This window comes from Triturus cristatus, chromosome 4_1 (assembly GCF_964204655.1).
Source record: "Triturus cristatus chromosome 4_1, aTriCri1.1, whole genome shotgun sequence".
NCBI classification, from domain to species: Eukaryota; Metazoa; Chordata; class Amphibia; order Caudata; family Salamandridae; genus Triturus; species Triturus cristatus.
This window is the reverse complement of record NC_140585.1, coordinates 636962896-637107074: the sequence shown is the minus strand read 5'-3', so window position 1 is coordinate 637107074 and position 144179 is coordinate 636962896. Positions and strand designations below refer to the sequence as shown.

The window sequence follows — 144179 nt, the reverse complement described above, 5'->3', positions numbered from 1 at the left end:
ACATGTGTGAAACCTATGGTTTTTTAAGTGAATTTGCAAGGTTTTTTAAATGCTAACTCCTAACTATAACGTGTGTGAAACCTATGGTTTTTTAAGTGAAAAAAAAAACATATATATATATATATATATATATATATATATATTCACTGAAAAAACCATAGGTTTCAGGGGTGTTATAGTTAGCTGGACTTTTCACTTGTACAAAACCATTGAAATTCCCCCTTATAGTTAGTTCAGCTAACTATAACTCGCGCGCCCGCAATGCACTGCTGATGACGTCACATGTTACATCACTCATGACATGGTCAGTGACATCACTCATGACATCACTGATGGCATCTCAAATGACATCACTGATGACATCACTGATGACATCATACAGTGAATGTCTGTTTTTCTGAAAATTAAATATGTTTTATATATGTATATCTCAAGGTCGATGGAAGAATAAATGGGTATGTAAATGTCTAAATGGAGGATTTGTTTTTGAAAAATTGATTGTGTAACTGACTGATTAAGTGTATCATAGTGAATACATGGCTTAGTGAGTAATGTTTAAATATGTAAATATCTGTATCAGTCTCTCACTTTGTGTATAAGTGGCTGCATGGGTTGGTGAGTAGCTACATGGGTGTCTATATAGGTTATTAGTTGTTTTTTTGAGTATCAGTCTGAGTGTCTGCATGGTTCGGTGGGGGGGTATTACGTAGTGCATAGGTGCATGAATGAGTGACTCACTGTTTGTATGTGTTGAAGACAGCATGTGTGCAGGACTGTATGGGTGGATGAGTGTGTGTATGGGTGTGTTAGTGAGTGAATGACTGTCTCAATTGTGTCTTTATGAGTAACTACATATGTTTTAAACTAGTATATGTGACTATTGGTGTATATAAGTGAGTATATGTGAGAGTGAGAGATTGAAAGAGTTCCTGTATGAATAAGTATGTGTTTCTATAAGTGATTGTTTAAAAGACTAAGTATGTGTAAGTTTCCGTAGAAGTAAGTGTGGTGGTGTGTGTATAACTGTATATGCAAGTAAATGTATGTTTGATTCTTTATGAGTATGAGTGACTATATGTGTGAGTAACTCTATGGATGATTGGCATTGTGTAACAGGATGGATAGGTGTATGAGTACATATGATGAGTGAGTACATGTATGAGTGACTGTATAGGACTGTTGGTGAATGAGTGGATGTGTATGTGGATCTTAGAATTACTGAAGAGGTTGTTGTAACTGGTATTGGTATGTCCATTGTTTTGAAAATTTCAGTCTCTATTTTGAATGTGTGTATCAAAGGTTATATTAGGGTGAGAGGAGGTCTGCCACTCTATCACAAGGATGATGTCATCAGTGATGTCATCAGTGATGTCATTTGAGATGTCATCAGTGATGTCATGAGTGATGTCACTGACCATGTCATGAGTGATGTAATATGTGACGTCATCAGCAGTGCATTGCGGGCGCGCGAGTTATAGTTAGCTGAACTAACTATAACGGGGGAATTTCAATGGTTTTGTACAAGTGAAAAGTTCAGCTAACTATAACACCCCTGAAACCTATGGTTTTTTCAGTGAATTTCTGAGGTTTTTTAAATGCTAATTCCTAACTATAACGTGCATGAAACCTATGGTTTTTTCTGTGAATTTCAAAGGTTTTTTAAATGCTAATTTCTAACTATGCCTACAGAGATAGGACATGTGAAGAAAGAAGATAAAATGCACAGAAAGAAAAAAAAGAAGTGCAGAAAGAAGCAAGAGAACTCCTCAAAGACGAAGAAAAGTGCAGGAAGAAGGATAACGTGCAGAAAGAACAAAAAGAAGAGCAGAAAGAATCCTTGTTGCAAAATCATCCTGTACCCTCAACTTTTTCAGACGGATACTGGTGGTAACTGAGTCTGACTAACCAGTCCTAGAGCCAGTGCTATGTTAAAAGACAATTAGAATACAGTGAAAACACCTACATACACTAGGGAACATTATGCGTTGGGGTCCCCCTGTGATTAGCATGACCTCCTCTGTAAGCCCCTAGTATATAATAGGGCAGGGGGATTAAAACTACCTCTTAAAACAGGCCACAGGGCGTTTTTGCACACGTTAACTCAGGCCCCGTCCCCTCCCTTCACCACTGTGTAAACACGCCCTGTGTCCGTTTTTAGTTGGGAGATTAAGTTCATTTGAATCCTGAGGGTCCCTAGGGTCCAACTAGCCCACTAGGTACCTCCAGTAAGTGCCACAGAGCTGCGTTGCAGAGAGGTGTAAAAAGTGGCACAGCCTGGACCACCTCTCTGCAATGCAGCTCAGTGGCGCTTACTGGAAGCACTTGGTGGGCTAGTTAGCGCCCAGGGGCCCTCAGTATTGAAGGGAAATTATATTCCAAATTTAAAACGTGCCATAGTGCGTGTTTGCACACGTCACCTCAGGCCCCGTCCCCTCCCTTCACCACTGTGTAAACGCGCCATGTGGCTGTTCTAAGTTGAGAGATTAAGTCCCCTTGAATCCTAAGGGTCCCTAGGGTCAAACTAGACCACTAGGTACCTCCAGTAAGCGCCACAAAGCTGCGTTGCAGAGAGGTGTAAAAAGGGGCTTGGCCTCAGAACACCTGTCTGCAGCGCAGCTCCCTGGCGCATACTGGAGATGCCTGTTGGGCTAATTGGCCCTCAGGGACCCTCAGTATTGAAGAGGAATTAATTCCCCAACTTACAACTCGCCAGGGGGCGCGTTTGCAGAGTGCTGCAAGGAGGGGGCGTGGCCTCCGGCACGATGCCAGTCTTTTATTTATTTTAATTTTTTAAGAAGGGGGGCTGTGTGGTTCCTCTTCTTATTCTAATTTATTGGCCCTGATGACCCCATCCCCCAGGGCCTGTCTCCTAATTATATTTTTTTGACCCCAATCCCCAGGGCCGGCCACTGTTTTTTATTATTTTTAAAAAATATATATTTATAGACACACCTAGGACATGCTGGACAAACCGTACGTACCTATCACCATGACGATTTGAGTGATATTCATTAAAAGGTGACTATGCATACAATGAATCCACGTGGAATGTATTTACACCACTAGTGAAGCTCTGACATGTCTGATGCCCTACCGTGCCTAATCCCGGTAGACACCCTTGTTGTTTATTTATACAAACATGGGTAGCTATTGACGGGCACATTTAATACACATGCACACCAAGCCATTCAAAGGGGATTCGACAAAAATTCGACCAAAACTATGTAAGAAACCCCCCTCACGGTTAATAAAACACACATCCACTGCCGGATGTGTAATAATTTTTATTTTACTCTCTGGAAAGGGGACGAACATCACTTGAGAGTCACAGCGCGCTCCTGGCAGAGCCCAATGCTGTGTTACACCCACCATTGCCTGCCGAGTGCCACACACCTCTGTGTTGTATTCCACCAGCTAGTGCATATGCTATGAGACTCTTCGCACGGGTTATATTGCCCCATCTAACATGCCTTCCTCGATGCCTATGTTATAACGCACAGTGCTATACCATACATATTACAATCTGGGATCCATATCTTTGTCACAGTGCATATGCAACGTTACACTCCCCAGCACATATTTTATATTACAACTTTAGAGACTAGTTAGGTTACACAACACTGCCCTGTGCATATTACACTCCAAGGCGCACATCGCATAGCACGCGCTAGTGCCTGTGCTATCTTGCGCTCTCCAATGAATCTGTCATTGCGCACAATGTATTGTATATTATATTTCACGCCCGGTTCATCTTATATCACACTTTTTGGTGCATAGTTTATACCATACACTATATCTAGTTTTCATTTTCAATCGTGCTCTCAGGACTATGTTCTATATAACACTGTGTTCACCTACCCTTTTCACGGGCATTACATTTTGCGATAGGGGGTGGAGGGTCAGGGGGTGTTTCTGTCAAGTGAGCCCGAGTCACAGTCACAAACGTCCTCTTCTTCCTGAATAAAAGTGAGATTATGCTGCATACTTGTTCATATTTTAAGTAGTTCGCACAGACACGTTTTAAAAACAATAAAGTTCCTAATATCCACCTTCTCTGAACAGTTAGCTTGCTGCCCCATCCCCCTCCTCCCTATCCTCTGTTGTGTGAATCCATGGACTAGCCTCCTCCCTCCTGCCATGCATGGTCTGATGTTGTGCCACTGCCCTCAATTTAGTATGATGTACCAGTCCCCTCCTCCTGCCCTCCATTGCCCAATTCTATGCCCCATCATTGACCTCCTGCTTAAACTCTGTGCTTAGCTTGCTGCCTCTATTCTCCTTCCCCCTGCCCTCCGATGTCTTTGTGCATGCCCCTGCTCCATCCTTTTTGCCCACTATGTTCCATGGACCTGCCACTCCTATCTACTCTGAGTGTTCTGTTGAGCTGCCACTCCCCTCCCACCTGCCTAGCATTGTCAGATGACTGTAACCTGTCCCTGCCACCTCCACCCTGCCTGTCCACATGCCATGCCCCTATCCTCTTCCTCCTGTCCTACATGGTCCATTGTACTGCCACACCCTTCTGCCCTCCCTGGTCTGTTGTGCTGCAACTGCTCCTCCTACCTGCCCCGTGCGGTCTGTTGTGAGGCCCCTTCCCCTGAACTTTCTTGTCTGTACACAGGTCCTGACCCTCCCTTCTATCCTCCATCGTCCTTTGTGCATTCCCCTGCACCCTCCTTCTTGCCCATCATAGCCATTGTGCTGCCACTAACCCTCCCACTTGCCATGCATGGTCTTCTGTGCTGCCATGGCCCCTCCCAACTTCCCTGTGTGGTCAGTTAGCTGCCCCTGACCCCCTCCCACCTTCCCTCCATGGTCTGTGTGTATGCCATCACAGTCTCACTGTTGCTCTTCATGGTGTGTCTTGCTTCTAGTGCCCATCCTGCCTGACCTCCATGGCTATCTTGCTGCTCCTGCCCTGCCCACTTACCCCCAGCCCTCTGTTTACATGTGCAGACCCCTACTCCCTCCCTCCTGGCTTGTCTGTTCCATTGTAATGCCCCTGATCCGTCCCTCCTGCCCTTTATGGTCTGTTATGCTGCAGCTTTCTCTCCTGTCTGTCCATTATGGTCAGCTAGCTACCATTGCCTCTTGCCCCTCTGTTCTCTGTTGTCCATGTGCATGGTCCTGTCCCCTCCCTCTTGCTTTCTATGGATTGTTGTGCTGCACTCCCGTCCCGCATGCCCTGTGTGGTGTATTGTGCTGCTGCAAACCCTGATGCCTGCCCTGCAGGGTCAGTTTTGTGCACCTCTCCATGTCCCTCCTGTCCTCTGTTATCCAAGTCCATGTCCCTACCCCATTTCCTTCCATGATCCAATGTACCATACTTGCGAACATTTTGAACTTGGTAAAAGGGAGATTTTGAAAAAAAACTGGGGTATTGATTTTCCCCTTTGAGTTACATTGAAAACGAGGAGATTGTAGACAGGAGACAGATCAAATAAAGCCCATTTGAGCTTAAAAACATTGGACGTTTCCTGGCTGAATCGGGTTTGTTGGCATGTATGGTTGTACTACCATTTCCTCTTCCTTCTGCCCACAATGGTCTATTACATTGCCACAGCCTCTCTTGCAAGTCCTGTATTGTTGGTTTGTTGCCCCTGCCCCCCTTTCCACTGCCCTCCATAGTCTGTTGTGCTGCCACAGCCCTTCCTGCCTGCTCAGTGAGGTTAAATTGTTGCCTTTGCACCCTCCTACCTGCCTTCAATTTTCAGAGTCCGTGCCCCTGGCCTCTGCCTCTCAACAGTATCTTAATGAACAACTAGATTGCTAACATTCTATATTTATTACAAAAGTGTGGAACGCCTGACGTCATCTTGATGTAATCAAAACTGTAATACCTAGAGCATTTCCTTTAGAAATTACATATATGAGAGGGTCTTATTGGCATCAAAATTATGGTTAGTGCTCTAAAAGACTAAAATAAGGACATATTTTCTGAGTTTTCAAATAGCGACAAAGCACTTTTAAATTATTTGTTATCTTTATGTTTTTTTATCCAGTTGACCACTTGATTAAATGTTGCCCTTAGGGGAGAGGATGTGGTGTTACTTTCAGAACTGCAGACTTTGCAACTGGGGAACCAGGTTGGAGTTTCTGCTTCAGCTCGACATTCTGTGATTCTGGTCAAATCACTTAGTCTCCCCATGTCTACAACCAAAATGAATTTGTTCTTGTGTGATGGAACCAATGCTCATGTAAAGCACTCCAATACCTGACAAGTCTGCACTATATAACACTGCAAAAACACAAAATAATAAGTGTTTTGCACACTTCTGTCATTGGGCTATATTTGGGCTACATCTGGGTGATTTTGGGCTACATTTGGGCTCTTTTGTCTCCGGTGGCCATCTTGGGAGATTTATTTGTTATGAAGTTTCCTAATTTCCTCATGTACTGCAGTCTCCTCAGTAGGAAATGCTTTCAGATTTTTACTTTGATTCCATCCTGAAGGTATTCAGATATGTCACACATTTGCCATAAATTCTGAAAGTTAGCATTCTAGTTGCTCATTAGATCAATGTAGTAAAACTACTGTTCACCATGGAAGTCTGCTCCTGGTATTAAAAGTGCATGTTTCAGTCTGCATGTCAGAATTTTTTAATGAAATAGAAGAGGATTTGAGAAGTCACTCAAAATGTGCCCTCATTTTCTTTCTTCAGCATTAATCATAATTTCTATGGCAAAATGAACCCCCTCATTGTGTTCCTTTTTAAATTAAATGTTTTAAGTGTTACCAGTTTATTCCAATCAAGATGGCTTCAGGTGTGCCATATTTTTGTCATAATGAAGACAGTAAGCGCTCTAGTTGTTTTTAAGAACACTCTGGGACATTCTGTCATTGGGCTATACTTGGGCTACATCTGGGTGATATTTGGGCTACATTTGGGCTCTTTTGTCTCTGGTGGCCATCTTGGGAGACTTATTTGTTATGAAGTTTCCTAATTTCCTCATTTACTGCAGTCTCCTCAGTAGGAAATACTTTCAGTTTTTTACTTTGATTCCATCAAGAAGGCATTCAGATGTGTCACACATTTGCCATAAATTCAGAATGTTAGCACTCTTTTTGCTCATTATATCACTGTAGTAAAGCTACTGCTCACCAGGGAAAACTGCTGGTGGTATTGAAAGTGCATGTTTCAGTCTGCATGTCAGAATTTTTTAATGAAATAAAAGAGGAATTCAGAAGTCAAAATGTGCCCTTGTTTTTCTTTCTGCAGCACTAATCATACTTGTTATGGAAAAATGAACCTCCTCATTTTGTTCCTTTTTAAATTAAATGTTTTAAGAGTTACCACTTTAATCCAAGCAAGATGGCTTCAGGTGTGCCATACGTTTGTCATAAGTAGGACTGTTAGCGCTCTAGTTATTCTTTGGAACACTCTGGGAAGCTGCATTAGAACACAAAGGAATCAACTGACAGTCTCTGCCCTTGTTGGATGTACATGTTTACTGAGAATGTCAGACTTCATTCTCACATGACTGAGAAAGATAATGTGAATTTACAGAAAATAAGCTCTCAGTTTAGCTTATAGATCACCTTCCAAACCTCTGTGGGAAAAGCATGAGAAAATATTTTACCCTCAATCATGATATCCCAGCAGAAGGCTTTTTCACATGGTGAAATCACCTTAGAACATACCACAATTCCTAAAATGAGTATGGTACCATCAACAAATGATTTATAATGTAACTAAAGTCTTAAAACCTTCTATTAACTGCAATGCTTTTTAATGAGGTGCTATCATGTATATTGGTCCCAAGATGGCTGCCAACACTTCTTGGATGAAGTGCTGACAGCCAATCAGATCTCAGGATGAGATGTGTGGTTAGGCTCCGCCCACATATATATATGATTTTACTTTTGATTTTCTCAGGAACTACCAAACAGATTGACACCAGACCTGCAAAAGGCACTTCCCTGAGCTGAGGACTACCTCTCTGCCAAATTTTAAGTAATTCTGTTCAGCCGTTCGGGCTGTACCTTGGACTAAAGGTCCCTATGGAAAATTGCCTGGGGAAAACGCGTTTTGGGACCCCCCTTTTTCTCAGCCCCTGCTTGATGAATCCCCCCGAGACTTTCAGGGTAGTAGCGGAGCGGAGCGCCCCACCTATTTTGAAAATTTCGCGAGGATTCGTCAACCGGCGCTAAAGTTATTCCAAATAGAATGTTGCAGATTTCCTATGGAAACACGGTCCTAACTATAACTATCTAATATATATATATATATATATATATATATAGATATATATATATATATGTTCCATCTGTTTGTACTTGATAATAATACACTCTCAGGCTCCAGAGACAATAATAGCATGGAAATAAACGTCCTAATTATTATTGTCTCTGGAGCCTGAGAGTGTATTATTATCAAGTACAGACAGATGGAAAATTACAGGACCGGGTGCTCTTCCGGTGTATACACCACCCTCCACGGGTCTGTGGTCTCGTAAGGAGCGATCTTGGCTGCATATATATATATATATATATATATATATATATATATATATATATATATCAAAAACGCAGGGTTGCCCAAAGAGGATGTCACACACCTCAGGATTCCGCACAAAACATCGCAGGCGGCTTCATAGGAGAGAATGCAACACGCGATTCAAGGCCATACGCGTTTCGGGCTTCCTCGAGCCCTTGATCACTGGCAGGTAATGAGGCAAGAAGCGGTACTTGAAGAACATTGCTTTATTGAGTATAGAGTCCCGCCCCAGTGGGCGTTACCTGGGGCATCATGGTCCTGGTAGTCCGTTATACTGTCCCCAAAAGACTCGATGGTTCTCTTAACCAAGTGGCAAACTCGCTTTTGTCTCTGTAAAGCTCATCAAAGTGAAGGGCATGCCAACACCCCTCTCATGTTACCAAATCTTTCCTGCGACGAAGGCACCTTTGGTCTACACGAGCGTTTCAATCAAAAGCGCCCAGGAACGCATGAACAGCGTCGGGACATCCTCGCGGCCGGACGAGCCGCTTTAACATCAAAAACGCAGGGTTGCCCAAAGAGGATGTCACACACCTCAGGATTCCGCACAAAACATCGCAGGCGGCTTCATAGGAGAGAATGCAACACGCGATTCAAGGCCATACGCGTTTCGGGCTTCCTCGAGCCCTTGATCACTGGCAGGTAATGAGGCAAGAAGCGGTACTTTAAGAACATTGCTTTATTGAGTATAGAGTCCCGCCCCAGTGGGCGTTACCTGGGGCATCATGGTCCTGGTAGTCCGTTATACTGTCCCCAAAAGACTCGATGGTTCTCTTAACCAAGTGGCAAACTCGCTTTTGTCTCTGTAAAGCTCATCAAAGTGAAGGGCATGCCAACACCCCTCTCATGTTACCAAATCTTTCCTGTGACGAAGGCACCTTTGGTCCACACGAGCGTTTCAATCAAAAGCGCCCAGGAACGCATGAACAGCGTCGGGACATCCTCGCGGCCGGACGAGCCGCTTTGATTGAAACGCTCGTGTGGACCAAAGGTGCCTTCGTCGCAGGAAAGATTTGGTAACATGAGAGGGGTGTTGGCATGCCCTTCACTTTGATGAGCTTTACAGAGACAAAAGCGAGTTTGCCACTTGGTTAAGAGAACCATCGAGTCTTTTGGGAACAGTATAACGGACTACCAGGACCATGATGCCCCAGGTAACGCCCACTGGGGCGGGACTCTATACTCTATAAAGCAATGTTCTTCAAGTACCGCTTCTTGCCTCATTACCTGCCAGTGATCAAGGGCTCGAGGAAGCCCGAAACGCGTATGGCCTTGAATCGCGTGTTGCATTCTCTCCTATGAAGCCGCCTGCGATGTTTTGTGCGGAATCCTGAGGTGTGTGACATCCTCTTTGGGCAACCCTGCGTTTTTGATGTTAAAGCGGCTCGTCCGGCCGCGAGGATGTCCCGACACTGTTCATGCGTTCCTGGGCGCTTTTGATTGAAATGCTCGTGTGGACCAAAGGTGCCTTCGTCGCAGGAAAGATTTGGTAACATGAGAGGGGTGTTGGCATGCCCTTCACTTTGATGAGCTTTACAGAGACAAAAGCGAGTTTGCCACTTGGTTAAGAGAACCATCGAGTCTTTTGGGGACAGTATAACGGACTACCAGGACCATGATGCCCCAGGTAACGCCCACTGGGGCGGGACTCTATACTCTATAAAGCAATGTTCTTCAAGTACCGCTTCTTGCCTCATTACCTGCCAGTGATCAAGGGCTCGAGGAAGCCCGAAACGCGTATGGCCTTGAATCGCGTGTTGCATTCTCTCCTATGAAGCCGCCTGCGATGTTTTGTGCGGAATCCTGAGGTGTGTGACATCCTCTTTGGGCAACCCTGCGTTTTTGATGTTAAAGCAGCTCGTCCGGCCGCGAGGATGTCCCGACGCTGTTCATGCGTTCCTGGGCGCTTTTGATTGAAACGCTCGTGTGGGCCAAAGGTGCCTTCGTCGCAGGAAAGATTTGGTAACATGAGAGGGGTGTTGGCATGCCCTTCACTTTGATGAGCTTTACAGAGACAAAAGCGAGTTTGCCACTTGGTTAAGAGAACCATCGAGTCTTTTGGGGACAGTATAACGGACTACCAGGACCATGATGCCCCAGGTAATGCCCACTGGGGCGGGACTCTATACTCTATAAAGCAATGTTCTTCAAGTACCGCTTCTTGCCTCATTACCTGCCAGTGATCAAGGGCTCGAGGAAGCCCGAAACGCGTATGGCCTTGAATCGCGTGTTGCATTCTCTCCTATGAAGCCGCCTGCGATGTTTTGTGCGGAATCCTGAGGTGTGTGACATCCTCTTTGGGCAACCCTGCGTTTTTGATGTTAAAGCGGCTCGTCCGGCCGCGAGGATGTCCCGACGCTGTTCATGCATTCCTGGGCGCTTTTGATTGAAACGCTCGTGTGGACCAAAGGTGCCTTCGTCGCAGGAAAGATTTGGTAACATGAGAGGGGTGTTGGCATGCCCTTCACTTTGATGAGCTTTACAGAGACAAAAGCGAGTTTGCCACTTGGTTAAGAGAACCATCGAGTCTTTTGGGGACAGTATAACGGACTACCAGGACCATGATGCCCCAGGTAACGCCCACTGGGGCGGGACTCTATACTCTATAAAGCAATGTTCTTCAAGTACCGCTTCTTGCCTCATTACCTGCCAGTGATCAAGGGCTCGAGGAAGCCCGAAACACGTATGGCCTTGAATCGCGTGTTGCATTCTCTCCTATGAAGCCGCCTGCGATGTTTTGTGCGGAATCCTGAGGTGTGTGACATCCTCTTTGGGCAACCCTGCGTTTTTGATAGATATATATATATATATATATATATATATATATATATATATATATATATTCACTGAAAAAGCCATAGGTTTCAGGGGTGTTATAGTTAGCTGGACTTTTCACTTGTACAAAACCATTGAAATTCCCCCGTTATAGTTAGTTCAGCTAACTATAACTCGCGCGCCCGCAATGCACTGCTGATGACGTCACATATTACATCACTCATGACATGGTCAGCGACATCACTCATGACATCACTGATGACATCTCAAATGACATCACTGATGTCATCACTGATGACATCATCCAGTGAATGTGTGTTATTCTGAAAATTAAATATGTTTTATATATGTATATCTCAAGGTCGATGGAAGAATAAATGGGTATATAAGTGTCTAAATGGATGATTTGTTTTTGAAAAATTGATTGTGTAACTGACTGATTAAGTGTATCATAGTGAATACATGGCTTAGTGAGTAATGTTTAAATATGTAAATATCTGTATCAGTCTCTCACTTTGTGTATAAGTGGCTGCATGGGTTGGTGAGTAGCTACATGGGTGTCTATATAGGTTATTAGTTGGTTTTTTGCGTATCAGTCTGAGTGTCTGCATGGTTCGGTGGGGGTATTATGTAGTGCATAGGTGCATGAATGAGTGACTCACTGTTTGTATGTGTTGAACACAGTATGTGTGCAGGACTGTATGGGTGGATGAGTGTGTGTATGGGTGTGTTAGTGAGTGAATGACTGTCTCAATAGTGTCTTTATAAGTAACTACATATGTTTTAAACTAGTATATGTGACTATTGGTGTATATATGTGAGTATATGTGAGAGTGAGAGATTGAAAGAGTTCCTGTATGAATAAGTATGTGTTTCTATAAGTGATTGTTTAAAAGACTAAGTATGTGTAAGTTTCCGTAGAAGTAAGTGTGGTGGTGTGTGTATAACTGTATATGCAAGTAAATGTATGTTTGATTCTTTATTAGCATGAGTGACTATGTGTGTGAGTTACTCTATGGATGAGTGGCATTGTGTAACAGGATGTATAGGTGTACGAGTACATATGATGAGTGAGTACATGTATGAGTGACTGTATTGGACTGTTGGTGAATGAGTGGATGTGTATGTGGATCTTAGAATTATTGAAGAGGTTATTGTAACTGGTATTGGTATGTCCATTGTTTTGAAAATTTTAGTCTCTATTTTTGAATGTGTGTATCAAAGGTTATATTAGGGTGAGAGGAGGTCTGCCACTCTATCACAAGGATGATGTCATCAGTGATGTCATCAGTGATGTCATTTGAGATGTCATCAGTGATGTCATGAGTGATGTCGCTGACCATGTCATGAGTGATGTAATATGTGACGTCATCAGCAGTGCATTGCGGGCGCGCGAGTTATAGTTAGCTGAACTAACTATAACGGGGGAATTTCAATGGTTTTGTACAAGTGAAAAGTCCAGCTAACTATAACACCCCTGAAACCTATGGCTTTTTCAGTGAATTTCTGAGGTTTTTTAAATGCTAATTCCTAACTATATCGTGCCTGAAACCTATGGTTTTTTCTGTTAATTTCAAAGGTTTTTTAAATGCTAATTTCTAACTATGCCTACAGAGATAGGACATGTGAAGAAAGAAGAAAAAATGCACAGAAAGAAACAAAAGAAGTGCAGAAAGAAGCAACAGAAGTCCTCAAATACGAAGATAAGTGCAGGAAGAAGGATAACGTGCAGAAAGAACAAAAAGAAGAGCAGAAAGAAGCCTTGTTGCAAAATCATCCTGTACCCTCAACTTTTTCAGACGGATACTGGTGGTAACTGAGTCTGACTAACCAGTCCTAGAGCCAGTGCTATGTTAAAAGACACTTAGAATACAGTGAAAACACCTACATACACTAGGGAATATTATGCGTTGGGGTCCCCCTCTGATTAGCCTTACCTCCTCTATAAGCCCCTAGTATATATTAGGGCATGGGGATTAAAACTACCTCTTAAAACAGGCCACAGGGCGTTTTTGCACACGTTAACTCAGGCCCCGTCCCCTCCTTTCACCATTGTGTAAACACGCCCTGTGTCCGTTTTTAGTTGGGAGATTAAGTTCATTTGAGTCCTGAGGGTCCCTAGGGTCCAACTAGCCCACTAGGTACCTCCAGTAAGTGCCACAGAGCTGCGTTGCAGAGAGGTGTAAAAAGTGGCACGGCCTGGACCACCTCTCTGCAATGCAGCTCAGTGGCGCTTACTGGAAGCACTTGGTGGGCTAGTTAGCCCCCAAGGGCCCTCAGTATTGAAGGGAAATTATATCCCCAATTTAAAACGTGCTATGGTGCGTGTTTGCACACGTCACCTCAGGCCCCGTCCCCTCCCTTCACCACTGTGTAAACGCGCCCTGTGGCTGTTCTAAGTTGAGAGATTAAGTCCCCTTGAATCCTAAGGGTCCCTAGGGTCACACTAGACCACTAGGTACCTCCAGTAAGCGCCACAGAGCTGCGTTGCAGAGAGGTGTAAAAAGGGGCTTGGCCTCAGAACACCTGTCTGCAGCGCAGCTCCCTGGCGCATACTGGAGATGCCTGTTGGGGGCGCGTTTGCAGAGTGCTGCATGGAGGGGGCATGGCCTCCGGCACGATGCCAGTCTTTTATTTATTTAATTTTTTTAAGAAGGGGGGCTGTGTGGTTCCCCTTCTTATTCTAATTTATTGGCCCTGATGACCCCATCCCCCAGGGCCTGTCTCCTAATTATATTTTTTTGACCCCAATCCCCAGGGCCGGCCACTGTTTTTTATTATTTTTAAAAAATATATATTTATAGACACACCTAGGACATGCTGGACAAACCGTACGTACCTATCACCATGACGATTTGCGTGATATTCATTAAAAGGCGACTATGCATGCAATTAATCCACGTGGAATGTATTTACACCACTAGTGAAGCTCTGACATGTCTGATGCTCTACCGTGCCTAATCCCGGTAGACACCCTTGTCGTTTATTTATACAAACATGGGTAGCTATTGACGGGCACATTTAATACACATGCACACCAAGCCATTCAAAGGGGATTCGACAAAAATTCGACCAAAACTATGCAAGAAACCCCCCTCACAGTTAATAAAACACACATCCACTGCCGGATGTGTAATACTTTTTATTTTACTGTCTGGAAAGGGGACGAACATCACTTGCGAGTCACAGCGCGCTCCTGACAGAGCCCAATGCTGTGTTACACCCACCATTGCCTGCCGAGTGCCACACACCTCTGCATTGTATTCCACTAGCTAGTGCATATGCTATGACACTCTCTAGCCCATGTGCACTGTAACACCACCCCGTGAAAATGTCATGCCACACTTGTCTTCGCACGGGTTATATTGCCCCATCTAACGTGCCTTCCTCGATGCCTATGTTATAACGCACAGTGCTATGCCATACATATTACAATTTGGGATCCATATCTTTGTCACAGTGCATATGCAACGTTACACTCCCCAGCACATATTTTATATTACAACTTCAGAGACTAGTTAGGTTACACAACACTGCCCTGTGCATATTACACTCTAAGGCGCATATCGCATAGCACGCGCTAGTGCCTGTGCTATCTCGCGCTCTCCAATGAATCTGTCATTGCGCACAATGTATTGCATATTATATTTCACGCCTGGTTCATCTTATATCACACTTTTTGGTGCATAGTTTATACCATACACTATATCTAGTTTTCATTTTCAATCGTGCTCTCAGGACTATGTTCTATATAACACTGTGTTCACCTACCCTTTTCACGGGCATTACATTTTGCGATAGGGGGTGGAGGGTCAGGGGGTGTTTTTGCCAAGTGAGCCCGGAGTCACAGTCACTAACGTCTTCTTCTTCCTGAATAAAAGTGAGATTATGCTGCATACTTGTTCATATTTTAAGTAGTTTGCACAGACAAAATGTTTTAAAAACAATAAAGTTTCTAATACCCGCCTTCTCTGAACAGTTAGCTTGCTGCCCCATCCCCCTCCTCCCTATCCTCTGTTGTGTGAATCCATGGACTAGCCTCCTCCCTCCTGCCGTGCATGGTCTGATGTGCTGCCACTGCCCTCAATTTAGTATGATGTACCAGTCCACTCCTCCTGCCCTCCATTGCCCAATTCTATGCCCCATCATTGACCTCCTGCTTAAACTCTGTGCTTAGCTTGCTGCTCCTATTCTCCTTCCCCCTGCCCTCCGATGTCTTTGTGCATGCCCCTGCTCCATCCTTTTTGCCCACCATGTCCCATGGACCTGCCACTCCTATCTACTCTGAGTGTTCTGTTGAGCTGCCACTCCCCTCCCACCTGCCTAGCATTGTCAGATGACTGTAACCTGTCCCTGCCACCTCCACCCTGCCTGTCCACATGCCATGCCTCTATCCTCTTCCTCCTGTCCTACATGGTCCATTGTACTGCCACACCCTTCTGCCCTCCCTGGTCTGTTGTGCTGCAACTGCTCCTCCTGCCTGCCCCGTGTGGTCTGTTGTGAGGCCCCTTCCCCTGAACTTTCTTGTCTGTGCACATGTCCTGACCCTCCCTTCTATCCTCCATCGTCCTTTGTGCATGCCCCTGCACCCTCCTTCTTGCCCATCATAGCCATTGTGCTGCCACTAACCCTCCCACTTGCCATGCATGGTCTTCTGTGCTGCCATGGCCCCTCCCACCTTCCCTGTGTGGTCAGTTAGCTGCCCCTGACCCTCTCCCACCTTCCCTCCATGGTCTGTGTGTATGCCATCACAGTCTCACTGTTGCTCTTCATGTTGTGTCTTGCTTCTAGTGCCCATCCTGCCTGACCTCCATGGCCATCTTGCTGCTCCTGCCCTGCCCCCTTGCCCCCAGCCCTCTGTTTACATGTGCAGACCCCTGCTCCCTCCCTCCTGGCTTGTCTGTTCCATTGTAATGCCCCTGATCCGTCCCTCCTGCCCTTTATGGTCTGTTATGCTGCAGCCTTCTCTCCTGTCTGTCCATTATGGTCAGCTAGCTACCATTGCCTCTTGCCCCTCTGTTCTCTGTTGTCCATGTGCATGGTCCTGTCCCCTCCCTCTTGCTTTCTATGGATTGTTGTGCTGCACTCCCGTCCTGCATGCCCTGTGTGGTGTATTGTGCTGCTGCAAACCCTGATGCCTGCCCTGCAGGGTCAGTTTGGTGCACCTCTCCATGTCTCTCCTGTCCTCTGTTATCCAAGTCCATGTCCCTATCCCATTTCCTTCCATGATCCAATGTACCATACTTGCGAACATTTTGAACTTGGTAAGAGGGAGATTTTGAAAAAAAACTGGGGTATTGATTTTCCCCTTTGAGTTACATTGAAAAAGAGGATATTGTAGACAGGAGACAGATCAAATAAAGCCCATTTGAGCTTAAAAACATTGGACGTTTCCTGGCTGAATCGGGTCTGTTGGCATGTATGGTTGTACTACCATTGCCTCTTCCTTCTGCCCACAATGGTCTATTACATTGCCACAGCCTTGAAGGAGGGTAGATTTTGTATCACAGGGGGCCCCTGGCCCGTTCTGTCCACACCTGAAGTATGAGACCCTTGTCCTTGCCCTGCCAGCCGCATTTGTAGGCCGTATTAAATTGACCAGCGGGTCCTGTGTTGCTATATAATTATCCTGAGACATCCTTACCACTCAGCCAGCATAAAACCCCTGTGTAGGCCCTTCTGTTCAATATGTAGGCCTCTTTGTTAAATTGACCATAGCTCTGCAATTTTAGTGTATAGCAGTCTGAAGGCAGGTCTGCGAGGCCTTCTGCTCCAAACTAGTAGCCCCCACCCTACCCGAGTGCTCCGTGCTCGGTATCAAAGTTCAACATCCCCCTGAAGCTGTCGACATACAGTAGGCTGCATCCTGGACTGGTACTTGCTTCCTGGGCAGGTTTCCCGCTTTTAAGGAAGTGGCAACCGCAGAGCGTCAAGTTAGGAGAACTGAGGAGATTTTATACATGAATATATTGAATTCCTGTACAATACCCATTATTTTCTGCTTGCTCTATGGAACTTACGATAAGCGATTGGCCTGAGAGACGGACCTTTTCACCCAGTCCATTGTCAGCATTAAGTGGGTAAATGACGAAATGTCTGGTAAAATCTGCAGACGAAGCTTTTGGGTAGCATACGTAGGTAGATGTAGCGTGCAAAGGAGCCCACAAAATGATATAAAAAGGGAGCACCCACAGATATCGACGGACAACCTCGCCGTCTGTATGTAGGTTAACAGGCTGTGCAGGTTTTCCCCAAGAACTGGGAGCTCTTGTCTTCCTTTGCTTAAAATGTCTTGCTCTGCTTTGCTTGAAGTATCTTATTCTATTTTACCTATATGAAATGTCATGTTATGTTTAACCATTGTTCTCTTTACTTTTGCATTTAAAAGATGTTGTATTGTAATTGCAGGAATGCTTGCTCTAAGAGTAAATGTGAGTGTCCCTAGGTAACATTTTCCTTGGTGAAACTTGTTTCTCATGATGCATTTATAGATGTGTTTTCTCTCTCTCTCTGTCAGTCCATTAATTGAGATACAGAGAATATCATGACAGCTGTATGATTATCTGGATTCTGTATTTTGTACTTTATGTCTCTATTCTGCGGTTTCTTTGAAGTTGCATCTTCTCATTAAACTGCCATTGTATTCTGCCTCCAATTCCATGTCTCATATGTCTGTTTTCTTCATTTTTGGAGCAAGCGTTCCTAGGCACGCCGGCTCAAATTAAGGTGCCCCTTTTGTCCCTGACTCACTCTCCTGCTCAGTTCTGTGGTGGCTCCCGGGGCTCTGGGGACCGCCCCTAGCTTCCTTGACCCGTAATAGATCTTCCCTCCAACAGCCTCTCTTGCAAGCCCTGTATTGTTGGTTTGTTGCCCCTGCCCCCCTTTCCACTGCCCTCCATAGTCTGTTGTGCTTCCACGGCCCTTCCTGCCTGCTCAGTGTGGTTAAATTGTTGCCTTTGCACCCTCCTACCTGCCTTCAATTTTCAGAGTCCGTGCCCCTGGCCTCTGCCTCTCAACAGTATCCTAATGAACAACTAGATTGCTAACATTCTATATTTATTACAAAAGTGTGGAACGCCTGACATCATCTTGATGTAATCAAAACTGTAATACCTAGAGCATTCCTTTAGAAATTACATATATGAGAGGGTCTTATTGGCATCAAAATTATGGTTAGTGCTCTAAAAGACTAAAATAAGGACATATTTTCTGAGTTTTCAAATAGCGACAAAGCACTTTTAAATTATTTGTTATCTTTATGTTTTTTTATCTAGTTGACAACTTGATTAAATGTTGCACTTAGGGGAGAGGATGTGGTGTTACTTCCAGAACTGCAGACTTTGCAACTGGGGAACCAGGTTGAAGTTTCTGCTTCAGTTCGACATTCTGTGATTCTGGTCAAATCACTTAGTCTCCCCATGTCTACAACCAAAATGAATTTGTTCTTGTGTGATGTAACCAATGCTCATGTAAAGCACTCCAATACCTGACAAGTCTGCACTATATAACACTGCAAAAACACAAAATAATAAGTGTTTTGCACACTTCTGTCATTGGGCTATATTTGGGCTATATCTGGGTGATTTTGGGCTACATTTGGGCTCTTTTGTCTCCGGTGGCCATCTTGGGAGATTTATTTGTTATGAAGTTTCCTAATTTCCTCATGTACTGCAGTCTCCTCAGTCGGAAATGCTTTCAGTTTTTTACTTTGATTCCATCATGAAGGTATTCAGATATGTCACACATTTGCCATGAATTCTGAATGTTAGCACTCTAGTTGCTCATTAGATCACTGTAGTAAAACTACTGTTCACCATGGAAGTCTGCTCCTGGTATTAAAAGTGCATGTTTCAGTCTGCATGTCAGAATTTTTTAATGAAATAGAAGAGGATTTGAGAAGTCACTCAAAATGTGCCCTCATTTTCTTTCTTCAGCATTAATCATAATTTCTATGGCAAAATGAACCCCCTCATTGTGTTCCTTTTTAAATTAAATGTTTTAAGTGTTACCAGTTTATTCCAATCAAGATGGCTTCAGGTGTGCCATACTTTTGTCATAATGAAGACAGTAAGTGCTCTAGTTGTTTTTAAGAACATTCTTGGACATTCTGTCATTGGGCTATACTTGGGCTACATCTGGGTGATATTTGGGCTACATTTGGGCTCTTTTGTCTCTGGTGGCCATCTTGGGAGACTTATTTGTTATGAAGTTTCCTAATTTCCTCATTTACTGCAGTCTCCTCAGTAGGAAATACTTTCAGTTTTTTACTTTGATTCCATCAAGAAGGCATTCAAATGTGTCACACATTTGCCATAAAATCAGAATGTTAGCACTCTTTTTGCTCATTAGATCACTGTAGTAAAGCTACTGCTCACCAGGGAAAACTGCTGCTGGTATTGAAAGTGCATGTTTCAGTCTGCATGCCAGGATTTGAGAAGTCACTCAAAATGTGCCCTAATTTTTCTTTCTGCAGCACTAATCATACTTTTTATGGAAAAATGAACCCCCTCATTTTGTTCCTTTTTAAATTAAATGTTTTAAGAGTTACCACTTTAATCCAAGCAAGATGGCTTCAGGTGTGCCATACATTTATCATAAGTAGGACGGTTAGCGCTCTAGTAGTTCTTTGGAACACTCTGGAAAGCTGCAGTAGAACACAAAGGAATCAACTGACAGTCTCTGCCCTTGTTGGATGTACATGTTTTACTGAGAATGTCAGACTTCATTCTCACATGACTGAGAAAGATAATGTGAATTTACAGAAATTAAGCTCTCAGTTTAGCTTATAGATCACCTTCCAAACCTCTGTGGTAAAAGCATGAGAAAATATTTTTCTCTCAATCATGATATCCCAGCAGAAGGCTTTTTCACATGGTGAAATCACCTTAGAACATACCACAATTCCTAAAATGAGTATGGTACCATCAACAAATGATTTATAATGTAACTAAAGTCTTAAAATCTTCTATTAACTGCAATGCTTTTTAATGAGGTGCTATCATGTATATTGGTCCCAAGATGGCTGCCAACACTTCTTGGATGAAGTGCTGACAGCCAATCAGATCTCAGGATGAGATGTGTGGTTAGGCTCCGCCCACATATATATATTGATTTAAATGCTATTTTCTCAGGAACTACTGGACAGATTTACACCAGACCTACAAAAGGCACTTCCTTGACCTGAGGACTACCTCTCTGCCAAATTTCAAGTAACTCTGTTCAGCCGTTCGGGCTGTAGCTGTGTCTAAAGGTCCTATGGAAAAATGCATGGGAAAAACGCGTTTTGGGACCCCCCTTTTTTCTCAGCCCCCGCTTGACGAATCCCCCCGAGACTTTCAGGGTAGGAGCGGAGCGTAGCGCCCCACCTATTTTGAAAATTTCGCGAGGATTCATCGACCGGCGCCAAAGTTATTCCAAATAGAATGTTGCGGATTTCCTATGGAAACAGGGTCCTAACTATAACTATCTACTGGCGACCGCCAGTAGATAATATATATATATATATATATATATATATATATATATTATAAAAGCCATCAAAACAATTAATGCTTTATAGGCATGCTCTAAAAACAGTACCATCCTTATAATTGCACTGCCCTCTTTGAGCCTGAGACAGTATTGTACGGTCTCTACAGTTGTTTTTATTTTAGCCTTATTAAACAAGGGGTGTAAATATGTCCTCCGTATGTACACCAGCTTCAGGCAGACACATATTAAATGTTCAAGAGTCTCTTTACTAATTCCACAAAGCCGACATGTAAATCTTTAAGTGCCTGGTTCCAAGTCCCTTCAAACTCCCCAATTGGTATGTAAAATTGCCTGAACCTTAAGTATTTCCATTTTATGTAACTGGATAGATTCCATCCCAAGTATTCTTGACCCTGTAGAGAATATGTATCAATTACTAGGTCCATATGTTTATATTTCTGGGCCTGCAGAAGTTTCAAGTTCTACTGTTTTATATTTAGCGTATTACGTATTCGATTTTTCCGCACATCTCTAGCCCTTCGCCCCAACTCCTGTATATCAGGGAGGTCATAAGATCCCATTTCACTCATTACATTATGCAGTTGAAAATCTCTGACTTTTTTCGCTCCGGAGTTCTTCAAATATTAGATGTTTCAATGTGCACGTATCAGCCTTGGCTCAATCAATAATGTATTTCACACAACTTCTCTTATGCAACAGTTTCAGAGATTGTAGACCGAATTCCAATCCTATGGTCCAATGTGGAGTTGCCTGTCTTAAATTAAGTATGGTGCGTTCCCATTTCATAAAACATTTCTCAAGTTCAAGAATGACTTTCTTATTCATTACTGGAGATACATATAATAAGTAGGGAATCATTTTCATTTGTAATGCTTTAAGAGATGGATTAATAGCATTTCCCCCAAACATTTTCATGAATCTCGAGAGTGATTAAGTTATAGCAGTTGATTTTGCATTTTTACTAACTTTATGGCTTGACCATGATATCTTGTTGTCAAAAATTACTCCGAGATAGTTGTATTGTTTCACTACCTCAATTAAATTTTCTCCTAATATCGTACTCCAAAAGGTTATATTTAACTTTATCAAGTCTATAGGGATACCATTTTGTCCTGCTGCCTTGGATGAGCGTACGCTCGTTATTAGTTCAACTATTTCTTCTTCTGTTATATCTGCAAATGTTCCATCAGCTTTTGATAATATATAATTACAGATTACAGTTGATTTATATAGAACCTTGATGTGATTTTCCCACTTGTCGCTCGGGATACATAATTTGTCATGCTTTTTATATGAATTTGTGCCGTGTCCCACCAGGGACAAGTATGCTCCTTCATTCCTAGTTGATATAGCATGATATAATTTTGCATAGGCACTATTCAAACTATCCCGCATTATCTGTAAGTTTCTATTCTTGAATTCTTTCTTTATGCCTTGTATTCTCAAGTTACACTCATTAGATATCGAGAGTTTTAAAATGTTTCATCTTCTTGAGGGAAACTCTCTTAGATTCAATTAATTCTGCAGTCTTCGATGCGATAATGTATGGTTGTAACTCCTGTATGCTTGCCACAAGACTGGATAATATATGTTTTAGTATCGATTGCCAAGCATCCAACCAACCATCATCAGATTTTAATAGTACAATTTCTTTTTCGGTACTAGATGTCATGATTTCTTTAATATTGGATGCTTTCTCTTTTAACATGTTGTTCCAAACAAGTCTTTTCCTGTTCATGGCGATCAATCTACCACTATTGGCCATGGCATAGGTTTCCCAATACTCATGCTTAATATCGATGAACAGCCTTTGAGGATCATGATCACTCTCAAGTCTTGGTATAATAGCATCCTTTTTACACAGATGAAAATAAGTGTAATGCACAAATGTAAAACATATGATGGAAGACCCTGTCGGCCCACGAAAGGTTAAAGAGGCTGGTTGATCATCTACTAGTCTTCCATTAAGAATTCTATATCCTAAATCAGTTAATAAATCATATGTGCACTTAATTGAGCTGCTAATCTTGTTAGGCTTATTCAGTAAAGGAAGTATAACTTGCGGGATATTATAACCCATTTCTGGTTCATCACTACTTAAAGGTTTTATCTCCCGTTATTATAACCAACATTTGTTTATTTGTGGTTGTTATTTGCTCCAATTCATCTAATATTCTGGCACATGCATCAAGCAAAAATCCAGGCGGTAAAATACCGAATCGGTAAAATCACCCGTTAGCGAGTGTCAAAAACCGAATCCCAATGCATCAACCCAAATCGTAAGAAAATAAAGAATCGCTAAAAAAATACCGGAAAAATAACTAATCGCAAATAATAAATCCGCAAAAATACCAAATCGCAAATTACCGAAGTCGCAATCACCGAAATCACAAATTGCTCCCGGCAAGTGTCAATGGCTAATAACGAATCGCTACACAATGCAACAAAACTCGCAAATACTGAAAATCCCAAAATTCGCTATTTAGCATGAGCAGATTAAGGGGAATCAGAACCTGGAGGTAAAGTAACAAAAAAAAGAAAAACATTTTTTATTTTTTATTTCCACATGTGCAACAGATCGTACCAATCAGCAAACCCTTAAATGTGGCCCAGGAGACCCTGTTGGCTAGCACAAAATGGCAGCCCTCTACGTGCTTGCAAGGAGGATGCGAATCAATGCAGCAGGACAGCGCAGGAGAAGGGTACAGGAGAGAGTATTCCGAGTGCGCATCACCTTGCTGGGACAGAATGAGGACAAGGTGTATGACAAGTATCGACTGAATCGTGCCATGATCATGCGCCTCATTGCAGACCTCGAACCACTCCTGCAGCACCAGACACATCGGACCAATGCAATCCCTGCACACGTCCAGGTCCTATGCAGCCTGCACCTACTGGCCTCAGGAAGTTTTCAGGGGGTAATCGCCATAGCCGGAGGCGTATCGCAAAGCGCACTCTCACGCTTCTTCCAGAAATTCATAGATGCCATGCTGACAATGATACACACCCACATCAGCTTCCCCACAACCCCACAGCAGTTGGACCGCAACAAACAGGCATTCTACCAGGTGGCCCATTTCCCCCATGTCATTGGATGCATCGACTGTACGCATATCCCCATCTGTCCACCCTCTGCCAATGAGTACATATTCCGGAACCGCAAGTCCTACCACTCTATCAACGTGCAGGTTGTGTGCGATGCCAAGCACATCATCACGGACCTAGTGGCACAATTTCCGGGGAGCACACACGACTCCTACATATTCCGACACAGTGGCATCCACAGGCATCTACTCAACTGAGAATTTGGAGAGGGACTCCTGCTTGGTACGTACACATACCTCTTCCACACATGAGCACCACACATGTATGAACATCACCGATGCTAAGTCTTTGCTTCTATCTTGTAGGTGACAGTGCATACGCCCTGCGGGAATATATACTCACCCCCTACCTCAATCCAGCAACACCACAGGAGCAACGATACAACGCGGCCCACATAAGCACAAGGAATGTCATCAAGAGGACCTTTGGGATTCTGAAGAGTCGCTTTAGAATCCTACATAAAACTGGCGGTGCCTTGCTATACAAACCTGATACCTGCTGCCGGATTGTAGCTGTATGTGCTATGCTGCACAACATTGCGACCAGAAGGGGGATACCCATAGAGGTGGACAGGAATTACGACTACCGGGATGACCAACCACCCGCCCAACACCGACAGGCACACGTCCCTAACACAGCAGAGGGCCACAGGAGGCAGACATACATCATGCAACATCATTTCTGAACCAGGTAAGAATGAAAGATGACAAATTATTGGTGGTGCTACTGTTTAATGCACAGGAGCACTGAGGCATGTGCGACCAAACAAGCAATAAAATAATATATCCCCAAATAAACTGTTACAACAAAAGGCCGTTTTTGTCACGGCTGTGCAGCGTCAAATAGGGGAGGACCATGGTTGCCCCACCACGGTCAAGTATGACTGTCAGTTAGTCTAGTGGCGCTTGCCACGAACGCCAAGCCTCCTCTCTGGTGTCTCCTCCACCTCACCACGGCCTGTCCCTGTGGAGCAACGGGAACTGCGCCGCCTGGTGCTGGCCTCTGCTACCGAAACACTGCTCACACTTGAGGCAGCCTCACTGCCGTCCTCCCCTCCCAATGCGCTAGCACTGAATGTGTCGCTCTGCAGGTGTTCTACTGCAGCGGTGACCTGTCCTAGAGCCCTGGCTACATCCCCGCAAAAGTGTCCAAGGTCCACCTGTAGTGACACCGAGCGGCGTGCCAACACTGCGGTGCTCTTGCTCATCCTGGTGATGGCCTTTGTAGAGGCTGCGGACCTGACCAAGTTCTGCCGGTGCCTCCTCCTCTTGCTCTCATGGCCTTCCCTCATGGCACGGGTGAGCTCATGTATGTCCTCCCTCAGGTACCCATTGCCCTCTGCCACCAGAGAGGTCATGTCCCTCACTGCCGCTGTCATGGCACGCATATCTTTGGCAAGGCGCGCTATGTTTGAGCTGATTGTAGCCATGTGTCTCCCCTGCAGAGGCTGGACACGCAGCATCCTTTCCTCAATGCCACTATTTGGGGAGATTGCAACGTCGCCTGAGGATTGTGAACTGCGCAGAGACCTGCGGCGCTGTCGGGGTCTGACACATGCTGGTGGTGCAGCAGGCGGTGGGATGCTTCGCAGACTTTGGCCCGATGGTGTAGCAGGTGTTTGGCATGTTTCCATCACCTGCATGGGTGGAACTTGTGACCTGCGCCTCCGCTCTTTAGTTGCAGTTGTTGCGGCAGCAGGTTTTGCTGGTGCTGGTGGTGGTGGTGGTGGTTGTGGTGGTGGTGGTGGTGTGGTTGCTGGTGGAGGTGGTGAATGCGTATCTTGCGCGGTATCCACATCCGAATCGGCTGGTGTCTCCGAAATGATCAGCCGCCCGCTGTCGTCGGAATCCCCAGGAGATGCATCTGTGTGTGAAACAGTGCATGGTTAGTGGGATAGTTACACCTACGTAGTATTGTTAACATACATGTCCCTCTGTGATCCACTAAATAAACAGTCTATATCCAGCTTCTACTGATGTGGTGATTTTTAAATCTATTTTTTCCTGTGCATGCACACCGGGCTGACTTGACTACAACTCCCATGATGCACTAGTGTTATGAGTAAAGTTGTGTGGGGCAAAGCTGCATGCACACTCTGATCGTGCTGGGGGCTTGGGAATGGATTAACGCAATGCTGGGTATGGGCACAGGCATGCATCTTACCTTGGGCACTCGTGGCTGCGCCGGAGGTATCCATCTGGGTCACTCCCACGACGGCCTCAGGGTCGATGGTCCCTTCCACCAGCTCCTCCAGGGCGGTGTTAGCTTGCACTGTGGAAGGTCCGCCTCCCGTTCTGGATGCCTCCCGGAGCCTCTCCGCAATCCTCTCCTTCGCACGCTTCCTCAGGTCGTACCACCGCTTTTTAAGATCGTCAATGCTGCGGGGCATCACTCCAACTGCATTTACCCTTTCTCGGATGCGCAGCCATATGCGCCGCTTCTCAGACTCTGGCACCTTTAGGGACAGCTTCCCAAACAGCCGATCGTGCTTGCTGCTCACCCCCTCGATCAGGTGCTCCAGCTCCCGGTCGGAAAACTTGCGTTTCCTCTTGTGTGCAGCTTCTGCGCTGGATGGTGCATCTTTCTCCATCCTGGTGAGGGGAGGGTCGGGTCACAGTCCTGTCAGTGGTCAATCTGTGGGATCAGGCTTGCTCCTGTTGCTCCTGCTGTGTGCTCCTCTGGCGTGTGAATGAGGGTGGGGCAGCTGTACTTCCTGGTGGTGATGTCATCAGAACGTTCCCGAGCGACCCTTTTTATTTAGAAATCGCTATTACCGATTTCGGTATTTGCGAAATCGCTATTACCGATTTCGCTAATACCGATTTCCGTAATTGCTAATTGGTTTTTTCACTACTCGCAAATGTGTATTCGGTAAATAATAGCGATTTGTAACGAATCGGTATTTTTCAGCGAATCTGTTGATGCATTCTGAAAAGCGATTCCTTAATAATGATTCCTTAATTATCGCTAATAAGGAATCGCTTTTCTGAATGTTGATGCCTGTGCACCATAGTCTGTTACGTGCACTTATTATAAATGGCAATATATATATTGATGTTGTTTTTATTTTTTTGCTTGTCACGCATTCTTTAGTACTTATTAATGTTGCCAATCCTCCACTTGGTCTTCGGAAGGCATTCATTTTGGTTTAATTTCATGTGTTGTATAGTTGTGGAAGTTTCCTGTAAACATATTACACACTGATCTTGAAGAAAGCTCATCAATTTTTCCCCGGCCTTTTTTAGTTGTCACTCAAAGCCGGCTATATTCCATGATAAAATAGAGAACTCACTATGGTGGGCTTTCCTTACATCAATTTTATTAGGAATACTTCTTTGGCACATATAGGTCCCGCATCACTCCAAACTGGCTGACTAATTCTCCTTGCAGTAATTTGAACATTTTCAAATCTAATGTTTTCTTCAGCACCTCTATACAATGATCTGGTACGTAATGGCAATTTTTCAAATTCTGCTCATCTGTTGGCGGTTCTCAGAATATGTAGGTATTTACATTTCTCCGGCTGTCTAATTGTAATTCCCTACTCAGTTAAAAATTCTTTTATATCCAAACTCTTTAAGGCCACATTCTGGGATACCCATGTTGTCCTGGTAATTTTGTAGACAGAGTTTACTTTATTATCTGTGATAAAATGATTGGCTACAAGCGATTTTGAATTACGATCCTTCAGACTTTCAAAGCAATTTAATAACTTTAGTATATTTTGCCGATTTAGTATGTCGTGGACACCTTCAGATTTATAAACGGGTATAAAGTCAATTATGCAATTTTCTTCAGTAAGTGAGCCTTCTTTATACAATAATTTGTTCCCTTGAATTAACTTTACGTTATTTGCTCTTTGGGTTTCCACCCTATTTGTCCGTTGAATACCTAGAGAACCATCATTTTGTCCACTTTCCGATTCCGAACAACTTTTCACTTTCTCAATTTTCCCTGTATTCATTATACTTGCTGGACGTCTTAAATCCCTGTCATCTAACTTTTCTATTATCCCTAATATGCCAACCATAATTTGTTTCGATAGATTTTCGTTGTTGCTTAGGCAAGGTGTATTTCTATCATCATTTTGAATATTTGTGTTGATCATAGATGTACTAGTGTTTTGAATTCCATGCTGTACTACTTTGCTATACCTTGGGTGTGGTACAGTTTTTGCAAGGCAAGTATTTGTTGCTGCCTTGATTTGAGATGAGCTAACTGATGTCCATATGGCCATGCTTGCCATTCTTGGTACCAATTTCTGCTCTGAAGTTTTGCTTTCGAATACTGTCGCTTTATCTTGATTTACTAAAAAACATGATTCTTCATGGCTTGGCCTACTTATGTCAGACATATGAGCCTCATCAATATTAGTATTGATATATTCTTTTGCCTTTTTTGTTGACATGTTAAATATTGGGAAGCTCTCACTTTCCTTTGGCACTAGAGCGTTGGGCATAGTTTGTTTGATGTTTAACACAAATGGGCCGCTCCCAGACAGGGGACCGATGTGCTATAGTGTGAGTGCGGGCATCTTACTAAAAGTGAAAGACTGGTCTCACCCACCACCTGGTGTCATGCTTCATCATTGACCATTTCTCGCCCTCTAAAAACTTGGTTTGATAGAGGGCGGGCATACACCTGACGACAGGGATACACTTCTAAGCGAAGTGGGGGCCCTAAAACAGGGAAAGTGAGATTAAAAGGCCATTATAGATGTCAAATCACTTTCAATTTAACTGGCATCTATACGGTAATTAAAAAAAGTGATCGGTGTACTGGGGATTCTATTGTCCCCCCACCATGGTGAATGTGGTCGACATGTTTCTGCCAATTGGCCCAGAAGGGTCCATGGCATTCATCAGGACCTAAAAGGAAAAAATGGCGGGCTACACTCTTACCAGACTTTGGTGAGAGAGTTCCACTGCAAGGGGTGACCTGTGTCACGTTCCCCTGTAATGCAGCTTGTATGGTTCAAGCCCAGATTGGGGTGCTGAATTACACCATAGGAGGGTGAGGGAGGAAGACAGCTGTAGGCAAACGTGCGTCAACCGACTGGCGAGGAGGCGATGAGCACACATCTAGGTGCAGACGCGGAAGTCGCACATTGACGCACATTTGACTCCAGAAGTCTTCCTCTCTCACCCTCCTATGGGGTAATTCAGCAACCCTATCAGGTCTTGAACCGTCTCTCGGGTCTAAATTGTCCATATTCTCTTTTCTCTCAAAGCATTCCTTAATTAACGGTTGTTTCAAGGCTGGCAAACCCATTAAATCATATGATGGTTTCCTTGATGTATCTTTCAAGCAAGTCTTTGGTGGAGTATCACGAGCAAAACTCCTTTCCACACCTCTCTTTTTTGCTCTGAAACCACAGTGTCTACCTGTAGTTGGACTTGTAGAGGCCTCCTTGGGGTGCCTCGGTTTTCTTTGAGTTCTGCTGCCTGTACTTTGCTTCTTTTAAACCGAGGTTTTTGCGAATCTAGTTTTCATCTTCAGTTCGTCTCTTGTGTTTTTTTGTTGTTGTTTGTTTTTGGATATACACTACAGGCTAAGCTAAGCCTGCCACCTCTGCTGAATCTCCTGCCGCCGCCTCAGCTCCTCTGACTCCGGGCAGTACAAACAGATAAACAACACAACCAAAAAATATTAAATGTATGCTACCAAGCTAGAAAAGCCCTGGTTCCTTTTAGAGTTGTTAGAGCTTCACTCCACAAAATGATTACTCGAGCTTGGTGCTCAAAGCCCAGTCCACAGCAGGGAAAGAGAAAAGGGATGATCTTGATGCGGCAATGCAGTGGTAATGCAACTCCTGACCGCTAGCCCATAGTGCACACTCCTCTGCACAATTCCTCTGTCACATCCCTACCGGTCTGAAAGCGGAGTCGACACTGGCTGCAATGACGCAAACTGTCCGGTCAGCACTAAAGCAGCACGCCAACCTGCCCTGACAATACTCAAAGGCAATACTTCTCAGCCGCAACACCAGTCGACCACACATATGCACGCCGGCCTTGAAGCCTAGGAGCCTTGAATATCTGCGGCCCCACTTCGCCTCGCCTCTGGCTTGACTGGCTTGACTGGACCAGACCGCCTCTGCCTCTGCCACTACCACTGCCGCTGCGTCATTGAGCCAGTCTCCGTCTCTGGCTCAACCGGACCTCGAGTTTATTGTCGGGGTTGTTTTCCCGTATGCTTCCTGTTTTGAATAGGGTCAAGATCTGGGCAGTTTGCGGGCAGTTGCGACGCGCAGCTCTGCTCCATCTACTGCTGCTCGCCTCACCACGTCCACTCCAGGAATGGAGCGAGCAAAGCACTGTTCAGAGTTTTTTAGGCCTTGTCTAGGCCTTGAGACCAGCTGTTGCACACTGAGCATGGCATCCAGCAACATACTGCCTGATTTCATGAAGATCACACAGTCTTCATCTGAAGGCTTGCCACCGCTGGTAAACTTGCAGCTTGGACAGCTGAAAGTTCCTCTAATGTAGGAGCCCTTCCTCTTCCTTTTTTATCCCTGAGGCAGTGAACCGGAAGCAAGTCAGATGATCTTTGGAGAACAGCTCCAGACCGTAGGTGCAAGGAGTTATTTGGGTTGCTTTGCTCAGCAGGTCAGGTAGAGTTGCTAGTCCTTTCACTAGTTGTTCTACTAGGTTCAGTAATGCTGATTGGGCACCTCACTAGGGACGACCCTGACAGAGTTTCCATCAAAGATCAACTCCTTTTTGCACCACTTTCTCACCTTACTATAAACCTTCCCAGAGGCCTCCATTCAAAATACAGAAGTAACACTCACCTCTTATTACTTCCGAGTCCCCTCACACACTCAGTGCTATGGAGATGAGGACCCCCCTCCTTTTCCTGATCTGGTAAATACGTTCTCCCTTTTTGGATCTTCATGTGAAATCGAAGCAGTTCCTGTAGTCACCAGTGGTGTGACCATCTGTTCCAGTTCCCTCACAAATTACTTGTACCAGCTGAGTGGTTAATGTTTGTACTACAGCTGTCTTCCAGGCTTTAGAAGTTGCTGTTTTGTTATCAACACTTCAAGCCTTATTGACATGTCAAGTGCAGTAACTGGCATAAAGTCAACCAGCAGAACTGATTTAATTTAATTAATTTTAAAAAAAACACAGTGTATCTATTTTGACTACGGATATTATAAATCTAGTTTCACTTTTGAATTATATTTTTGATAAGTATTGGAAATTAACTTTCTCCAATGCCGAACTATAAATAGACTTGTATTCATAATTAGAACATCTAAAAGGGAAAATAAAACTTTAAGCACACAATGAAAAACAGCTGTTGGTACCTTTTAACTGTGGGGATATACATTTCTGAAATATTTACTATATTTTAATGTTTATATAATACGTTCCGAACCTAGTGAGCCTCCATAGCACAATTAAGAGTGACTTAACTACTGTATACAAATTTAGCTCTCAAATGTATTACTTCCAGGGTTTTCGAACTGCATTTAATTAGGACACAAATAACCCCTACACCACCACTGCATTTGCTGAGTAGACTTACCTCGGCCATTGTGGAAAGTTAAATAGGCCAGTTGGGTACAGTCAGTATCACATTATCTTTTTGGAGGATAATAGTGCATACTTTTACACTGAAGAGCAGGGTTCCTCACACACAGAGTCCGAAAGGCAGCAAAACAAAACAGAAAAAATTGGGGTGACCGTTTCAAAAAGATGTCATTTTGAGGAATATGAAAACACATTTTTGTATTCTTCGCTTTCATTCTTTAAACGGTTATAAATATATTTTCACTGGAATGAATCTCCTGCTTGCACTCCACTTGCAGCCAACAAGTACGTATGAGAGTAGTAGAATTGTTTTTTCTAATATGTTATGCAGCATGGGACTTAGTTTGCGAAATTGGGCTTCTCCTTGAAAACCAGGGGGCAGATTTACAAGTCCCTTGCGCCTGTTTTACACCGCCGTTGCGTCACTTTTGTTACGCAGCGGCGGCGCAAAACCAGCACCATGCTGCGGGGTATTTACAACGTGACGCATCTGGGAGATGCGTCACGTTGTAAAGCCCTGCGCCAGAAGCAGGCGTTCTGGCGCAGGGGGGGCGTTCCGGCACAGGGTCGCCTTCTAAAAGTGGCTGAGTGAAATCTACACGATTTCACTCAGTCACTTTTAAGGCCATGCTTCGTCAAAACGCTGCGCCTGCTTGAAGCAGGCGTAAGGATTGACGCAGCATGTTAGGGATAGGGCATCCCCGAGCCTTGCTGGAGCTGTGTCGTATTATAAATGCGGCGCATCAGTGGTGGCGCACGGGTGGGCAGATGCGTCGCAACTCTTCTGGCGCATCTCTGCTGATTAGCAGAGATGTGCCAGCAGTCATAAATCTGCCCCCAGGTCTTTTGCAGTGTTTTCTACACCAAGATGTCAATTTCCACCCCATCTTCACAAATTAAATCAGGGTTCGATGAAAAAGACTTCTCAGCAAGAGTAAGCAATGTGTCCATCAATCAATCCCTTTTCTCTAAGTCACTGTTTAAGCAAGATATTTATTCCCCTATCAGTTCCCTTGTCCAAACTTACTTTCAGAAGGATGCGCAGAGAAAATTGTTAGCACAACGCAGCTCATGTGACAGCAAGACCTTTCTGCTCCTTACTAGTAGTGTGATTCCAAAGTTGACGATTAATAGCAAAATGGTATTATATTGTATTGTATTGCAACATTTATATATAGTGCTTACTATTTCTATGTGGGAGAATGAAGCTCCTACCTACACGTGTAACAGGCTATGCCATGTAGTGTGTGTGGTTGGAAGGGTGTTGTCTTTGTTTTGTGATTCTATGTGGGATCATACTTTGCAAATCTGGCCCTAACTTCCCAGTACAGGCGTGCGCTTATATAACTTTCTTCTACAACAGCATATTACTCTCAGCTGGTGCACAGAACTTTCCTAAACTATGAAATTATTAGGTACATTTTGCATTGAATACATTTAAATAATGAATACTAGAATAAGTGCTCATAAAGATAAAAGGTTTGCTTCTAGTTTGATTTGCAATCTCACCTACAACTAACTGCTTCCCAGTTTTCCATTGCTTTAAACAATTACATTCACAAATACTGGTCAGTGGAGGCTGGTGCACACACAAAACATAGAGGTGGGTTCTCAACCCAAATTGTATGGAATGGTATGTCTGAAGAACATACTACCAACACGATTTTTAATTTTACGTTGTTCAGTAACACGTTCGGTAATACCAGGGCCCTCATTTTGATGTCGGTCGACCAGCACTCGGAGGCTTTCCGACCGACATCTTTGGTTTCACTTTCGACCGGCGTGTTACAATGACGGTAGTTGGAAGTGAATCCGGCCGGTTATTCCAGCTGGCTTCCAACGGGCTCGGGATAACGATGTTGGTTGCGCACTGGCTTTTTCATGTTGGGCTTTCTGGCATGAAAAGCCAATCGGAAAGCAACTTTGCGGCCCCTAGCTGGGTCTCCATACCTCTGCGGCCTCTGGTTGGTGGCCTCCTCTTCATCCCTGCACCTCACAGTGCCTGCCACAGGGTGCAGTGATTAACAGAAACTCCCATTTCTCCATGGGAGCTTGTGCTGCGGCCGGTTTCCAACCACAGAACAAGATCCCATACAGCAATGGGATTGTGTGGTCGCAACATAATTGCGGTGTCGGGATCGCCGACCACAGGTTGGATGGTTCCGAGACCGCAGCGATATCGGTCGGAGGCAATTCCAACCAACATGGTAATGATGCCCTAAATGCTTTTCTGCATACATTTTCCCACTCCTCAAAACAGGTTGTAAATGTCTGGAAAGAGGTCCGGAATCGGGAACTCACATGATACAAAGGGCTTGGCAATTCTTGGACCCATATGTTATTTTTTATTCCACTGCCAGAAACTAATGATTGCTTGCAACTGGGGTTGGGATATTGGGCGGAATCTGTAACCTTGGACCCAGTATCTCCCCTCCAATCACCAGTCATCTTCGAATGAGGGTGCCTATGATGTAGTGAATTTCACTTCTACTCATTTTACACTTTTTCATGGAAAAAATAATCATTTAATGTAGTGTGATTCCAAACCTTTTAGTTGCCCATGTTCTACATTCCTTTTGTCTGTAAAAGATCAAATGCAAAAACTCATTGTGAGAGAAGAAGACTTGCTGAACCACTACAAATAGATGGCTTTTTAAGTTTACAGTTCTTGGCTACAAAATGGCTTATGGTAAGATTTAAGAATAAAAACATTGGGTGCCATGTGAAATAGTTCAATTTAACATGTGATGCCTGGCACTTGTATGCTTATCTTGCTCCTACATTAGCAATACACTTTGTTTCTTTTTAGGTTGAGCCTATAGCGGCAGCGCGCATGCGCTGCTCGCTTTGTGAGGCATACAGTATTCAGTATGGTGTGGAAGCTCCGTGAAAGCTCCGCCCACTCTTTGCCGATCTTTTTCATTGGCTTAGTTCCTAAATGCTGCCTTCCGATTGGTTTTAGGCTTGTTAGTCCCGCCTTATGACGGACATGTCGTCATTTGTATTTTTCTGTGCCTACTGGCCCCTTTACTTCGAGTGTTGCACAGTATGTTTTATTTATATTGTGAGCACTATTTTTTCCCGTGCCTCCCACCTCCTGCAGTCCGTGCCTCCTCAGCTGCCCCACTCCCATTGTTCATGCCTTCTCGTCCCCCTGTCCCCCACCCGCCCGCACTCCCGTTTGCAATGCAATAGGCCTCGCGTAAATGGGACTCCTATTGCATTGCAAATGCTTGTTTTTATTTGCATGGTACGTAGGGGGACAAAACACTAGGGTACTAAAGACAGTCTCTTCCTCCTCGTCCTTTATAACTGCTGACGCCATCACAGCTCATAAAATGGCTGAGGCATCCTTAGCACAGGGCTATGCTGCCAGCAGGTAGTGGGCTGGCAGCGTCTTGTGATCGTTTCTTGGGGTGAGGAAAGTCATTTTGGACATAGCACGGTGTAGTAATCAGCCTGGGAGCCGGGGGTCACTGAAAGTAGTTTATTAGGCAAATCTACACAGCGGAGGCAACTGACGAGACAGGAAACATCCACCCTCATAAAACGTCTCCGCACTATTCAAAAACATAGAATCTTCTGACCCCATCACCCAGCAACACCATGAACATTCTCCATCAAACCTTGCCACGCAGGCTAACATTCTGAACACATCTGCGAGACATAACATATCCCCCTTTCTCATTTTTTTTTTAAAAAAACGAGCACAAACAAAATGTAAAAAATAATAACCTAAAACAAAAATAAATGAAGTTAAACATAAACACTGTAACAGAAATTCAGTCACAAAAACGTTTGGGAATTCTGCTCATCCTACTACTCCTTCTCACAGGAGAACGAACATCACCAGTTCTACAACCAATAAAATCAGCATTCACAGTTTTGGAAGAGAAAGGCTTTGAGCTACCACCCTTCCCTGTGTCACCAGTTTCCCTAACTTTAACAATCTTACCTACATTCCACCAACTTCTCCCTTCAACCTTAACCGCATTCCTACCTATTTGTGTGACACGGATAGGTAATCCAAACTTACTCTCCCCTTTTTTGACATGTATGGAAGATTTGATCCCAACGAGATCCCCCACATGCACTTCAACCAACTTAGTGGAAATTTTTTCATCATACCACTGCTTTTGTCTAACTTGAGCACTTTGAACATTTCTCTTCACTATTTCCATAAGACTATTCATGTCATGTAACGACTTGAACCATTTGTTCATCCACCCTGGTCTAAAGCAAGTATTGGCCTTACGTCCCCTTAATAGCTCAAAAGGAGAAATCTTAATAGTGGAGTGGGGAGTCGTTCTATAAAACCAAAGGATACTATCGATGGAACCTTGTATATTAACCTTCGAACCTTTTGCCCACCTAACACAGTCTCCCACCACCCTGTTCATACGCTCCACTTGACCATTAGACTGTGGGTGATACAGTGAACTTCATGCATGCTTGACATTGCAAGAACTCAGAAATGACTCGAATTCGACACTGACAAATTGGGTACCGTTATCTGTGATCAATGTCTCAGGAAACCCCTCTCGAATAAACACCTCTCTTAAAAACGTTATCACCGTAGAAGAAGAGATGTCCCTAACAACTCTCACCTCAGGCCATTTTGAAACGTAATCAATTAACACCAAAATAAAACGACCTCCATTCTGCAAACCTTCTATAGGACCCATGATATCTAAACCCAGCTTACTCCAAGGAGCTGACGGGCAGTCAACTGGCAACAGTGGTGGAGTCTTTGCCTTCAAGCCTTTATCTGCGTTTCTACATATGGAGCACACATCAACTATCTCCGTGACATCAGTATCCATAAATGGCCACCAGAAACCATCACAAACCCTTCGTTTAGTAAGAGTTGAACCCAGATGACCCTCATGAGCTCTGAGAATAATATTTTTCCTCACACCAAGAGGAGGAATAAGCCTTTCTCCACGAACCAACACTCCCACTTCAATGGAAATTTCTGACTGTACTTTCCAGTAAGGTTGTAGATAATGCGGCAAGGTACTCTCTCTTGGCCAACCATTCATCACATATTGACTCACTTGTTGGAGAACCTCATCTTGAGCAATGGCTTCCAACCAACTTCCCTCATCCCCAACACTAGACTGAGAAATATCAACTGCAGCAATGAAACAATCATCCGAATCATCATCACCATCATTGTCATCTGAACAGAAATCTGCTCTCGTATTCTTTCCACCAGAAACATGGACCACATCAAACTGATATTGCATAAGTCTCGAAACCATCCTTACAATCCTTGGTGAACAACATTTGCTAGTCCCTGCACTAAGAATGTTGACCAATGGTTTATGATCAGTCCTCAAAATGAAACGTCTGCCCCAGACATACGAACAAAACTTATTAACCGCCCAAAGGCAAGACAACAATTCCTTTTCGATCACCGAGTACTGTATTTCTGCATCCCTTAGAATTCTGGATGCAAACGCAATGGTATTTTCACCTCCTCGGGCATCCTGCGTAACCACACACCCCAAACCCACCCGACTTGCATCCACCGTGATGCAAGTGGAAAGGGTAGGATCATACGGTTTAAGCGCTTCACTGTTCTTGAGTAGAACCTTCACAGTTCCCAAAGCTGCGTCACACTGACCCGACCAATTGAACGAAACACCCTTTCTCAACAAATAACTGATTGGTCTAACTACAGAGGCATAATTGGGAATGAATTTAGAATAATATTCCAGCAAACCTAACAGTGATATAATCCCTGTTTTGTCCACCGGAATAGGAGCATTGACAATGGCATCTAACAGACCCTGTCTAGGTCGAATCCCTTCGCCCGAAATGTGGTGTCCTAAGTACTCGACTTCATCACATAGGAATTTACATTTTTCAGGTTTCACAACAACACCATAATCTCTGAACGTCTCAAAAACCCTTCTTAGCAAAATATTATGTGAACTAATGTCTCTGGAATGAACGAGGACATCATCTTGGAATACAAGTACACCTTTGATCTCACCCAACATACTCTGCATCACACGTTGGAATACTGACACCGCCGAGGCCAAACCAAACGGCATACGTTTATAACGGAAAGTGCCCAGAGGTGAGATAAACAACGTAAAGTGGCGAGACTCCTCTTCCAATTCAATCTGGTGATACGCACTCGCCAAATCTACCTTTGAAAAATACCTCGAACCCCTGACACATGCAAATAGATCATCAATTTTTGGCAGAGGATGCGAGTCCACCCAGATTTCCCTATTGAGTGGCCTGAGGTCCACACAGACACGCAACTTACCACATCTCTTGCGTGCTACGACCAGAGGAGAAAGCCACAAGAAAGACTCTGTTGCCTCAATAATTCCCTCTCGGCACAGGCGCTTTATTTCCACTTCAAGGTCTTCCCTAACACTGAAAGGGACACCCCTTAATTTGTGTTTCACCGGTAACGAACCTTCTTTCACAATGATCCGGTGTTTGAACCCTCGAATAGTTCCTAATTCCCTTGAAAAAACCGTGGGAAAAAGTTGCTCCCATTTAACACTACTATCAAAGGCAGCATCTGAAACAGTTAAGACTTGCACCCGGCAACCCGGTTTGAGGATCATCCCAAATAAGCCCTGGTGATACCATCCTAAGATATTCAACCCTTTAACAGCCACATATACTTTCCCTCTGATCACCCTTCCATTGAATTCGAGATCATCCTCAAAATATCCCAACAGTTCTATCTTACGACCCTCGTAAGATACTGGTGAGCGATCGGGAGGTAACAAACTCCTACTTCACCAAGTTTCCTCAAACAGTTCCTTGGTTAACATTGTTATTCTAGCACCAGAATCTACAAGTAAATTTAATACTGTGTCCCCCACCAAAATCTCAACAATGGGATCTACGCAGTCCATTTCATCAGAAATCTGTAAAACATGATCTGGATTATCTAGAACAGCAGCAACTATTTCGGAATCTGACTCACAGTCTGACTCTTGCACACACGCAACAGACCTTTTTTGCTCATTAAATTTTTTTTTAAAACAAACTTTTGCAAAATGTCCTGTTTTATTGCAATAACTACACACAACATTTGTTCCTGGACATCTAGCTCCCTTCTGATGTTGTTTGTTGCCACATCTGTTACACATGTGTTTGGGGTCTTGTGAGAGAAAAACATTATTCTTTGAGATGATTTTCTTAGTCTCACTATCTCTGACTTCAGGTTAAGATTCATTGCGCTTAAGTCTTGAGCTGGACGAAACGGAATTCACCGAGTCTGGAAGTTTATCTTCCAATTCTTTTAAAGATATCTGAGACGTTTTGATGCTTTTGGCGATTTTTATGGTTTCATCCAAATCTGGATTTGAGAGGGAAAGAAGTTTTTGACGTGTCTGCTTGTCACTGCAATGACAGACAAATTGATCCCTGATCAGTTGCTCTAAAAATGTCTCAAACTGACATTCCGAAGCGAGCTTTCTTAATGCAGAAATATAAGTGTCAACATCTTCTCCGTCTTTCTGTTGCCTCTTGAAAAACTTATGCCGAAGGACCATTAAACTAGGTTGCTTGTGAAACCTTGTTCTAAGTTTAGTCACAGCATCTTGAAACAAATCAATATCTTCCCCCGGAACATGAGTGATTTCAGGAAGATGTTTGAAAATAGATCTCCCTTCAAAACCAAGAGAATGAAGAAGTAAAAACCTTTTACGTTCATCACTGAATCTAGATGCTCCAATGGCACCTAAATAGGTTTGGAAGGCATCAAACCATAGTTCCCACCTGACTGGTGGATCACCAGCAGATTCCAAAAAGGCAGGAGGTGGACTGACGGATTGCATATTGATAACAACACACAAGGAGAAAAAAAAATATAGTATACACACGAATGTGACACAACCCTTTGAATATCTTTCAACACAAAAAGAAAAAAATTATCAAAATATGTAGGAAATATGGCAAATCTGATCAAAAAATAAAAAATCAATAAAATAAAAATGTAAATTTAATTGTCGAAATTTGCACCAAGACTTAGTTTGTGTGCAGATCACAGGAAGAATCTGCTTCAACAAAACAATTGGCAAAAAGAACACGTCTGTGTGCAGATCACAGGAAGAATCTGCCAACTTTGAGCAAAAGCGAAGAATGTGAGCGAGTCACAGAAACAACAAACAGAGGATAACGTGTGTGTGGATCACAGAAACGAATGTAGCGTGTGTGTGGATCACAGAAGCAAGCCACTGATGCGAAGGCTTGAAAGCTCTGTGTTGCTTGGCAACATGCAATGCAGAGGGAGACAAATGGAATGTAGCGTGTGTGTGAATCAAAGAAGCAATTCACTTGTGCGATGACTTGAAAGCTCTGTGTTGCTTGGCAACATGAAATGCAGAGGGAGACAAATGGAGATGAACGTCACCGTAGAGTGGATGAAAAATACGTTGCTGGTTCACGCATGCGCAGTGGAAAGAGGACCCACCACTCACTTCGCACATGCGCGCCAGACGTGAAAACAACGATTATGCCCCAAAAACGCATGGAAAAGATATCAGACTCCGAGGTGGCACACAGCGGCAGACGACAGCAGCAGGGACCGGTGTGAGACGAAGCTATGCGAAGCGGGGTAAGTTTAAATCCAACATCCAAACGGTTGGCGTTCAGCTTGTAAATTTGTAGACACCCTTACCTTAAAGCTGTTTTCTACGTAAGGGTGTACCTTTGGAGTAAAGTCTTGATAAACTGAAGCTCACAGTCACCACCTCTGTTCAATCTGAACGATCCTGGCTTGACGAGGTATCTTGCGTGGAGTTCGTGAAGCAGCCGTGTAGACAGTAGATCGTCGCCAATCAAATTGTAGTAATCAGCCTGGGAGCCGGGGGTCACTGAAAGTAGTTTATTAGGCAAATCTACACAGCGGAGGCAACAGACGAGACAGGAAACATCCACCCTCATAAAACGTCTCCGCACTGTTCAAAAACATAGAATCTTCTGACCCCATCACCCAGCAACACCATGAACATTCTCCATCAAACCTTGCCACGCAGGCTAACATTCTGAACACATCTGCGAGACATAACACACGGCTATACACAGCGTAGAAGAATGCTCACAGCCACTCGTTGTTGATATGAAGGCAGCCCAATAGGCCCAAAATAGAATAGATTTCCTGACATCCCAAAGGGACTCCTGCTAACCGGTTGCAGTAAGGCTTTCTGGTCACAATGCAGATCCGTACCTTGACATGAGTTCGCTGAGGATACGCTGGCATGTGCTGCGTCCACCTGCTCTTTTATGCAGACCCTGTTGGTCTCATGATTACAGAGCTATGCCCGTGCAGGGCCTGTGTTGGTGTTATTATCTCTAGGGGATGAATGTAAGTAATCCGGCATTTGTACAATATTGTAAAGTATGGGCCATCAATCCGGTAAAGTGTTTTTTTAAGACAGCATCGGAGCACAGCTGGCAGTAGCGCACAGTAACTCTGCAGCGGGCACTGAGAATGAGGGGGGACGTGGGGCAGAGCTGTGTTGCTAAGGAGTAAGCAGTGCATGCGAGAGATGTAATGTAAGGACCCCCTCACGCTTCTAAGCCTTTGGTTTGCTGCAGATTGTTGGAAAGAGACAGCGGTGCACGTGGAACCCTTGAGTGCACAGACATGAAAGAAGGGTGAAAGGACTGATGTATGCAATCACCTTGGGAATGCAGGATTTGTCTCACCGGCAGGAATGTGATGAGCGGGAGGATCCTGCTCTGTGCAAATGATGTGACATAGCGATGACTTGACAGTCCTATTTCTTCCATTTTTGAACATGATTGATTTGCAGATGGATTTCAGTCCTCGTTTCTGTTCTATTCAGAAGAACACTTTCTCACCCTATTTACAAATGCGGCCTTGATTTCTCATTTTTAGAGGCGCAGTTAATCTAAAGTGCCTTAGGTTTTGGCTTCGCAAATTTACATATTTTATTGCAGCACAGGATATTAATCAGTCGCTTATTATCATTTTTTCTACAAACCCATTATTGATGCACTGTAAGTCTGCATACTTTAAGGATTGGAGATGGGCAGGCTCAAAGTATGCAGCTAATATTTAATAATGATTTGCTTCCAAAGCAATTGTAAAATTGAATTTAAAGGCGGGTGGTGCTTTCAGAAACAAATTATTTCCTCGATCGGCAAACATTTTTCCAGTTTATTACCCATCTTCGATCTGGAACATGAGTCACATACTCTTAACACTGGTTAGTTATATTTGTCACACAGGTTCCTGCAGTAGATTAAGGTTCAGTTTTCTAAATCCACTGATACCGTTAGCATTTGGCCAATGAACGCAGCCACCTAAAGTCAAGTTATGCGCTGCCATTGAAACATATTTAGATGTTATTGCAGAATAAGCATGTTTCACGTTTCTTCCTGATTATTAGGAGGTGTGCTTTCTAGATGTTCCTAAAGTCTATTTCTGCAGGACCTAATGACATAAATTCTGTTTTATTTCTCTTCCCATCATACATCGTTGTCCTGTTAACGAATCCCCCCTTTTTTGCCTCTGAGTAGGAGTAATACGGTTGGTTCGCCATAGAGCTCCGTTGCTACCGTGATTGTTCAACACAAAGGGACAGGCATGTCAGTCTTTTCTAAAATATGAAAACTATTGTTGGAAAATAAAGAGAAATGGTTTTCTTCTCCCCTAAATGTTTTCCTCTTTACTATGAGTATGAAACCCTATTTTACTCCCTCCTTATGTATAATAACTCTCCCAATCGACAAGGGTTCGACTTTCACGTCCTCTACACGTGTGCCTTTTTGCCAGTGCTTGTTGTGTGATTACTGCTGTCAAACGTTGAGTTGTCATTTCCATTTGCCGGGCAAAGAACATCTTATGCATCATGAGGAGGGACTCTCACCTGTGCCCCCCTTAGAGATGAATTCTTCTTTGCTCTCATGCTTGCTGTACTCCACCTCATGCTGTCCCCGTCTGCTGTGCCATCCTCCACTGCTTTCTAGCCAAGTGGCTGCTCTATAAATACCCATACATATGCCACATATTCACCATGTCAAATGAAAAGCGTATGTGAAGCAGTCAACATGGAGTTCTTCACGGATCCTGACACCCCTGTCATTAGGTCGAGCCTATAGCGGCAGCGTACATGCGCTGCTCACTCTGCGGTATGCTCCGCCCACTCTCCACCCATGTTTTTAATTGGCTCGTGTCATTGTCTTTCATAAATGCTGCCTTCTGAATGATAATGAGGCTTGTTAGTCCCTCCTTATTATTGCCATATCGTCATTTGTACCCTCCCACAGCTACTGGCGCCTTTAGTGTTACACTGTACTGTATGTGTTATTTAGACTGTGAGCACTACCTTGTCTGTGCCTTCTCACACCCTTCTCCCCACTCCCCCAGCCCGCACTCCTGTAGTCCATGCTCCACCCCTCCCGTTGTCCGTGATTCAATGCAGTAGGTCTTGCGTAAATGCTAGTCCTATTGCATTGCAAATGCTTGTTTAGGGGTGGTTGGCATGGAAAGGGCACATTTAAACTTGAAAAGTGTAGAACAGGGTTCAAGTCGTTAGCTATAAATGTAATGCAACATGTTTTGCTGCTGTTATAATATGCAGCTACTTTCCAAACATTAATGTGTAAACAAATTCCTGATTTAATCCCACACCTCCCAACCCTTTAAAAAACAATCAGGATTTTGATATTGGATATCTCATGTATCTGCAACTTTATTGCACCTCACATTAACAAAGCTTAGTGAGAGACGTGGAAGTGCAAATTCTTGTTTACTGCCTACCCATTGTATTAAAATGTACATTAATAATTATTTTGTGCTACATAGCTAAACACTTATAAGGTCCCAAAGGCGAGACCTATTGGCTATGCCAATGCTTGTTTCCTTACTCTACAAAGATTTGCCATGTATAGATGATGCAGAAAACAAGAAAAAACTATCTTCATCATTTCAACAAACTGTGAAATATCACAGACTAATTTTAAACACCAGCGGTAAACTGGTGCTTTGTGTAATGTGTAAGTACTTACTACTTGGTTCTATCATCTACTGTTTTAGTTTTGTGCGTCGATAAACACAAAACGACATTTGTGTTTGGGTGCCCACATTTTATTGAATTATCTTCAGCTGATAACAAGTTTGAGACAATTAAACAAACAACTTAAATTGGGCTCTGAGAACACTACAAGAACTGTGGTACACAAATTAATAAAATATTCAGTCATTGTAAATACTGTGGGTTTGTCTTATATCTTTCGGTATTAGTAATATGTAGAAAATATTGTGGATTTCGATTGTAAAGAGGCATACATTGTGGTTGAAACGTTAACATGACAAAATAGAGAAAACATTGTTTGTTCGATAACTTTGCAGTAGTTTTGAGAAAAATGTGTTCTTGTTTTTTTGTATTTATTGAAACTGATAGTTCAAGCATATACAAAAGAATTACAAATGTCTCTAAAAGATATGAGGCCGAAACTGATATGTTATGTTTTATTTATTACACACCCGTTAAGCTTGGCATGCATCTTATTAAAGAGATATCCAAATAAATGAGCTAGAGAGAAATAAGTATTTCAGATTAGAAAAACCAACATATAAGCTTTCATTGTAACAATGAGAAGAAACTTTACGAACAAACTGAAAAGCTGCATCACGTGTAGATTACTAAGGCGTCTTGTTAGAGTTGCTCTTTAAAGGACTGAATTAATCACTTTTTGTAGGAAATTCAGTGATTCAGTCACATTTATCACTTGCAAACGTTTGGCAATACCTAATATTATACCACGCAAGTGTGTGAATACTTTACAATATATAATTTGATTTGCTAGATATACAATTTACATCCACAACTCAGTCGCTGATTCTTTAAAAATGTATACAGAACGTTGTACACAAAATATTGTAAGGTCACCATATTCATGCTAAATAACATGTATAAACGTTTTAGTTTGTTAAATTGATGGTATCCGTTTTCATAGGGAATGTTAACTTTAAGATGTTATCCCTGGGCAAACTTAAGTTGCTCAAGGTCACTGGTTATCTGGAGGGAGCCATCATTCCAGTTCTAAATCAGAAGCTTGGCGGAGGCAACTGTACATTTCCTGAGGCAACTCAGCACGAGTGATGTTGTTTCCGTCTAGACGCAGATGTTTAATCCTCGAGTAATCTAGCGGTCCAATAACTTTGCAAAAACTGGACACCGTGAACTCTGCAAAAGAAAAGATTGAAGGAAAGCAAAATTTGTAAACCAGAACTTTTAAATAGCACTTTAGTATGGGACTATGATTTGCAGTCCAAACTGACTACAGAACTAGTTGCAGATCAAAATTGTATACAATTAAACACACACACACATACACACACATAAATGCTCAAACACTATTGCTCATGAAACAGACAAACTGAAAATATACCAGAACATAATGCCATGCAAAATATATGCTTAAATTCAGTCAAACAAGAACATGGCTTATTGGATATTTAGTGATACGTGCCCAGTGGAATAGTAACTCTATCAGTTAAAAAATGTAAAGACATTGTTATACAACAATCACCATTTAAAAAATGTGACTGGACTTGTTTTGAATTATTTGTAAGCCAGTGCAATAGGTATAAAAATATCAAAATGCCAACACCTTGATCATCAGTAACCTTACATAATTTGTCAGGTAAACTTTTCACAAGTAGTTGCACACACAGTCCATCATTTTGAGTGCCCAAATTGCGACTCCGAGTTTTGCAATAATTGACCTTCATCGCCAAGAATTTTTACCAAAAATTATTTATTGATGATCGATAAGTTAAAATCATTACATCTCACCACAAATAACAATTGTAAAACATAGTTAAAACAGTGTTTAAAGAACAAGGTATCAAGTTTGTAGTCCCCTTTTGGAGCTCCAAATTCCACATTCTCAATAATCTGAAATGGCACACATGGTTTCGCCTCTCACAAAACATTAGTTATGGAGGCAAGAGGACCACACACTACTCTAAAGTGCTTAGTTCTAAAACGTGCTTCCTGGTACATCATTCCACCGGGAGCGAAATAGGCTCTGCAGCCTCTCCCAACTTTTACTCCACAGGCAGACGATCCCCATCGTGGCCAGTCCGCATCCTGGAAATGTTCCTTATTCGATTCAATTTGACCCACACTGGTCCAAAATGCTCCATGCCAGTAAAGTGTGGCCCAAAATGTCATAGAGCGCCATGTGTAAAAGGCCACTAATGTAAAAACCGTCATAGACATTTTAGATTATCGGTTGTTGCTTTCATAAATTTTAAATAGCACCCAGATAGCTGACAAGATTCTCCTTTTAAGCAGGTTAGGACAGCTGCCCAACATATCCTCACATTTAGAGTTTGAAATAATGGCCGAAGAGAGAGGTGCCTCAGGTGTTTAGCGCCTCACAGATTCTGATCACATGTTCTATTCATAAAGTTTTCTAAAGCATGTAGCTACCCAGTATTAAAGACTCTTCTGCTTGGCTGCACGATCTGCGTCATGCATCACCTTCACCTTCCTTGTGACAATACCAATAACTCCTTAGGGAGATTAGGCCAAAGAGCATTCTTATGAGTGTATACTTTGCATGGTTTGGGAGAGGCAGATTCAGATATTCAGGTAGGGTGCCTCAAGTGGAAAGGTTCACGGCCCAATAGCCATAGAATTTAGCTCTAAATTCCCTAAGGTCCTGGTCCCATGAAAATATCTTTGCTGACTTCATTAATAGTTTTGCTGTCGTTTTCTGCGGTAAGGTGTTCTTTATCAGATCTTCCCCACTCAGGGCCTTGATCGATGCTACCAGGAGTTAGCCCTGTGCAGAGCTGGGCTCCTGAAAATTCTCTCCGTGAAGTTGTTTCACAAAGCCAATTGAGGCCATTTTCAATTTTTGACAGTATGAAACTAATTTGGCCTGCAATACCAGATCTTGCTTTGGTAATTTAAATTCCAATCTTATTTGCGGTTGACTAGTGCAGTCTGGGAGTGCAAATAGACCGCAATAGCAGATACATTTCTGTTTATATAGCCACTCACATAGTTGATTATTAAAGACCAGTGCACCATATGTTATTGTGTGCATCAACTTAGTTGACACCACCGTAAGTAGTACATTTGTGTTTTGGTACACAAAGCTTCTCTTCAGTTGAGCCATCCTGCATGTGTAGATTTTCCCTGATGTTGTCCAGTTAGCTACTAATTTAACTTTCACCCATGTATTACTATCTGGTGATTCTATGGCCTTCAGGAGGTGCAGTGGCATCTCCCACTTTCTTAGCTTTATCCATAACTGGCCTCTTGGAATGTCATCAAAGGCATTTATGAACTCAATGAACAGTGAATTAAGCGGTTGGTTCTTGGAGAGCATTGCTTCTTCAATTAGGCAGGTTAAGGTCAGGAGATTGACCTCAATGTTACTAGGTCTTTGAAAACCAGCCTGGAACCATGGGATCAGTTTATCTGTTTTGCCCAGATTTTCTGCTCTTCATACAGTAACCTGGCATTGCACTTTTCTTCCACATTCAATAACAATATCATTCTATAGTTGGAGGGTGATGCTCTGCTTCCCCATTTATATTTAGGTACCAAAATTGATCCTCTCCAGCTATCGGGTACTGTAGAATAACACTCTTAGAAGATGGGGGTTAGAATGGACATCCAAAGACTCAGAATTGATTTTATGAGGGCCACCGGGCGGCTATTTGGGCATGGTGCCCCAGCTGCTCCCATTTTTTTTCAGTCTTTTCATACCTTTCTTATATGGCAGCTAAAGGTTGTTACTAAAGGGTGTCTGTGCTATGCTTACTTCCCTCACCCCCATTGGGCCATCCATCATATCAGGTATATCTGAGATTTGTGTCCCTGTCTGGTGCCCCGTTGATCTCGGTCAATTAGCTATCATGTTCTTAGGTCTGTTCATCATGCTTGTTATGCCTGCCATTTGAACAAGCTGTTGCGCTGTATAGTGGTCTCGTGGTCAGACCATTGTTTCATGGAGATTTAAAAGACCTTTGGGATTTCAGGCTTGAGTGAGCTTGTTAACTAGCCACCAGAATTTCCTTGAATCCTTTGTCTTGGGTGCAGTGTGAAGTTTTGCCCACGTCAGTTTCTCAGCACAGGGTTTTATACCTAGCTTTTTATAAATAGCTTCTTTCTTAAACTTTTTGCTTTAAGGCTCTCAGAGTGCTCCCGCCTACTTTGTTCTATCTCTGATCTTCTTCTGGGGCATTCTGCTAGTTTGTCTTGGAGTGATGCAATCAGTGTGGCCCCGCCTGTTATTACCTAATTTTCCTTCATTTTTTCAATATCCCTTTCTTTTGGATCTAAGCTTTGTTTTATTTTGTTTATTTGGGACTGCTCCATCTTCCAATATATTCTTTTTAACAGGCAGAGTCTTCTTGATGGCCAATCATCTTTGCTGCCTGATACCTTTCCAAAGGCATGGTGATCTTACATAGAATTGCTGCATGGTCACTTGAAGTTTCAGAATTATCTGAAAAACATCTATGTTGTGGAAATGTTCTGTTGCAGACCATAGATAGTCCAGGGTTGTTAATCTAAAAGGGGAGGTGTGAGTATACTCCCCCGGACTATCCGGTATTACTCCATCGTTGATACATCCCATCCCTGAAGCCTCTAGGACATTAGCGAGACATACACTAAATGTTTCCTGCAACTGGTACTGGGCAGTCTCTTGCGGGATGCTCCAGCATTCATCCTCTCTCTCTTTTCATTCCTCCAGATTGTTTTTCTTTTAGTAGATTTGAATTGAAATCGCCTTCAATCATCAAGTGTGCTTTGGAATATTCTGACCTAAGATTTTCTAGGCAATCTAGCAATGTGCTTGCTAACTCACTTTTCAGTGTGATTTTCAGGTGTAGCTAGATATTTCCGCTGATCAAGGTATGATTCGCAATGTTGTTTTGTCTTTTGAGTGGCTTTTTACAATGATAGCATCCCCTTTTCCTGCCAAAATTATGGATGTCTTTACTGCCAGGTCACTTTTTATTTGAATTGAAACCCCCCACTTGGGCGCCCACCACTTTGGGATGGGAGTACATGTGCTGCAAAGTTTGCATAATTCAGGAAAAGCTCTGGCTCCCTGTTTCCTGCAGGAAAAACATATAATTCTCGGTTAAATCCCCACACTCTCTTTATCCTCATGTTCTGAGGGGCCCCCCACATTCCAGAAATAGATTTCTATCTCCCAGAGATTAAACCTCACTTTATTTATCTTGCATTGATTAGGGGCATTGATTTAAGAATCCCCGCCAACCATTCCCAGTTTGTGGGGTGTGGAGGGGTCTCCTCCACCTAGTTAACATTGGGTCTCAATCATATATGTACTTCCCCCTTTTCTAGAGTGACACTGCTTCTAGCCATGATAGATTTGGCCTCCTTGTGGTCTCATTTGCCGTGTTTTGATGATGAATTTTTGTTGTGGTATCGTCATTTGCCCAGATAGCATTCCTCAGGACTGTTATGTTGTTGAAGCGTCAGGCATCATCCCTAATCGGCTGCCTTATGTTGGGGCTAGGCAGATTCAATATCAAGGTATATCTACTAGGCTGGGTGTAGGATAGGCTTATTCCCCATCTAGAATGTTGTTTTTTGTGGTTTATGAAACATATAGAAAACCTCTCCCCTTTAAAGCAAATCTCAATTTGTTTGTTAATTTCTCTGTGACCCGGGCACTTGAAAGCCATTTACTCATTGTACTTTGATCACAGATTTTCCAGGACCGGCAGTTTAGAGGCTAGTCTTAAGATGTTATGTCTGTTCACAATGTCCTATTGCCCTTGTAGGATTTATTCTAGGTATTATGTTATACTTTTTAGGGACCCTCTATTGTCGCCACATTGTTGAGCCCCAGTGAGTCTTTTTTGTAATCATCTGATTGCGATTAGTTTTTAATTAAGGGTGCTGCACCTGTGTCCCTACCTATCTCAAATATTGAGCTTTTAGTTTTCATTTTCCCCTTTTTGGACTTTGGGGTCATTTATTGTGATAAGACATTGTTGATTATATCGTTCCCATAGTCCATGGTAGATTACAATTTTTATTGGTGACATTCTTGGGTAAGGCAATGACACTGGTTGTTTTAATGTCCTTTCCTTGGTGTATGTCTCTGTTAGAAATGGGGTCTCTAGCTGGCAGGTTGTTACCCTGTCCAAGTAGGGACCCTTCTCCACAGTCAGGATAAGGGGGATACACTTTTAAAATAACCCCTGCTCACCCCCTTGTAGTTTGGCATGAACAGACAGGCTTATATCAGAGTTAGGGTGTAAGGCATTTGCACATAACATACAGTAATACAGTGACAACACTACAAAAGGACACCACACCAGTTTTAGAAAAATATCCAATATGTTATCTGTGTAAACAAGACCATAAACAATAAAAATACAGTATAAAAATATGCACTTTGCAAGAATAACCTTTAAAATCCAGGTACTTGAAGTTGGTAGCTCTGTCTGGTGCTACAGTGGTGCTGAAAACAACCAAATACAACAGTTTTGATTGACCACATCAGTGCAGACAGGCGTCAGTGTCAGAAGACTTGTAGACAGTACCTTTTGTTCCGGCTAACCACAGCAGTGTGGGCCAGTGGTGGCGGTCATCGAGACTGCGGTGTGAAGCAGAGCAGTGCGGCGTGCGGTGCCCTCAGATCGCGGTGCAGGCATCGGCTCGGTGGCAGTCATCCAGCGGTGTTGGTGAGACCAGGGATGCGGTGCGAAGTGGGGCGGTGCTCGTCATGGTGCTGATGGTCCCAGTGCAAGTAGTGGTGGCTGTCAAAGATTGGCAGTTGAGGGGCTGGCATCGGTGAGCCGCGGCTGCGGTGTGGGATAGGGCGTTGCTTCGTGTAACATATGAGCAGTGCCCCCAGACGACGGCAGCGATGTCAGCTTGCAACGGCGGCGGTGGTGAGACTAGGGCGGCGGAGGGAAGCGAGGCAGTGCAGAGTGTGGTGCCCACAGGTCACGGTGCAAGCAGTGGCTCGGTAGTGGCTGTGGTCGTCATCGTCAGTAAGACAAGGGTTGCGGTGCGAAGTGCGGTGATGCCCTCTGCGGTGCCTTCGGGTCACGGAACCGCCTCGGTCTTGATGATGGCATTATGTTCCGGTTTCCCTCTGTGGCAACTGAGACATCCAGTCCCAGAGGCAGTACCCAGAGGAAGGTGAAGTCTTTGCTGTTCGTGAGACTTCTCGAACAGGGGACAAGCTCTACCTCAAGCCCTTGGAGTAACTCAAACAAGGAAGTTGCAGAAAGTTCAGTCCAATCCTTTCTCTGCCCAAGGCTGAAGCAGCCACTGCAGGCCAACACAGCAAAGCACACAGCAAACACATAATATAAAAATCATCTTTATTAAAAGACGTGTTTTTAAATCCTGAGTTGAAGCATACTAAACTCTATTTCTCTATCTTGTCCCAATGGAAAGTTAGGCTTGTAAGATGTTACAAGGCAACTTCCATGTTAGCCTATGGGATAGATAGCCTTGCAATAGTGAAATTAGCAGTATTTCACTATCAGGACATGTATCACACACACCAGGAACATACACCCCACTCTGCCAGGGGGGTTCCTTGCAGGCCCGGACTGGCTAACGGGCGTTTTGGTGTGCTGCCAAGCTGGGGGCTGATTTCGTTGACGGAGACCTGCGTGTGCTTAAAACCATTCATTTTGCTTTGTTTATTCAGGAGAACACGCAGGTCCCTATCAATGAAATCAGCCCCCACCACAGTGAAATCAGCCCCCAGCTCGGCAGCACACTAAAATGCCCGGTAGCCAGTCTGGTCCTGGTTCCTTGGGCCTACCTGAGGGGTGCCTTACATGTGTGAAAAGGGTAAGTATGGGCCTGGCAACTGGGGGCACTTGCCAGGTCGACATGGCAGTAAAAACTGCACGCAGACACTGCAGTGGCAGGTCTGAAAAGTTGCTTGTGTGGGTGGCCCAAATCACTGCTGGAGGCCCACTAGCAGCATTTGATGTACTGGCCCTGGGGGCACACAGTGCACTGTACTAGGGACTTATTAGTAAATCAAATAACATGGAAACACCAATCCATAAACACAATTTACATGGAGAGCATATGCATTCAGCACTGACTAGAAGCAGTAAAGTGCCCAGAATCCTAAAACCAACAAAAACAGGGTCAAAAACAGGAGGCCAAAAAGCAAAATGTCTAGAGGTGAACCCGCTGAAAAAGCCAAGTCTAACAGTCTCCATTTGAGGAGGTGACTTGTGTAAGTTGTTAGAGTTGGAACCATGGGCTCACCCATCCACTGTTGCTATCAGCTGTTGGCCGGTGGAAACTCCCCTAGTATCGTTCTTTTGCTCTACCACCTGCGGCCTTATACTTAGTGGACCAGGGTCTACTGTGTCAACTTTCAATTTGACTTCCATTTGGCTTTTTGTGAGTCCTTTGGAAAAGATTCCATTGTATCAAGTTCCATTTCAACTTTCGTTTGGTATTTTTGTGGGACCAGTGATTCGCAAACCTTTTCATTGCCAGAGATGTTTTTTGTGAAAATGTAAAAATGTTTGTGTTCCTGTTTAATCCTGTTTAATTTAATCCAAGGCATTTTGTTGCTCTTATTTAGCTTTGTTATGAACTTTTTCTTTCTTTCTAGAAAGCGTACGCCATTCATTATCAAAGTTCCCATTCTCCTTTAATTGAGGCAGACATACTGCCTGGCCAGCAGCTTCCTCTTTTACTCATTGGTTAACGTGTGGGGCTTCAGCTAGTCCAAAATTGCAAGTGGGGATTTATTAGGTGGACAATCTTTTGTGGTTGTTTCCCCCTGCATGCCCAATGCTGCTTGTGGTTTTGAGCTTTCCACCGGCTCCACAAACTCACTTGTCTGAGCTTCTGCTGGATTCTAATTTCCTTCCCCGTTCCATGTTGAGTTTATTGGGACTCCTACCTTCATGTCCTGTATAAGCAATGATATGACCTCCAGCAAGGTGGGAATGGAATCACACTGGCGCAAAGTCTTGCACCCAATTTATTAATTTAGGTGCTCCAATTTGTCATCATTTGCCATAGTGAAAGTAGCTAATGTTTGCAGCACGTTGATTTGAGTGCCAAATTTGTGAGGGTGGAGTTTACAGATCTTAGTGATAGCTGTTAGTGTTTTTATTAACTCCTCTTCAGGCTTGATTAAAGTCAATTTCATCTGCTTGGTTTTCTGTGAGGCCTCGTGAAATCCTGGAAGTCTGGAGCTCCAGAGCTTTCAGCAGGATGAACCTGAAATCCAGGACAGGTCGTAGTTGAATGTCGCCAGCTTGACTCTCGACGTCGAGTCAGTCATCTTTTGGACCTTTTTATTCAAAAAGTTCCTAACCTCACCAAACATCTGGATCTTCTTCCAGAAGGTCTCCTTGAGGGTTCAAAGTGTCCACAACACCGATCCATGGGTCTAGAATTTCTGAGATGGTCCTTGGGATGTTGGTACTATAATTTCCCCAGTGCACCTTTCCAAATTCTTAAAAGTCTACTGGTCTCACTCCAGGATGGGGACTTCTTGGAGGAGATGGGCAGGTGGGCGCAGTTAACCTGTAGTTTGCAGGAAGCCCACTCCTTAATCCTTCTTGAAGCAAGACACAGTCCTTAGGGCTGCAGTCTCAGAATGTGCAGTCCTTCAGAGTGCAGACCTTTGAGGTGCAGATCAGGCAGCAGAGCTAAGTTGCCATGCAGCTCTTCCCTATTTATGCACTATTCCTGTGTGACAAGCAGGGGGCACCCCTGACCAATGGGATGCAGAGTGCCACCCAGGTGGATGACCACTTCCTCCAAAGTGTGGCATATTCTTGCCCCAAAAGCACCATTCTTCCAAAATTCAAAATAGTGAAATTCTCTCCTTTAACGGTTAGATCAGGCTAAGACAACCCACTGGTGTGGCTAGGATTCCCTAACACTACCCTTCCAGCCCTCTCATTAATTTAATTACAGAGGCTCCTGTGTGGCTGGGGTGAATGAAGGAAGTGGGAGTGAGCCTGTGCTGTCCTGTCATTGTCTGTTTAAAGACCAGTTTGGCAACCCATCCTCTCATTCTGCCTTCTGCTTCTGTTGTTGCAGTTCTCCATCCACAGGAAATCCTTTGTCTCTCTAGCAGACCACTTCACACCTCATGAAGACAGCTTGGTTCCACCTGGCAGAGGTTAGTCATTCAGAGAAGGAAATCTGGAAGGCTAGATTTTAGCTTCCAGAAAACAAAGTTTAATAACTTATTTTCTGTGGTAGTTATTAGAAATATAACAGTGGCAAGCTGTTGTATTTATCATAACTCTCATCTTAAGTCCTTGAGTGATATTTCTAGCTCGCTCCTGGCAATATGTACACTTAAATAAAATATTCCATTGTTAGCCTATGGCGCCTATTATCTCCAATGGAGAAAAAACTAATTGACAGTTTTTCACTCATGGGGCATATAAAACATGTTTTATAATGTCCCTGTTTATAGTTACATGGCACCCTATCCCTGGGGCACCTAGGGGAGACCTTAAGGGTGACTTCTATGTACAAACAAGGTAGATTACTACTTTGGAAGTACTTTTAATTCTAAAGTAGAATTTGCATATAATTTAATGTTAAAAGCAGTCTGCAAGGCTGGGTTGGATCTAAAATGACAGCAGGCAACACGGTAGTGAGAAATATTCACTCGGATGGACAACAAAGCTTTTAATTTTATTTTTAAAAAGGGTGGGTGGGAGGAACTCGCTCCACGGAATTCTGCGGAGTTACATAAAAACACCACGAAATTCCACGGAGTTCCATGAGCAGGTAGAAATTCGGCACGTCACGCTGATTTTTAGTGTCTGGAGCTTCTTCTGTGCTGTAAAATCAGCACAAACAGCACCGCATGGCATGACAGAGGGCATCTCTTCTTTCTGCCACTGAATTAAATTTTCTACTCAAGGGGCAGTTTTCCCAGCGTGAATGGTCGTGAGCGCCCGTGTTGAGAAATCTTGCCATTCTAGTGTCGGAAAATTATGCTAGGAAATGCAAATTCTCACTTGGGCTCACCAATTTAGCGTTGGAGAGTTGCATGCAAGAAGACACTCCGCCATGCGGCTGTTGGTGGAGTTATGACAGAACTACGTGTTCCAACCAAGCGAACTCCACTGGCGGAGCAGAATTTTTCGTCCACCCCTAGTTTAAAGTATTAACCTTGGATGAGTCTATTAAGATACATTTGTTTTTAATCTTAGACTGTAACCAATCGCTGCTAGTTTAAGATATATGTTTTACAAACTCTTTGTTTGAAATGTCTGTATCAATATTAAGTTACTAAATAAAATATTTATTTTGTGGAATCATATTAAATGAGCCATTAAAGAGTGAAGGATGCATCACAATAAAGTAATTCCTTTATTTTTTGTCCCTTTTATCACCAACTTGCTTCTAATTTTGTCCCTTACATTTGCACTTTTTCAATTAGATTTCTCTTTGCATTTTCTTCTGGATTTCCTCTTTGGCCTTTTCTCTTCCTGATGTCTGCATTAGCTTAGTGAATAGCTTATCTACTTATGCATCACTCTGCAGCTTCTATAAGATTGCCAAGGATATTTTTGAGACACATTTTTGTCTCCTACACAAGGCCCCGTTAAAGGAGACACTTCACCTTTCACATATATATGTAAATACAGGTGACACAGTTGTTATTAGGAGCAGTGTCCTTTCCTCAGGCAATCAAGAAAGAATATTTACAGACCTTCACAGTGCTCAGTGCTTGACAGTTATTTATCATGCATCATAGTTCAGGCCAAGAGTATGATTGTTCTGTATTGTAAAGCTGACAAGTGCTGGGTTGTGGTAAATGTGTTAGAAATAGAGGTGACATCTACATACCCCCCGTAGAGTATCAGGTTTATGTCTATTCTACACAGTATCACTGAATGTATGAGTGCAATGATACTAATGAAGATTTAATTCTCTCCCATCAGAGGGGATGTATCGTTTCAGACATATCAGAACATTGACAGATATTCTTCTGATGCACCCATGGACAGATGTTTATGATAGTGCGAGAAAAAGCTTTTATTTTGTCAATTTTATTTGAACAATATTGTCTCTGCCATTATCAGGACCAAATAGTTATATGTTTTGATAAGACTTACTCTGACAAATTATCTATTCCACACAGAATTAAGTTTCCTCATGAAAACCATAGAATGCAACAAAGCAGCTGATCAGCTACAGAAATACAATGTTTCTTCTTGCAAGTAAGGAAGACACATTTGGATTTATGAACCCCAATAATACTTTTAAAATACTCCCCCAACAAAAAAGCAAAAGAGACCATCGCACAGAATACTTTTAAATCCTGAAATTATAATATTTACCGGTAAACAAATTCATATTAGGTGTCCACACAGGCAAAAGAAATAGCTTTCAAACCTGGGTTTGGCCTACAAGGCCCATAAGTGTTTGGAGGCCTTCTTTTAACTGGTGGGTGCCTGTTGTCCTCCTGAGCTTTTAACACAAGGTGCTTTCCTTAGTTCCATTTATATTACGGGAAATATGTTTTCTTGTAATACATCATGAAATGGGAGCTAAATATTTTACCAGTGAACAATTCACAGCACATAAATTCCCTTAAGGCATAACATTTGCAAATCTAAAAGCCTATAGGCCCGATGTACAAAGCTTTTTTTCATTGGCAAACAGCCCGATTCACAGAATCGAGTTGTTTGGGAATGTAAAAAGGTAGACCCAATTAGCGATTTGGTAACCTGTTACTGAATTGCAAATTGGGTTTGCGATTTGGTATTAGGAAGGGGGGTGATGAGGGCATCCCTTCCTAATACCAAATTGCAGTAGTATGTGTAAATGTTTTGCCACCGAAATTAGGTCGCAAAACATTTGCATTTTACCTCCTACTTCAAGTGAAAGGAAACAAATGCACAAATGGAACCCCTTCCCATTTGTGAATATTTGTAAAAGAACATTTTAGGAGCAGGCAGTGGTCCACACATCATTGCTTACTTTTTTAAATGAATCCCATTTTCCTTTAAGGAAAACAAGCTGCATTTCAAATAAATTGCTCTATTGAAAACCAATCACAGACATGGTGGTCTGCTTACCCCAGCAGACCACCATCCCTGTGATTTTTGTGATTCCCAATGGGTCGCAAACCTAGACCTACCTAAGTAATATTCATGAGGTAGGTTTATTTGCGACCCACTGGGAATCGTAAAATGTGTTAAACATACATTTGTACAGTGCTCTTTGCGATTACCAAAAAGTGAATTGCAGAAATTTGCTATTTGGTAATCGTAAACGCTTACCTTTGTACATATGGCTCAATATTTGTAATTTATTTTGTGAGCTTTAAAAATGTGCTGAATAGAATTCTTAAAGCTCGACCAAATGTCTCTAAAATTATATGTTATTTGAACAATCAGCTAGGCTGGTAATGTGGTGAATGCCTTATTTGGCAACAATCATACATGTATATATTTATTTGCATATTACAATCCGCACACTCACACTAACTAAAGGGGGTCAGAAGCAAAAACTCTTTTAGTGGGATTGAAATGTTAATGTTGGATTTAAAGCCTTGTAACAGTAGTAGCTATTTCTTCTAAAAACATCAATCACTTGTCAATTGCTCCTTCATAATTCTCCTTTGTATGCCTGTAGAACACAATGGGGCATCATGTGAGAATGCAGCAGGTTTAATTTCTGCATACATAATTATTAGCGAACCGTTTACTCTGCTCAGAGCAATAGTTAATGGGAGCGAATAAATCCCTAGAACCCAATTGGACCATAATTCCGGGTGAACATGGTTATTCCAGATTCCGGGTACAAAAATAAAAATGCATGGCCTAGGGGTAAAATTACTGTTTGAATGAATGATTCAGTACATTATAATTTTGGAACGCCTACACTCTGCAAGTTGTATTCAGGCCATAGTACCAAGTCTTAGAGTGACTTACAGGTGCATATTGGTGTTCAGTTAGATTAGGGCAAAGTAAATACCATTGCTGTACTTCCTATTGTAAAATCAGTTCAAAAATATTTTCATACAAAACATTAAAATTCTTGAAGCTAGTATATTCCACCTCCAGCATCATGATTGAGGGACAGCAATATAATAATATCACTTTATAACTGGACAGCATCACATGATCCTTAATGTTTTGAAGAAAGGTCATCATAATTAAGCAAAATGTAAGCAGGAGTATAATAACCTTCTAGTTTTTCTTACCACCATTAAACACTAAACAACATTTCTATATCCACAGAGCACTTACTCTGAATTTTGTTGACCTGTAGGTAAAGGTTTTCTAGGCCTTCGTTGACAGCAGGGATGCTGCTCAGCTCATTGAAAGACAAATCCAGCTCCAGGAGTGTAGAGATGTTGAAAGCATTGCCAGGCACACCCGAATCAGTTAGCTTGTTGTGAGACAGACGTAGGTATTGTAGAGCTTTAAAGGCTTGGAAGTATTCATCAGGAATATTGGAGATCTTGTTGTTGTCAAAATAGAGCATGTTTATTGAAGGCGGAAGTCCTCTTGGCAACTTTTTAAGTTCATTGAAGCTCAAGTCAAGGTACAATAGGGAGTTTAGACCTTTAAATGCACCAGAAATCGAATCCTCCTTTAGTGAATTATAATGCAAATGGAGAACAGTCAAGTTCTCCAGGCCTTCCAAGATGTTAGGTGTTATTTTGCTAATTTTGTTATGGGTTAACTGCAGGTCATCCATGGTTTTGGGGAGTGGCCCAATAGGCTCGGTTAGATTGTTGTAGTTTATGTGCAATTTTTCTAGATGCTTCAGCTTCGAGAAAGCACCTTTCTTGATTTTACTATTCGACAAGTTATTGTAGTCCAAGATCAGCCACTTCAAGTCAGTTACATTATCAAATGCATTATCTTCTATTCCCTCAATCATGTTGTGCCTGAGGTAGAGGTATTTTATTCCAGCGGGAATACTTGGAATACTCTTTAGCTTGAGATCGTCACAATACATGGCAGAGGGATAGTTTGCTGGGCAATTGCACTCAGGTGCACAGACGGCAGAAGAATATCCTCCAAAAAATAAACTTGAGTAGGAGTAGTCTCCTTCTGCTGGATGGTATCCATGGTATCCTCCAGCATCGTAGTCATAATAATGACATAGGACAACACCAATCAACAAGAAAAAGAAAGGAAGGCAACTCCTGTGCATTGTTACAGCCAGTGATGACCCTGAAAAAAACATACAAATTAATGAAAGTTGAAAGCATTTACAAATCAGGTTATTTAAAATATTGCACTGCCATTGGTAGAAAAGACATATGTTCATAAACAATACAAGATATTTACATAAATGACAATAACGTATTATTTGAGGATCTGTACCATGGAGTCGTATTAACAAGCTTTTTGTCTCCAAACACCAATAAAACAATCTCTTAACAAGTTTCCAGAAAACCTTGTATACAATTTGAATGTAGCTAATTATGAACAATTTCCTTCTGACCTTCCACCATGCACTTAGTGGTGTGGCATAGTGTGATTGTTATTCATAGTGCCAATGGATGGTACTTTGGATGTTATTAGTGGGTGTTAAAACCATCTGGCAATCCTGTTCTCTTATATGATTGATATTCATTATGGATGAGCCACAGGTGTTCTGCTGTGAAATCTGTGAGTTTCAGGTTCCTAAATGTGCATTTTGTGGGTTATTCTAATGGGTGGTGTCCCAAAAGGAAATGTGGTTCTTGCAACGCCTCTCCATGCCTATGTTGTGTTGCATTGGTAATGTGGCTGTATTGTGTGTAACCATCATTGACCAGTGTGTATGGTAGGGTGCTCTGAGTAGATGCGCTTTTTATAGCATATTTGTTCTAATCTTTGTAGACTTTTTTGTTTCTTACAACTATGAGGTCGCTTTCATTATACTGTGATTTGGCTGTTGGTTAGATAGTTGCCAATGACATATAATACGGTCAGTGGGAAGAAAGGAAGAGGGAGTATGGTGTGTTCAAGCATGCATGTGTATTTGTAGAGATCATATCAAAAGACCAGAAGTGAGACATCAAAAGTGGGGGTGTATTCACAGGTTGTGGTGCAGTGGTTGTAAGTGAATGAAGATATTGGAATAAAGGGTCAGGTCGATGCGGGACTCTAATGGTAAACGGGATAGGTAGATAGAGAGTGGGAAGGTGGCTTCTAGGTCACACTTAAAAAATGGAGGTAGCATGGGTGGTTAACGGAGTCTAGCAGCAATTGCACCTGGCTGGGAGTGGGGCTATAGAGGGATCATGGCAATTGTGACATGCACAGAATGGGACTACAGAGTGGAGGACAAACTTGAAAATGCAGGAGATTAGTACTTTGAAAGGAAGTTTGGCTCAGACAGGTGTGGGTAGTGTGAAGAAAAAGACATGGGGGAAATGCTGTAAGGGCTTACCATGCTAGAGAGAGTTAAGGAATGGGATGTGAAAGAAGGAAACAGGAGGTGGGAATATTTCATTATAGTTGGCTGGTATAAAGTATCTGTATGTTCTGGTTTGATGAAGTTTCATTTGCACTGGGATTGTCGTAAGTGTAATGTAAGAGATGAGCAGAGGTCGTTTCATGACATGGAGCCTGATTACAATGACGGTGAGACCGCCACCGATAGCCTGTCGGTAGTGGAATCGCCGCCATTGTGAGAATGTTTTCCACCCGCCACCTTAGGATGACGGGCAGAGGGGTGGCATCGGAGAAACTGGCCGCCATGGATCCAACGAGCTCAAGGATCCTGTCAGACTATCGGAGGGCACTCCGATCCCTACAATAGTGGCGGCGCCTGCCAGCCACTGCCGTAGGAATTATCATGTCCCTCCCCGCCAGCCGTGTAATGTCGGGTTACCCGCCATGAGTAAGTTGACGGAAAGTGACACTGGGGGCCCGTAGCAGGCCCTCCTTTCCCTCTAGCCCTCAGTGTTGGGTTTTTGGGGGGCACCTATAGTGCCCCTTTACATATCCCTGCACCATGTGTCAGGCACTGTATGGTGCCTACCACATAGTGCAGGCACATGCACAATGTGCGTTTTTTGGCCTGCGGCATGTGCCGCAGCCAGCAGCACATGCCGCAATACAAAAATACACTTTTGACCGCCTTGAAGGTGGTCACATTGTAATTCGGGGTGCAGGACCGCCAACAGCTTGTCGGGCGGTCCCATCCCTGATTCGATGGCGGTCAGACGTAAGTCTGACCGCTATCGGAATCAGCCCCAATGTTTTAGGAAGACAGAAAAGATAAAATGTGGTGTTATCAGAAAAAACGGCTGTTAGTTTCAGAACAGATGGAGTTGGATATCTATAGCAGAGATATGGTGACGGGGAGGTGTGAGTGGTTGGTTCTTGGAGAGCATATGCATGGGAGTTTGTGCAATAGGGAAGGCATAGTATCAAAGTGGGATGGGGATTTATGGCCTGGTATTGGTCTGGACTAGGTTATGTCAGGGGAAGAGTATGCAGAGTGAGTATGTTTGATGTAGACAGGGGAGAGGGGTAGATGGTGACTGCAGTAGTTGGCTTTAGAATGGGTGCAAGGTAAAAAATGAAGAGAAATTAAAAGTCACACAAAAAAGGAAGTGGGTTGGGGAAGAGAGGTTAGTGTTTGTGAACACAGCCATAAGAATAGGAAAGGAAGGTATAGTGCAAAATGGTTGATTCTATGTTTTTGGAGGAAGACAGATGATGGTTTGTTGTGGGAAGTGGGGTTAAGTGTGGTACCAGGGAAAGGGGCTGTAAGGATGCAGCATTAATATAAGACATTGAAGGAGCCATAGTGAGACAAAGCAGAAGATTATCTATTTTTAAAGTGGTGTTTTGTAAAGGGTACCACAGGGAAGAAATGTGAGAAGATGTACTGAGGAGAAAGGTAGTGGTGGACTGGTAGACTGTCACTAGTAGGGCATGTTTGCTGTGAGAGTGGTGGTGCTGTAAAGATACTGAAATCTATAGATACAGGTTTGTGCTCAGCTGGAGATGGGTTATTTGGAGAAGGTATGTGTGATACAGGATAGAGACAGAACACAGACCCACCAGAGAAGGAAACGGCAGTAGTAATAACAGGAAGGAAGGTGAGGATGAGGATGAAGCTGGAGGATTGAGGACAAGATGGGGTAGCTGGTGGTGTATTGGAAACTGAATATCAGAGATGTAGTGGAGTGGTAGAGGTGTGAAAAAAAAGTGGAGGGCTCCATTTTGTCAGAATTGTGAAGCTTGAAGAGAGTGAAGGGTGATGTTAGTAGTGCCTCTGGTGGCGGGCCGGATTAATTTAAGGAAGTTGGGAGCATGAGAGATTTTTTGCCTTGTTAATGGCAGAAATTTGGTGTTATGAATATAAAGAGGTAGTAATGGTGGGATGATACAGGTGAACTGATGAGATAGTATTTGAATAGTATAGAGGCATGATGGTATTAAAGTCCTTGCTCTAAACAAAGGGTAGGTGATGTGTAAATATCTATTATTCAGAGAGGAAACAATACAAAATATAAAATGCCATATTTATTGCATCTTATTGTTCGGATTTTTATTTTGCAATGTTTACTACTCCTGGCCACCTTACAGAACTTCACTTAGGGTGGGGGACAAAGGTAAAAGCATAACTGTTGAGATAAACTTTATTGAGACTGTATCATTTCCAGGATTCTTTATAGTCAATTTAGCCTGTTTATTGGTAAAATTACACTAGAAGGTAGAAAATCTTTGATAGTGTAAAAAGCATAGACGCTTCTCTGGTACTCACTGGAATCAAGAAGCACCATTCTCCCAGAAGAGATTTGAGAGGATTAATAGGTGCTCTATTTAGAAAGAAAAATCATTATTCTTTTTTCGTGCTTGTTGGACTTGGCCCTTTTTGCAGCGTCATCCCTGAACTTTTTGCCTTCCTCCTAGCCTTTTTTCTGACATGGTGTTTTAGGACTCTGGGCACTTTTGCACTGCTGTCCAGAGTAAAGTGTGTGTGCTCTCTGTGGTAAACATGGTAAGATTGGTCTACACCTGTTTGGCATATTTAATTTACCTGTCAGTCCCCAGCAATGTGGTATCTCATATACCCGGGGCCACTAAATTAAATGCTACTGGTGGGCTTGCAGCGCTAATTGCACCACCCACCAAAGTAGCCTTTCAAACCTGTCTCAGGCCTCTGCATTGCAGGGCCTGTGCGCACATTGTTACTGCTGCTGTGACTTGACACCTAAAGTGAGTGCCACATCTGTGATCCCCCCCTTTTACTGCATGTCCGTCTCCCGTAAGATAGGCCCTAGCTAGCCCTATGAGCAGGGTGCATTGTAGGTAAAAAGCAGGACATGTACCTTAAGTGTGTGACATGTCCTGGTAGTGACAAAGAGTCATTTTGGTTTCTCACTGCTGTGAGGCTGCCCTCCCATAGGAATGCATTAGAGATTCCCTGATAAGTGTTTTAGTGGTAATTCCTGATATGAGCGGAGCAGCGTGGTCAAGTTTGGTATGTTTGGAATAGTAATAAAAAATGCTCCGCAATGGTGTGTGCAGATTTATTATCACTATTTTAGAAATTCCACTTTCAGAAGTTGGCATTTCTTGGTGCTATGTGTCTGCCTGCCTGATGTGTATTGCATGTCTGACTCTGGAGTGACAGGGGCTGGTGAGGTGTGTGTGGCTCCAGGAAGGGCAGGGTAAGTCAGCGCTAGGCTGAATAGGAGATCTACATTTGGAGTAGTGGGAGAAGTAGTCCCCTGACTGAATAGGTCTGTGCCTGCCTAGGTGAATGCTGGCTCCGCCCCCCTGTAGAGTGTCTGATGACCGAGCCCCCACCTGACAAGGTGGAAGAGAATTCCGGTAAACAAAGTGCTCCACTACCCACCAGAACCAGTTGGAACTGGTTCCCCCAACCCTGTGCCAGGGCAGAACAAAGAAAAAATGTGTATATATACTGGGGCTGTGACCGCATGAAAAGGGCTTACTGGTACCTGTTCTTGGGCGAAGGACTGCTGGGCGACAAGAGGAACTGCCATAGGACCAGCTGCTGCTTCCTGGGGGTCCCTACATGCTGGGCTGCCTGTGTCCAGCTCTGCCCCCGCTGAACTGTGGACTAAAGTGTACTGAAGAATACTATCTCTCTCTCCCCGGACAGGGAGAGTGATGGCATCCTGCAGCGCTGGGCTGCGAAGGATTTGGGAGGGAATCACGTCGTAGGGATTCCTCCGCGCTGATGGAGAGGAGCGAGAGCCCACCCCGTATGAGAGTGACAGCGTAGTACAGCGGTAGCCTACCCAGTAGTTTTTATACCAACTTAGCGGGAGCCCACCCCACATTGATGCCTTTCTAGCAGGATCCTACCCCACATTGTGGTATCTCCCAGAGAAGCGGGCTGCCACCGAGGCAAGCAGCGACCTGAAAGCCAGGCCCCTGCTGCCTGGCTCTTGGCGAGGCAAACAGAAGGAGGCGGCCGAGGCCGCCAATTGCAGCGCGGCCGGAGGAGAAGCCCCGCGTGTCTCCGAAGAGTCAGGAGCCTGGCAGGCTCCATTTCCGCCTCAAGAGAGAGAGGCTGGACCCGAGAGGCCCCAGGAGAGGGGCCAGGTCGAGGCACATTGTCGGTGCCTGTTCTGCCTCCCGCGAGACCGCCAAGGAGTCCCTCAGTGCCCCCGGTGAGTGGGGGCTGAGCAAGAAGCTGTGTTGGTGCTCATTAGGCACCAGGTGTGCCGGTCTGTGAAAAGAGCGTAGCTGAGCCGCCAGAGTGCGGGCAGCCAATCCCGGAGTGGGACCTAAGAGGCACAGTTGGTGGCAGTGCTCATTTGGCCTTGCTACAGCTGCACCGCCCTGACTACGTGCAACTGCAATGAAGGGGCATTGTTCAAGGAGTCCCCGAGTTGGGCTCCAGAGGCCCGGTAGTGCCAGTGCCTGTTGCTGCTTCACAGTTGACCGCGAGAGCGCGGGCAGCTGCAACGTGGGACGAATTGTTTTTAGAGTCCCAGTGGGGTCTCAGGAGGCACGTCAGTGCCAAGATGATTCCTCAGCTGCACCGCGAGCGTGCCGGCAGCTGCAACGGTGGATATTTCCTCAGGCTTCAGGATGAGAAGGGGGTGAGTTGCACCCCACGCCCCCAGCGCATTGCGCACAGTGTTTACACTGCATTGGCAGCCAGAGGGCCAGTGAAAGGCCCTACAATAGAGCTCCGACATTTGGGACAAAGGCCATTTGAGCCCCAGTGGAAGGCCAGTTGGTCAGGGGTCAGTATTGGCAGGGTGCAATGCTCTAATGTGATGCCTACAGAGGTGGCATAATGTGTTTATGTTTATGAGGTTTGTGCATACTGTGTTTTATGCCTAATGTGATGCAGACATAATGCATTTATGTTGCTGGTGTTGATGCTAAGTACAGTATTGTACCAGTAATTTCTTGTTGTGTTTATTTTTACTACCTGCGCTTTGTGATGGTTCTGACAGTGGTCCGATTGGCACTGTCATGTATATACTTCCCTGTGAATATTGCCTAGTGCCAGTTGGCACAGTGTATATGTGTGGTTATGATCTAATATGTTTTGGATAATACAAAGCTATTTTTTATATACCCTTGTGTGGAGTTTCTTTTGTGGTGTGCCTAGTGTGTTGCTGCTGTGTGTGTGTTGCACAAACGCTTTACACATTGCCTCTGGGATAAGCCTGACTGCTCGTGCCAAGCTACCAAGGGGGTGCGCAGGGGTTATCTTCCGCGTGTAACTCCCTTGCCCTGACTAGAGTGGTGGTTTCTGCCTGGCTTAGGCCCTTGCCCTAGCCAACCAGAAATCCCATTTCTAACAATGCTTTTGGTATTATAAATAATGAATTGAGATTAGGTCTCAGCGGAGCACCCAAGAGGTGTCTTAATCATATTTTTAACTACAGACATAGAGTAAGAAAGTAACGTAACACGTTGAAAAGAAGTTAGCTTTTACATATACACAGCAGATCATCATTTTTACATTTACTGATTGAGGTGGTTTATCTTTGCCAAATACCACAAAGAGGAAAGCAGATGCCGAGGGTTTTCTTAACCTTCATTGAGGCTCTTCATTTAGGATATAAATATGATCTAATAATAATAACAGGAGACTTATATGCTAATGTACGCTGCAATATCAAAGTCTAAAAGACATCCAGGGAGTAAATATGGGACTGCAATGTTTAAGGATCTTAGAAAATGTGGACACAACATAATTAGATGCCACTACCCTCATTAATTTACCATGAGAAGCCTTGTGCACATATCAGTAATACAGCAGTTGGTCTATTTTGGACTACACAGTGGCTACAGTTGCTGCAGTTTTTTAAATCAACTTTGCAAATGCAATTTTTAAACCTTTGCCATCTTTGAAAACTGGCTAAGTAATAAAAATGAGGTCCGAAATAGGGCTGTGGGAAAGATGTGTAATCTGTTTTACACAATTATGCAAAATCCTACAAAAAATCCATAAAATTATGCAAAATGCTAAATCTCCACGTAGAGCTAAGTTTTAGCTCAAAATGCATCCTCACATCCAATTTAGATGCAAGGATACATTTTTGCGCTAAATAAATGAGTGCATCAAGCCTCTTGAGTTGTGGTCATTTGCGTTGTTTCTGTGCCCCTGCGTTAACATTTTACCATGAATGCTGTGGAATTATACCACATGGTGTAATGGTGTAATTTTGGTAATTCCACACAACAAGCATAATGACAAATTCCCACAAATATGCAAGAGTATGCTGGAATTACAGATGTTGCACCCAGGCATACTCAAAACAGGCCTTCTCACTGCAAAGCAAAATACCCAGGCTCTCGCATCCACCGATTACATCCTACTCGATGACCTTAACTATCACCTAGACAACCCCAGTGACCAGAACACCGCATCCCTTCTGGACAACCTTGCCAACATCAGACTCAAGCAGCCAGCCACCACACTGACCCACACAGCGGGACACATGCTTGACCCCATTGTCTCTGCCAGCGGAAACATCACCTACAACCACAACACTGAACTCCTCTGGACCGACCACCACTGCGTGCACTTCAACACACCCACCATACACCACCGACCTCAAGGCCCCCCCAGCCCACCGTCATAGCTGGAACAAGGCCACTGAAGAACATCTCACTGCCTTTCTCAGCACTACCACACCGCCTACATCAGCAGACACTAACACCTCAGCACGCAACCTCCACCGATGGATCTCCAACAGATCCGACACTCTGACACCTCTCAAGTAGGCACCTGGCAAACAACACTCCAAGAAAGCCAGCTGGTTCACTCCCACCCTCCAAGAGTCCAGACGCACCTATAGATGACTCGAGAATGGGTGAAGGAACAACAGAACCCTGGAAACCCAAACAACCTTCAAAACCATCATCACTGCACACCAACTCCTCATCAAAATTACAAAGAAAACAGCCCACCAAGACAAAATCAATGCCAACCCACACAACAGCAGAGAAGTTTTCACCATTGTCAATGAGTTTTCCAACCCCAACAACGAGACCACTGACGTCCCTCACTCTCAATACCTCTCAACAAACTTGGCATTTTCTTCCACTACAAGATCAAGTGGATCTATGACAGTTTCTTCACCCAAGACCCTCCCATGACACCCGACACCACTGCATCCAACCACACCACACCCCAACATATCGTGCTCAACTGGACTCCGCTCACCACAGACCATGAAGAGCATCCACTTTGGAGCCCCTTCAGGCCCTTGACTGTATTATCTTCCATGGAGCAGCCAACTCCGTAGCCCGAGCTTCCCCGCACCATCAACTGCTCCATCAAGACTGCCACCTTGCCCGATGACTGGAAACATGCAGGGATAAACCTCCTGCTAAAGAAGACATCTGAAGACTGGACAGGCCTCAAGAGCGTCATCCCCATCCCACTGCTCTCCTTCCCAGCCAAGGTCATTGAGAAGGCCATCAACATGCAACTCTCCGAGTTCATTGAAGTGAACCTTGTGCTGGACATCTCCCAATCCGACTTCCGAAGAAACCACAGCACCAAGACCGTACTCCTCGCCTCTACCAACGACATCCAATCCCTCCTCAACTGGGGTGAAACTGCAGCCCTCTTCCTGCTGGACCTTTTTGATGCCTTCAATACTGTCTCCCACCGCACCCTAATCACAAGACTCCATGATGCCAGCGTCCGTGACAAGGCCCTGGACTGGATCCACTCCTTTCTCACCAGCCGAACAAGGACAAGGACTACCTCCATTCCTCTCAGAATATACAGAGATCAGCTGTGGAGTGGCCCAGGGATCCTCCCTGAACCCCACCCTTTTCAACATCTCATGGCCCCCCTCGCTACCATCATCAGGATCCACGGACTCAACATCGTCTCCTATGCCGACGACACCAGCTGATCCTCTCCCTAACCAATGAACCCTCAGCCGCCAGAATCAACTTCCACAGAAGGAGGAAGTCTGTTGCCACCTGGATGAAAGATAGTTGCTTTAAACTCAACACTGACAAGACCAAAGTACTCATCTTGGGACCCATCCCCTCAGTTTGGGATGACTCCTGGTGGCCTGCCTTATTGGGAATCCCCCTCTGATCAGCAACGGTAAAGTGCCCAGAATCCTATAGCCAGCGTATACAGGTAAAAACATATGATGAAAAATGCAAAATGTTTGGGAATAAACCTGTTAAAACGGCCTGTTCCTTGCTCACAATGAACCAGCAGATCAATGTCATATCCTCATCATGCTTCCACATGCTGCGCCTGCTTTGAAAGACATTCAGATGGATCCCCACAGAATCCAGAAAGACGGTCACCCATGCACTCATCACCAGCAGCCTCGACTACAGCAATGCACTCCACACCGGCGTTACCAAGTAACTCCTCAGGAAACTACAGAACATTCAAAATGCCTATGACAGACTGCTCCTCAACATCCCCTGCTGCAGCCACATCACCGAGCACCTTCTAGAACTACACTGGCTCCCAGTCACCAAAAGAATCACCTTCAAGCTCCTTCAAGCTCCTCACACATGCCTACAAATCCCTCCATGACACAGGAATAGCATGTCTGACCCACCACCTCTCATTCCACATACCCGCCAGACACCTTCACTCCGCCCAACTGGTTCTGGACTACGTCCCATGGATCCACAAGAACATAGCTGGAGGAAGATCCTTTGCCTACCTTGCCACCAAGACTTGGAACACAATGCCTCCCCACCTCAGGCAATCCCAGTTGCCAACCCAATTCAGGAAGGGCTCTTCGACTGAACCCATGTGCCCAGACGGATCAACAACCCCCTCCCCTTTCAGCACCTTGAGACCCTCACAGATGAGTAGCGGAACTATATAAACGTCTGATTGATTCATAGATTGATTGCAGAACAACCACTTGTTGTGATTTCAATCGTGCCATGTATGTCTCATTTCTTCACTTCCAGAAGTCTCATGATGTATTTCTGGCAGTGAGGAAAGTCTAATTTGCTGTGCTGTGTTCATTTTGTTTCCTCACTGACATTCGGGCATCCTTGAGTGACCCCGAAAAATAAGATTTCTTGCAGACTGGTGCCACATTCATGTTGGTTGCAGGGTGAGATGGAAAAAACTGCTTTAGGTATGAGCAGAATTAGGAAATACTTCATTAGATGCAAAGCCCCCCGAATTCACACAACTTTGTAGATACAGTGTTTCACTTCAAACATTCATTAACATTTGTTGATTCAGTCCACTTTACTAAATGTGCATATTTTGATAGGTAACCACATTAAATGAGTGATCATCTCACTAAGATAGTCAGCTTAATGTATTATGTTGTTTTAATAGTTATCCAAGTTTGTAGAATAGTCATCTCACCAATTTCTTAAGCTTTATGCTTCCTATATTTATATTTGAATGAAGAGGATGGGCATCTTCATACCAGTTAATCACAGAATTAACCAGACCAGAGATTTTAAGATAGCAAGCCTGTATCTCCACTATTTAATGTTTGATAATTTAGCAGCAGTAGATAATGCTGAAATTCTCATCTGTGGGTGTCTAATTGAAGATATTTTTGAATTCCTTGGCAGAGACATACTAAGACTATGCCGATTGTGTCAGGGATGGTAGCTAAAAGAAACCAACAATAGTTCTACTATTGTAACAATCCAACAGTTGTGTAAAACTAACCCCTTTCATGACAATCTAACCAATCTCACTTTCCGTATTCATAGGTGATTCATCTCATATTTGATCAACAAAGAGTAATGCAACTACACAGCAAAGTTTCCCTTACATTTGAGAACATGGATTAAATAGAGTTTACAAATTTCAATCAGCAAAACCTCAATAGGCAAATTATTTTACAAATACTTATCTTTACACACATGACATGAACCACTTTGCACCTATGCACATTGGTGGAGAATAACATAAAGCACTTTGTCTCTTCGTGGCAGGCTGACATGGTCTACTGCATGAAATTCCTATTTCTTTTCTAGATAAAAATGTATACTAAGTTAAGGTTGAGCATTTTTTTATTTACTACTTTCCCCTGAAATATTTGTTATAGTAGACATAAAGGGCCTGTGGAAGAAATCAACGTGATTGGGTTTGTGAAAGAGACTTTCATGATTCCTGAAAGACAGATGGTGAGATACAGAGATTGGTGGGTAGCATGCTGTCTGTCAGGGAAAAGCATGAAATTACCTTCCACTGCCATGGCGAACAACTGGTCGCCATGTTGAGCGATTGCCTATGGCATGGAAGATATCTCTATGCCATGAGTTAGTCTGCTCACACAAATGCATTGAATGTTTGCTGAGTAGTCACCATGTTTTATGCACCTGTTCAGACAACCTTTTGAGGTTAGAAAACCAAATTCCTAAAGGTGGGAGTATAACTCTATAAAACAAATCATTAATGACCTCACAAAGGGCCAGATGTAGGTAATTTCAATTTAGCGAGTCCTTAATAGCGATTTATACCGAATCGCTATTAAGGACTCGCTAAATGGAATGTAGGTAGGAATCGCTAAAATATTAGCGATTCCTTAACATTCCTTAATAACAAATCGATAATTGAGATTCGTTATTAAGGAATACCTACCCATTCATTCCTATGGGCTAGGAGGCCCATAGGAATGAATGGGAAGATATTCACTATTAGCGATTCAGTATTACCGAATCGCTAATAGCGGGAGCTATTTCAAGGGTGCCAGCGTGTCCAAAGGACACCCTGTTGCACCCCTGAAATGTGCATGTGTGCACATGTGGCGCACATACATGCCCTAAGGGCATGGATGTGTGCCGCATGGCACATTAAAAAAACAAAAAAGTGCTTTTGCAAAGGAAATCGCTACTTACCACCAACTTGAAGTTGGTGGTAATTAGCGATTACTTAAGGCTGAAGTGCAGTATTTTTAGTGCTATGTACGTTGCATTTAAGGAGTCGGTATTTCCCGATTCCTTAAATGCAAGAGCAAAATAAGGAATCGCTATTTTGCGATTCCTTATTTTGCAAGTAGGTTTCAACTCACCTACATTGCACTCAGCCAAATACCGGTCGGTAACGCTTACCGCTCGGTATTTGGCCATCTACATCTGGCCCAAAATGTTTTCTCCCTGGGTGTTGGAGTCATTTTTTCTTATTTCTCTTTGGGACTGCCAGGCTTTGAATGGTGGTTCAAAAGGGAAAAAAGGTACATTGGACTGCCCATTTTAAACATAAACCAAGATTATTGGGCTGCTGGTGTAAAGTTTCTGTCAGCAGAGCCAAGGGGGACACCACTGGCGGAAGCATTACAGTGATCCAGAACGTCAGTTTTGCAGATGGCATACTCCACAACAGTGTGGCAGAGAACTCTGGGGCACATGCATCAAAGGTTTTTGCGATCGCAAACGGTGCGAATCGCAAAAATCGGCTGCTTGCGATCGCAAATTAGCCTTTGGAGATGCATGAAAGTGTTTCCTATGCGCAATTTAAGAATTCGCAATTATTTGTGAAATCCTAATTTGCGATTGCATTTAAGGAATCACAATTTGCGATTCCTTAAATGGAATGCTAGAATCACTTTCAAATAGCGATTTCGCTATTTGAGACCGCAAATTACAGACAAATCAAACTTGTCTGTAATTTGCAAAAACTTCGAAAAATGCACTCAAATGCATTTTTTTAAGTTTTAGGTTACACACACATATGCCCTTGGGGCATGTGTGTGTGCAACATGGGTGCACATCACAATTTCAGGGGTGCAACAGGGTGTCATTTTGACACCCTTGCACCCTTGAAATTGCATGAGCAATTTGCGAGTTCCTACTGGTACTCGCAAATTGCGCATGCAATCTCCCATTCATTCCTATGGGCCTGTAGGATGGCATTCCTTAATTGTGAGGCTTTTGCTATTCCTTAATTGGGATTCCTTAATAATCGCAATTAAGGAATCGCAAAAGCCTTACTTGATGCATGTGCCAGTCTGTCTGCAAAATTGTAAATTGGACCCAGAGTTTCTTTCCAACCAACACCAAACTAAGGAAAACAGCACGTGCTCTTAAACAGTGAACATGCAAGAATATGTTGAAGAAACAATACTCGTTTCTTGAATTGCGATGCTGACAGCTCAGCTTATCACACATTAATTCTACTTTTGGCATTAGAGTCCATATCTCCTAGATGTAATGTCATATTTAAATTTGCTTACCAGCATACTTAAACCAAATATAAGAGTGTTATAACTATGCAAGCAACAACTGGTGATCATTCAATGATATGTAGATGATGTTAACGTGTTTTTTAAATCATTTTCCATACTGGCTGAGGAGAAACAGTTACACTGTGTTCATGTAGACAGATGTTTATGATAAATAATCTACTAGGAATTAAACTGCTCCTGCGGAAGTAAGTCAAACAATTCTGGCCAACCAAATTGTTTGTTTTGCTAGCAATGAAACGGTTGGGAGCGTCCTCTGAAAGAAAACAACACTCAGAGCACAAGACTTGACTGCTGTGTCTCTACATAAATTGTATACAAATATGAGGATTCATATCAGGACGGGAAGCAAAAACTTCTCATCTCAACAAATATTAGCCAGAATATTTTAAAACACAGATGTTTCCTAAGAAAGTTCCTTTGGGGCATTTGCTTCTCTGACCTGTTACATACACTAAGAAAACCATACAACTTCCAATTAACCTTGACATCATAGACATTCTACCAACTGGCTTACCATGTTTACTGGATTTGCTTCAGCAACTGGCAAAACTCCCCCTGAATAAACCTAGGGTTATCATCTTTGGAAGATGGATGACACACTCATTAGGAGTTTGAGACTTATGGTTATAGAACAAGCACAACGTTAGTTGAACTCAAAAATGGTTGTCCTATCTGAAAAAAAGCGATTTGTTTTCATTACTATAACAGTTGACAACATTTAATACCTGTGTCTGTACATGAATACACCAACTGTACGTCAAATTATTCATTTATGATATCCATCAATAAGATATATTGATTAGGTGAGAGCCTAACCACACAAAACATTATACGCAATTGTATCCATATTTATTCCAGGGTAAAGAAATTCTATACCCCCAATAAAATTTGAATGGAGATTGCCTTACCCACAGTGTTCTTTTTAAATCTTCAAGCAACAGATACACATGATTCAGCTAAATATATGCACTGGAACATTGTTTGCATAGTGCAATTGTGAAGAAAGTTGGAATATTAGCAAGTAAATTGTGGTACTCATCCAGATACAGGAGAATTTAAGAAATATAAATTGGTGGCTAGATCTTGGAGTCATATCTAATTCTTCAACTACAGAGATATTTATCTGCCAAATTAAAAGTAAAAATATCAGTTGTGATTTACTGAGAGTAACTGTGTTTTTTATCTGATGAATGTGTAGGGGTTTGAATTGCCTCAAAACCATCAAATTCATGTTGTCATTTTTGCTACTCACATTTATTGACTGTTCGTTCAAGAAAAGACCAAGCTGTTAAAACACTTCTTTTCAAGTTGGGTATTAGAGCAGTAGCTACCCCTTTGCTCTTTTCTTGAAGAGGTCATCGTCCTTAGGACCCTACTTGAGTTTCAAATGTGTTGTTCTTGTCCAGAAAGCCAGTATTTTAATTGAATGGCTACAGTTTTATCTGAAGTAATCAGCACTTCTCCTCGCATGAATTATACATTGAGGGCCCAGAGATCAAGTCAGCTTTTATCCCACTAAAGAAGCATGATACTAAATAAAGACCCAGAGAGCACTTAGTTATTGAAACTACGAGCCTTTTTTACAAGTAATTAACGCAGCGCGGTGCCACAAACCATTTGGCTGTGCCATGCTGTGTTAATTCCGAAGCAAAGGGATGTGTGGTATCTACAAAGATATGATGGATCCCTTTGATCTCCCCTGCACTGACACACAATTAGCTGTCATGCGCCGAGACAGGCACTATGGTGCAAGCGGGCCTGTGTCACTGGGATGATTGTTTTTGTGCAGGAAGATGTCCCTTCCTGCACAAAAACAATCACAAAAGGTGATTTCCTCTTCCTATGTATGCTGCAGAATGCAGCACGCATAGAAAAAAGAAAAAAAACAAGGAGAAATTAAAAGAAAACATTTCTCCTCATTGCGCCTCCCTACGCCTGGGGAGATGTAGCATTCTGACGCATTTCCAGGTTTACGATTTCTTGTAAATATGGAATGACTGCAGAAGCCATGGGTGTTACGTGGGAACACCAACAGTAACACCCATGGTATGGCCCTTTCACGCGACGTGTTGTGTGTAAAGGGGCTATATTTACAAGGACACAAAAAGCCATGCAGGGTGGCATTACATGTCCTTTTAAATTTGGGGCTTCAGGTTGCACCGCTGGTGCATCACAAGTGGCTTGTAAATAAGCCCCTAAGTATTTAATCCTAATATTTTAATATCCTACATATTTGAAACTAGAGCACATCCTCAACAGTATATACCAGTTGTTTTCACTGCACCCTTTAAATTGTGTTTAATATTGATTTTAACATTCAGCAAACGTGAAGAGGGGAAACCTGTCCCTCATATTTCACAGATGATCATTGGCCTTGGGCTAAATGTGGACCCCCTGAAGGGTTGGTGGCCCTCTTTACGGTTGGGGCCCGCTTGCATTGTAAGGACTTTTAGGGCCTTCGTTATAACCCTGGTAGTTATAAATTTACTAACACGTATGTATTGCATGCATGAGAGAAGTTAATAAAAATCTGACATCACGCCCCACGCAAAGTAAGATCAGGAGGAGGAGATTGTTAAAATAAATCATTGTAAGAACTAGGCTACTGGATGACTGGGATGTGAGCCTGGTCAAGCAGAAACCACACTCAATTTCAGGTTAAGGCACAAGCAAACCCCAAATTAACCTGTGGTCAACCCCCTGTAACTTGTCACAGAGCAGTCAGGCTTAACTTAGAGGTAATGTACAAATTATTTGTGCAACACTTCAAACAGTAAAACAGTGAAAACACCACACACAAAAAAGAAAAATAGAGCTTAATTTAATGAATAAAACAAGACCTAAACACAAAAGTCCAATCAGTAGAACTGGAGTTATGATTTTCTTTTCTCATTGAATAAATTGTAAAATAGTGCCTAAAAGCACAAAGCGCCAACCGCTGCCTTTGACCTGAACTGGGTCAAAGTCAAAACTTCAGCCAACAGAGATAGAGCGCAAGTCAGATACAGTTCTAGATTAGTCCCACTGAAGATTTACCTTCTCAAGTTTTAGGCCATGAGTCCTGTTCGCTTTGAAAGGACAGTGAGGAGCAGGAAGGTCATCGCAGGAGGCTCTCGACATAACACAAAGAGCAGGCTTGGAGCCGTGGAAAGGCGGGCTGGAGCCTCACTTTGACAGTCCCCTGTGGTTGGTCGATACTGCTGTGCGAAGAGATGGGCTGGCGGCGGCTTTCACTGGTTTCTGGTGAAAGTGGCTCAGTCTCAATGCGAATGGGCCCATTTTTGGTCGCAAAGAGCCCCAAAGCTGAATTTATCCTCGCTGAGCCCCACCAAGGATCCAGGACCTGAGGACACCAGTTAGGGGTCAGAAACCCAAAGCAATTTGGTTCAGGGGCTGGTTGGGGAGTATTTTATGGCACTGAGGCTCAGATCAGGAGGCCAGCAGAGTAGCCCTTGAAGTCACTCTGGGGTCCTGGGTTCAAGATGAAGTTGTAGGGCCATTTCTTCTTCCCCAGGCAAGAAGGCAGCAGGCGGCAGATCAGCACAGCAGGGCCGCAGTCCTTTTAGAGTAGCAGTCCAGCAGAGTGTCAGTCCTTGTAGCAGCATAGTGATCCTTCTTCCTGGCAAAGCATCTATAGGTCCAGAAGTGTACTGAAGAGTTGGTGGCTGAGTCCCAGTATTTATACCCAGTTGTGCCATTGAAGTGGTGGAGAAGCTTCTAGAGGTTTTCCTTTGAAGTCTCCAGGCAACCTTTCCTCCCTGTCCTTGCTCCAGACTAAGTACAGGGGTTCTGCAACCCTTTGTGTGGAGGCAAGACACAGCCTATTCAGGTGACAGTTGGACTGTGCCAGGCTCCTTCCTCCCATTCTTCCAAAGATGGCCCATCCAGGCACCCTTAGGCTACCTATTGTGTGTGGTTTTCTAGGAGGAATTCACGAAGCTCAGCTGTCAGCTACACCTGGTCTTGTGACCAGAGACAGCCTACAGGCACTAAAAGACAAAGACAAGAAAATGCCAACATTCTAAAAGTGTCATTTTCAAATTTGCAATTTAAACTCTGACTTCACCATAAGTTAGGATTTAAAATTGCGGTTTCATAGACACCAAACATAAACTGGTCATCTCTTCCCATCTGGAAATGACAGTTAAGAAATGTAATAAGACAACTCCAATGTTATGCTACTGGAGAGATAGACCTTGCAGTAGTGAAAAACTAATTTAAGAATCTTTCACTACCAGGACATGTAAAATGTAAAAAATACATGTCCTACCTTTATAATAATTTGCACCCTGCCCATGGGCTGTCCAGGGTCTACCCCAGGGGTAACATTTATATATAAGAGGAAGGTTTTGGCCTGGCAAAATGTTTCCTTTGCCATGTTGTAGTGGTGAGGTAGGTATGTCTGAAAGGGCTACTTGAGTGGGAGGCACAATCAGTGCATTGGGGTTAGGTCTATTCTACCATGTTTAGGGAGAGAGCACATGCACTTTAGCACTGGTTAGCAGTGGTTAAGTGAACAGAGGCATAAGGTCAACAAAAAAGAATTCAGCAAAAAGCAGCGGGCAAATGCAAAATGTTTGGGGACAACCCTGCAGAAAGGCCCAAGTCCCACAATCTTAATCTTTGATCAGAATGATGAGGAAACCTTTATGGCATATCAGTTCATCAGGCACATCTTGCACAACATTATCAGAGAGCTTGCTCTCATCATGAGCCACGACAGACTTTAATGTTAGAAATCTTTCATCTGTTTGACGTTATGCATAACTTTGGCAAGGGCAGGTAATGTTCACCACTGTGTTGCATCGTGACTCTTGCATCAGCTCCTGAAGGCCATGCTAACACGTACGGAAACATACATCTGTTTCCCCAGAAGCCTATAGATTTATTGCATTTCAGATATGGTATATATGCTTTTGCTGATTTCTTCAATGTAACTGGATTCATTTAATGTCCAAATGCACTGCTAGATCTATCATCAGCCGTCCAATACTACAACTAGAAGCATTAATATTCATTGAACATGCAGATGCTGTTAGATGGAAACCTCATCCCCACAGATTCACAGTACCCTGGTAGCCACTCATGAATAGGCATAGTGGCATAAAAAACTGATTTCTAATGGATACCAGGCTATGGTTGGCTTGTTGGTATTTTTCTGGCATGTCAGATAAACACAAAAATTATCATGAAAAAGCACAAAAACCCTACTCTTCTATTCAAACCAACAGTGCATGCTGCATTCAGGTGTGGCACCCTTCCTGGTCCCAGCTACTGCAACACAGCAAAGCTGTACAACAGTACATTAGCTGAGAGGGTGTGTGATGGAGCTGACAATTACCTAGCCATGGATCCTCACGCTTGCTGAGCCACAGGAAGCAATCTATACTACACTGAGGAGGCCTTATAAGGCGGAAACAGATCTGGGGTTGCTTATGTTCCGTTTTACAAAGGACTTCGCCTGGCAGTTCGGGACTAACCGTTCTCATAAGGAGCAGGGTTGGTGCTGATTTGCACAAAGCAGGCCTTTGTCTGGAGTAGGGCAGTGGGCAAAAAAAAGTTGGGTTGGAATGCTAGCCCGAGAGATCGCCAGCATTCCTCCCATCACAATTTAGATGTCCTTACAAATGTGTGGGTGGCCTGGATAATAACCCAGTCACTTACTTACTCTATAAGTCTAGATGGAAGATTCAAATGATGACGAGAATAACGATCTACCAGTGGGAACACACTATGATGATGACAGAGCCAGTGGAAGTATACGAACAGAATGGCGTGGTTCAGAATTATTTCTGTTGTTAGTGCTCTACTAATACTTAAAATGAATTAACCATTAACAATGTTTTACCTGGTTTTTTGGTTGTGCTTGTGTGACTCATTATAGAAGACCATGGTACTATATAACCTCTATGTCATTTTCTTGTTGCTGCTGCTAAATCTTGTGGGGGGCATTTGTGTGAACCGAATTTTAGGATTTGAAAATTGTTTTAGCCTGGTGTGTGCTTTTACTTTTTAAATAAATTATCTTGGTTTTTGACTAGTGACGCTAGCGCGACGTCCCGCGATCGGGGTCAGCGCTCTAGTTGCAGATCCCTAATCTCCTCCCGCCTATAAATAACGGATGCTGCATTCGCGCCGGTAATGTCATTTTCTTGTTGCTGCTGCTAAATCTTGTGGGGGGCATTTGTGTGAACCGAATTTTAGGATTTGAAAATTGTTTTAGCCTGGTGTGTGCTTTTACTTTTTAAATAAATTATCTTGTTTTTTGACTAGTGACGCTAGCGCGACGTCCCGCGATCGGGGTCAGCGCTCTAGTTGCAGATCCCTAATCTCCTCCCGCCCATAAATACCGGATGCTGCATTCGCGCCGGTAATGTCATTTTCTTGTTGCTGCTGCTAAATCTTGTGGGGGGCATTTGTGTGAACCGAATTTTAGGATTTGAAAATTGTTTTAGCCTGGTGTGTGCTTTTACTTTTTAAATAAATTATCTTGGTTTTTGACTAGTGACGCTAGCGCAACGTCCCGCGATCGGGGTCAGCGCTCTAGTTGCAGATCCCTAATCTCCTCCCACCCATAAATACCGGATGCTGCGTTCGCGCAGCGGACGCGCGCAGCGGGCGCGCCGAAGGTGCACCGAAGGCGCGCCTAAGGCAAGCCCGTCTGTGCCCTTCCGCGCCACGGGCGTGCCAGGGGCCAATTATGCTGCCGGTTCGGGGCTGGAGGAGAAGGGAGGTAAGGGGTTCAGTAGAAGCCAATTGATGGCTCTGAATACCGCTAGCTGTAATGGTGGCAAGAACTGGGCTGTGCTCCAGAATCTCTCCAAGACCTCTCCTGCCTGTAATTTCGGTCTGGGCATGAAGGAAGATCTTCCTATCATGCGTCCTGAACTAGGAACTATTATTCAAGCTGCCCTCATTAATTCACGGTCTATGGTGAAACATGCTCTTGATATTTTTGAACTTCTATCTGACGAGGGCCTGGACCTTTTATTTATTACTGAAACATGGCTTAATGAGTCCTGTGCCCCTTCGATTGAACAGTCCATTCCGCTTGGTTTTAAAATTGCAAGACTGGATCGGACTTCTGGGAGAGGAGGTGGAATTGCTGTAGTATTTAGGGACACCTGGACCTTCTCCGGGGAATCCTCAGTGGGGCTTGCAGAAGGAGAAGCCTTTGACTTTTCTATTGTTTTGTCCCCACACTTTACCTTATGTGGCACGCTGGTCTATCGTCCTCCGGGCCCCCCGGGAGGTTTTCTCAAGGCACTGGATGATGTGATCATTCCCCGCGCTTTGCGTTTTCCCAGGTTCCTTCTTCTTGGTGACTTTAATATTCATCTTGACAGTTTGGATGCCCCGGGCGTCAGGGAACTCAATGATTTGTTTGATTTGGCTCACTTAACTCAGTGGATTAAATCACATACGCACCATGGGGGTCATCTTATTGATTTGGTATGCTCTAATTTTAATCTATTAGCTTTAGATCCTTTGCCGGTCCCGTGGTCCGACCACTATTTGCTGCATTTCTCTTGGTCTATAGGAACATTTTCACCCCGCTCCCGTCCTGCCCATAATTTAGAGTCTTGCAGGATTGATATTCCGGCCCTCTCTAAGACGTTAGCGCTGACTGAGCCTTCGTCTACCAACGTCCTAGAGGATGCAATTGCCGGCTTTACTTCATGGATTTCCGGTGGCATTAAGACGGTGTCTAAAGCCCCCTCCGCCTGTCAGCTTAGGGCTACCCCGCCCAAACCATGGTATTCGACCTCTCTTAGAGCTCTTAAATTGTCCTGTAAGGCATTGGAGCGGGTCTGGCGCCGAGACTATTGCCTTTCAGCTAAAGCCACTTTACGCAAAGCCCAGAGGGATTACTATGCAGCTATAGGTGCGGCTAAAAGTTGTTTTTATGCCGACCGTATTGCTAAAGCTAGGAATAACAGCAAAGAGATTTTCTCGATCGTCAGTAGCTTTTTATCCCCTGTCTCTGAACAAACTCCCCTTCCATCGACACTGGAATGGTGAGAGGAACTGTCTTCTTTTTTTATTGAAAAGATCCAAGTGATCCAAGACAGCTTTGGCCTGGACTCCCCATCTCTGACAAGCTCCCCCCATCCCACATTGTCGGCCCTTTCCCTTCTTTTCAGTAGGTTTACACATGTAGAGGAAACTGACACCTTGGCTATTTTAAAATCTCTTAAATCTGGGTCCCCTTCTGATCCTGCTCCGGCTAGGGTGCTAGCCGATGTTGCTGAGGTTATCTCTCTGGAGGTAAACAGAATTATAAATGTATCCCTGCAGGCCTCCATTGTTCCGAGTAGCTGGAAGCAGGCTAAACTCATACCGCTTCTGAAAAAACCTTCACTTGATCCCACCAAATTAACCAGCTATCGCCCCATTTCTCATCTCCCAGCTATGGCTAAAATTTGTGAGAAGGTGGCTTTTCAGCAACTGGAAGCTTTCGTGGAATCTTCTGGCCTCCTTCACCCTGCACAGTCTGGGTTTCGGTCATCCTACAGTACCGAGACTGCGTTGGTAGAAGTGGCCGAAGCTATTCGGGAGTGCCTTGATGTGGGCGGCAGAGCAGCTTTGGTTTTACTCGATCTCTCTGCCGCCTTTGATACGGTTCCCCATGGGCTACTCCTATCTCGCTTGTCCAACATCGGTATTGGGGGTTCCACTTGGGATTGGATCAAATCTTTCCTGGAGGATCGGTCCCAGCAGGTTTGGATGCCTCCCTTTTCCTCTACGGTGAGGAAGGTTTCTACGGGTGTCCCGCAGGACTCCACTTTAAGTCCTCTACTTTTTAATATTTACCTTACACCCCTGATCTTTTTGGCAGAGGAGCTGGGTGCTAAAATTATTGCTTATGCTGATGACACGCAACTTCTTTTCAAATGGAAGGATTCAGATCTGTCAACTGTGGTGGCGCAGACCTGTCTATCAGCAGTTTTTAGGTGCCTGGCTTCTGCTCAGCTGAATTGTAATGAAGACAAATCCGAGGTTCTCTTCTTTGGTCAATTTCCATCTAACTTTAGAGAATCTCTGTGGCCACCTGACTTTCCCCGTCCGATCTCGGAGGGTGTTCCCTTGAAAAATTTGGGGGTTTGGTTTGCAGAAGATCTACGGTTTACCCACCAAATTAATAAACTGGTTGGACTGTGCTTTGGCATCCTTAAGTCCCTGAGAAAGTTTTTGCCGCTGCTGCCTCAGTCAGCTAAGGAAACTGTGCTTTGTGCCCTTATCCTTTCTCGGCTCGACTATGCAAATGCTCTGTATCTGGGGATTCCAAGATATCTACTTAATAAATTGCAGACTATACAGAATGCTGCTGCCAGACTCCTGTTTAACATCTCAGGTAGACTCAGCGTTAAAAAACAACTTCGTGATCTGCACTGGCTGCCGGTTTTCCAAAGAGTGCAATTTAAAGCCCTGACTTTGGCGCACAGAGCACTGCATAATACGGGCCCTCTTTATATTCAAAAGAGGTTTGCCTTCTATGTCCCAAATAGAGTGCTGTGGTCCGCCTCCCTGCGACGGCTGGCGATTTCTCGCTTTCGCAGGGCTCGTTTGGGTGGCCAGTCTCTTTCAGTTAAAACAGCCATTGCCTGGAATGCCTTGCCTCTGAAGCTTCGAGTCATTCAAGATCTTAGGCTTTTCAAAAAACAATTGAAAACTTTTCTATTCTCAGGTGTGCTTTAATGGATTTCCTACAGGGTTTCGCTGTCAGCCTCCGCGCCAGGACACTCTCGAGTATTAGTGCGGGTTATAAGTATTGTATAACATAACATAACATAACATAACATAACTTCATGTTTTAATCCTTGGACTACACTGAAACTGAAGACATCAGGCTGTTTTGAAAGCAAGCATTAACATAATATGAAGAACGGTTCAGCTACATATGACTGCAAGTGGCACCCTGACCAACCCTATTCTTTGTCTGTGTTGCCACCAAAGACAAACTGCTGCCTACATTGGAACAATAACTCTCCTTGAGGTACAGTGATACGATGAAGCTGTGGAGTGACTGTGGCACTCACAGATAACACTGTATTGACTAGGGTTGGGTGATAAAATCCGTTCCACTGGAAGAGTTGGTGGAGTTTTATCCACTCCACGTTACACATATAATGCAGAGTTCTAGACAAATTCCGCAAACTGCCAAGTGGTGGAGTTTTTTCTGACGTGCAGCCCGCTAACAGTAAATAAGTGAGCGTAAGCAAGATTTGGCATAGCGTGATTTTTGGTTGCTAGGAGGGCACCCACTGATTTATACCCACCGCGGACAGTCGGCTGCAAGCATTCGTGGAGAGCAAGCTTCCTCTTGAGTAGAAAATCTACTTGAACGGCAGCAAATTTAACCGAAGAAGCAGCACCCTCTGGCATGCCTTGTGGTGCCATTTGTACTGTTCGTTCAGCATGGAATGAGCTCCAGGCACTAACAATCAGTATCAGCAGTAAGATGGGCCTAATTGCAACTCATTTGTGAAACTTCACGGAATCTCGCCGAGTTTTCATGTAACTCCGCGAGTTACGCCCACCCCTCATATTGACCTCTGCAATTCCCTCACCATGTGTGAATTGAGCCAGATCATTACTGTAATCAAGGTAAGGATATTCCTGCAGATGAGATTGGTCGTATTAACCAAATGTTCCAGTGACTCTAAAATGGCTGTGTCACTCCTGGTAGTGACTTGAAAATGGCTCTGGGCTGCAGCTGTGTTTGTTCTATGTGTTTTGTCCTTAGTTTTTGTTTATGCAGCTTGGTTCATCCTAGTAAGTTCAAGCCCATGTTCTGAAATGAACCATTCATTAATAAACCACACACTATATACTTCAAACAAGTAAATATGTCTAATCTACCTTTCTTCTGCAAGGTTTTACAATGCAGAAACTACATTTCCCTTATTATTTGACATTTCCCATAACTTGTAATTTGTGCACATTTAGCAGTTTTCTCTCAAAGGTGTCAGAATGAAATCTCTTTGTCATGATAATAATCAAATGTAATTATTGCTCTATCACAATGTTCCTCATCTCATAAATACCAAATCCAATGCAGTTGACTCAAACCTGATTACATATGATATCCTTTCAGGCCACTGCACATAACCGTCAACACCATTTCAGAAATCAAAAATAGGAATACATTTAAATCTATCATCTCAAGACATAGACATAGGTACTTCAAACGAGTTGTCAGAGATCAGTGGATCTTCTGAAACTACAAGGCATTCATTTGAATGGCAGGACCATTGAATTTGTCCACAATTCTGTAACTGATTGAAATGCAATAGGTTAAGGGCCTTCACTTTATGAGTGTTGCCTTAAAATTGGCTAGTTATTCTTATTTTAGGAACTATTGGGGAAGGCTAAGTCAGTCAGATAAGTGAAAGAACTGAATAGGGAGAGCAATGAGACCACATTTTAACTGTTCAAGTGTGGATGGTCTGTTTAGCAGGCCTCAATCCACAGTCAAGATCAAAATGAAGACAAGGTGTTAAAAATGTGATAACAAACAGAAACACACAATGCAGATGGTGTATCCTATAATTGTACACAGTATTCCAAGGTGCATGTGTTTCCTACAGTTGTACACTGGATTCCAAGGTCATTATTTTCTCATTATAATCAGCATTTCGAACTGCACAAAAATGCATGGAGTTGTAGATGCTAAAGCCTGTTCACAAATATTAGCAGCAGGAAGACGCCAGGTCAGAGCAAACAAACCGAGCTGTTGAGAATTTAAGGATGAAAAAGGAATAAGGTCTATAAATTAGAAATGCTGATGTCCACACCAATGTAAAGAATTACATATTGTTGGAAAGGTGTGATTCATGATATCTGAAGCTGATTGTCCACCAGTTCTCAGTCCTGAAGAGAACCAACAATCAGGTCTGGGTTCGAAACGCGTTGACATTCAAACAAACCAGGGAGAACGTGCAAAATTGGTGATGTTACACAGGGAACTTTTAACTTGATGAATGACCGTGTAGAGTCCCTGTGTTGCATTCGTGTAAAAGATAATAAGCTTTTAACTCCTGGTCTTTGATACAATGATGATAAGGGGCCTCTATTAATGACACAATATAAGACTGGCTCTCTGTGTTATATGAACTTGGAGCTGGTACATTGTGATTTTTCTATGTTTTTAATGTCGGTCTTTTTTGAAAAATTCGCTTATTACCCTTTATGTCAAAAATGTTCTGACTTGATGGGTTACATATAACTATAATTAGATATCTGTTGTTCCCATGTTTATGTCATATATCTGTTCACAGTGCATTACAAAGATACTAAAACAACAGAAATAAAAAAGTGATCACGCCAATCAAGTTCCTTAATCAGCTGTTGAAGAAATTCTTTTTGCTGGTAAGCGATGTCAGTATTGGCCTTTTGTTTGTCTAGTGTCAAGTGGCCTAGCCTTTCTGACTTTGTAAAAGTGGCATTTTCAGACCTGCAATTTAAAAACCAAATTTACTAAAAGGTGTGTTTTTAAATTGTGAGTCCAGAGACACCAAACTCCAGGTTTCTGTGTGCGCTCAATGGGAAGTTATCTTAAAAGATGGTACATGTCCTATCATTTAAATGGCTTACACCCTCCCTCTGGGTCTAACAAGTGCCTACCTTATGGGTGACTTACATGTAGTAAAAGGGAAGCTTTGGGCATGGCAAGAATGTTAACTTGCCAGGTCAAAATGGCAATTTAAAAATTCACACACAGGCTCTGAAATGGCAGGCCTGAGCCGTGTTTTAAAGGGTGACTGAGTGGGTGGCACAATCCGTGCTGCAGGCGCACTAGTAGCATTTCACGTATAGGCCCTGGGCACACGGAGTGCACTTTACTGGGGACTTACAGGTAAATTAACTATGCCAATTACGGATAAGTCAATGTTACCATATTTATAGAGTACAGACCATATGCACTTTAGCACTGATTAACAGTGGTAATGTGCACAGAATCCTAAAACCAGCAAAAATGAAGTAAACAAAAAAGGGGGTATGGGTCAAAACATGATGGTTTAAAGCTTTATTTTAGTAGTCATAGTTTGATTTTTTATTAATATTGTGATTTCTGTGCATTTGTGCAAAAACTGTACTCTGGAAGCACATTGCATCAAACACCTTCTTTACTGCAGGCCCTACACATGAACTTCATATTCCATTCACACAGACCAGTGAATTCCTGGCAGACAATGTGTGGTGCTCTTCCAAACATCCGGGTGCTTGAGTATTTAGCTTTCTTTCTTGCCTTCCTTTTTTCTTATCTTCCCTTTTTAGGTCTCGCGCCTAGCGTTGCACTGCTTAGCAGTGCTCGCGCAGCGAGAGTCCTTTTGTCTGGGGTTCAGAAATGGACCCTGGAATCGTACACGTTCGTGCATGTGTTTTTTGTTTTGTCTTCTATTATTGGGCTTTTAGTGGCTGTATTTTTTAGACAGAGCACGCAATAGGCCAAAGGCGAGCGCATTGCTCTACCCACGGCCTATTGGTGTCTGTTACGCGCACTAAAGCCTATCTGGTTTCAATTATCGTGCCCAGACACGGGCGCGATAATTGAAAGCATATGGCTGTCTGTGGCACGCGCACACCATTGTCGGCTGTCTCTGCTTCCAAAAGCGATTGCTTTCGGTTTCGCGATCACTTTACTTGTGGCTTTGCTTTCAGTTTTGCGATCACTTTACTTGTGGCTTTGCGGCTGCAATACAGTGTGTTGCTTAATTGGGAGGAATGCGTGGCTAATCTTTATGCGGTTACAAGGTAAAATAAATTAAGGCGGTCACAACTCACAAGGCAAAGTAAATGAAAATGCACAGCAAATATTTACTTCGTTAAGAGGTAAAATAAATGAAGGCGGTTACAAGGTAAAAAAAATGAAAATGCGCAGCAAATTTTTACGCGGTTACAAGGTAAACAATGCGTGCCTAATAATTGCACTATACTTCTCTTTTTCTGATGTCGTGTCAGGCTTACTGAAATAATTGACTGTATCTGCTTAGCTACAAAACAAGGACTCGTTGGGGCTACGTCATACTTTCTGACTGGACTGAAAACGTGTGCTTTTGGATAGAGTTCTTTCTGTTACCTGATTCCCTTTGTTGTGTGTGGTTGTGTGTGTGTGTGTGTGTGGTTGTGTGGGTGGCTGTGTGTGGGCGGCTGTGTGTGTGATTGTGTGTGAGTGTGGTTGGGTGGTTGGGTGTGGTTGTGTGTGTTGTGGTGGTTATGTGTGTGGTTGTGGTGGATGTGTGTGTATGGTTGTGTGTGTGGTTGTGTGTGTGGTTGTGTGTGTGTGTGTTGTGTTTGTGGTTGTGTGTGTGGTTGTGTGTGTGTGGTTGTGTGTGTGTGGTTGTGTGTGTGGTTGTGTGTGTGGTGTGTGTGTGGTTGTGTGGTTTTGTGTGGCTGTTTGATTACACATCACATAATTACACTGTTTTCAATACAACATAAATACACCCCACATACCACTCAGTACTACATAATTGCACGTCACATAATTACTCTCAACTTAATGCAAGATAAATACACTCCACACAATACCACTCTGTGCCACATAATAACACAACACATAATTACACTGTACTCAATGCAACATAAATACACACCTTTCACTCAAGGTTGTGCTATAAAAAAAACAAAAAAAAACCAATTGCAATGCAATAGGTCTCACATTACTGAATCTTTGTTTCTCATCTTACTTTCCCTTGTTCCCTTCCTTTTTGCCTTCTTTCTTTTTTCTATCCTCCCATCTTTCCTTTCTGTCCTTCTTGCCTCCATACCTTTTTCGTTCATTCTTTCTTTCCTTCTTGCCTCCATTTTTTTCATTCTTCTCTTTCATTCTGCCTTACTCTTTCTTTCTGTTTCCTTCCTACTTTTTCCTTTTTTTCCTTGCTTCTTGTTTTGTTTCTTTCCTTCTTGTTTTTGTCATTCCTTCTTGCCTTCTTTCTTAAAGGCAAGAGGCTAGCAGCCAATGCTAGACCAATTGGCTTTTTGGGTGTGTATTTGCCAAGAGCCATTCTGTGTATAACATAGCTGCTTATCAAGGTTTTTAGCCAGACTTCATCCATTAGTCTGTGGTAGGTCATTCACATTTTTCTTCCACCCACCCCAGCATAAATCAAGGGACAATGCATCAGCCCAGTTTAGCCATTGGCTGGCTACGCTTGAAGTTTTGTCATGTTAGCCATTCACTAGGAGCATATCCATGCTCAAAGTAGTTTCCTTCAGTGCCAAGGAGTACTATAGTAATGTGTACTTTTTTTCTAACCAAAGCAACATTTTTACCCTTACCCCAGTGTTTCCCAAACTGTGGGTCATGACTAGTGGGTTGTGAGGCGATTTTTGGTGATGAAAGACCAAGCAATAAAAAAGGATACCTTTACATTCAGTATTTACCTTGTGATTTTTGCTGTGCTTCAAAGACAGAGGTCAAATGTTAGGGTATGTCTTCTGCTGCTAATCTTTTTTTACCATGGGCACTGGTGTTTACAAGCAGTCACAGAAAGAAAAGTAAAGTGAATTATGTGACAATCTTGCTGGGATACATGTAGTGTGAAAGGAAAAGCTGTAAGTGAAATGTACACATTTAGCAGTTAGGAAAGCAAAGATTTATCAAATGTTTTTGTTAACCTTAAATGTGATGGAAACAAAGATTTTAGTAGAGTCCGAACAAATCAAGATACTTTACTTGGTGATGCAAAATAATAAATATTAACTGAAGCCCGATTTACACACATTATCATGTGTGTGCAATATAGTTTAATCTGTATTTCTGTACAATTAGCGAACATTTCAATGGAAAATGTGGTGTCTATAAATGAAAATGCGCCACCACACACTATTTTCGTTACATAAAAAAAAAAAAACGCCTCGTGTAAAAGCTAGTTGGGTTGCAAATTTTTGTTATATTAAAAAGTGGGTTGTGCTTCAACAAAGTTTGGGAAGCACTGCCTTAACCAGTGTATTTGTTTTTAGCTTGATGTCCTACAACTTCCCAAACAATAAAGTTTTGCAAATACCAGGACAAAACAAAACAAGAGTTACCAAAAGACTGGTGGCCAGTGCCAGACCTATTGATTTTTGCTAAAGTTTGTTAAATTTTCAAGCAAGATATCAAATATCAAATTACATTTCTATAACTTTCATTTATTTGATTCTGTTGTGATAGAGAAATGGGAAGCAAATCATTCTGTTGGCACAGATTATATCTTTTGTGTTGTGAAATCTGAAGGGGTTTATGCCGCAATTTTGCTAAGATTTGGCGTTTCTAGCATTGCAAATTCAATCTGAGTTTGTTCAAGTCTTTAACCTAGTTCTTTAATAAAAAAAATATTAACTGCTAAACCCAATCCACAGATTGACTTCCCCAACCACGCATGAATCACAGCTGTGGTCTACCACTAGCATAGTTAGACGATGATTTGAATCCAATGATCTCAGACAGTGACTACTTTCCAATAGTACACATCTGGAACATTCGGGTAATTTTAAATTTTGGCACCTACTGATGCAGCCACACAAATTGAAGTGGCGTTGAAGAAGGGAAGGAAAAGAATGAACTAGCAAGATAAATTACTGTAGTCTTTCTGTCAAAGAGTCTTCAATTTCATTGGAGCCATGACCTGACCTGGTGCATATCCAGAAGGCGTGCATCTGTGTGCAGTGCTTGCTGTCATTCCAGGAAGGAAAGCAGGCTTAGCAGGCTGACCATGGCATTTTCTGCATTGCTTCAGACCTGCTTCGCCATTTTGGAATGTCAGCTGCTGCATTGCCTTAAACAGATTTTACTATTGTAGTTCCTTTTTTGTTTTAAAGGCTCTTTTGTATGTGTCTCCAGAACTTATGCTCCCTTTGGAGGAGGTGAATTTCTATTCCACTTGCTGGAGTTGGAATTGCTAATGTCCACATTGCTTGCTCTGGGGTCCCTATGGGTTTTCCTGGCACTCAGAGCACATTGGCATGCAGCCTTGCACTAAGGCTGGGAGGAGTTTGCGGAGTTCTGCTACGCGGAACTCCACAAAGTGCAAAACAAAACTCTGCCGCGTTACGTGGAGCTCTGCAGGCGAATGAGTACGTTGGATGAATGCTGTTTACAGTGATTTTCAGTGCCAGGTGCTTGTCTGCACTGTGCAATCATCACGAACGGCACAATGCACAGCCAAGTGGGCGCTGCTTCCTTTCTGCCTCACGAGTAGATTTTTACTCGAGCGGCAGCTTTCTCAACACGAATGGACAATTTCTAAACATGAGCGGTCGCGAGCATACATGACCACTCGCAATCAGAAATCTGACCACCTGTGTTGAAAAATCTCGCTGGGATGTTGAGTTTCCACACTCCCACTCACCATCTTGATGTTGACTATCACGAACAAGGAAAATCTCACAGAAAAGTGGATTTTCCTCGCTCGCCAACTTGACGTTGACTTATGGGAGCGAGAAAAAAAGTTTTTCAGAACTCCGCGTGCAGAAAACTATTGAGAGCCTGTGAGGCCCTTGGTGAGGACTAACTCTCTATGAAGTAGAGCCTGGGTCTTCCATGATAATGATGATACAATCGAGAGGAATCTGGCAGTATGAGGATGGCGGCATGAGAGTCTGTTAAAATTTGGAATTAATAGCCACTTATCAAAATGCGTAGGCTGGCTCTAGATAACTTGATTCTCCTGTCTCCTTTCTTTTATTTCTTTGCCAATGTTCTGATAGTAATACATGGCAGGGGTTTTAAGGACCTCAAAAACTATAGTTAGACCGGTGTAGGGTGGTCATAGAAACAATGTAGCCCTATTACAAATAAAACTACTGTCAGCAGTTGGAGGGCTTGCAGCTCATGATTTTGAGAATTAATATTTTGCTGCACTGCTCTAGAAGGGTGCTAGATGGCTGGGCATTGTGCATATATCAGAAATCAGTTACATAAGGGACCTCAGTGCTACTGCTATATTAGTGTTACCTCCTTACCATACCAGTCCCCATCAATTCCAATTGTTGACAGTGGCTCAGCCCTTTTTCAAAAAATATTTTTTGCTTGTATTAACAAGGATGCAGCATATGTGCCTCAGCTTCTATTGTGGATGCATCCTAAACTACATAAAATTGGTACTGGGTCTGTTAGAAAATGCTGTGATAGAGCTAGCATTATGGCACTAGGGGATTTATTTGACAAGCACAAAGTTGAAAAATGTGATGAATTAATACAAACTAATTAAATTCCTGTGATCACTTTCTAACACATGGTGCCATAGTCAGGAGATTAAAATTAATAAAATTGACTTGGAAACAGAAGGACCTCAAACCACCAGTCGTGCCATGCTTAGTTTTGAACTTGGTATCCTTGCCATTTTTTTCCCTCAATGTTTTGCCTTAAAACCTCCTGTATATGTTGACTTCATTTTTGCTAGCTTTAGGACTTTGTGCACTTTACCACTGTTAACCAGTGCTAAAGTGTGTGTGCTCTCTTCCTTAATCATGGTAGAATTGGCTTACACTCAATTGGCACATTTAATTTACTTGTAAGTCCCTAGTAAGGTGATGTCACATGACGAGCTGTAGCTGGCAGTTGGACTTTGTGTATTGCTCCCAAACAGCGAGACAAAGGGGGAATAAGTGTTTGCAGGATGGGCCATCTCTGACTTGATAAAGTAGGACTGTCACCTACCACACTTGCATATCATATAGTCTCTGCCTTAGCACACACACAAAGGGTTTCACTAGTCTATTGTGCCCCTGGTCAAGCTGGGGCCAGGGCAGGGAGACAGGAAATTCCTGACCCTCGTTAGGGCGAGGACTCTAGAAGCTTCTGCCACTTCAAAGCTGGCACCAAGCATAAATATTGGACCCTCAGACTCATCTCTAAAATACGCTCTTGGATCTGTGGAAGACTCAGAAAACAGACTGCTGTGTTCCTTTGCTGCATGATATTCCGCTGCCCTGCTACTATGGCTGCCCTGCTGCCTGAGAGAGACGGACTGGACCTGAATCTTAAACCTAGGACCACCAGAGTGGCTGGCCTCTTGACCAAATCTCAGGGACAGAAAAGGCTTTGATCACCTGGAGCCCAGGTCTGTACTCTGTCTGCTGTGAATTGTGCCACCCAAGTGTTGTCACCCAGTCCTGGACCCTTGAAAGTGGGCCTAAAGGTGCTCTGACAGCCCAGCTTTTGTCCGAGCAGAACCAACTCAGCACAATGGTTTGCCTCACAGCCTCAATAAGTAAACCAATTACCTACACTTAGAAATCTACTAACACACAGAGCCATGAAAAGAGTGATCACAATCCTGTAAACGGGGCTCCTGCACCAGACTAAAGTGGATATGTCACTGCTGAGGAAACACTGGGAAAGCAAATTGGAAAGACAATTGATGCTAAAAGAACAGACACAAATTATTGAATATCGATCAAATGTTTCACACAATGCAAGATCTGAATTGATACAATGTAAAATTCCACATAGAGCTTATCTCACTCAAAAAACACATCATAAGATCTAGTCCAATGCCCCTAATGAATGGCAAGATGTGGTCATGATGTGCTGACAAGCCTGACATATGTTTGAAGCTCTCTAGTACGGACACAATACTGGGAATCAGTGTATGCACTTATTCAGGTAGTAATTGGCAGGAACTACCCTTCTGAACTTGCAAGGAACATTCCAGGCTCATATAAAAGGGGTAAAACAATGACAGTGGGAAATAAGGGGTATATGTACAAAGCATTTCTGCAGTTGGTAATCCCCTTATTCACACAATCGGGCCTTTTCAGACCGCTAAAATGCTTTTTCATATGTACAAAACACAAATTGCGATTTGGTATCATGTTACTGATTCAAAATTTGTGTTTGGCGATTCTATATTTGAAAGGGGCGTTCTTAGAGAATTCCTCCCAAATAGCAAATCACAGTTATATGTATGAATATTTAGTGACCAGATTACAGTCGCAAAACATACATTTTTTACTGACACCTCGAGGGTGTGACTAACCATTTGAAAAAGGGAAGGGGTTCCCATGGGACTCCTTCCCCTTTTTGACTGTTGAAACAATTATTTTTTAAGAGCAGGTAGTGGTCCCAGAGACCTGCTCTTAAAAAATGAACTTTACAATGCAATTTTCATTTATTAAATGCATCCCGTTTACATTTAAGAAAAACGATTGCTTCATCAAAAAGCAATCACAGACATGGTGTTGTGCTGACCTCAGCATGCCACTATCCCTGTTATGGCAGTGATTTCTAATGGGTCTCAAATTGCAACCTATCTCATCAATATTTATGAGCTAGGTCAATTGCAACCCCATTAGTAATCGCTATTGAAAATGCGTACGTTTTCCAACATTAGGAATTGGGATTTCCTAATTGTGATTCAGTGAGAATCACAATTAGGAAATTGTAATTCCCAAATTTTGTGCAGATGGCCCAAAGATTGCAGGTTTGGCATTGATGCTCGCTAAACGCCCCAGTTGACAATCCACTAGAAGTCATGAATAAAAGAACAACTAAAGGCGGCAAACAAAAATCAGAACAAATGTAAGGACAAGGGATGCAATGATGATTGTAGCATTAAAGTCCAAAACTGATGAAGGAATACCCAATAGAACTATTCTCATTCTGCACTTTATCAGCTCCTCTCATGTGACACTGCCTTAAGTTAGGGTTCTTTGACAATTACTAGTATGCAGAAAGTTTCACCTTCACTTCATTCTTTTGCAAAAAATGGCATATTGTGGAGTATATTTCGAGTGTTGTGCTGTATTGGTTTCATTTTCATTTTCTTCGGCAGCAGAAAAGCTTGCTCGCAGAATTCTTTTAATTCATATGTTTACTTGTTGATGACTATATTTTAATCTGTACTTTATTATGTTGATAGCCTTTACTGGTGCAATGGATTTTATTATACCAAATGTTAGGTGGGTGGTTATGTTCGAGAGATAAATATTCAATTTGTAAACTAGCTGTCCTAATAAAATGGAAAATAATAAAAATATTTACAGAAAACAAACACCAACCAATTCACATCATGGAAAAGAGCTCTGTGAGAACCACAAGTGGAAGATGCAGAGATTTTTCTTAATCCTTAAGTGTCTACTGCTCCTTTTCTTTCAATATCACTGAAACATTTCACTATTGCCCCTCTATTCACTGTTCACCTTCCATTTATCTTGTACCCTCCATTCATCTTCAATTCACTCTTCACTCACCTTTGGTTCTCTATCTACTCTCAATTCACTATTCACCATTTATTTACCCACCATTCACCAGTGTTAGAAATTGGGTTTCTAATTGGCAGAGGTATGCATCCTGTCCAAGTAGAGACCACAATCCTAGTCAGGGAATGCTAAAAACATACTAAAAGATAATCTATACTCACCCTCTGGTAGCTTGGCACATACAGTCAGGCTTATCTAAAGAGGCAATGTGTAAAGTATTTGTGAAACACACACACAGTAACACGATGATATCACCACAAGTATACTCACCGCTTAAAAAATTGAGCATAATTTTAAAAATAAAACAAGACCAAAATGTAAAAATCAATAAGTCAAACCGGAGTTATGAATTTTTCAAGAAAAAAACTCTAAGCACTAAGGGGTCTCTTGAGGTCACGCTAGACCGAGGTAGATCCAAAGTTCAGGCCAACCACGATGGAGGGCAAGCCAGCTACAGGACTCAGACAGGTCCGACTAACAAAGTACTGTGAATGGAGCAAGTGTTGATGTCAAAGACTCAATGTGAGGAGTCAAGGAGGCCCTGGGTCGTCATCGATGATGTGAATGGAGGCGAAGCATTGGAGCTGATCTGTGCAGTAAATGAAAGCTTCCGCATTTAGCCCCTTTCAGATGAAGGTGCTGCGTTGATGTGAAGTCATGCTGTCCATCAGCATTGAGCTGTACTGTCTGTTGATGCAATGTTTGTTTATCAGCTCCTTCATCAGCCTTGAAGGGTAATGAATCAGGTCCGATCAAAGCCAAGGAGTTACTGCATTGGTTTTCATGCAAAAACAGCTTTAAAACACACTTCTGAGGCCCAGGTCTGGATTGGCACCTCAGGCAAGGGATGACTTACAGATGTTAGAGTCCAGCAGCAGCAGAGTTTGTAAGAATTCTTTGATGGCCTAGAGACTTCGGAAACAGGAGGCAAGCCAGCAAACCCTTGGAGTCACTTTGAGTTCAAGTGAGATGGGTCCAGTCCTTGTCCTCAGCACACTGCTGGGCAGCTCAATGCAGCGGTTACTTAAGAACAGTCAGTCAAGAAGAGTGGCAATCCTTGTAGCACATCAGTCCTTACTCCTGGCAGAGTTCTTCACAGGTCCAGTAGCACACTGTCTTGGTAGGGTCACAGCCCCAGTACTTATACCCAAATGTGCCTTTGAAATGGGGGTGACTTCAAAGCAGGCCCTTGAAGTTCACAGGTCCCCTTTTAAATCAGCCCTGTTTTCCAGGCTAGCTGTGAGTAATAATCAGCCCTTTGTGTGGGTTATAGGACACTGCCTATTCATACGTGAGTGTCAGCTCCCTCTCCCTCTTCCTGCACAGGAAGGCTGTCAGAATGCAGATGAATGCAGATGATTCCTCTGTCACACTCACCCTCTTGTCTTTGCGGCTGTCTAGATGAAATGCAAAAGTGTAGCTGTCGCCCAAACCAGATGTGTATTGGAGACAGGTTGCAAGGAAAACACAGAAGTAAGAGAAGAGAAAAGTCCACTTTCTAAAAGTGGCATTTCTAAAACAGTCATATCAAATCCAACTTTACCACTTAAGAGGATTTATCATTACCATTAAAAGATATGAAACATGATTTAGCTACTCCTTGCTAATCAGGAATTACAGCTTAAAAGTGTTTAAGGAATTGCCAATGCTAGCCAAAGGGAGGAGTAAGCCTCACAGTAGTGAAAAACAAATGTAGCTGTTTGTCACTATGAGGACATGCAAAACTTAAATGTACATGTCATACCTTTTACTTACACAGCACCCTGCCCTTATGGCTACCTAGGCTCTACCTTAGGGGTGACCTATGTGTAATAAAAGGGGAGTTTAATCATTAGCAAGTGGTTTTCAATGCCAAGTCGAAGTGGAAGTACATTGCACACACAGGCTGTGCAATGGCAGGCCTGAGTCAGGTTTGAAAAACTACTTGTGTGGGTGGCGCAATCAGTGCTGTGGGCCCTCTAGTAGAATTTAGATTACAGGCCCTGGGTATATGAATGCAAATATGAATGAATGAAAATATTTTCGATAGCGCACTGCTACTCGAGAGAGTGTTCCAATACTTTTAGGCTTGCAAAAGAGGATTAGACAGACGTTCTTCCACCCATACTCACCCCTAAGGTCTAAATAGAATGTTTTCAGTTTCTTTTTAAATTTAACTTCTACAGGAATATGTCTCAAGTATTCAGGCAATTTATTCCACAAGCTGTGTGCCTTAACAGTGAAGGAAGAGCCTTCCCTCCACTGTTTCTGAAGGTGAGGAGTCACAATAAGGCACACAGAACTAGAGCGCAGAAACCTCCCAGGGAAATATGCCTCATTGCATTTATTTAGGTACAGAAGACCCCTATTATGGAGAACTTGGTGTGTTAAGGTCAAACCTTTGTACCTAATGCGTTGAAGAACTGGCAGCCAGTAAAGTTTGTCCCAATATGATGACACCGAGGTACGTTACGGGATTTTAAATAATGAATGGACTGCCATATTCTGCATGACCTGTAGCCGATGGATCAGATATTCCAGGAGACCAAGGTATAAAATATTGATGTAGTCCAGCCTAGATACAATTAGTGACCTGACCACTGTTGCTTGGGCCTCATAAGGGAGCAAGTGAAGACATTTCTTCAGCTTGCGAAAAATCCAGAAACATGATTTCACCACTGCTGACATCGGTGCTCCGAATGAAAGCTGATCATCAAACAACACACCCAGAATTCTGGCCACCACCAATGGAGGGGGGCACTATCTGGCCAAGCCCCTAGGCAGCCAGGTTGAGGCTTTCATTCAAACAGTAAGACTTCTGGTTTATCTGGATTGCACTGTAATCTGGTGGCCTTCAGCCAATCTAGCAGTGCCTCCAGACAGCTGGAAAAAGCAGCCCTCAAACTTGCAGGATCCCTATCATACATGAACAGGAGTTGGCTATCATCAGCAATATGAAATGATTTTGATGTAAAAAGATTCCACCAAGTATGTCAAAGGAGATATGTAAATGTTGAAGGGCTTGGGATTGAGAGAGGAACCTTGCGGCACCCCCAACTTCAACATTATTCTTCCTGATGCATATGACTTCATCCATACCATCTGCTCACGTCCTTCAAGGAAGGAGCCCAGCCAACTCAGCACAGAGCCTGTTAATCCTAGGTGCTCTAACCTGTGCCGCAAGATCTTATGGTCCACAGTGTTAAATGCTGCTAACATGGTCAACAGCACCAAAGCCACATTGAGTCCTGAATCCAGAGAGAGGTTAATTAACTCAGCGACCTCTAATGGTGTAATCTCTGTGCCGTGGCGTGATCTATTCCCTGATTGAGAAGGGTGGTGTAAGTTGTTTTCTGTCAAAAAGGTGGTGAGTTGCTGGTTTACCAACTTCTCCAGCACCTTTGAGGCTTCTGGCAGCAGCGAGACTGGCTTAAAATGGGCTAAGAATTCAGGATCAGTATTTGCCTTTTCTAATAAAGGGATCCTGTTCGCTTTTTCCCAGTCATCAGGTATAACACCTGAGTGGAGGGAGATAGCAAATAACTCCTGGTATATTGGAGCAATAATGCCTGAGATGGACATCGGTATGTGAGCGGTATGGGATCCACTGGTGATCTTGACCTACAATTGCAAAAAGAGGCAGTGCTGTCATCCAAGGGTAGCACCAAATAAGTTGCAAATGTCGAATAGAATTTTCTCCTCAAAGAAGTCACCCGTCAGGAGCATAGGGAGGGACTGACTGTGTTCCAGCAAGCGGGGGAGGGGAGGTCACCCAAATTTAGTGTCCATATGCATGACTACAATTTTAAAAATCTCCCTCCCATCATTCTCCCCCTCCCTGATACATTGTGTATAGAAGGTGCTGTGAGTCCTCTTAAGATTTCTATGGTAGGCTTTCAGGGCCAATTTGCAATGGATTTTGACAGAGTCCAAATACACACGCCGACAAACTCTTTATAATTTCTGGCACAATGCTCTTTCATGAACTAATTCCTGCGAGAACCAGCATGCTGAGAGGATCTTCATAGCCTTTCTTGAAGCCGAGATGTGAGCTACAAAATCAGCCATCCTCCTAAGCCATGAGCTAATTACAATGTCCCTTTCTCTAACAGGGTCAGGGATCACGGGTCCAGCAGTCCAGATCTGCGGCAAGGAAGTACGGGGATCCTTTAGGTAATCGAACTTTCACAAAAAAGGCAGAAGGAAGTGATCCGACCATGGTACTGGCTGGGAGGAACCCCTGTTAATGTTGCATTAGAAAACATGTCATCAATATTGTGACCAGCCATGTGGGCGGGCCCAGAGGGGGCTCTCACTAGTTTAAAAGAGGCTAAGGTATACCACTTTACATGGGACTTATAATTAATCTAAATATGCTACTCAGGTATACACAAATGTCACCATGTTTAGGGAAGAGGCACATGCTCTTTAGCCCTGGTCAGCAGTGGTAAAGTGCTCAGAGTCCTAAGGCCAACAAAATGATACAGCATAAAGTGGAGGTAAGCAGGAAAGGGTTTGGGGAAGACCACCCGAAGAATGACAGGGCTAACAACCATTCATTCCAAATTCTACCCCCTTACTCCATGGCAGAACATTTCAAGTGAGTCTATTTGAGCTAGACAACAATCAAGACATTCGCACGTCAATTATGTTTACCATAGTACCTCACAAAGGGTAGTGAAAAGGTTGAATTAAGATTGTAAAAGGATAATTTGGAGTGGTATGCCTTTTGGACAGTTTTGAGGCACATTAGCTAGAATGCAGGGCAAACAAATTGTGAAAAGATCGTGCCCATAAGAGAAAAACCTTGGGCTTTGTCTTTTACATGATTGGAAAGGCTCCATTTCATCTTGCTTCTCTGCAGATGAAACCATCATCTGTTCTACAATGCTTTCAGCCCTGCTTCTGGGAAGAGTATTTCCAGATGGCGTTCAACAGAAAGCCTTCCCGAATCTTCTAACAATACGCGCCTTTGCCTCTATAAAACATTCCTTCCATCACAAATGAATTTCCATCTATCCAAAGGCAGTTGAAATGAGACTAACCCTACCTCAAGTTGGCAGTCATGTCTAATTGTGACTGCTAGATCCAGCTCTGAAAGCAAATCTTCAGTTCTTATGAAATTAACAAAATGTGTGGTACAGACAAGCAGGCTATTGAGATGAAGAAAAACAATTGTGCATGGATCCAGGTGCCGTTGGCTCTAGCTATTGCATACAACACCATTGACCACAATATCCTCCTCAGAAAGCTGTATGACATAGAACTGATGGGTACAGTTCTCTCAGTCAAATAGACCACAAGTAATTGCCATCAATTTAGCCTCCACATTATGCAACGTCCTATGGGCTAAGCCAGGGCTCAGGCTAGACACAATAAGTATACATGTGCTTACAGTAGTGAAAAGGATCCACTCTGGCAGCAAACATTGTTGTAAAAAGCCTGAAGATACCAAACAGCTGTGTAAACTGATCCCATTGACCGAAAGCTAGCATAGGAACTTCACAAGCTGCTTTCTTGCCAATTGGCCATTCAATGGGCCTCAATATTCTAAACATTTCTTCGAAACCGAAAATAAAAACAGCCTTCAGCATGATCACTGGCTCGCATGTAAAGCACAGATGACGTCTAAGAGACTCTGGTCCTTCAGACTGCAATACTCCTAAACATGACTTTGAGCCATACACATAATCTTGGGTTTCCTTCGTGTTCCTCATGGAATCCAGGCCAATGCGGCCCTTGTGCACTGTAGATCAGATTAGTCAAACAGTGCTTAAGTGGAGACTTCATGGAGAGTCATCTTGATCATCTCCAGTGCCTGTAGCTGGCTAGCCTCTAAGACTGTGCATCACCTGCAACGAGTCTTTAGTAGATGCTGGTTCCTGAAAGTATTACATTTGAATCTCTTTGCACCGAACAGCAAAACTCTGTTTTTAAAAGAGGATTACATTAGTATACTACCCAATGAAGGTGAACAACCCCGCCCAGCATTTGCAAACTGTCCCTAGAATTAAGAAAAGAAGGCTAAGATTTTTTAGTTCAGGCACCCTTATGGTGGTACACTCCTCCAATAAAAATTAGAATTCTTGATCGTCCCTTAAATTCGAAATCTCTGCCGACCCACTGAAATTACTGCATTGACCTCTTCATTCCCACCCCACTCGTCAACCTGACCACAGCTTCTCTCTATATACAGTGACACGTGTCACACACCTTCATTGATACACTTAGTCAATGCCACCCTGCACGCCCCTTCCTGGCTAATTGCCAACCATTCAGCATCTCATCCTTTCTAGCCCATCGGCTATCATGTCTTGATTCCTCCAGCTTGCCCTTTTGACAGATTAAGACCTCCTACCCTTCTCTGTATTGATTGCCCCCTCCATTGGTCCTTTAGTAGTGGTCTCTTTGACCATCCACTTTAAGAGTACACATCAATTATATTATATTTGTTTAAAATATTTGATAACATTTTAGTAACATGTTGACCTTGTGCCAATTGGAAAAGAGTGCATGCAAGGGCCACTTCCAGTACCACATCTTCCCACAGGTGTAACAGATGTTTTGCAACGTGCAGTGTCTGGCACCATCTGCTAGTATTATCCATGTTGGACATCTCTTCATTAATAAGTAGAGAAGGTCTGCTTTAAAATCTATTTAAAAAAAATTGCGATGTGAGCGCGGGCCTGAAAAAGCATGGCGTCTGGGAAATAATGACCCCCATCCATCCCCTCTCGTTTGGCCTGTCTCCCGCTTCCCCACACAACATTGAGTGTTTTCAGCATCACAATGCCCAACATACATTTAATTTGTTCTGGAGGAAAGTGGTTCTAAATCTTAGTAAAATGCTTGCCATCTGTCAAGACGTTCTAAACATGACATAGGCTGCCGACTTTCATAGGTCGTCAATTGAATTACCAAGCATATTTCCAAAGATTAGTAGCCCAGAAGCAAACCAAAATATCACAGACTGGTCATTAAAGTCTGCTGAACTAAAATTCAGTAATAAAATGCAAGCTTCAACACTTCATATTGTTACATATCTAAGGTTGTAAAGTGCCAAATCAGCAGATCTATCCATCCATACATTCACCCATTCACCCACCCACTCTCCCATCCATCTATCCATCCATCTATCCATCTATCCATCCATCCATCCATCCATCTATCTATCTATCTATCTATCTATCTATCTATCTATCTATCTATCTATCTATCTATCTATCTATCTATCTATCTATCTATCTACCTATCATCTATCTATCTATCTATCTATCCATCCATCCATCCATCCATCCATCCATCCATCCATCCATCCATCCATCCATCCATCCATCCATCCATCCATCCATCCATCCATCCATCCATCCATCCATCCATCCATCCATCCATCTATCTATCTATCTATCTATCTATCTATCTATCTATCTATCTATCTATCTATCTATCTATCTATCTATCTATCTATCTATCTATCTATCTATCTATCTATCTATCTATCTATCTATCTATCTATCTATCTTTCTATCTATCTATCTATCTATCTATCTATCTATCTATCTATCTATCTATCTATCTATCTTACCTGAAGCCTGCCTGCTTGTCTTTCAGTTCATCCTTGCTTTCTTTAGTCTGCCCGCCCGTCTGACACATTAACAATCCATCTATCACTCAGACATGTTTTGCCTCCCACAGTTGTCTCGCAGAGTCTATGTCTCTATGCAGGTACATGGATTTTTCCCCACAGTATCTGGATCCAGCTGTCGGTATTTCCTACTCTAAGTGTCCATTTTTCCCTGTCCCACTATCCTAGTGTGTCTATCACAATGTCTTTATTTCCTGTCTTATTCTCCGCGCCAACAGGTGTCAGTAGTACTATGGAAGTTGGTCAGTGCAAAAGTGTGTGGGTGTGGTGTAAGACCCGGCCGAAGCTGATGCATTGTTAGTGGGCAGTGGTGTCAATGGGTGTAGTTTTCGAACCTATAGGTGCAGGTGTTGGTGCAGTGAAGAGTTGAGTGGGTGCAAGTGTCACTCAAGGGACACATATTACGCGTCTCAATGCAGGTGCTACTTTCAATCAGTGATGTGCAAGTGTCAATGCCAAAGAGAGTTAGTGCAGCTAATTGGGGGGAAAGTACCCGTGGCGTTTTTTGTGGGTGTGGTGGCGGTGCCATTGGATGCAGAGCCCATAGGTATTTATGAGGTACAACTGGGCCATTCAGGCCCCACTCGCCGATAGTGAAGATCATCTGTAGGCAAAAAGTAAAAGAATAAAAACATGGGGAGGGGAGGATCCCTGTAGTTAAAGACAAATCTAATCTTAAAATCTCAACCTAACAACCTTATTTTCAGGAACCTCTGGAAGGATGAACTTCTTGAGGCGTTCTCAATGACTGAGCTACATCGTAGGAGTTTGTGGGCAAGAAAAGTCATTATGGCTAGATTATACCCACAGTCTGTGCACAAAACTCCCCGCTGCTCTCAGCATTTCACTACTGATTTATTGGCCCTTGCCTGACACCAAATACTTCACTCAATGAGGCCAATAAGACATATCATAGGAACACTAAGCTACTGACGACCCTAACATCCTTGCATATGTCTGTGCCTTATGGACCATCCCATTTACACCAAGTCGATTGCTGGGCAACTGGGCTGTCCTGACGTAACCAGAGGAGGTGAAAGATGCTGTGTTAGTGCTACTTGGAGCCCGTGACAATGGATGGGAGGGACCTGTATGTGTCAATGGGAGTGGATGGAGACCAAATGTCAGTGGGTGGCTCTACCTCGTTTTGGTCGTGTATTTCTGTCTCTCTTTCTTGTTGCGTGTCTGCCTGCATGTCTTGTATTCTTCCTCAATGTCTGCCTGCCGTTCAGTCTGTCTATCTATCTATCTATCTATCTATCTATCTATCTATCTATCTATCTATCTATCTATCTATCTATCTATCTATCTATCTGGACCTGCCTACTTCAATACCAATATTCCTTCCAACCTATCTTTTTCCCCCACCTACTCATGTGTGTGGATGCCTGCTTGCATTTCTGCTTTTCTGTCTGTCTGTCAGTCTATCTACTTAATAAATATCTTCAGCTGAAGAGAAGTAAAGACATATGTTCACGATGTAAAACATAACAATAAACATTATTATCTACTAAGGGTTAGCTATCAAGCTTTATATCCCTTTCACCCCACTGCTAGGCATTTGTAATGCTATGTGTGCTCTGCCTCTTCTAAAAATGTAACCTGATATCTTGCCATGTTTTTTTTCTTTAATTACATGTACTCATCAGCGTTTCCTCTGCCAAGGTGTGTGTTTTTTTGGCAGTGGTCTGAAAGGCTGAGCAGTCATAAAGCGTTTTTGCATGAGCCAGAAAAAGCTGGTAAATTACCAATGATAAAGAGCTGACAACCCAAGGAACTCCGTATCCTCATATCATTATTGAACACATGGCTTAAAAATGTAATGTAAAAAGAAACCCATGCCCAAAGTATTGTGGGTAGGTTAGCCTGCAATAAAGAGATAACCAACACGACTAAATGCATACGTTTCATGCAGGTTCCATGGAAAACATTTAAAAAACATACTTTTTCTTTTCAGGCTGCGTTTAATATTCACCCACTTCATCAATGCATGCTATCCATGCAGGCTACATACAGCAGGTTGTTGAAAGAATTGCCAGAATATGTTTCTAATTTAATACATTAGTGTTGTCTACTTGAAAAACCGAAATGACAAACCGTTTGAAGCAAAAATAAATAAATAAAATACACACACACAACCACACACACCAATGCGAAGAGGGTGCCATAAACCTTCATAAGGAGAATAGCTTCAGATATGATAATAAAATCATAAATACATACATTTCTAAAAAGATAGCTGGTGCTTAGGACTTAAGAGTGATCAGAAACATAAAATCATAAAAAAGGAATGGGTCGTCTCATGAATCCACTTACATATTAAAATGTTACTTGAAAATACCATTGTTAACTCTTCATCATGTGGTGACATAATTCAGCTATGCAGCATCTGGAATAGGATGCAGACCAGCCAAAACCTCAATGACAAACATCAGTTCCACATAGATGGTTTTCAGAATACCCAAAATATGAAAAGGACATGACTCTTTTGATAAACGCCACTATATATACATAAATATAAAAATAAATAATTTTTTTAAATTATTCATCACCTGCGGACACAAGATTCCAACTCTATTGTACCTCGAATTGGAGTTAAAAGTGAAAACATGAACAACCCTACAAGTGTAACAAGTGCAGTGATGAATTTTAGAAAGACAACTGTGAATAGAAAAAAGCGAAAATAGGAAATTAAAAATAAATATAAAATTCGAAACACCATTTCATGGTTAACATTATGAAGTTGCCGATGTTACTTTGGTCACTCGAAGAGCTCTTAACAAGTTCTGCTGCCAACGTGTCACAACCAAACATGCCCTAAAACAACTCAATGATCGCCAACAAGCCAAGAGCTACAAAGGCTTGTCAGTCACAACATAATTATGTTTCACAAATGCATTTGAAAATAATAGTGCATATTTTATTTGCAGCCGTGGCAAAAGTATGCATTTAAAACAGGCATCGACCGAACAACGTGTCTAATTTCAAGCAAACAGTTAAAGCCGAGCGCCAAAAGTACCGGTCATTTTGCAATTAGCAAACCTCCATTGGCATCTGTTTTCACGTGCATCGTACAGTGCAGCGGCGAGACTTTTGCCCACACTCACAGGCACAATGTACATGTTCTCCTTAAAAGCTGTGCTTGCACGGCGCTTACCTTTCCACTGTACGGCTGCCCTCTTTCACGTCTCCTCTCAGATGCGCGTGACCGGGCACTGCTAGCCCTGTGTGTTCTGTAGAGTGTCAGGAGGGAAGCGACTGCCAGGACCTCTGCGGTGCAGAACTGAGGAGAAAAGAGGGAAGAAAAGAAAAGAAAAAAGCCCCTCGCAGGCTGCTCTGCAGAGCTGCTATGTCATCATAGCTTGTGGTGTGGTGCGGGAAACATATTGCTCTTTAACGAATTGCAGGTGTATGCACTAGCTAGGACAGCCCATCTGCAATTACAAGTAACGGGAGAGATCCGTATGGAAAAACTCACATTGGATTTTGGCTGTCACTGCTAAGGAAAAAAACTCTATGAAGTCTGGGAAACTTTTTATAAAGGATGCTATTTTAGAATGTTATATTTCACTCCACATCCTTCCAACAGCTGCTGCATGATGTCTTCAAAGGCATTCTTTATGGTTGTTTGTTTATTTTTTACTTATAATTTTGCCTTCAGAGCTATAGGTGCCAAATAATTTGATTTTCTTTCCCATCCATTAACTCCACTTTTTACTATTTTTCCGAGCATCTTTTAGCACGTGTAAAAAAAAAGTTGCATAGGGTTCATCGAGACCTACACAAACCAAATTAAAACACTATTGAAATTATTTCATGCTGTGTGTAAATTCACAAAAAAAGTGTTCGCGAGATGCTTGAAAAGGCAACAAACAGTTGCACTGGGAAACATTGTCTAAGTGTATTTTTGTACTTGTCAAAAAGCCTTATTCGGTTGTTAAGATCTTTTTGCGATAACATTGCCCTTTCCAAAGGGTCGCATCCCCTGGAGGGGTCTGGATCCAATAAGCTAAGGAGTCGCTGTTTTTCATTTCATGGATAGCCTTCAAAAATGCAGCTGGAACCTTTGATGTGGCAGCTGTTTTTGGTTGAAGAAAGTGCTAGAAAGGTAACACAAAGAGTTCTACCACATATGTAGCAACAACACGTGTAATCATGAGATGTGATTCTAATTGTAATACCTAATTTAAGTATGTAGGTGCGTGGGCGTCATACAGCCACCTGAAGGACTGGTATCCAAATTGAGGCTAATGCAAGTTAAAGTATGTTTTACACAAACATTTGTTTGATGCTAATTTTGAAACCGAGTTCTTGGTTGCCACATGAAGCGAATGGCCGATGGGTGTTTCGCATTGTCTTATTGTCATAAGTGACAATGCTTTTGGCATTGTGAATATATTTTAGGTGTTTTGTCTTGTAGTGTGTTAGATCTGATGAACTGTGAAGGTCATAGCACCAGGATACCCTTGGGGTGGCAGTTACGCTCAATAAGAACGTATTACATTACATTTACATTACATTTACATTGATTCTGGTAAAACTGGTTAACTCCATGGTCATCTTCCTTATCCCAACTTTCTGACTAGAGGATTGGACAGACAGTGAAATAATATCCAATCCAATCTTTCTAGAATGTTAGTGCTGACCACCCTACATAGCAGCTAAACAAGGCCCTGTCACTTGCAGAAAAGTCCCGTTTTCCTGTCTCTGCAGAGAATGAGGACTCTGATAGGTGCCTGCTGGGCTCAGATCTTTAAACTCCCTCTTGTGGCCCCTCTCCCCCTACTGTGCAGGAGGGACTGATTTGAGAATGCCCCATGTGAAGAAAAACGCTGCATGATTTGTAGTGTAGAATTATCTCCTATCTTTTAAATACCTTCAAGGAGTTTGCACCAGTGACGTTTGGGACCCTCTGCAAGGCTAGGCCAGGAAGGACGTTCAGAACTGGATGATGAGCCAGCATTGTATTGCAACATTTCTATAGTAGTTTCCTACCTGTTGCCGAAGTCCCAAAGTGCTTGCAGACATTCGTCAATGGCTCTGGTTATGAGACGCATGAAGCCGAGAAGCATGTTAGATATGGTGGCACCTACAAATGTTGAGTATTGTGAGATGCTGAAAGAGTGTGCTCCATACATGACACAGTAAGTAGCACGAGAGCACATTTAATGTAAGCGGTGGAAAAGAAGGAAGTATAAGAATAGTTTCCAAAACAGCATATTCAGACCAGTTAGGATTGTGGCCTTAGAACACGTGAGGCTGGAATGGAAACTCCACAACCCAGACCAATTCCTTGAAACCTTAATAAAAGACAACCGGGAGCTGACTACATAATTTTTGGAAAAAGAAGAAGGTAGAGATTCAGTAGTTTCTTCTTGCAGGTCCCTGTGTGCCTGCATTAAAATGATCTTGTAAAACCAAATAGACCTAACCTTGCGGTACCAAGATGGTTTACCAATGAATGTTCATAGCCAATGGACAGCTGCAAAGGACTCTCACTGCTAATCCTAGGGACCCAATGACTGTAGGCATTTCATGTAAGCAGTTTAAAGCAGTCATTACAAAGAGGCAGGGCAAGGCAACTACCCAGCAATGGGACAAATTAGTTCAAGCAGCATCTGTGAAAGACTTTAAGTACTTTCAGCCTGCAGTGACTGCTATGTGAAAGGTAATTCAGATTGTGACCCCGCTTAGCTGTCACATTTCTAGTGAAGCATGTGTGGCCCACTTTTCTAAATTATATTGAGTTAGAGCATCTACGAAACGTTTAGTACGATTAGCAGCAAGCATTGGAGTATATCGATCTCACCGTATAAAGTCACTGAGACTATCCGGCAGTGCCAGCGAGAAGGCACCTTGGCCAAGGGAGCCCCCATAGACTTGATAAAGCGCAATATCGATTTGTGGGCGCAGTTATTGATTAATGTTTTTAACAACCTTGCACGTGCCCCGTTACTGTGCTCATGGTCCACTTCATTCATTGTTAATATTTATGATCCCAGCTACTATCGCCCCATTTCACTTATTGATACATCTGTGAATATGTTAGGTATAGTACTTTATAACGGGATCAAGGATTGGGCATCAGAAAACACCATCCTACATAGCTGCCAGTATGGCTGTAGGAATCATGTGGGAACAATTGAGCAATGTCTGAATCTAAACCTTATTATATGCAAGTATACCATAGCTAAACAACCCCAATATATCTTGCCTTTATGGATCTTACCTCGATACTTGATTGCATAAATTGCTCAAAGCTATGTGGAGACTCCTTATAACCATGGGGGTGGAGTAGGTGCTCGTACTTTTTTTTAGCAAGCTTACATGAGAGTATGGAAGTCAGAATAAGATTTGGGGCAAATTCTGAACTTTCTAGTGAGATCAAAATTTCTCAGTGTTATGCAGGGCTGTGTACTGGCAGCGTTATATTTTATTCTCGATATTAATAAACTAAGCCCCCATTTAACTGCTGTTACCTCTGATGTTCCCAAGATTAATGACATATTATTCCCCAGTTAGAAATGGGGATCTCTGGTTGGCAGTGCCCTGCATCCTGTTCAAGTAGGGACCCTTCCTTCTAGTCATGAAGAGTAGTACACAGCTAAGTTTGCCTGTGCTCACCCTCTGGTAGCTTGACACAGAGCAGTCAGGCTAAACTAAAGAGACAATGTGTAAAGGATTTGTATATAACGCACCGTAACAGTGAAAACACCACAAATGGACATCAAACTATTTAAAAACAATAAAGTATATTTATCCAAACAAAATCAAAATGACAAAAATCCAACATACAGATATCAAACTATGACTTTTAAAAGGTAAAAACAGTTCTGCCCATAGGAAACTATGGATGCATCACTTTCAACACATAAATCACAAGCAAAAACAGCCGCAGGGAAGGTGATGTGTCGATTCCTTATGCACAGGGAAGGTGATGGATCGGTCCCTTGCTCCAGGGGTGGTGATGCGTCAGTTCCATACTGCCACGCAGAGAAGGTGATGCGTCAGTTCCTTACTGGAGAGGAGGTGATGTGTTGGTTTCGTACTGTGTGGGGAGGTGATGCGTTGGTTTCTTACTGCAGCCCCAGCATTGTAGGGCCAGCACACAGGTGCGATGCGTGGGAAAATCCGGATGTGCTGTATTCAATGCGGCGGACCAAGTCCTGTATCGATTCCTCCGGCACCAACCGGTGATGCACCGATTCTTCATGCCACCAAACAGGGCCTGCATTGGAGTTGGTGCGGTTATCCTCAACATCGGAAATAAGTGCATGGGGGAAGCGTTGATTTTTCTTCAGAACTTTAGTTCTTAGCAGCTTTTTGTAACAGGAACAACCTCCAGAGGCCCAGACATGCAATAGGCACCTCCTGGAAGGTCAGAACTCCCAGTAGTGGAGTTCCAGGAAGTTGTGGGTGAAGTCATAAGACTTCAGAGCAAAAGGTAAGCACACACTAAAGTTCTGGGGCTTTGAGTCTAACATTTATACTACATTTTATGCTTGTAGTCTTTGTTTCAAAAGTCTCTGCGCTCAGTAAATCCAGTCTGTCCTCCCCTGGTCCAGCTTCACTCCAGGAGGTGGAGACAGCATTGTGCAGAATAGACACATACAATTCAGGTGCTAGTGAAAACTCCTCCCACCAGTCTAAATGCAGATAGGTCTATTCAGCCTAGCTCTAAGTCACTTAGCAAAGGCAGGACACACCTCAACCCCCCCCCTTGTGACTGTTTAAGAGTGAATGCACATCCACAGCTCTTGTCAATCTTAAACCAGACAGTGTACACAAACAGGCAAAGGCACACAAAACGGTAAATGGTCAGACAGTGACCAGCAAGGCCATGTGGAAGAGAATGTCATTTGCTGATGTGCTGCTGTTGGGCCAGAGGGCCAGGCGCCAGGCCAGGTGACCTGGGAGATGGTGATGTTCCACTGACTCTCACGGTCTTTTGCGTGGACGACCCACCCTCCTGCGGGGACCCTCAGAAGCAGGCCGTGACGATGCTTGTGATGCTCCGTCGGATGAATCCTCCTCCTCCTGATCCCTCCCTGTGGGTGGTGATGTTCTTCGCCTGGTGGCACAGGGAGGGTTGCCCATGTTTTCGGCAATCCGACGGAGTATACGGGTCATGTCCGTTTGCAACGCCACGAGCTCAGCCTGTCTTGCATCCATCCGTCCTTGGTGTCGCTGTTGACAGGCATGTTGCTCGGCCTGCAGGGTCTTCATCTCCTCGAGGGTCTCCTTGATGTCTGTGAGGGTGGACGCAATCTGGACCATGCCCCTGGCGTCACGCCAGTATGAGTCGAGGATGTTGCTGACGTGTGACATTACCGGTTCCTGAGCCAACTGGTCAGGTTCGCACCTCCGCCGTCCTCCACTCCCACCACCCCTGCCCACTTGCGCCTGGCCTGCCGTTGTGGGCACATCGGGTCTCTGGGACCCCTGAGGGATGGCATTTGCGGTGTCGCCTGCCTCCTCCTGGGTGCCCGGAGCACCTTGTCCCTCCTGGACAGACTGGCTGTGTTGTTGTGTGCAGGCAGGACTCCTGGGTGTCTCCTGGGATGTGGCAGGAATGGGGGTGGTGGTTGGCACAGGTGTACCTGATGCAGGTGCTGCAGGTGGTTGGACACCAGAGGGGCCAGGTTGGTCTGGGTCATCCACGGAGTGGTGAGAGTCGTCGCTGCCGGTGGGGTCCTCTTCACGCAGAGCCTGGTCCTGTGAGTCTTCCCCCCCCAGTGTTGGGGGGAGATCAACGACGTTGACCTGTGTGTGAGAGAGACAGTGTTAATTGTGTTACATGCGACATCCATGTTTCATTCATTTTTGATTTGGCTAGGCCTGGGCGGTAAATTCCGTTCCGTTCGCGGAATTTGCGGAATTTGGGTAATTTCGCGTTCCGCGGAGAACGCGAAATTGCACAAAAATCTGCGTTCCGCGATTTCGCGAAATTTTTTGCTTGTTCGCGTTCTCAATATGCGTGTTCGCGAGATATTTCACCTCGAGCACGCAAACAGCGATCGCAAACATGAAAAAAGTATCGCGAACACGCAATTACGCGTGTTCGCAGAATTTTTGCGTGTTCGCGGAGATTTTTTACCGTTTCGCGGAGATTTGCATAACGCGATTACGCAAATTCCGCCCACCCCTAGATTTGGCACAGTTCCTCTGGGTGGTTGGATTTGGCTAGCATTCCTCTCACAGTGCACTTGTGCATGGGTATGTCCCTTGGCCACAGCTTTCGACACTTTACCTATTTGTGACACAATCTTAGTTGATGCATCTTTTGGGAACGCAGTCAGCAGTGTAGTGAGCGGACGTAGCAAGCCATGCAGAGCCGCCTTACGTGTTGCACTGTACGTGGCCAAATGGTGTTTTTTCCATGCTATTTGAGAATGCAGGTAGGTAAATTAACCATTTGTGACAGGGTTCTGACAAACACAGTGGGTGGGTATACTGGGTGTAAGGTTATGTTTGTGCCTGCAGCACGGATGTACTCGTGCACAGATTGACACATGGCCCAGTGTTTATCAAAGGTTGAAGGGGGGGTTCACGCACTGCCAAATCTTGTCTACATGCACACAGTCCACCTGCTGACGAGCGGACATGGCCACACCACCCAAGGGTGATTTGGTCTCCCTCTGTCTCCCTTTCTCCCTCCCTCTGTCAGCCTCCTCCCTCTTTCCGTCTCCCTTTCTCCCTCCCTCAGTCACCCTCCTCCCACTGTCCCGTCTCCCTCTGTCTCACTTTCTCCCTCCCTCTGTCAGCCTCTTCCCTCTGTCTGTCTCCCTTTCTCCCTCCCTCTGTCAGCCTCCTCCCACTGTCCATCTCCCTCTGTCTTCCTTTCTCCCTCCCTCTGTCAGCCTCCTTCCACTGTCCGTCTCCCTCTGTCTCACTTTCTCCCTCCCTCTGTCACCCTCCTCCCACTGTCCATCTCCCTCTGTCTCCCTTTCTCCCTCCCTCTGTCAGCCTCCTCCCTCTGTCCGTCTCCCTTTATCCCTCCCTCTGTCACCCTCCTCCCACTGTCTGTCTCCCTCTGTCTCCCTTTCTCCCTCCCTCTGTCAGCCTCCTCCCTCCCTCTGTCTGTCTCCCTGTGTCCACCTCTGTCTCTGTCCCTCTCTCTCCCCCTCTCCCTCCCTCTGTGTGTCACCCTCTGTCACCTCAACCCAGCTTCCAGGGCACACACAGTTTGCAGGTCTTTCAAAGGCCATTGGCTTGTTCATGTGGGTTTGTTTCTTCTCTGCGGGCACCCATTGGGCGGAGGGTCTGAGTCTGCGCTGCTGCTGTGGCGGTGTGTGCTGACACTCTTTCAGAGTGATGCGTCTTCATTAGCTGCTGTTATGTGCAAATTGTGCCTTCATACCCATGTCGTCCTGCAACACGACCACCATTAGCAGGCAAAACAGTACTGTGTGGGGACACACTGTTTGTATGGCTGTGCCCTAAGCCATATGGGCTGAGGGCATTGTTGTGTGCTTCAGAGTTGCTCTATGTTAGTTTTGAGGCCCACCCTCCCGGCATCGGGGACATCCTGTCTTGTGTTGGTGTTTTGTGTGGCCTGTGACTTGGCATGGCCTTGCTTGGGGCATGGGGCATGGAGGCGCTAGTGGCATGTTTTTGGAGTGTGGTTGTGTACGGTGCTGGCTTTGGGGGGGTTGCGTGCATGATTGGTATTTTGGTTATGTATCCCCCCATGTGAGGTGAGTTGTTTGTGCACTCACCAGGCTCTCGGACTCCTTCTACTCCGTCTACTCCCACCGGCGGCAGCGTGGCCATCACCTTCCCCTCCCAGGGATGGTAGTGTACCAGTCTGCGAGGCGGCCCTCCTCCAGTGATGTTGACCTGGTTGTGCTCGTCCGTCATTTTGCGGCGGACCGTCCTCCGCAGATCGTACCACCTGGCTTGGCACTCATGCCTGGTCCTTCTGGTGGACCCAATAGCATTCACAGAATTGACAATCCTCTCCCACATGGCAGATTTTTCGGATATGCTGGTCCGTCTGACCAATGTTCCAAAGAGCTGTGGCTCGACTCTGACGATTTCGTCGACAAGGACCTCCAGCTCCTCCTTTGTGAACTTTGGATTCTTGTTAGTGGGCATGGTGTGGGGTGTGGGTGGGGATGGTTGTGGGGGTGTGGGTGTGGATGGTTGTGGGGGTGTGAGTGTGGTTGTGCAGGTGTGTGTGTGTGAATGTGATGAGGGGGTGTTTGTGATGGTGGTTGTGTGAAGGAGTGCAAGTGTAAGGTGTATTGATGTATGTAGTATGGTGCAGTGCGTTGTCTCTGTGGTCTGGCAGTAGGGGATCTGTTGCAAAGGATCATGGTTCGTGTGTGCTGGGCCTTTTTATTGGTCCATTTGTGGGTGTGGCTGTGTTTGAATTTTGGGTGGGTGTGTTATAAGGAGTGGTAGTGGTTTGGGCCTCTGTTTAGCTGTTTGTCAGTTGCAGGTCAGTGTATAGGATGTATTTGGGCTTGTTGGACATGTTTTGTGGTGTTGTGTGCATCGAATTGACTCTCCTTGTGTTTTTTTGGTTTGTCCTGGTTCAGTACGAGTGTTTTTTGCGTGTGTACGGTGCGTACATGGGCCATGTTGTTGTACAGTGCTGTCCTTTGCTATGGCTTAGTACGACTCGTACAGGCACGATGTTGGGTGAGGGTGCTGGTGTGGGGGCCTGGGGTAGGGTGCGTACAGACACGGGCAGGGTGTTGGTCCGCATCGTCCATCGGTGGTGGTGTTTCGCACCGTACATACAGGGGAGGCTGGGTGTACGCTCCGTACATACACTGGTGGGGTGTTGGTACGCTCCATTCATACACGGGTGGGGGTACGGTCCATACATACACTGGTGGGGTGTTGGTACGCTCCATTCATACACGGGTGGGGGTACGGTCCGTACATACACTGGTGGGGTGTTGGTACGCTCCATTCATACACGGGTGGGGGTACGGTCCATACATACACGGGTGGGGAGTCGGTACGCTCCATGCATACACGGGTGGGGGTACGGTCCGTACATACACTGGTGGGGTGTGGGTACACTACATACATACACGGGTGGGGTGTGGGTACGCTCCATGCATACACTGGTGGGGTGTGGGTACGCTCCATACATACACGGGTGGGGGTACGCTCCATACATACACTGGTGGGGGTTCGGTGCATACATCCGCGGCCAGGGGGTGTTTGGCGCATACATGTGGGGGATGGGGGGGTTCGGTGCGTACCTACGAGGGCTGGGGGGGTGTTCTGCACGTACATACGGGATCTGGGGTGGGGTGTTCGGCGCGTATGCAGGCACATGTCTCCATGGTTGCTATAGGAGTTCTGTCCGTACGGTGTTTTGTCCATACAGTTGTAAAATCGAAAGGACGGGAGTGATCGTACTTGCGCGGTCGGACTTCATTTTTCTGAATCGTACGGTAAATCGTCCGGGGATGTGTCGGACACATTTTCCGACCCGAGGACGTGTGGGGAAATGTTCCGGATGTGATTCGTATGGAGTTTTTCCCATGCGAATCGTACTTGGCAGTTTGTACGCTACTTGTACGATTCGTACGGAAAAAAATCCGGATATGATTCGTACGGGGGAAATTTTCCCAGGATCGGAATCGGCACCAAAATTTCCCTGCTACATTCTAAAACCCTGCATTAAATATTTAGCTTGACTCAAATTAAAACAATGTCCCTCCGTTTTGCATGCCCCTTGCCTTCCCTTCTACCTTCTTCAAGTCGCCTGATTACATAGACTATGCTAAATCGCAATCCTATCTTAATCTCTTTTTCTTTGAAACATTATCCCTGCTACCTAATAATATCTATTAGTTAATTCAGCTATTTACTATTCACATAATCTACTTTAATAATCACACTAGTTGTCATTAATGGATCACAAGAAAACTAGAGCAAAAGCATGGTATGGTTTGAAAGCATAAGATTAATTCCACAACTCAATGGATTTGCCACCAATTTTGGGCTGCCAAATTGCATGATACTTTCCACAGACCGCTTCAACACCTCATCAGAGTAGTAAACGCTTTATAAATGCAATTTCAATACAGACCAATTTCAATACAGAAATGAGTGTTGTGTAGGTGTGGTGGATATCTGAGGAGGAAAGAGGCTGAGAAATCGCTGTTGGAGAGTAGTGAACAAACATTGAGGCTTCTTGTGGGGCACTGCTAGTGCTGTGACACTCTTCATATAAAGTTGATTCCTGGAAGTATTAGATATCAAACCAGCATTGCTTTGTCCATTAGGTTCCAGTAATGAAAACAAAGATTACTCACTCTCTTTTCCCTGATCCTTCCTCATTTAAGAAAGAGCTTTTGTAATCTGTCGGTATAAAAATAATAGTTGAGCTCCATCTGATGAGGCACAGCTGGATAATGGATTTGCAACAACTAATATGTCAATGTCAGTGTTATACTTGATGGTTTAGGCCTTGCATATTGAAGCAGATGTATTAAGATAATCCTTTCCTAAATTTATATCAAGTTTTGAGGGTTCTACAGGGACTGGAGATTGATACTATTAGAAGTATATAGCACAGACACTGGGAATTCTCCATGCAATCCCATCCTTCAATTCTAGCTACAAGACTTCCACGGAGTTACCAAAAGCCTCCACCAAATTCAGCGGACTTCCGCCCACCCCTTAACAGGAGTGCTGTCTACCTCGGCAGAGGAGCGCAATCTTAAACAAAGAGCTCAAACAAATGCTTTTCTGCATGACCTTGGCAAATACTGCTCTGAATAACAGAGAAATTGCATAAATCCCACAGGAAAGCATAGGGTAGTACAACTTGAAGCAGGTGAGTGGAAGCACAAAAAACTCAATGCGGGAGGCAACGACTGGAGGAAATATTGCACAAGAAAGCACACCACATTTCAGTAGGGGAGCATTGCCTTGACATGACACAGACAGCGGTTCTCTAGGATGTGATACAGCTTGGGCAATCATTGCACAAAAGAGCACAGCACAGTCTAGAAGAACACAGATAAATGCCCCTGTCACTGCACAGCAGATTGCGGGACCAAATGACACTTATTGTATGACCACTATGACCACTATGATGCCACACAATGCATGAGGTTGTGCTCACCACTCAATTTAAGAGATATCATACGCCGACGAGAACATTGCTCCATGAAAAAGAGTACTGTATAACCAACTGAGCGGCAACTAAGGCCAACAGCTGCCTGATCCGAAGATGGCAACTATTGGTGCACACAGAAAGCCAATAGAATTCTCCTGTTCAAAAACATCGCTTACCCCACAAAAACAAAACAAAAACAGCTGAGATAGCACAGCTTGGAATAGCTTATTCCACAAAACAAGAGAGCACAGCTTGGGGTAGCCTTGACTCCGTGCAACCGCCCAGCACTGGAGAGTTCTTTCCTGCTGTCTGGCACAACACGTTAGGCACCACCACAGCTGGGTACTTGGATGAGATTCAGGTGCATGTCACACAGAGCATTGCAGCCCAGGCTAGGGACATTCATGCATTAAAAGGAATGCACTCTCATGTGTTCTAACTGTCCCATATCCCTCACATTGACAATCCTGCATGAATAATCTGTGTTTTGCCAGACGCTTACCTCGAGCTGCTGCAAGCTTTGATGGTGAACTGCCACTGATGGCCCTGGTGACGTCCCGCCAAGATCCTTGGTGCTGCTTACAATGCTTCGGCAGTGACGGAAGCTTGAGGGTGCAGAAGGTGAAGTGTCCTAGACTGAGGGAGGAATGTGGCAGTGGGCTTTCCAGCTATCTACTTCCCAGGCACCCATCTTCTGGGCTGGATCACTCGTGCTGTTGCTGATCTTCTGGTGGTGGTGATGTTATGTTGGTGGTGATGGTGAGAGGGCTCTTGGCTCAACTTCACCCGCTGGCCCCCTGGGCTGGCTGAATCATCATCCTTGCGGTGCTTCTTTTCTCTCCTCCTACTCTTCCCTTTGTCACTTCCTCTCTTCCCGGACATGTAGCACCACATCCTGCGCAGCCATTTCCAACATTATTTTTCAATGGCACCTCAGTTTTTGAGTGAGAATGCACCAAAAGCAAGTGCAAATTGGGTCTTATGGTTTGTCAATGGCATTACCGTATTGACAGCTGTAGGCCCCGGAGCAAAAACAAGTAGTTCTAGCAGTCCTTGGAATGTAACTGTAGTGTCATGAGGTGAGAATATCTCAGCGATAGAAGAATGCCCCCGAACGCAAGCAGCAGCTGGTGCCTGATTGGTTGTGTGAGGTTAAAGATAGCTGTACTCGTGCGGCCATGACAGGTAGAAACAGCCAATAGTGTGAGCGTGCCAGGAAACACTCCACGGGCGGTTGTTGGGGTATTTTTGCTAAACTCCATGACGAAGTGGAGAACAGAGGAGCTGGCAAAACTATGCAAACTCTGCTGGTGCAGCGGAGCGGTGCAGCGGAGTTCACTGCCCACCCCTAAAAAAGCTGGCTCTAGTATCCAACATATCTTTGCTGCAAATTCATTTTGCTTCTTTCATATAAATGCATTAATAGTGTTAATAAATATTTCAGTATATTTTCTGATGAGTGGCTGATTTCAATAGCATTCATCTGCTTTGGTATTTCAAAAAACCTTGCTGAAGAGAAATGAGAAAACACTGCCTCATTTATCTACCAGGTAATATCTACTGTACTGAGTCCGCTCTTCATCTTCACAGCCCTTAAAACCTTCCATCTTTCTGATTTTGAATAATGATGGCATTCTGCTTCGGAAGACTATAGGTACAGTCAAGATGCAAAGGCATTTTACATTTAAAACAATCTTTATAGACCTAGAATAACAAAAAAAGAGAAGATTATCAACAATTCAATTTCAGTGAGGAAACAAGCATGTCTGACAGTGCATCTCCTTGATGAGGACATAATTTAATATGTAATGTTATGTGATTTTGGCAAATTTATAAAGCAGTTTGCCTTTAGTATGGCATTGTAACACTGTCAGGTGCCCGAGGGTGCCCAGAGTGTGATTCCTGGAGTTTCATCAATAACCAAAGTCTCATCATGTGATAATATGCTCTGATGATTGTGTTCCGAACTGTCCACCTCATCTGGTGATGATCTCACATTCAAAGAGCTGAGGGTATATCATTTTCATGTCTCAGAGGTCTTTTGGAAGGCACGTACTCGTTGCCTAGTAATCTTGTAGCCAAATTACATGTATTTTGTCTAGCAATTTTAGGTTTTCCTTGTATGGCTTGGAGGCAAGTGCTGTTGCAGGTTCTGTAGACAAGTGGTGTTGTGACTAGTGTTGACATAATGGCATTGTGCTTGTTGTATAAGGGATGTGTTTACTGTTCTATGTTTACTTCATGTTCTACGTTTACTTCAGGCTTGGGTGAAAGTGTAGGGAAAGGAGGGAGAGGAGATTTTGGACATTAGTTTTGAAGACTTCTGAAATTTACAAAGAGGTTTTGGATTTGGGTAAAAGATAAATGGTTGATCGTGAGATGGATGTGGCAGAAGTCAGATCAGATCACGGGGAAATGCCACTTTGGCCAGCAAAGAAGTCTTGTTATAGTATTAGATTAAGACACAGCCCTTTCAATCAGTGGGAGCTATAAGTAGGAGGTATGGAATGTGTGTACTGATGTCTGGTGTTTTGCCAGTGCAGTAAGAGGAGAGTTCAGCTTGTCTTGAAGTTGAGGCCCCCCGCATTGGTATGTAGCCTGTGGTAAGGACTAAAAAGTTGAGGTAGATCTTAAAGTTGTTGGGACACATTATAATGTTTTTAAACAGTTGTAACAAAGGGCAGATTTCAGTTTGAAAGCAGGAAATATTGACCTGTTTTTGGGAATACATATAGGGAGGGTATCGTTAAAATGGCATAGTAAATAGTGAAATGCTGTCTCTTTTGGTGCGGATGGTAATATTCATTGGTGATACATTTTTCAACCTGGCAGCAGCACATTATGTTGTGTAACAAGATCATAGTTGTAAGAAAATGGGGCATTGTTGCTACTTTTAGGGAAAATATGGCATTATAAAGAGTACTTTCTGTAAAAAGACAGCCACAACCAGTTGTTCCATGTTGTTCCATTTGTATATGTAGACTTCCCAAATGTTCACATTTTCACAAACCTCTCAAGTTATATAATAGCCAGCAGATGTGAATAAGAGACAATACCGAACAGATAGTCCGGATGCCATATGCATCTGCTACAAAAAATGTATATATATACATTAGTAAGTGTAAGAGTCTGTACTTGTTATCCTTTGTAAGTCTGTAGATCCTTCAGGCTACATATTTTCTGATATTTTCTCTAAATTTCCACATATACAAAGTAGCTGCTGCAGACGCCACATGTCTAAGTAGGGACATTTTCTTTGACTAGTCTTACCCCAGGAAAAGCATTACTAACATGCATGGTGAAGCTTTTGAATGTTAATATCAAAGCTGTGACATCCTGTATTCTACTCAACACAAGTTCCTCAATTTAACAAAAGTGGAAGTTGAGCACAGGTCTTAATGTTCATGTATATTAAACTCTTAGGTTGCTGTGGGCCCTTTCCGCTCATTGTTGTTTCTTCCATTTAATACTATTTCGTCCTTTTAACAAATGGTCCATAATTTCATCCCTCATACCCTACATCATAAAGAAGGATAGAATGGACAGCTTCGGCTCCTTGGAATTTTGCTTGCTTATGGAATTGGGCCTGCTGAGCTATACAGTTAAGCTAGTATATTTAATACTCTCTTATACACACACACTTTAGGTACTGTTATTACTCTCATCTAGTGCTGACTCAGCTTGTTCTGTTGTCCCCATGCTACTAGTCCAGTTGAACAGTATTCTTGCTTTCCTTGTTTTTAGTTACAAGTTATTTTATAGAGCAAACTTCCACAAGATACAAATATGAACCCTTTGGTTGCTTTATCATACACCAGCCATCATGCACAGCTTTTTTAATGCTATTTTATACTTGATGATTCTGCCCTATCCCATGTTAGAAAGACAGTGGTATGATATGGGATGGTTTTCCATCATCTATCTGCACAGGAAGTGACATCACTGGATCTCCCGAATATGCAGTTACATCGCATGCGCTACAACGCATGTGATTACAATGTGTTTGTTACAACGACCGCATAGTTACAACGCAAACCATTACATCGCAAGTCGTTTCTACGACTAGCTGTAGGGAGCACGCTGGATTTAGGAATAGTATAATTTTCTATTCCAACTCCAGCGTGTGCAACAGTAGGGAAGGTATTGGAATAGCAAATTATACTATTCCTTAGTTTATCTCGCCCCCTACAGCAAGTCATAGAAACGACTTGCGATGTAATGGCTTGCGTTGTCACAATGCGATCGTTGTAACAAACGCGTTGTAGTTGCATGCGTTGTAGCGCGTGAGATGTAAATGCTGTTTACCAATCTCCCACCATCCATCTGCACAGGAAGGGACAACACTGTATCTCCCACCATCCTATCTGCACAGGATTACATCACTGGTTTCCCGACAAAACTCTCTTTAAAAGAAGAAGCCATTCAAGAAGATTTCATTTCCCATCATTCATCTGCACAGGAAATGACATTACCCATTTCCCACCAACGGTACCCTGTGCTCCTCCCTCTTCCCAGGACCAATTTAATGGCAGCTACAGTGTGGACATGCAGCAGTTGCTCACAGTGGTCGTGCAGTGGGTGCACTGCTGGTGCTCCAAAGGCAAGCCTGTCTGAGCCTATCCACACCTGGACTGTGCCCAGTGCCAGGAGCCCTGGTTCTCCCCTACCCACCAATACACTGCTGTTCTCCTCCATGCTCTCAACCCCGGCTGCTGTCCTCTGCACTGCTGCCTCACTGCACCACAGAACACAGAAGGAGCATTTACTTACACCTTCTGCAATGTCTCCTGCACTCTCCCTCACCACACACTCACTACTCAAAAGCACCCAGCACCCCACTTGCAACCACACACCAAACACCACCCAAGCAAAATGCCTTGTGCATGCTCCTCAACACCCGCTTGCTCATCAAACATGCCACAGAGATATGGGACCAATGGCATGAACATGCTTCGGGGTTGCTCTTTCTCACCGAGACATAGCTAAACCAAACCTTAGCACCGGACATTGCTTTCGCCATACTTGCTGGCTACAAGAACGTTAGGCAAGACCGTCAGCACAAGCAGAGAAGTGGAATCGCCATCATAGTCAAAGATACCATCAGCTGCCCACCTACATGACACCCCACCAGCTAGATGGAAGCATCACCTTTCTAAACTACAAACTACAGAGACTTTGTGTTAAGAAAAACATACCCCTGTATAGCAATAAATAAAGCCAAGAAAGTAGACAACATTATTTTCAAACACATAATTCAAAACAAACCTTTTTTTGGGGGGGGAATAACATTTTATTGATTTTGTCAAGTATACAAATATATTCACATTTATGTCCGCAGCACCATAGCATACCAATATGAATAACATAAAGAAGATTGCATTCACAATGTTAACACTTCTCTGAGTTCCTTCCGTCTTAATGTCAGGTCTACCAACGGGGATGTGCATAGAGACCCTCTATAGCTATTCCACGCTTTCCATTTCTTTTCCCACTTTCTAGGGCACCCTCTAATGATAAACACTTCTTTTTCAGCTATCATGCATCTGTCGAGCTCCCGTACCCACACTCGTATGGATGGTGCCCCAACAGCCCCCCAGTGGCGTGCTATCTCTCGCTTGATCAAAGTGAAGCCCAGCGTTACCATCTGCTGCTCGATCTCAGTGAGGTCTGTGGCTTCCCATATATTAAGTATCCCATATGGTAACAAACCTTTTTTAAACATGCAAAAATCAAGCCACCATCACATACTTTGGAAAGGTAAATTTAAACCTCAACAAACATCTCTTCAAAATAAAATGACATTAAATCTGTAAGCATTAAATGCAGATGAAAGATATGCCTGTTTGACTTATAATTCTAATTAATATTATGCTTAATACAAACATGCAATTAATATAGAAATACTTAAATTCACAGGTATAATGGCAAACACTGTTATTGTCTCACATGGAATATACTTACAGTCAATAGAGCACAAGGACGGAAAATATGCACTGGAAATGCACAAAATATTCTTTGAATGCATTTCATGGTAGGGCCATGACTAGAACAATACAGCTCTGAAAGTTAGTAAACAGTATCACAAGCCAAATATGATTGAAACAGAAGTTAGAAATGAGTTACAAGACCATATGGAAGCATGTACAACTTTCCTAGAACTTACAGGAACTATTTAAAAAAAAAATATCAGACTACATTACACGCCAACTCCCATGTATTCCAAACATAAAAAGACCCATAACATGAATCAGAAAATCTACAACTGAAACCCCTGCTGCTCTTAATAAATTCCAACAGTACAGTGTGGGAGTGGTCCCAGTACAAAATTATTTATCATAGACATAACATAACGAAATCAAAAAACAAATAAGGCATACGCAACTTGTGTAGTTCACTGTTATTTAATCACAATGAACATGCAATGGAAATCAAAACATTTAGATAATTGAGTGCCCCAAATGGAAAGGAAGGGGTGTAAGAGCAGGGGTTCAAGTAATTGATGTGAAGGTGAACAGATATAGAGAAAGAGTAAAGTGCAAATCTCATGATCCTCATAACTTACAACAAATAGGGCCTGATTACGTCTTTGGAGGTCTTGCAGCTGGCCGCCATGCCACTTCCCCGCTGCAAGACCACCAAAGCCCTCTGCCTTCCACCTGCTTAAGAGTTTTCTCCTGGTCTGGCTGTACTGAGGCGGCGGTCCCAAGGGAGCTGCCTTTCAAAGGCTCATATATGAGCCTTAGAAAGGCAGCGCCATGGGATTGCCACAGCATGCTCCAGCATGGCATGGACTGGGAGGTCCATGCCAAGCCGTAACTGGGGGTGCATGAATACAGGGGGGCACACCATGTGCCCCCCACCATGCATCACCTGGCCCTGAGGCAACATGGGACCCTATAAGACACCCTTTGTTTCCTTAACGCCACATTTTCATAGCAGGCTCATCACCATGAAAACTGTGGCATGAGGAAACTGGTAATAAGCTTGGCGGTGTTGCAGCTGTCCCGCCAAGCATATTGTAGGCCTCAGACCGTTGTGCCACCGCTCGGAATCTTGGATCTCTAGCGGTTGCAGCAGTCCTTTGGCGGCCTGACCGCCAAACTCATAATAGCGGAAAGGTAAATATGCCAACAAGGGGTTTTGTTTTAGAGTGATCTATTATTTATAAATTTCAATGATTTGAATCAATAAACATGTTAAGATGAAATAACACCACTGTGAAATCAATCCACTGATCTGAACATCATAAATATATAATGACAACAACACACACGGGGGTTCTTTTTGTGATTTAAACACAATGATTTTTATAATTTCATCCAAAGTAAAAAGAGTACAAAAGAGACATAAATTGGAGCAATATATCTTGAAAACAGGGGACGACATTAAGTCCTCATTTCATCTAAATAAACACATCTATTCCTGATTAGTTTGAACAGAGATAAAACTCTTTTTGAGCATATAATCTACTGTACATAACAGATAAACTGGAATTAGATGGTAAAGTCGACGTTTCGGTCTTGGGTGGTGTCAATCCGTCAGACCATCTTCAGGACAATAATTGCATAAAAGAAGACTCTTCGAGGTCTCAATAGCGTTTTGAATCGATTCAGGCGGACCCCCATCTGTATTCTGAAGACTAACGTCAGAAAACAATATAACTACGGCAGGATTGACTCCCGTATTAGTACGAATTGGCAGTTGCAGGTGCCAAGTACTTCATGTGTAAATATCTTCACGATTTTAATCAAAGTTACGTGAGAACGCTATTGAGACCTCGAAGAGTCTTCTTTTATGCAATTATTGTCCTGAAGATGGTCTGACGGATTGACACCACCCAAGACCGAAACGTCGACTTTACCATCTAATTCCAGTTTATCTGTTATGTACAGTAGATTATATGCTCAAAAAGAGTTTTATCTCTGTTCAAACTAATCAGGAATAGATGTGTTTATTTAGATGAAATGAGGACTTAATCTCGTCCCCTGTTTTCAAGATATATTGCTCCAATTTATGTCTCTTTTGTACTCTTTTTACTTTGGATGAAATTATAAAAATCATTGTGTTTAAATCACAAAAAGAACCCCCGTGTGTGTTGTTGTCATTATATATTTATGATGTTCAGATCAGTGGATTGATTTCACAGTGGTGTTATTTCATCTTAACATGTTTATTGATTCAAATCATTGAAATTTATAAATAATAGATCACTCTAAAACAAAACCCCTTGTTGGCATATTTACCTTTCCGCATTTATTTGCCCAAGCCCTCAAGGGTATATTGGGTTTGACCCTTATCTAATATTAAACTCATAATAGGGCAGTCAGACCACCGGTGCAGCGGTGCCCGCACTGTCACCGCAGCTCAGCCACAGGACCCCCGTGGTCATAATTATCCCCAGGAACTCTTCCTTATGTATGATTACACTAATAATGAAAGAAGAAGAATTATTTATGCAACAGAAAACAGCCTTCTAAGGTTAACACAAAGCGCATTGATGATGCATAGCACATTCCAATTGTGCGCTTCACAATTCACACAGATGTTTACCATACACAGTGAGTACCACAACAAAAAATCACTTTAGCGTACCTTCTTTTGTCTTACAAACAAAAGACTATTTACTACAAAGTACTAAGGGCCTTATTAAGAGTTAAGTGTAATTTAACACATCTGATAATTATCCAATATCGTTATTACATTTTGGCAGGTCAAACCTGTAACAGTTTACCTTGGAAAACCATACGGTATTGACTGTATCATGTTTCTTTTGGGGCTTTAAACACCCAAATCTGCAGGTTGTGCCCCACAAACTCATAATAGGTACTATTTATTGTACCTAACAAATAACATAACCCTCTGTATTGTTATTTACCAGGTGCGATACATAGCAAATATACGCATAATCAGGGCCTAGGTAAAATAACAATTACTAGCCCCCAAAAAATTATCATTGACTACGAACATGCAATGAATAATTCCATATTAAAAACACCCCCCCATACAGTCATACAGAGCTGTTATTATTATGTGAGCCAGAGCATTTGGAGACACCTCAGAAATGTGCACCAAGTGTGGAGCAAGCAACAAATACCCAATTTGTTTATAAGCTTAGGGAAATGAAAAAGAACTGTAGGAAACAAAAAAGAGAGGCTGGTGGAGTAAGTATTCTACTGACGAGGAATTAGTATATAAACTGCAGATTCAAAATTATAAAGCTCTGATTAAAGAGGAAAAGACCAAGGTTGATACAGAAAATATTATTTTACCAAAAACTTCATCCTGACAACTTTTTAAGATGGTGCACAAGCTTTCCTGTCCATCGGTCAGTATCTCTTTAACTCCTAGGCAAAAGCTTTGTAACAACTAAGGGGAATTTTTCAAAAAGAAGATCGAAACCATTTACAAGGATTTTAGGGCTATTATAGATCCCTTTATACCCAATGTTGAGAATAATTTTGTATAACTGACTGGCCCTAGGCTCCTTATTGTTCCCTCTCTCTCTAACGAGAGAGAGATAGAACTTATTATGCAGACTAAATCAGGTGCTTCATCTGGAATCTGTCCACCCTCAATCTTCCAGGAGATTGCAGGCATAGTCACTCTGTCCTTTACCACCCTATTCAACAACATTATCAACAAGGGTACGTTCCCAAAAGAGTGGAAAGAAGCATACATTCTGCTGCTGTTAATGAAACCCTTATTAGACCTGAACAAATAGAAGAACTATCGCCCATCTCTCGCCTCTCTCTACCCACAAAAATATCAGTGAAACATATAAATCTTGCTGTTTCAGAACAGCTTGAACATAATGAGCTACTGGATGGAGTCCAGTTTGGCTTCAGAAAGGCTCATAGTACTTTAATAGCATTAGTGGTAGCCTCAGAGGAGATACAGAACATCATGGACAATGGTGGCAAGGCTGCGGTGGTGTCTTCTTGGACCTGTCCCCAGCCTTTGATAATGTGAGCCACGTAATCCTGAAGCAGAGATTATGGAAATCAAAATTGGTGGATCAGCATACGATCACCTATGCTTCTTCCTTTCGGAAAAAGAGCATTTTTCAGCATTGGGAGATTTTATTTCCACCCCTTTTTCCTTACCTTGTAGTGTCGCACAAGGGTCATTGCTCAGCCCATCTCAATCTAACATTTATGTGGCTACACCTACAAAACTCATTAGATCTTTCGGATTCTCAACCATCTTCTATGCTGATGACATGACAATTGGTTGTGTCTATCACCAGTAACATTGAGGAGGTGGTATAGCGTTAAAATATCAGGCGCCTGTGATCTTATCTGCAGAGTTCTGCAAGAATCCTCCCTGAGCCTGACTCTTTTCAATGCATTCATGAACCCTCGAGCCAGCATCATCTGCACTCACAACATCAATGTTCTCTTCTATGCTAACAACATGCAGCTCATTCTCTCCCTCATGGACAAGACGCCCAGTACCCAGGTCAATTTCAATGCCTGCATGTCTGAAATTGCGCAGTGGCTGAAGAGCAACTGCCCTAAGTTGAACACTGACAAGACCAATATAATGAACTTGGGAAAGAACACTTCACCATGTGACTCCACCTGTTGGCCAACAGAGCTAGGACGACACCCAACCTCATAACCCATGCCAAGAATCTTGATACCGTCATTGACATCAAACTTGACAATGTCCTTCCAAGTTAACACCATCATGGTTCATGTTTCTATACCCTGAAGATGTTGAGGAAGATTTTCAAATGACTTCCAATCAACCCCCGAAAATCAACTGCACACGCCCTCATCACAAGTAAGCTGGACTACAGGAACAACCTCTAAGCCAGGATCAACAAAAGACTCAGCAAAAGGATGCAGAACATACAGAATGCAGGGGCTAGAATCACTCTCAATCTACCATGCCACACTCACATCACACTATACCTGAAGGACCTCCAGTGGCTCCCCATACACAAACAAGCTCAATTTAAACCTCTTACCCAAACTTTCAAGGAAGTACATAACACTGGCTCAGCATACCTTAACAATCACATCTGCTTTCACAAACCTTCCAGACAAATCAGCTCTTCCAGACTCCTACTTACACACATCCCACTCCTACATAAAACCAGATCCAGCGGTCAAGCCTTCTCCTACTTTGCTCCTGAAGAGCAGAATGACCTGCTGCTACACATAAAAATGACCTTCTCACTGTTTATGCTTTGCAAGATGCTTAAGGCCTGCCTGTCCAAGTAGTTCCACTAGGCCCTAGATTTAGTTTGACTCACACATGCCCAGCACCAAGATTCCCTCCCAGGTGATGGTGGGCTCTACAAAATATAACATAACATAACACAATGATGCCAAGACAATTCTTGTGAATACACTGTCTGGTTGCTGAAGGTCACTGCTTTTGTCTTTACAGACTTCTGTCTCTGGGTTTGTTGTGGGTAGAGTACCTGCTCTAAGCTGAATGTTAGTGTTAGTTGTGAGACAGGGATGTTTACATTATTAGACAGTATGCTCGTCAGCCCTTTATACAGTTCCAAGATGGCACTAAATTATTTACCACCACTATCATTACATGGCTAGGTGGAAACAATAATTAACTTTGGTGCTGCCCACTTTAATCAATAAATCAGGATTTATTAAGCACGGCTAATCACCCGATAGTGCATCCAGGCGCTTGCAGGTCCCAGATTCTTATTCAAACAGCCAGGTCTTGAGCGCTGTACGGAATTTTGGAAGTGAGGTGATGGTCCGGAGGTGAGTGGGGAGGCTGTTCCAGGTATTTGCTGCAATGTTGGAGAAGGAGCATCCTCCACTTCTGCGTCAGCAGATGCGGGGAGTATGGGCAAGCAAAAGGGAAGTGAAGCATGGTCTTCTCGATGGTTGGTGAAGGTTCAGGCAGTGGTTAATATATGCAGGTCCTTAGTTGTATAGAACCTTGTGCACGTTGGTCAGCAGCTTGAATTGTCATCTCTATTCTATGGGGAGCCAATGGAGTTGCCTGAGGTGGGGTGGGATGTAAGTTTGTTGGGGAAGGCCGTGGATGAGTCTGGCTGTAGCGTTCTGTGTGATCTGAAGTTTCAGTAGAAGGTGAGTAGCAATTCCTATGTAGAGGGCATTGCCATAGTCCAGTCGGCTGATGATAAGGGCCTGTGTCACTGTGCATCTCATGTGTATGGGTTGCCACTTGAAGATCTACCGTAACATGTGCAGAGTGAGGAAGAAGGCAGAGGAGATGGCATTGATCTGTGATTCCATGGTGAGTTTGTTGTCAATGATGACTCTGAGGTGTCTGGTGTGGTTGCAGGGAGTGGGCACACGTCAGCTTTCGATACTGTCAAACACCATAACCTAATTGACCACCTCCTGGAACACTGGATGGGGCTGTCTGGGCCTGTACTAAACTGGTTCTCTTCGTTCCTTCAGAACAGATCCCAAAGTTTCAAGGTGAACCAGTCCCTGTCCCAACCTGCACCGATCATTCTGGGGGTTCCCCAAGGTTCAGCACTTTCTCCTACGCTCTTTAACTTGGTCATGGAGCCTCTGACAGAAATTCTGAAATCATCCAGCATTCATTATGACATGCCTGCGGACAATACCCAACTATACTGGAAGAACGCCTCCCCCGAGGACATTCAGTCCCTCAACTCAGTCCTGCTGGAAACACAAAGCTCGCTGACACGTAACCACCTGAAGCTAAATGCTCTAAAAACGGAATTCCTCCTAATCTCACTCCACAAACAATCTCCGGTCATAAACAATGGCTGAATCAGCTTACAGCTCTTAACTGTAGACCTAACCTCGTTGGTTCGGCATCCGCTCTGGGTATTATATTGGACAAAAGTCTGAACATGCAGAAGCACATCAGATCCCTCACCAAAGGAGCGAGCTTCCAACTTAGCATCCTAAGGAAGCTCAAACCCTTTCTCCCTCCTCATGACCTAAAGGTTGCAGCGCAAGCATTAGTGATCTCAAAGCTGGACTATGGTAGCGCAACGCTTTGCGGCTTGCTGAAAGTGAAGATGGCTCCTCCGAGGCTGGCCCTCATTTCCGCAGCTAAGCTTATTACTAGCACTAAAAAATACAGACACATTTCCCCGGACTTGCTGGCCCTGAATTGGCTTCCATATGAAGCTCGGACACAGTTAAAAATTGCATGCATGGCACACAAAACCATCCACTTCAAGACCCCGCTGTACCTCGCTCAGAAACTGGAGCTCTCATGTGTTTTGAGAGCCTCCAGAAGCGCAAGCATTCTTTTGCTCAAACCACAAAAATTCAAGAAAAAAAGACCTATAATCGAGCCTTCTCAGGTATGGCTCCGAGGCGTTGGACCTCCCTTCCCCTGAAGTCAGGGTGAACCCTTCCAATGTCCTCTTCAAAAAAGAAGTCGAAGGGCTCCTGATGAGGAAATTTCTGCCTCAATCGGGCCTCTCCATCTGATTCTGGGACATAGACGTTGATTTGTGGCCCAGCTACCTGGCTCACGAGAATGTTGGACTTTATAAGACTGAATTTTTCGCTTTGTCATTTCTGTTTTTTTATGGTACCCCTCTTGTTGCATAAACTATAAAGTGCTCTGATACCCTCGGTGGTCATGTTCGCGCTATATAAAATGTTCTAAATAAATAAATAACTACTATTGCCAAAGATCAGTACTCCTCTCATGTCTGGGTTCAGCTGCAGACAGTTGTTCTTCATCCAGTCAGTGATGTTTTTCATGCATCTGTGGACGTTGGTTCTGGTGGTGAGAGGATGAGTTGGGTGTTATCTGTGCAGGAAATTATGTTGAGACCATGGGCTCTGATGATACTGGCCAGCAGGGTCATATATGCGTTGAAGAGTGTGGGGCTAAGGAATGAGCCCTGGGGGACACCGCTGGTGCTCTTCTTGAGTTCAGAAGTGAAAGGTGGGAGGTGTATTCTCTGGGTTTTTCCGGTCAGGCAGGAGGTGATCCATCTGAGAGCAACCCCTTGGATGCCGATGTGGTGGAGTCTTTATGTTATGTTATGTTATATTTATTTATAGCGTGCACGGCTACTCCGAAGAGTGTCCCGGCGTGAGCAATGGAAAAGGAAACAGAGATCTAGAAGAGGCTAAAAGAGAAGGGTTTTTAGTTTTTTCTTGAAGGTTGTAGGATCCTGAAGGCCACGCAATGTCAGTGGCAGAAGGTTTCAGGCTATAGCAGCTGACCTGACAAAAGAGCACCCTCCCAGCCTTTGGTGGTTAAATCTGGGGGTCTGCATCAAAAGCTGATAGGCGGAACACATCTGTCTCGCTGGTATGTAAAGAGCAAACCTCTTTTGTAGATAGAGGGGACCAAGACCATAAAGGGCCTTGTGAACAATGGTCAGCATTTTGAATTTAATCCGAGACTCCATTGGGAGCCAGTGCAGGGAGTGCAGGTGTGCACGCACACTACTCCTATTTGACAGACCCAGAAGGAGTCTGGCTGCCGAGTTTTGGACTACTTGCAATTTCTTTAGGAGGTAGCCAGGGATACCCATGAAGACTGCATCTGCATAGTCCAAACGGGACAATATCAAAGCCCGGACCACTGTTTCTTTGGCAGATCTAGGGATAAGAGGAAGAAATTTCCTCAGTGCCTTCAAGGTGCCAAAGCAGGTCCCCGCCAGCTTCTTAATCTGTGTTGAAAAGTTCAAATTTTCATCGAACCAGACACCCAGATTCTTAGCGACCTTTCTCTCTGCGCTAGGCAGGGGGAAGCCAGGGGGCCACAAACTTTCTCTAAAGTTGGCCGTAAACTGACCATAAAGAAGGACCTCGGACTTCTCCTCATTGCATTTCAGTTGCTCCTGAGCAAGCCACTGAAACACAGAGAAAGGCAGTGTTGTGCCGCAAGAACTGAGTCGTCATCCCTGCCCCGAGTGAACAAAAGAGGAGTGTCACCTTAGCCCGTAATGATTCCGCTAGAAAGACCAGGGGAGTAATATAGATGTTGAAAAGAAGGGGACTAAGGGATGACCCCTGCGGGACACCAGTGTCCACCTGCTGGGGCTCCGAGGAAAACTGAGGCAGCCAGACCTGCTGAGAGCGGCCCTCCAAGAAAGATCTGATCCAACACAATACAGCAGCGGACACCCCAATCAGCGAGAGGCGGTCAAGTAAGGAGTGGGGCACCGTGTCAAACGCCGCAGAGAGGTCTAACATAAAAAGAGCCGCTCTCCCTCTAGCGTCCAAACACTCCCGGATTGCTTCCGCCACCTCCAGCAATGACGACTCGGTGCTGTGCATAGGCCGGAAGCCAGATTGTGATGGATGCAAGAGCCCCAAAGCCTCAACATGATTAGTAAGTTGGTTGGTAACCACCTTTTTACAAACCTTAGCCAAGCTAGGCAGGAGTGAGATGGGACGATAGTTACCGGGGAGCTGCGGCTCAAGAGAGGGCTTCTAAAGAAGCGGAAGAATTAGCGCCTGCTTCCAGGATTCTGGGACCACGGCCTCCCAGAGAGACATGTTAACCAATCCATTAACTTCAGGATTGATAACATCCGCAGCGACAGCCAGAAGTCTAGCAGCGCAGGGGTCATTTGGAGAACCTGACTTGAGGCCCTTAAGAATTTTAAGTGAGCAGGCGAGATCAATAGGCATAAAGGTAGAAAACAACTTGACCCGGGTAGCCCCCAACGGTTCCAGAACGGCAACAGCCTGCCCACTGACAAGGGTCGTAAAAGTGTCTTGAATGCTACGTATTTTATCCAAGAAAAACTTGGAAAGAGTGTTGCACCAAGACTCTGACGCCGGTGTGGCATAAAACTGAGCAGTGGGAGACATAAAGCTTTGCACAATGGCGAATATTTCCCTTGAGTTCTTATTGGCAAGGTCAATGCATGACGTATAATAATGGCATTTCGCGACCACAATGGCAGCATAATAGCTTCTTTTTTTTAGCTCTAAGAGCGAGTTTAGCTTTGCCGCAGTAACCACTGGAGCGCCAGGCCCTCTCCAACACTTTGCAGTCATGTTTCAAAACCTTCAGTTCGGACGTGAACCAGGGTTTGGAAGGTGAGTCTCTTGACAATTTGGCTGGACGTGAAGCGGATAAGGTAAATACCGAGTCCGCAATCCAGTCGGAGAACCGGGACACATTACCTTCAAGGTTTTTGTGGAGAGAGGGCCGGGAGGCGGCCAGCGAGCTAATGAATTGCGAAGGATCAATTCTACTGTAAGTCGGATGACACAAGCTATGTGCCAGTCGTGAGGGCCGCGTGACTTCCCAGGAAAAGAAAATAGGGAAGTGGTCCGACCAGGAAACAGGCAAGGGCTTGGCAACCAGATAGGAAAATTCGTACAGATTGGGTCTAAGGTATGACCCCCCAGATGAGTCGGGTGCCTAACCCTTTGGGAGAGCTGAACCGTGTGTAGAGAGTCGAGGAAAACAGCAGAATTGCCCACCTCAGGTTGGTTGAGGTGGAGGTTTACGTCCCCAAGGACCAAATAATGAGAGAACCGCAGTGCTCACTCAGCCACTGCATCCCCCCATGATTGGAGAAAGGCACCCGCTGGGCCAGGGGGGCGATATATAAGGGAGCCACCTAGGGTGAAGTAGGCCGAGAGCTGGACACTGACGTCTAAGGCCTCACAGCCACCTCAAAGGCTCGATGCATCACTATGAAGAGCTCAGGCATCCCTAAACAGAATGGCCAGACCCCCACCCCTACTGGCAGGGCAGTCAACTCGAAGGCATTTATAACCGCCTGGCGTGGCTAGCGCAACAATGGGATTAGAAGAAGTATACAGCCAGGTCTCTGTGACAAACAAGAGATCTAACGTATTGTCTGATGCCAGGTCGGCAATATCAGATCTTATTATAATATGAGATCAGTGTGTTGTGGGATACGGTGTTGAAGGTTGCCTACCACAAAGCCAATGGACATAAACAAAAAAATACATATGAGCATTAGCCAAATGTAAGTCCAAGGGGGAATTAAAAAATGTCTTTTGAACCAGGCCACAAAAATCGAAACTTTGGACGGGGCAATGGAAGTCATTGAATTAGAGTCAAAAGAGTCTCGTGAGTGGGCAACTGTGGTGGATTGTAAAACAGGCAATGTTGTATCCGCAGGATAAGCATACTCAACATCTTCAGACAATCCACCAGGTGTCGGTGGCAATAAAGGACCAGTAACTGTATGCATTTCGACGGCAACATCAGGCACTGTGTTAGAAGCTCGGGCCACAACAGAATTTCTCAGCATCGAAGGGCAAGAAACCGCCGGAGTCATACTAAGAAGAATCAGCCACTCGCTGTAGCTTGACATTGTCAATAGAGATGTACCTGTTATCCTTTCGACCAGGAAGTGGAGGTAAAATGACTGTTCCTGTACCGTGTACTCCAAGCACTGGAACTGGTGCACGATAAGAGGGGCCGAACTCCTTCTTGTTCTCCACCTTCTCACGGACCAGATCACCAACTCGAGGTAGCCAGCCGACTCACGGAACCTGAAGCGCAGCATCAGATGAGGAGGGTACGTGTTCCTTCGCTAGACTGTCTCTGGCTTCTTGAAGATTCTGCAATACAGCACAGTGTTCATCTACTTCAAAGGGTGCGGCTGATGCCGCCATGTCTAGACCATCAAGGTCTGGGACAAACATTCGTACACCAAAGAGCATCATGTATGGGGTCCGCCCACCCAGAGACCTTCTAGGAAGATTATTAAGTGCACGTTGCACGTCATATAAGTGGGCTAGCCAGTTCCGGCCAGTACCTAAAACCCTGGCTGTCAAAGATTCCTTTAAGTCACGGTTCATTTGCTCCACCACATTATTACCCTCAGGTCGGTATGGAGATGAAAATTTGACTTGAACCCCCAAATTTCTCATGGCTTCTTTGTACGCCTTAGAGGCGAACGCAGGGCCCTGATCAGAATGAAAGGTACCACATGCAAAACTTCCAACAAAGACACGCAAATCCTTTATGACAGTACGGGAATCAGCACTCCTTTGTGGCCACACCAACAGAAAACGTGTGCACGAATCTACTGCAACCAAGATGTATTTGTACGCAGTATCAGAGGTAAATGGACAGCAATGATCTAAATAAACACAACCCATTGGCTTATTAGATATGTACAACTGAGTTTGTGGTGGGCGCGCCGCAGTTGAAGGTTTAATCTGCTGGCAAATGTCACAATTAAGAACATAAGCTCTGGCTTGTTTATACAAAGCGCACCACCAGTAACGTTGTTGTAGCAGTGATACAGTAGCTGCAACGCCGGCATGCGCGGACGCCATGCCCTCGTGAGCCGCTAATATCAAAGATGGTCTGCAGTCCGCGTTGGGAATCAATCTGTCACCAACGTCATTAATCCTCACTAATGGGACGTTATCAGCACTTAAGCGATAATGGTAACGAGAAGGGAAACCTCTTGGAAATTTCGTTCCCTGCTCTGTAGCAGCAATAGCTGCCAAGATGTCATCATCGATCTTACTTTTGGATCTTGTAACTGCTGCTACTAAGCATGTTGCCACTGCTGTTTTTGCTGCCTCGTCAGCCAGGCTGTTGCCGACAGCATGGACACCAACTCGTTGGTGACCAAGAGTGTGAATAACATTCACGAGAGGCAGACGTTCTTTAAGATCTGCCACTCGAACCCAAAGCAGTTTATGCTTAATCGTGCTACCTTTGGAATCATGGTAGTCATTCTGAGACCAAAAATGTAGATTGTCGTTGTAAGATTGGACACAATAAAAGGAGTCACTCACTATAAGGCCTTTTTACAGACTTTTCGGAGCACACAACTTATACAGTGCATTTAGCATTTAAAGCAAAACAAATTCAAACACAATTCAATTGAGCTCTAATGATCGTCTTCTTTTAATCTTGTTAATCCCAATCCCTTATGCCAACGCGTTTCGCCGTGGTCGGGATAAGGGATTGGAATTAACAAGATTAAAAGAAGACGATCATTAGAGCTCAATTGAATTGTGTTTGAATTTGTTTCGCTTTAAATGCTAAATGCACTGTATAAGTTGTGTGCTCCGAAACGTCTGTAAAAGTGTTTGTTCAATCCTCGGATTGAGTTTAGGGAAGTAGGGTGTTCCCTTCCCCAAATATTTTTGGATGCACCAGAATATATGACGTGGTGTAGTAAAAATAGGTGATTACCATATGAGCGCTATTACCCTGTACACCCAGTAGTATTGACACTCACTATAAGGGTAGTGACTCGGGGATCAGCAAACTCTAGCGCTAGAACTAGAGCACGAAGCTCTGCCAACTGCGCGGTACAATCACCCAATGACTGCGTATGCACGACATCGGACTGGAATTCACCATTTATGAAAGTACCGACCACAATTGGGCAAGCCGCTGAATAGGCGTGCTTTGATCCAGTTGCCGGTTGCACAGAACCGTCAGTGTAAATGACACAATGGTAATCCTCGAGCGGGCGCAAGGAGAGGAGCCGGATGAACGAATTCATACTGCAAAAACTCCTGAGTCTGAAGTGCCGCGTCAAAGATATATGTGACGTCTGGCGATGTCAAGGAAGTGGCACATTGTATCCACCTTGGATGCAAAGCCTTAGAATTTGGTTCACTTGTCACCGCCTCAAGGGCTGGATATGGTGTTACCACCAACATGCGTTTATCTTGCGATAGCGCTCGTTCTTTCAGAATCGCCATCTGCACTGCCGTCAGAACTTTCTCGACAGCGGAAAATCGCAGTTCAGCCAAAGTTTACAAGTGAGATTTGTCAGCAATGGGGACGGTGTCGCCCTCATTGAACGTTAAGTATGTGAAACCCACTGCGCCTGGCACAATTCTTATGACCAGGTTAGTGTGGTTATCACGCGTCAGTAAGTATTTAGAAGCAAGAAGATCAGCTTGCAATGACTGCAATATAGCTGAATGCTCTGGCAGCCAACAAGATTTGGAAAAAATAGGTTGTATCAAGGCATAAAGCGGCTTGATACGCTGGGCATAATCTGGAATGTAAGTTCGAACGAAATTCAGAAAACCCAGCAAAGATTGTAATTTCTTCAGTGTCGTAGGAGCACGTAGGCATGCGCATTTCTCTAGGAAGTGCGGAGCCAATCCTCGACCTTCATTGTTGAGTTCGTATCCCAAGAACAACACTGTATATTCCGCAATGTGAGACTTCGCAAAGTTGAATTTGTAACCGAAGTCTGCAAACAAAACAATAATGCGATCAACGCGACGGAGATGCGGTTCCAACTCGTCATCTGTGAGATAAATGTCATCCACATACGAGTACGCATCAGGGTCTATACCCTCTAAGAGAGAGACCACGCGAGCGGCAAAGACTCCAGGGCTGTTCTTATAGCCCATTGGTAATCTTTTGAATTGTTTTTGTTTGCCACCCGAGGTGAACGCCGTCCACTCACTACTAAGAGAGGACAGGTTATGGCTGTTAAAGCCATTGGAAATGTCAAGTGTGGTTTTAAACCTTTTTCTCACGAGACTAACGACGAGAGCCGAACTGTGGATGTTTTGTACGGCACATGTCCGGCAATGAGAGTTTAGGTGCCGGTAATCCAAAACTAGGCGGTATGACCCGTCAGGCTTCGTCACAGTGAACAAAGGATTATTCATAGGTGACACACATGTTTCGATTACTCCTTGATATTCTAATTGTTCAAGGATTGACGCGACGTGAGGTCTAGCTTCGCGACGCATGGGGTATTGGGGTTGTGGTTGGGGCGTAGTCCGCAACGGAATCTCATGGCCGGGAGACAATTTATCCCAGCCAACCTGATTTCGATATAACGCAGGTGCCAGCACCTGTGCCCATTCCTCGGCGTACTTTTTAGCTTGGACCTTCGGCACTGTGTGCGCAAAGGACGGGAGGATTACCTCCTCCCCTCTAGGAGCATCTAAAACGAAAGCCGATGGCCAATCTGCCTCCGCCAACAGAATATCATAGGAAGTGGTCAGATTATCCCAAAAAAAACCTTGAATTGTACGTTGTATGTCACCTTCAATTAGAATGACTATATTATACAGTCTATCAGGGGGAGACACCCGAGTATCAGCAGTTTCAATATTCACGAATATATCAGTTGCTGTCGCCACCAGATATGGACGCAGTGCTTGTCGCACTACTGTAACTTCCACCGTGCTGTCGAGCAGCGTTAGCGCCCATGTCAGGTTCTGAAGCTGCGTCCGTACCATCTGAGGCATACCTCGCTGTCAGCGCAGCAACTTTCTTCTTCTGAAACGGGGGTCGTTGACGCGCAGACTCGTCCTGCTTGCCTTTTCCGTCAGACTGGCGGGGTTGCTCCCGACCTTGGGCACCCCTTCCTTTCCCACGGTCTCCGCCACCGGATTGTGAAGCCGATGTTTCCTGTGAAGAACGAGGAGAGCGTTGTTCAGAAACCTGAAATCTATCAGGTGACTTAATACGAGATCTATCGCGCAGATCATATGTGCGTTCGGTAGACGACTGTACTGGTGAGGCAGGACGTGACCCCTGTTTCTGTTGCTGCTTCCCCTGTTTCTTAGCTCTCCAACTTTGTTTAGGAAAATTGGGGCGTTAGTCTTTTGTAGACGAGCTCACCTTAGTTTGCTGTACTATATCAGGAATGATCACAGTCGGTTTCACACCCAAGGCACTACGACCCACGGTCCTATATGCCTTCGCAATTACTTTAGCAAACTCTTTGGGCTTGTCGGCGTCATCCACGCGGTCCATCATATTTGCAACTTGGAACTGCATGGCATCTCCTTTGAGGTTGCCCATTACCATGGAGCATACCACATCGAAGCTGTCGACAAGCCTCATTCCCAATTCAATAGCAGCCTCCGCACCATGATTCTCCTGAACCTCTTTGATGACGGATGGTAGCACAGACATAGACGGAGTGCCATAGCACTTCCAATAGGTTGTGGCAAAGACCTTACCCCAGTTGTCACAATCGGCCATATCCGGGACCAGGTCTTTAGGCAAAGTAATGGTGAGGATCCTGTGTTTCTCCACAGGAGTGGTATGCGGAAAAAACGCTTCCAGTTGGTCAAATTTCTCAGCAAGCCAATAAGGAAATTCATCATTACTTTGGGGGCGCTTGCCGACCACCGAATTAACCATAACAGGACTAATAACCACCGCGTGGTGGTCCGTAGGTTGTCCCGCAACAGCAGGTGCCCCCACCTGCACGTTGCGTGACACGTACTGCACTAAAGCCCTATGTACTGTGACCAGGGCTGTGTGTAGTACCTGCAACTCAGCCACCGCCACCGTGAGATAGCGGGGATGAGGCGTAAAGCCGGCCAGCACCAGCCATGTGGCCCCTGCAATAGACAACGGGCCTATTCTCGCCAGTGCAACCGCATGGGGAGGGCGCCATTAAACCAAATAGTATGCTGCCAGGCAGAGATTGGAATTTCTTGTGTCCTATATGGGGTATAGACCGCAGGCGGCTGTGTGGCTGTATAGGTGTGAAACGTATCATCGTCATCCACCGCCGGAAAAGTCACCCATGAGTAAAACAACTCATACTGGTATGACGCATCAGCGCTCACCACAAAAATAACAGCCATCCCATCATCTGGCACCCCATACGTCGTCAAATGACGGCGCAGAGGCGCACGACTATGCGCGGCTATGTCAACCGCCATTAGGACACACTAAAGAGTATCAACGATATCAACAGTAGCACTGGGGTTCAGAAAAAATAACCTTTTTAATGATCAAGCTTGAAGGAACCTAGAAGTCGAAACACAGGTAGGTTTAACCGTCACTCCCGTCAACCGGAAACCAGAGTGAGGGTGTTGTGGACTAATATAAGCACTACTAAGGCGTTTCAAATCAATAGACCAAACGTTAGGTGCGCCATGTTGCAGGGATTCTGCTTATGCACAGAGCTATGCGCAGGAACCCAGGCCCTCAGTGAATTGTGGTGTACCAAAAAACTCACCTCAGAACCCCTTATCCGACCAGCATCAGTGCCCCATTCGTTATCCGAGGTTTAGTTTGGCGGTCCCAATGTATAGACAACCCAGAACAAGCGACTTAGTGTATATCTCAGGAATGGTGGGAATCAGAAATACCTGTTCGTAATTATTCTCATATCAGTCCACAACTGAATAAACACAGACACAGTAAAGTTTAAAGAGTTTATTTTATAAACCTTGTGTCCTAAGATGCAGTAGTTTGGCTAACATAAGCAGACAAACGATTACAATCAAAACCATCAACAAAGTTACAATACCATAGATAATTAAAAGGAGTAATCATACTAAAATGACAGTGGATCTAAGCCACCTTCCTTTCTCTAGTAAACTAATATTATGATTATTAGACTAGTAAAAGGTCCCTAGGCTTGAATGGGGAACCCCATACCGTAAAGATCAGCTCAGTGAGATCACATCACAGGATCAGCTAGTCTCTGCTCCTGGGAAAGCTCTTCTTCCGAATGTAATGAAAACATGTAACACTGCAATATTAAAAGCACCCGACTTTCAGGTATTTGCAGCTGCGTGGCTAAATAGTGGGCTGATCAACCTGAACCCAACAACATGCACCGTCTAGCGACCCAGACTGTTTCTTTACACTGTGTACAGACCAAGGTTGCTGCTCACTGTTTTGGGATGTGAACAACAGACAGTTCTCATGTGAAGCAAAGTCGAGTAAGCATTTCTCAATTTAATAACATGTGACTACAGTGTCGTGTGCAAAAGCAGCAAAAGCGGCAAGATGGCTTTCTAACATCTAACGCGGTTGTGCTAACTTAGCAATGTACATATATAGATAACGATCTTTACTACAGTAGTTCCCATAGAGATATTCTTTTGTCCAAGTCCATTTTAAATAAGGTGAGATGGACTCCCATTGCAGCTCTGAAATATCACTTATTCCTGCCCTAGGAATTCATTCACTACTGTTTCCAGTGTGAAAAGCTACCCGCAAAGGATATGTGAAAACCGACAATCTTAGAAGGCACAATAATAAAATATTTCTGTTCATTGTAAATTGAAAGCAAACCGATAACCGTGAAGAGCTCTGGACACAGACCATAAGCAATATGTAGTATTAAATCACAGAGAGGGAAAAAATAACGTTTCTTTTAGGTCTGCTTTGGAACTGGGACAATATAGGACACTGTTATTTCAATCTTAAAGAGTCACCTTTTGCAGATTGTGATTCTTTATCCAATTAACTGGCTCCACTCTACAGCACTCTAGAGGCCAAAACAAATTAAAGTTGGCTGCTACTGGAAAAATGCTATACAAAAATTGACATGAACGAAAATCTTTATTTCCTCCCTTTAGCAGTATTTTAACATCTCAACATTAGCCTTTATCTTCACAGTCTTTACGTGGTAATAAACCATATTTCTATAGTTATGTCCTGTAGTTCAAAGAATGTGACCCACAGTTTTAACAAGCTCACATCATACAATGGATCATTGTAACACTTCAGCCTTGCCTGTCTGCCTACACTTATACTGCAGGTTTTATACAATAATGCGTGTCACAGGTCTCCGTCCAAAAAACAGATCTTATCATAATTCATTCATTCTGACATGAATGCCAATTCATGAATTTTAACACTAGTGTTTGATTGGAGAAGTCAAATTGGTCAAGGTGTTTTTTTCTTACTTTTAGGCGATAAGAAAACTATTTGAGAGTGTCTGTTGTGTTATCATGTTACTATCACCCATTAATAGCCACTGTTTCTCACCTCACAAATGTAATGTAATATGATGCAAATTTAAACACCTGTAATATAATGCCAATGCAAACACCACAACAATGTGTTGACATCAGTAACTTAATGTGCATCAGCCAAGTATGAAACAGTCCTATTAATTAGTGGAATCCTGAATCAACCATAGCCATGACCTGCTGTTCTAATGTCAGAAATCTGACCCATATTGCCCATAAACTCTTAACTGATAACAGTGGACTAATTAAGGTAGCTCTTAGTGGCATAAAGGATTGGAGTTGAAGGTGATAAAGTTGTTTCTAAGGGTCCAACTTTTGTTTGATACAATTTCATTAACATTTAAATAATCATGACTACTATGAATGGCAACTGTGCTGCCTAAACATACAAGATGTTGTTGAGCTGAACCAAACTGGTGCACTGTCTGTATAACTGTACACCTAGAAGCTACCAAACCCTCAATCATCAACTTTAACAGATATATAAATTAAAAGCAAAGAACAAAATGTAAACATCTTGGTTTAATTCAAATGGCATGTGTAAATACTAACAAATGATGCCATAAAAAAACAATGGTCAGCAAGTGTACGAACAACAGCAGCATAGAGTACGTCACATGCTCCTAAAGCGTCCTAAATAGATGATCTAAATACCAATATAACAATCATGAAGGCTAAAGATATATTTACCATCATGGAACTCCCTTCATCAGCCTCATTCTGTAAATCCTTGATTACAGATTGTCCCCCTCCCTAACGTCTGACACTGACCTGGAGTGGGTGCAAAGGTTGTTACCTCCATTAGAAGCATGAAGTTGAATAAACTCGGCCCTCCCCAGGAATTAAACATTAATTTGGAGGTTGGATATTTTAATGAAATTTGCAGGGTCTGAAGAATCTAGCCATGACTTCCCTCAGATGGATTAAACATGAATATTTGAAAATCAACAAGCACTGCTTCCGAAATGCAATTTTAGCCATATACATAATAGGGTTTAGAAGAACGTTTAGATTTAGTGCTGCCTCAAAAACAAAGGAGAATATATGCCGACAAGAGATGCGAAGCTGGTATGGAGTGGAAATCTAATTTGTAGGGATGCATCATAAACACATGTAGAGCACACCCGCATATAATCATCCACTCAATTAATGTGAAGTACTAGCATTGTGAAATGTATTAACATGAATATGTGACGTATTTTAGGCTATTGACAAGTGTTGTGAAAAATTAATGTAGAAAATTAATGTAGCTAGCAGAAATGTAAACATGAAGTACTTGTTTTGTGAAATTGTCAATTTCTCATGTATTAAATGTGTTAATTAATTATGACATTTTGACGTAGGTAAATGCCTTAGTTGAAATTGTATCAATGTTTGTGTGGATTTGTAAAGCTTTCTTATGTTAGCTGAAGTAGTTTGCCTGAAATGTAAATCCCTGAAAACTCTTGCTTTAGAATTAACAGCTTGAATTTCATGTGTGCCGTGTAATCTGCTCTTTTCACATTTTTGCATTGAAGGTGAAGAAGCATTCTTTTAGTCTTTGTTTTACTTGTTAGGCAAGGAGACAAGTTACAATCATGCAACTTGGGTTGATAAATGAAGGACGTTACGATTCACACAGGAGAAGGTCTCGGAACCAAGGACAAATTGTTGCAAGAAAGGTATAGGGACAACATTGTATAAAAGTACATTTATGTCCATACCCAAAGCGGATGGCGTGATGCAATATGCATTATAAGAATGCTACCTGTGGATAACTGATTGATGGGACTAGGGAAAGAGCCCCACTTCCTGTTTGCCTTCAGAGAGAGAACATCCAAAAACGTGCTCTTCCTTTGCTATAGTGGCTTTATGCTACTTGACCCATTGAGGGTGGAGAGGCTACTTAGGAAGTCTCCACACACTGACTTTTATCTGTTTTCCTAAAATGCTTATGTAGGGATGTCATCTTAGCATTAGAGTAGGATAGAATTAATGCTTTTCACCTTTAAACCCTTCATGCAGGGAAATTTGGACTTATGAAATTGAATATGGCTTGTGTTTCTTATAGAGTGAACTTGAGAAAAAATCATTGGCATCAATAAAGGATAGGCGGGGTAGCTACTGCTACGGATGACTTGCCTTGTTGTACCAGTGGTACTGCTCTTACTACCGCTGGCCTCAGGGGTCCTGAAAGCCTGTGCTGGAGCTGAAAGATAACCTTGTTTTTAGAAGTCTTGTTTATGGCTTTGGCCTGGCTGCAAAATCATTAAAGAGTTTGCCTGGTGGCCTAGAACTAGACAAGGGCAAAACTTGTTTTGTTGAAGAAAAGTCCAGCGAGAACAAACATTAGCAAACCAAATTGGTGGTGCCTTCTAAAGGAAGTGGGATGCTTTTGGCTAAAGCAAATGTGCGGTAAACAAACATGCATGCGCCATCATGCATGTGGACATATACATCAAGATTCCATGGCAGCCCCAGTATAATGACGTTTATGTATAGATGCATTAGCATGTTTGCACTCACATGGATGATGCGGTGGATTTTTTCTCGTTTTTAAATTTACTGTTCTAAGTTGGCGAATCCTCGTTTTGCAGTGGTAAATTAAAAAACGATGTACGTGAAAGGCAACTAACAGAAAAACACAAGCCCGGAAACAAACTGGCTGCCTGACCTTCTTAAAAACTGAACAAAGAACAAATTAAAAATGGGGGGCAAAAGAGGATTTGGGAGGGACGGGAAAGGAATTATTTACCTGAAACTATATATTGTCTCGACTTTCTTTGCTGGAGTCGCCAAATAATAAATACAAATAATATTGTGGGGGCTCTCCGTAGTTTTCAGATATGTAAGATATATATAGCTGTATAGATAGATCCGTAGGGAAGAAGAAACACAAGTGAAGATTTTAATAAACTCAGGAAATTTCAAAAGCAAATTCCAGTATCCATTTGAACTGTCTCAAATGGCTGAATATGAATCAAAAAAGCTTTCGGCATCCTGTCAGCAGCTTCATGCTGACAGGTCATGAACTTCTGGAACATCTGGCCACCAGTTGTTAAACTCCAATCTAGACAAGAAGGAAGAAGCATTCCCTTTCTTTGTCTCTCACACAAAATAGCAAAACACCCTGCAGCAGCATGACATTATCAAAAAAATCTCCCATACTACATTATTCTCTGTCTTTAATTCCAGAACTTGCTGTGTCATTTAGAATTGACTACGTTGACTTCACCACGGTTTCATTATTGTAAAATTGATGAACGCGTCTTGCACTCTCGATTGGATGACTGCTTTAAAATGTATAAATAAGCACTTTAGTTCCAAGGTCAGTATCCGGCGCATAGTTGAGGCCTTCAGTGAACCTTGTGAGCGAGTAAGTAGCTCATGTAGCACCGACGTAGAACCCTCTTTAGGCCCTGCAGACTCTGCATGGCTTGAAGCAAGAAAAGAGGACTTGGAAGAACCACAGCATTGTGAATGATTAGATTTCAAGTCCACAAGCCCTCTGCTCGTGCACATGTTGAGCCATGATTGTATTGAAGGAGATTCGCTTCGGTTCCCAATAAATGTTCGGGTAAGCCCAAGGAATGTGTGGGTTAAAAGCATACATTTTTCTGTGCAACACACGTCACTCTCTCTGTAAAAAACAATTCAAATCAAGCGAATTTGTGACCACCGAGAACTCAATTTTTTTTAATGCATTCAAGCCCAAACTTCTTAACTGATTGGGTAGTTTATGTGTGTAGTTTTGTGGATGGGTGAGTGGCTGAATGCAAATATGAGACAACATGAATGAGTAATGCAGTAAGTCTGTGAGTGAATGGATAATTGAATGTGTGCATTGATGGGTGACACCTGGGTAGGGTGACGAGTTTGTATTTAAGACCAAAAATTGGGAATGACATTGACATAAATCAATGACTATTATGTTGCTGAAACTTATATATTGAGGGGATATTATGTCAATGTTCAATAACAAACAAAGACTACAATGACACAGAGTTCCACATACATATAAATTGATATTATAGCACATTTAGATGTTGGCGTAAAGGGTACTCCGTCACCATTATGGCAAAGTACACTTTCCACCAACCTGAAAGTCTGCCCTCCTGATTTTCAGACAGGTGGACCTTCAGTGTGTAGAGGGCAGAGACTACTCTGTCCCGCCATTGAAGGTTTGCCATTTACACTGGGCGGACACATAGCCAGTTTTTACTTTTACAAACCCCTACTTAAAATGTGGTGGTTTGTAAAAATAAAAACTTTTCAATTAACCCACGCCAATTGAGAACACATCCATGGCGTGGGAGTCATTACTTTTTCTATTGTCAAAAACCAAATCCAGCTTTGGGATTTTTTTTTTTGTTAAAAAAAAGATAATAAAAGTGTGCTGTGTAGCACTGCAATGCTGGTGGAGCAGCAAGGCACAATTTCATTTCATTTACAAAAAGGGAGAGTACTCTGCCATGGAAACTGTGCTAACACTGTCCACCAACATTTAAATTGGTCCCATAGTATTGATTATGTATAGCATCTCAACCAGCATGAGTCAATAAACCAACAAATATTGAGCACATGTTGCACAGCAGAAAATTATGGAAACTCCCCAGAAGATGAAAGATTGCT

General features: G+C 43.5%; 1 protein-coding gene across 1 annotated transcript; it reads right to left on the bottom strand.

Annotated features, from left to right (window-relative positions):
- Positions 1 to 43875: 43875 nt before the first annotated feature.
- LUM (lumican) lies at positions 43876 to 104289 on the bottom strand. The gene is made up of 3 exons (XM_085653015.1): positions 104005 to 104289; positions 57663 to 58598; positions 43876 to 44607 (listed from the first exon to the last, which is right to left on the bottom strand). Exons 2-3 carry the CDS (start codon positions 58576 to 58578, stop codon positions 44453 to 44455), a joined length of 1071 nt encoding a protein of 356 aa, XP_085509141.1. The 5' UTR covers positions 58579 to 58598; positions 104005 to 104289; the 3' UTR covers positions 43876 to 44452.
- Positions 104290 to 144179: the final 39890 nt, after the last annotated feature.

What these genes read in the sequence shown, in the direction of transcription:
- LUM (XM_085653015.1), bottom strand. Translation starts at nt 58,578, where the DNA reads ATGCACAGGAGTTGCCTTCCTTTCTTTTTCTTGTTGATTGGTGTTGTC. An exon ending in ACAGGTCAACAAAATTCAGA is followed by an intron (nt 44,608 to 57,662) that starts GTAAGTGCTCTG and finishes TTTCTTTTGCAG; the next exon opens with AGTTCACGGTGTCCAGTTTT.